This window comes from Dasypus novemcinctus, chromosome 1 (assembly GCF_030445035.2).
Source record: "Dasypus novemcinctus isolate mDasNov1 chromosome 1, mDasNov1.1.hap2, whole genome shotgun sequence".
NCBI lineage: Eukaryota > Metazoa > Chordata > Mammalia > Cingulata > Dasypodidae > Dasypus > Dasypus novemcinctus.
Window position 1 is genome coordinate 79,526,726 of NC_080673.1, and position 114,696 is coordinate 79,641,421.

The 114,696-nt window shown below is 37.0% G+C and overlaps 1 protein-coding gene across 2 annotated transcripts; it reads left to right on the top strand.

Moving 5' to 3' along the window:
• Window positions 1–2,535: 2,535 nt before the first annotated feature.
• SEC24D (SEC24 homolog D, COPII coat complex component) lies at window positions 2,536–111,128 on the top strand. Of its 2 annotated transcripts, none has more exons than XM_004479041.4 (23): window positions 2,536–2,782; window positions 5,081–5,239; window positions 14,074–14,203; window positions 21,908–22,056; window positions 23,602–23,877; window positions 24,161–24,288; window positions 29,338–29,449; window positions 38,466–38,593; window positions 57,029–57,167; window positions 58,792–58,907; window positions 64,915–65,039; window positions 77,102–77,293; window positions 77,869–77,962; window positions 86,585–86,701; window positions 88,962–89,132; window positions 91,870–91,966; window positions 92,099–92,244; window positions 92,923–93,061; window positions 93,810–93,928; window positions 101,139–101,318; window positions 103,840–104,031; window positions 106,773–106,862; window positions 110,316–111,128. In XM_004479041.4, exons 2-23 carry the CDS (start codon window positions 5,122–5,124, stop codon window positions 110,454–110,456), a joined length of 3,099 nt encoding a protein of 1,032 aa, XP_004479098.2. In that variant the 5' UTR covers window positions 2,536–2,782; window positions 5,081–5,121; the 3' UTR covers window positions 110,457–111,128. The 2 variants fall into 2 exon arrangements, with proteins under 2 accessions (XP_004479098.2, XP_004479097.2); XM_004479040.3 differs by having other exon boundaries at window positions 2,539–2,782; window positions 24,158–24,288.
• The last annotated feature ends 3,568 nt before the right edge of the window (window positions 111,129–114,696 follow it).

Sequence of the window (114,696 nt, forward strand, 5' to 3'; positions counted from 1 at the left end):
ATAAATGTTTGTTCAAGAAATAAAACTTGCACAGTGTCAGGATCAAGCCTGAGTTAACTTGACTTGGAAGCACAATGTTATATCCATGGCCAGGTCACAAGTAATGACTCTGAAGAAGACTTTCAATATATTCAAGGAGTAATTTAGAAATACCTTAGTGATGGACCTTAATGTTATTCTTATAAATATATATTATATATATATTATAAATATATTATCTGTTATATATATTCTGAGAATATAAAAATAAGTTTTACTGTTATTAGTTGCTGCTCAATTTAACCTGACACGTACCCGTATTCCTTTTCTCAATTAACTTTATTGTATTTATTGTGCTTACCAGAATTTAAAATAATCCAGTTATTGGCTATTTCAATTTTTTAAAAAAATAAAGCTTCTTCAAACTCATTGCAATTTTGGAGTAAGACTTCATAAGACTTCAAATACTTGGAGCGTCACAGCTCTGATTGTCCAAAGACTATCTAAAAGAAGGAAACATGTTCTCCTTCTATAAAGTTTCTTCTAGAAATATTTGACTCCCTGCTTTCTTTCCTTTCTACAAATAGAACAGAAAGTCCCTAAAGAACACAATCCCAGCACAAGGGCATTCCCTGGGTCCTCACCTTTCAATTAGTGTATGGTTACCTGAAATCAGGTGGCAACAGGCTACGGGAGAACAAAAAAGACTGAGAATTCAGGCTCGTGCTTAGGTTCAGTGAAGGTCAGCAATCTGATCAAAGAGATAAGAAAACTTATGGGCATTTGGGTACATGAGATGGGAAGCAGGGCTGAAATCAGGTGGCCATTTGATAAGAAAAAGTGATTTTTATCAGTAACTCCAATCATTGGTGAAACTGTTCTGTCAATGCTTTAGGTATTTAAAAGCTTAGATATAAGGTAGTCTCAGGAAAAAAAGGTTGAACCAGTTAAAAGAATAGCAAAATCATAGTAGTATAGAAAGGGAAAAAAAGTATAGTCAGGTAAAAAGAACTTTAGGTTTAAAATCAGAAGGCATGACTTCCAACTAGGTGGGTGATTTGGAATAAGTTCTGAACCTCATTTTACCAATCTATAAAATAATTCAATTCATTCCACACTGAATATTGGGTTGGAAGTTTGTATCTCTAAAGTTCCTTCCAGCTTTAAGGTTTTGAAATTCAAAACTGTGTTAGAACTGAAACTACAAGTTTTGTGGTCCAGTCTCAGACAATTTCATCTCTGCACAAGTGGTTTTGAAAAGACAACAAGGCAACCAAGTCATCACATGGCGCTCCTATTTGAGTCTACTCTCTCCTACATTGTGACATAGTCATGACATAACAATTCCTTACATGCTCTCATAAGCTGTACTGTTTCAAACACAGGCCAAAATTTTCTGAATTCCACCAGTTTCATCATACTGAGAATATAAGAAAAAATTAAAAAACCCCAAAACTTTCAAAGTGAATTCTCAAAGTTGACCAACGCTGAAATTGGATATATGTCATACCTTAAAAGTCTTATAAAAACTGAGTAGGCAGAGGGATCATATATCTTCACCACTGCTGGAACTACTTTAAATGCCTGCAAAACTTACCTGACATCTCAGCAGTAGTATTATCCTCATTTAAGTTTTTACCCAGGCATTTCACCAGAAAAGGGATTTTGTCAGATAGCTTTTCTTTTCTTCTAGCTCAGAAGAAAGGATATTTTGAAAACAAAAACACTGGTTTGGTTTTATTAAGTTTGAGAAAGTCGTAACTGTATCAAACCTAGAGTTAGCTGAAGGTCTTCCTAATTAGCAGTGGGGGGTGGTAGGAGATCAGCTTAGATGGTTCTAATTTTAGGGCAAGAATGAGAGGTCAAATTCCTGGTTCCACGTAGGCGGCCGTTCTTTCTCAGCTGTTTTTCACAGTACAGCAAGCTGAAAACCCTCGGTACTTGTGTACAAAGAGATCCCTGTGGGATCAGTCATCCTATTTCATAGAAACGAATATGTGGACATACGGTGAAGGACTATACAGAAGTCCAGCTTCAGTGAAATCACCTCTTCCCACACTTTTCAGTTCAGGACATCTTTTTGCCCCTCCCATTTTACACGTTGCCAGGTTGCCTTGGGGCGTTTCTTCCTCTGTAGTACATTGTACCAGTACGTCATCGATTTGCCGGTGCACACGAGTTAGATTCGCTTTAAACTGTAATTTCTTCGAGGTCTGGGATCGTGTTCTTTCCTTTCAGTATCGGCAGTGCAGAGCCTACAGCATCACACAATGACTCTGGTAAAGAGTGATGAATGAAAGGCTGAACCAGCAACTTGTTGAAAGAAAGAACTCTCAATAAGCACTCTCTTCCTGCGGGGCTTCATGGTGACATTGTTGCTCAGATTCCGCAACAACATTAAGGCCTTTGGCCTTTTGGATTAAAAAAAGAAGAAGAAGACAAGAAAGTGGGGAAAGTAAAAGAAAAGAGAGGACGGGAGGCCAGAACACCGACCGAGCTCGGGGCCCTGCCGGCCCGGCCCAGGCCCCGCCCCCTCTCGGCCCCGCCCCCGCCGCCGTCGGCGCCTGCGCGCGTGCGCCGGCGGGAGCGCGGCCGCTGGTCCAAGCCCGGGCGGGGGCGCGCAGCCGGGAGAGTGTTTGACGTGGCAGTTCGCAGCCCAGCTGCAACTCGGCGCGGGAGGCCAGCCCGTGGGGACGCCCAGGCGGGGCGAGGCGCGGCGGGAGCCGGGTCACTGGGGGCAACCGGCCCCAGGAACAGAGCCACTGACCCTCGGAGTCCCGGCGGCGTTAGAGTGCGGGTCCAGGTAACGACTCGCCCACCGCGCTCGGATGGGACGGCCCCCTCTCCCCGCACAGCTGGAGTGGGGTGCGGTGCCCGGCCCGGGGCGGGGGTGGTGACAGGCTGGGGCGCACCTGCGGCTGGAAGGGCGCGATGAGGAGCTCAGACCTGACCTCCTTAGCGCTTTCGTGCAGTTTAGTAATTGGGGGAGGGGGTAGGGATGGGCGTGGGCATTTTCGGCCTGCCCCCGCTTCACCTTTGTGTCTCGGCATGCAGGAATCAGCCCGGGTGCCTCAGTACCCACAGCTTTCTACTGTTAACTGATAGCACTTTTCTCTGTTCCCTATCAACTTAATTTCCTCTTTCTTGGAGAGAGGGTTGTGTTTGAAATGTTCATAGTAAAAATGGCAACTGTATCTTAAGCTGCGAGACATGCTGAGAGTGAAACTGATTTGGCCACCTCCAAACTTGGTCCGAGGGGAGGAGAGGAGCACCTTGGCTGGAGTGGCCTGGTGACAGTAGAATGGATGTCCTTCTGGGATTGGAGCTTCCCAGACTTCGACCCTAGGCCTGCTCATGCCGAGTGGCTTTCTGCCGTGTCGTCGCTTGAAGTTGAGTCAGGTTTCTGTAACTTGGTGCCCTGCGTGAGGAAGTTTGACGTGGCAGACTGGGTTGAGTGAGGAAGCAAATTCCTCACAGGTCCAGTTAAAAAGGGATCCGGCTACTTCCTGCTCTTTGGCGTGAACATCCCTGCCTCTCCTTTCTGTCACTCAGCAACAGGTTGCAGCACAGTGTGTTTGTACTGACTTCCTAAATGAGCTTGGTTGGATGAGCCTTGACCAAAGCTCAGGCTGCCACGTCTCCCTGTGCTCAGTGGGAGGAGGGAAAAAGTGTTGTCGGTAACGGAGCAGACCAGCGGCCTTTACCTCCCTCCCTCCCTCTCCCTTTTAGTGAGAGAAGGAAGTGATCTTATAATCTTTTTGCTTGCTTACTTTAATTTTGGAATCTTATGGTGGAAAATGAAAATGAAATCAAAATGAAGAATTTTAGGCTTGAAATTTTACACTTGAAATGCCATTTCCTGAATGTAAACCCACTCCAAATCTTAGCAGGTATCACCACAGATCTCTTACCTTAAAAGGCAGCATAATAAAGTAACAAAAGGAAGACCATTTCTCTGCTAGGGGAAGAAACTGGACAGAAGTTGTAGAATCTGTGTGTTAAATTTGGGAAGGCTGTTAGAGGTTCTAATAAAAGAGGCAACTGAGGCCCAGAGAGGTTCTTCAACTTATTCAGAGTCACACAGATAAGTGTTGACAGATTTGGAATGAGAAACCACTTCTCTTGCCAAGATTCAAAGCTTTTTATGTCTCATGTTAAAGCTGATTTTTATTTTTTTAAATGGCCCATCCTATTAAATGCCTCTTATTTGTGAATATCCAGAAAAAATTGGAATTTAAAAGCAAATTGGTATCTTTTTAAAAAAAGACATTTTTTTTAAAAAAAGCAAAAAAAAGCTAATTGATATTTAGGTTCTGAGCAGATTCATGAAAAGGGCTGTTGTATTTGTGAGTGTGTGCGTGTGTGTGCATGCTTGTGCACATACAAAATTGCATTTTTTATCTTAGTTCTTTAGGTATAGGTGCATATATTCTTAGAGGTATGATTATTTAAATCAGAAAGAAATTCTTTCGTCTTTGATGAAGACACCACTGACAACTTTCGAATGATTGTAGTTTATCTACTGTCTTAGTCAAAGCATGACTCATAAAATAAGTTCATTATCAACTTCTTTATCTTCAGCCATATATGTTGGACTATTGATTTCTCTTTGTCCTAACTAGCTGATTAAAATTACTAATTAGGAGAGCACTGAAAGGACACAAGTCACATAACATCTAATTGCAGACTGCTGGTGATTATGCTTGTCAATCAGTTGAATGACAGGAGGTTACTGCCACCACTTGTTCGGTCTGTGATGAAGTGGGGCCATGGGCACCCAAAGCATAAAATAGTAGGATCACTTATGAGGTCGTAACTCTGAAACATTTCAAATTTCCAATAAAAATGTGGTTGGTAGTTGTTATTCAGATTCCATGCCTGAGAATTACTTCAGGACTATTGAAGTGATTCCTTAAGTTCCATAGAGCTATGATTAGAACCTATTTTTTGTGATGTTATAATATATTGTATGATATGAAGATGTCTCTTCATCTGATAATTGTATTTCTCAGATCATCATAAACTTTTATATACAGTGTTTATATTATTTAATAGCGTTAAGTGGCTCAGCTCTTGTTGGCATTTATTTTTTCTGTTGCAGGTTTCTTTTGTAGAACTATTCTTTGGAATGATATTTTCATAATGAGTCAACAAGGTTATGTGGCTACACCCCCCTATTCTCAGTCCCAGCCTGGAATAGGCCTTTCTCCACCTCATTATGGACACTATGGTGACCCATCACATGCAGCTTCTCCACCAGGTATAGTGCTTTATTTTGACTTATTGATTATTGACTTCTCAGGCTCAGAGCTTTAGGGGCATTGAATGGTTGGTCATTATATGATGCAATGCTGGAAATTTTAGGATCATTTGGAAAAGGCTCTTTTAGAAGAAAACTATATTACTAGTTTGGTATTAATTAGTGGTATGAGGTTGCTGTAAATATTCAATAAAAATGAATTAAAATTTCAAGTATGTATGCTAAAGTGGTCTTGGCAATAATATCAGAACATTGGTTTTGACATTAGAAAAATATTGTTAGATTTGCACACTGAAGATGATAATGATGATAACAAGAAAAACATGGCTTTGCCTTGAAATCATTATTCAACAATATTGACTGCTTTCAAATATGGTACTCAGCAGAGAGTCTTGACTTTAGGGGCAGAAGTAGGGGAGGGGATGAAGGAGTAATGGAGTGAGACTGACAGCTGTTGTTCTTGGCATTTGACACCATGTGGTCACTTTTCTTTATCAAAGGACTGCTTTGAGGGACCAAGCTACAGGGGACAGGTACAAGGCTTGTTTCAGGTCTAGTGGTTCCAAATTCGTTGAAAATATTTGGGTTGAGAGTTCCTGGGGCTTCTGAGAGAATGCTGGGGAACTCAGTGCAGGTCCTTTGTGGAGATGAGCTGTGTATAAATCAGTGAATAGCTCTCAGGTTCCCTAGGACTGACTCAGTTATCTAGGATCCAGGCTGTGCTGGACAGCATGTGTAGCGTGTAGACTGGTGAGGAGTGAGAAGAGCCTTGTAGGGAGACTTGATGTTAGTGACCACACGTGGTTTGCTATAGAAGATGTTCTGAGATTGTGAATTTCCTGTGGGAAGTCACCTTTCTGATTTAGTCCTTCCCAAATTTTTAAGGACTTCTAGATGAGGCATCACTCCTCTTGTCCAGGCTAATCCTCCCTTAACATTTATGGTTTTGCCTCTCTGGATTCTGTAGGAACCATTAACCTATCTTTCACCAATTTCTTTTTATCTACTCAACATTTACATATATTGATAATATAAGATATTCTTTTCTTGCCTTAAAAGATTTACATGTGTTATCGTATTTAATCCTCATATAATGCTATGTGGTAGATAATTAGTGCTATTTTGCAGCTAAGAAAACTGAATGTCTAGTTTAATATGACTTGTCCAATATCACACAACTGGTATGTGGTAGAGCCAAGACACTTAAGTCTCTCAATGAAAAAAACCCAAACTCTTCTATACGGATACTCCAAAGTATGACACTCTGTGTTATTCACCCTTCCTTGCTTCACAGCAATCTTTTTTTTTTTTTTTTTTTTATAACGTGGCAGCATTCTTTACTATATACCTCAAACACCGCAGGCCATGCAGGAAAAAAGTCTTGATTCCAGCAAAGGGTAGTAGGTAGGTAGACATGCTATTCCCAGGGCAGTTCCTGAAGGTCTAGGGGATGGAGAGAATCACAAAGACCCTTCAAAACCCATTGAGTTCCAGCCCCGTCCTCCAGGCCTACCCATCCCAAAACTTAACTTCAGAAAAATCAGCTGCAGGATTCTACAATAAAACACACCCTAAATTTCCCTCCTATCTTGACAAACTTCATGTAAACTCATTTTAGAACTAGCTACATCTTTTTAAAGTAGTAGTAATTAACAGCTACCACCATTTGTTGAGTGTCTACTGTATGCAAACATTTATAGATCTCATTTAATTCTGTAACAGCACTGAAAAATAATTATTACTCTCATTTTACTGATTAGGATGCTCAGAGAGGCAAAGTAACTTCCTAAAATCTCATAGCTATTAAGAAAGACTGCGAGTTAAAGTTCAGGCCCTTTTAATTCCAAAGCCTGTCATTTTCCTTCTGCTCACCTTGCCTCCTCATGATATATATGAGGTTATGGCCACCTTTTGGGGGTGGGGGCCAATGGTTTTGGTGAGGAGGGCCGAAGTAACTGAAATTACTGTCAAATATTTGATTAGTCTGGCCTTTTTGCTTTTTAATTTTTACTGTAGTAATATATATATAATGCAACATTTCTCATTTTAACCGCTTTCAAGTATACAGTTCAGTGATATTAATTGCATCTACCATCATCCATTACCAAAACTTTTACATCATCCCAAAGAGAAACTGTACCCATTAAGCATTAATTCCCCATTTTTCCCTGCCCCTGGTAACCTGTAATCTGCTACGTGTCTGTCTGTATTTGCATATTCTAGTTCACATATGTGAAATCATGCAATATCTGTCTATTTGTGTCTGGCTTATTTCATTCAACATAATGTCTTCAGGTTCATTCATGCTGTAGCATGTATCAGAACTTCATTTTTTTTTATGGCTGGATAATATTCCATTATATTTACATACCACATTTTGTTGCTTTTTCTTTGTTTATCTGTTCATCTATTGATGGACATTTGGGTTGCTCCCACTTTTTGAATATTGTGAATAATGCTACTGCGAACATTGGTGTACAAGTGTCTGTCTGAGTCTCCGCTTTCAATTATTGAGGTATATACCTAGAAATGGGATTGCCAGGCAATGTGGTAATTCTGTGATTACCTTTTTAAGGAACTGGCAAACTGCACCCACAGATGCACCCACGGCCACAGCCATCTTCTTTAAAAAGCACTCATTGTACTCACTGCCTCTGCTTCCTTGTCTCTCGTTCCCTCAATAGCTCAGTGTCATGTACACTCCATAGCCTGTCTCCCTTCCACCCTTACCCTTCTCCTACCAGTGCCATCAGTGACCTCCTAAGACCAAATGCAGTGCACATTGTCATTTTTGTAAAACTTTCTTCTCCTTTGGTTCAGTGATACTGTCCTTTGGTTGTTTTTCTTGGTTGCTTTCTGGACATCTCTAAGGAACCCCTCTTCTATATAGCCCTTCAGCATTGCTGTTTCTTACTCCATGTTCTATCTTCACCCCTTTTCTCCTTCCACTCTTTAGAATTTTAACTGCTAATCTCCCAAGTTTATTTCTCCAGCTCAGATGTATCTCCTAACTTCTAGACCTGTATTTCCAATTGCCCACTTATTTATGCAGGCATATCAAGCTCATGTCCAAAAAATTCAGTATTTTTTCATAAAACGTATTTTTAAGGCATCCTATATCTTACTCATTAGCAGCAGCATTCAGTTATCCAAACCAGAAACTTTCACTATTACAAAAAAAAAACCAAAAAAACTCTCTCTTTTACCTCCTACTTTCCAATTGTTCTCTTAAATTCTTTCAGAGTACTTGTAAACATCTTTCCAACCTGTTTCCTCCTTTCCGTCCTGTCACTCTCCTTGTTCAAACCATCTTTCTTACTTGGATTACTAAAATGTTCCCTTAACAATTAACCATCTTTCCAGTACTGCCTTAAACCGTCCCACTGCTGTCCCACAGCATACAAATCTAACTCTGATTTTCCTTTGCTTAGAATGCTTCACAGTTCCTCATTAGTCCTGATTATAATTTAAGCTTCTTAGGCCTTCGTTATTTTACCTGTTTTCTTTTTCCAGCTCATCTGCTACATTCCCATACCTGTTGCTCCAGCGATACTAAGCTATTAGTTATTCTGGGGATGGTTTGCTCTTGTTCCCTAGTTTGCCCCACACTGTAACAAAGCCAATCCATGCTTCCACTTGGTCCTCCTACCAAACTTATACTCACACTTCTCCTTTAGACTTAGTTGATGTGTCATTCTCGTAGGTGTTTTCTCATCACCATTCCTCTTCACATTTAGTTAGAAGCTCTCTTCTCCTTCTGTGCTCTCATAATATCTGTGCAGACCTCTGTACCATTTACTACACTGTGTTATCATAGATATGCCTGGAGTGTAGAAAGCACTTATTAAATACTTATTCAATGAATGAATTGAATGAAAATCTGCTGCATTTATCAGCAAAACACTCTCGTGTTTGCCAATATTTTTAAAAGCATCTTGGTTGAATTAAATTCTTCATGCTTTAATTTAAGCCTCTTTCTCCTTATGCTATTCTCAAATGGATACCTGGCTAACATATTCTGTATAAATATGCCTTTCTATAAGTTATGTTGTTTTTGTTTAATTATTTTCAGGCTGTCACTATATTACCCCAGCCTTCATTTCTCTGTGCTAATTATCCTTAGAGCCTTAATCTTCAGTCATCATGTGTCTTTTGCAGTCTTTGGGTAAACCTTTTGTTGGCTTTCTGATAGACACTGGCAACCTAGTTGTGGTTCTTTGAAGTATCTGTTTACCATATATCTGGCCAGTGGTAACTCTTGCTTTGTATTTCTTAAATACTGAATCTCTGCTGGTGCCTATTAATTGTGTTTTTGTAATGCTAGCTCTATATAATAACTAATTTAATAGAGTTATTGAGTAAGAAAATTCTTGGCACTGGACATAGTACAATGAATAAAATAAACCTAATCTCAGTCTTTAGTACTTACTTACCTAGTGAGAAGTGCATTAAGTAAATGGACAACTGCTGTTCAGGGAAAAGCAGTATTAAGAAGGAAGTGAAAGGGTCGATGGAAGCAGGGATTCCTAACCAAGACTTTGGAGTGAAGGGAGTATGGAGGGAGTGGCCTGAAAGGTGAATGAGAGTTGGCCAGGGATGGAGACAGCTTGCTGGGGTTGGGAAAGTGGCACTTTTGGTGACCTGCAAGACATTCAACATGGTTGGGGTATAGAGTACCAACTGTGAGAGATGCTCCTGGAGTGGAAAGTGGGACCATCTTGAGGTATTTAGTCTTTATTTTAAGAGTAGTACAGTGCCACTCCAGCATTTTAAGCTGGGAAAGGTCACAATCCAATATGCATTTTAGAAAGAGTTATACTTTATGTTAGAAAGTGTGGTGAAGAAATCAGGGCTGGCACATTGCTGTCTGGAGCAGGGTTTTTCAGCCTCAGCATGTTGATGTCCGAGGCCAGGTAATTTGTTGTAGAGGGCTGTCCTGTGTAGTTTAGGATGTTTAGCAACATCCTTATACTCTACCTACTAGCTGCCAGTAGCACCCCCTTCTACCCAGTTGTGGCAACCAATGTCCCAGGCATTGCCAAATGTCCCTTTAGGAGAAAAATTGCTCCTGGTTGAAGACTACTGGTCTGGAAGCTGAAAGGCTAGAAGTGTTATTGTCCTGGAACTAGGATAGGGGCTGTGGGTTTGGAGTGGCTCTTAATAGTGAGCTTGTGTAGTAGTTACATCTCCCAGAATAGGGCCTTAGGAATTGTAGACCTTAGGATTCTGCCAATATGCCAATATGGTAGGGAGCTATCTTTGTTTATTTTAGATAATCTATTTTTTTTTAATAAATGGTTTTTAATTTTGGTTTTATCATATACAGTGCCAAATTCAAGATGTGCTTTTCTGTGCTTTTACTTAGGTTAGCGTTCTTTTGTTGATAACAGAATCTACTCTAGCAGAAAGGGATTTGTTAAAGGGTATCAGGAAGCTAATATTAGAGTCAGAGAGCCAAGCTTACAACTCTGCTGCTCCGAGAAATGCAAAACCCCACTCAGTTCTGTTCCATCAGAAGCCATCGTACTTTACCCCAGAAAGCCCACTCTTGCCCTTAAGCTGGCCAAAGTCTCCCAGAGGTGTGCTGGGGCTTGGCTGAACCTAAAACGCCAGGCAGTCCAAGTGGTAAGGGCATCTAGGAAATAGAGATTCCAGCTTTCCAAATAGGACCACACTCAAAGGCAAGCCAAAGAGGGTTGAAATTGGTGATGAGTGAGCTACAGTGTCTGCCACTGTATTAAGTACCAGTTTGTGATTTTAGATAATTTTCTTTTGGCTTAAGCATAGTTAGTTCTTTCTCCTGGTGTGATGTTCCTTCCCTATTAAAATATTTACTCTGTTCCCTGAAGAACTTGTTTCTCTTTCTTTAATGGTCAAGAGAAGGCCATGACTTGGCAGATAACAATAATACTGGTTTCCCTGTGCCCTAGGGAGGTGCAGGGGCCTTTGCAGCCTGACCCTAGCCAGCCTGGAAACCTCCGCTCTTGCCACTTTCCTCCACATTCTCTCCACATTAAATCTTTTGCCCGTTCCTGATCATGCTTTCTCATGTCTTTGCTCAAGTTTTTCCTTCTGACTGGAATCCCTTTACCTCCCTCTATACTAAGAAAACTCCTGCTTGTCTTTCAAGATGCAGCTCAAGTGGTTCTTCCTCTTTGAACTCTTCCTGATTCTTGCAGGAAGGACAGTTAAGTAGTCCCTATGCACATTAGAATACTCATCACGGGGCGCTGTAATTATTTGTTTACATTATGTCTCCTCCATCTGAGCTCTTAGTGCCTGAAGGCACATGAAATGTGTGCTGAATAAATGTATGAGTTTGAATCACTGCTATAGACTTGGTTCCCCAGAATTAAAGAGAGGTTACATCTTAGCAAGACTGGTATATAACAGATCTGCTTGTGATTATCAGAACTGTTTTCTGATTCTCTACAGATTTTGAGAGTTGTTGGCAAAAATTGCTACTTACTTTAAAAATGAGACTATCTTTGGTTTCTTTAAAGTAAAAATGTCATCTACAGCAGTTGTTTTCCAGTAGGGGCGATTTTGCCTGCTAAGGACTTTTGAATATATTTGGAGACAGTTTTGGTTGTCACACTGGGGAGGTGCTACTGGCATCCAGCCGGGAAAGGCCAAAGATGCTGCTAACCATCGTATATGATGCAAAGGTTAGCACCCCTCTCCCCATCACAACAAAGAATTATCTGGTCAATAGTGCCAAGGTTGAAAATCTGATTACAGTGATTTTAAATCTGAATTAACACTGATTTGAAATTCAAGTTTAATTTCTGTTCCTATCCCCAGAATCAATGTATATTGTTCTTTATTGAAATTTTTATTTGTTACAAAGTATTCTGTGCTCATCTATCAGCAGAATACACCATTTTTTAAATAGTGGTATTAACCAAAATATATACAGTGTGTATGTACTTATTTAAGTTGAAATTACTTTAGTGCTAGTATTGTGAATTTTTTTTTTACTTTTGTCCAAAGTAATGCTTTAGAAAATGAAAATACAAGTATATATGTAATTATGGTGTATATAATTTGTTAGAATATAAATCCTTGAATAAAGAAAGGCAGAGGCTGTGGCCAGAGGAAACAAAGATTTGTTGAGTATTTCCCTTTAAGTATCGGGTATTGTTCTAGGTGCTGTCATACCCACTGCCTCATTTGGTTATCAGAACAGTCCTTGGAAATAGGAGGAGGGGGACATTATTACCATGGCACAGCATTAAAAATCAAGGTTCTGAAAGATGAAATATCTTGTCAGGGTCACAGCTTTTATGAGGTAGGGAAGAATTTCAAACCTGGTCTGTGTGACTGCAAACCCAAAGTTAGAAATGTTTTTCTAACTTTGCTGTGTTTAAGGTTTAGAACTTCATATGATAATGTAGTGTTATAAGAATAGTATTTATTTTTATTCTTGATATATGCAGTCAAGATAAAGCTTTGTAGAGTATTAATTCTTAAGTTTAAGGAATCCCATTTTTAGAGAAGAAAACTTTGTAAAAATTTAAATATTATTATTCATGAAAATTGCCACTTCATACCATTCTAGGTTAGCCAAATAACTAAAAGCATCCTTCTAAATTACTGTGACAATATAATAAATTCCCCATGGCCAACTGCAAGGTTATCCAGTCAATTCCTTTGCTTTTTAGGGAGTATAAAAGTTTCTAAATGGCGATTAAAGGAGAAAGGATATGCTGAGTGTGAAAAGGTTTGATGAACAAATGGGAGAGTTCACAGAAGGCAATGAGTAGGTCATTAATGAAGGTGCCAGCATGGAGGCATGGGCATAGGAGCAAACAAGAGGTAGACATGGCAAATAGAAAAATCATACTTTTTCCTGTATTAATATTTTTTTCTTTTAAAATATTCTTTTAGAAGGGGATCGCTCAGGTAATCTCATCTAAATCTTTCATTTTGCCCAGGGAAAACTTATTGGGGGAAAATAGTCTCTAAAAAATGCTTTGAGTTATATGCTCTGAGGTCCTCAGAGATGAGCTTCTTGCCAAGGGTCATACAATTAATTTAAGCCTCAGGATGGGACCTTGAACTGCTCTAACCTAAGCCCTACAATTTTTCTCGTGTACTATTTCTCTAGAAGAAAAAAGGAAAATGTCTGAACATAATTTTGAAGAGCTCTGAGTAGTATTCCTTGCAGGTGAAAAAACAGTCACTGCCAGGAGCGTCTATTCATTGCATTTTGTATCAATATGATAATGAGCATGACGTGCACTTTTCCCCGACTTTTATCACCCAACTGTTTGGGATTCTGAAAAGATGATTCACCTGTGTGCTGTGGATTTGTTAGAGAAACAGATGCCACTTTCCATTTGTTTCCCTCGTGCTGTAACTCAAAGCATTTTTTAGAGACTGTTTTCCCCCAGTAAGTTGGGATGCTCTGTCTTTCCTGATAATGTTTTTCAGGATGTATTTTCTGTTATCCAGGTGGAATTTTTCACTGGATTCTCTGGTGTGTTATATCGTGCTATTTCTATCAGATGCAAAGGTTTTTTCTTCTGCTTTAGTTCCCGTTTAGATTTAAAATGAGTCCTTTTCTGTTCTTTTATCATTATGATATTCAAATAATATGTCAGAGCATGGTGTTGATTTTTTGGTCTTTTATCATTATGATATTCAAATGATATGTCAGACATGGTATCTGTAGGTAATTGCTTAAAGCAAGTTTGAAAGGAGGACTTGTCCTGACCTATTTATTTACTTCCTTCCTTCCCACTTGGTTTGCATTTTTCATCTAATGTCTATGCTTCCCCAGTCTGTACTTTAATACCATACTCTTCTAAACTCATGTCCTTATGTTGCAGGTATGATGAAGCCAGCAGGACCTTTGGGGGCTGTTGCTCCAGCAGGGATGATGCCTCCTGGCCCCCCACCTCCTGGAACCCATCAATTTGGCCAAAACGGAGCTCATGCCTCTGTGCATCTGCCTCAAAGGTGAGCTAGCTGGATTCCAAACCTTCATTCAAATATTCTATTAAAATTGTTTCAGAGGTATCTTCTAAATTAGCTTTTTCTTCATTGGTTGAAAGTTTGAATACTTGTAGAAGTCCACATCATTGAAAGGGTCTGCTGGAAAACTGCCTTAGGAAGCAAAGCATTTAGAAAAGTTAAGAGGGAAAAAAATATATTAGTAAAGATTTTAAATATATCAAAAATTACTTGCATCATTACCACACATTTTAGGGCTGGCGGGTTATATTCAGTTCATTTTTGTTTTGTATTGATGGCTAATTACTTAATATACCTTTGATTTGTATTACTCTACAAAATATTAAATCACCCTATTCTCTTGACTCTTTCACAAAACTGAGCTAGTGCTGATAGATACTTAATATATTAATAATTAAATCAGATTGAGGCCAATGATGAAGACTGGATTTGACATGGTAGGAGCATAGATGCCCATGAAGGACACTCAAAAAGGAAGGACTAAAGGAAGAAGGAAATAAGTCTTGTGTTTGTGTTTATAATAAGTTGAGGAAGTGAGAAATTGTAGGCAGACCTGAGAAGTCAAGATATGAAGTATTTAGAGCCCTGAAACCCACTAGGGACTATGCCCTTGGGAAGGGAGACAGTTTTACACTTTGCCTGCTGGAAATTTCATTATTGTTTGTCCTGTGAGGTGTCACTGCTGAGAATCATAGTGCCAAGTTCTAAGCAATGTTAAATTTGTAGTTTATCCAAGGATTTTACTGCTACTTCATTTCCCAGGTTCCTTTCCCAAGTAGTTAGGCTGGAGGGAAGAAGAGTGACCCTTAAGTGTGACTGGACCCTGCTAATGGTGAAGCTATTTAATTACCCTTTTAAGGAGCTTGTAGACCCTGCTAGTAGGGAAATTCCCCTTGGGATTTTTAAAATCAACAGGATAATGCTATGGGATATTTGTGAGCTTGATACTTTTTGGCTCTCATTTGTCATAACATTTGCACTGGAATGGTAGCTATGGGATGCAGAGGAAAGGTTAATGCAGGAAATATATGAAGAGAATAGGTAATTTGGTTTAAGTGTGATTGTGGTTTGAGCAAAGAATAAGAGATCAAAGGGCCTTACTCAGAAACTTGGGAGGTGAAGAAGTTGACTGACTGCCCCTATTCTGGGGGATGGGAAGGGGATGGAACAGAAAGTCTGAGAACCAAGAGGTCTCTTCTTGTCCAGCAATTAACTGGCTATGTGATGCTGGTAAAATTCCTTGGCCTCTTTCTGAGTCTCTACTCCCTCACTTCTAAAATGAGGAAGTAGAATTCTCAGTCCAGAAGCACAGGGGAGGTCTGGAAAAAGTTCATTGATAGGAACTTCTAAGTATTTTACATATTTTTCAGAAGAAATGTGGAGATTGAACAGCTGGTTCAAAGTTAAAAAATGTTTTTGCTTATTGGTATTAGCCTGGAAAGGATTGACCTTTTTGGTTATTGTTTGGTTATTATTTGTTTCACTTGAATTATGTTGCTTAGAAATAAGTAAATCATAAACTTTGTCATCAGACAGACTTAGCTTTATGATTGTGAATTCAACATAGGTGTGGTAGGATGAAAAACGTAGACTCTGAAGTCAGAAGGTCATGCTAATATTGGCTCAGGCAGTTACTTGCTGGGCAAGTTACTTACCTTCTAAGTGAGTTAAGGAACAATAACTGTGATTGTGAGGATATGGATTATTAATGTATGCAAAATACCTTGCACAGTACAAAACATCTATTAAGGACTTAATACATGTTTACAATTATCAATATCGTTTCCATCATGTATAGAAAGTTTACTTTTGGCAGCTTGCCCTTCCTAATACTACTTTTACTATGATTCCCCAGGAAGCACTGACAGATTTTGCTCCTTTTTTACTTGCTTCAACTTGAACAGTAAATCTAATGTTAGAAATGGGTCCAAAAAATGTGAAGACAGGGGGACGTCTGGTATTATAAGCTAATTTCCACACTTACTTGCTACCTTGCCCTCATGGGACATGTTTCTCTGTGTATAGTTCAACACAAAGGCAAAGGGCACAGCAATTGTGCAAGTGAATCCCACCATTCTGATGTCAGGGATTGTCAGAGAGCATAGATTGCACACTACCTTTCTCTGAGGATTTCAGTATTTCATTTGTTTTTTTTCTTAGAGAGTCCATCAAAGTAATCCCTTACTATTTTACCATGTCTAAATTATCAGTAAGAGAAAATATAACTCAGAGTCACTGTGTTGATATAATTTAAAATGTGTAATTTCTATTTTTTAAATATTGCCATTTCAAAGTGAACGTTTTATAAAATTTAAAAGTCATACCTAGTTTTGTCCTTTTTATCTTGGCTGAGACAGAAGACATGCCTTAAACTTGTTTTAAGGGGTACTAAAATTATCTACATAGGGGCACTGCTGGGCAGGATTAATTTACTAAATAGCATCTACAACCTAAAAATCTGTTTTTAATGATAAGGGAAAAAGTCAACTAAGTGTTTTGTTTTGTTTTGTTGAGGTACTAGGGCTAGGTATTGAATTTGGGACCTTGTATGTCGGATGCTGGTGCCCAATCACTGAGCCACATCGGCTTCTCTGAGTTGGTTTTTCCTTTTGTTTTGCTTGTTGTTTGCTTTTGTTTTTTCAGGAGGCACTGGGAACCGAACCTGGGACCCCCCATTTGGGAAGCAGGAGCTCAACTGCTTGTGCCACATCCACTCCAAATGGTCTGTTTTGACCAAGAAATAGCAAACTGCAAGGGAAGGGGAACTCATCTTCCCAAATGGAAGATGATATGAGTGGTCTCTGTGGTAGTTTGAGTCTTTTGTGGGTCCTAGAAAATTATATTCTTAAGCCAGTTCATTCTTGTGGGTATAAACCCATTGTAGATGGGACCTTTTGATTAGATTCAGTTCATGGAACTTCCTTTTGATTACATCACTTCAATAGGACATGACCCAGGGTGGGTCTTAATTCTCTACTGGAGTCTTCATAAACTGGAATAATACTAAGAGAGGGAGTTGCAGAAGCAGAGAGAAAAGACCCAGGAGCACAGAGAGGAACCCACAGAAGCTGAGAGATAAAGCCATGAGAGGTAGCTGCTGAAATCAATAGATTGTGGGAGAGAGAAAGCCACAGAAGGAGCAGCCAGAAGCTGAATACCTAGAGGAAAAGGCAGAGGCTGGCAGATGCCGCCATGTCCATGATTGTCCACAATTGCAGTTTGGGGAGAAAACATGTTCTGATGATGCCTTGATTCGGACACTTTCAGAGCCTCAGATATAAGCTTATAAATGAATAAATCCCACTGTTAAAGTCATCCTATTTCTATTATATTGCCTGGACAGCCTTTAGCACATGAAAACAGTCTGCTGAATAAGAAATTAATTGCAATAGAAAAGCAAGGAGCAAGAAAGAGAAATATAGTCAATTCTCGATATTCATGGTAGTTATGTTCTATCAAGTCTCCATTAACACTGAATTAGCAAATACAGAACCATTGCTCCTGGGAGAAATACAGGATTAGATTCCTGTAAGCCTCTGGTCACAACATTGTCATCAGTAGAGCAATACATAACCTTATTTTCAGTGTGTTTCTGTTTAAAAACACCTCATTTAACATATATTGTTAATTCATTAACTTTGAAGGAAGCGTGTCCAACACATGTGTTTTCTCCAAAATGCACATCATACTCTTCTTGTGCTTAGGAACACTAGGCAGCACTTCAGCAGTCTGCTTTGCGGGCCATATTAAACAGTGCAATCACTAACACCAAACACAACAATGCAAAAGATGTGGTACTTAGTATGTTGTAAAAAAGACACTTGTTCTCAGTCTGAGAGCTAAAACAAGAAGAGGGAGTTTTGCTTGGTGAGCATAGAAGTTTTGTATACAAAAATTAATAAAGAAAAAAATTCAGCTTAGGGAAAGAGAACCAAAAAAGAATGAGGAGGAGATGGAGGAGGAGGGGGAGGGGAGGAGGAAGAGGAGGGGGAGGGGAGGAGGAGGGGGAGGGGAGGAGGAGGGGGAGGGGAGGAGGAGGGGGAGGGGAAGGAGAAGAAGAAGAAACTGTTGTCTTCTTCAACCTCAACCAGAAACATGTGCACTGGGCCATTTAAATTTTTTTCTGATCTGCACATAATTGGGAATGACCACAAAGCACTGCAAGTATTAATTTGGGGTTACAAAAAAGTTTAGCATGTAAGTGAATTTGCATATACAGAATTTGCAAATAATGTAGATCTACCGTAGTTATTTTTTAATTTGTTTGTGGAAACCAATGGTAGGATTTGACAGGGTATTTTAGTTTTCTAAAAGCTGCTGAAAGCAATATACCAGAAATGGGTTGGCTTTTACAATGGAAATTTATTAAGTTGCAGACTTACTACAGTTCTGAGTCCATGAAAGTGTTCAAATCAAGCCGGCGATGATTTCTCCCCCAAGAGCCGCACATGGAGGCATCTGCTGGTCTCTCTTCTCTTCTGCGTTTCATCGCTTCAGCTTATGGCTTCCTCTCTCCTTGGTTCCATTGATTTCAGCTCCTTGTTAGTGGCTTTCTCTCTGTGCTCCTGTGACTTTTTCTCTTTCCTTCTGCTTTTTTCTCTGCTTCTGGGGGTTTCTCTCTGTTTCTGTCTCTGTATTCATCCATTAAGAGGATTAAGACCCACACTAGGTGAAGTATGAGAGCCCTGTATATATGTGTGTTTGTTTTGTAAGTTCATAGCTTTTGCTATTCCTGTATGAATGATATACTTTAATAAAATTTTATATATTAAAAAAAAATGACCCACCCTGGGTCACACCCTACTGAAGTAATTTAATCAAAAGTGTCCACCTACAATAGGTTCACGCTCACAGGAATAGATTAGCTCTAAGACACAGTATTCTGGGGTCCATCTAGCATCAAACAGTCCCACAGGGCTTTTGTATTCTCCATTGTGTGGGCTAAGTATTTAAAATTCAGATTTTGTTTCACTGAAGTCTTAAAATATTTGGTACCTTATCTCCATACCCTAACAAACATCAGCATTCAACATACTGTTTACTTTTGCAATTTATTACAAACATGAAAATGGGAAATAATTTGAGTTTAATGTAGTCCATGGATATTGAGTCTACTCTGCAGACACTTATGATTACACTAAGGTTTAAAGCATAATCATCTGGCAGTAATTCTTTATTGACTTTTTGATGGTGATCTGTTCCTTTCTGACATTCAATGAAACAGAAAATTAAAACATCAAAAAAATGCATCTCAGCCCAGAAACATGTTAAATAAAGGTAGTCAATATGATAGATATTTGAATGTTTATGGTTTTTAATTTTAACCACATTATATTTATATCAGAGAAAGGGATGTTAGGCCCCACGAGCCCTTTTTACAATGGAAAGCTGAGAACTAGTAAGATAAAGTGGCTTGCTGAAGGCCAGATACCAGATCTCCAAGGAAGGAGTCCGAGGACCTGGATTCTCACCTAAGCCCTGATTCCCACCTACTTTGTGACCTTAGATAAACTAACCTACCAAAATAATGAAACTGAAAAATATTAAGCCAATTTTTATGTTTAAAATGTTCTGTTAGTCCCTTTTCTCCTATGTATGTGAGGGTTTTTGTTAGCCCTTTAATTCTATTTTATTTTTATATTGAGAATATTGCTTTTAAAATCAAAATCTGTTTAAGACTTATAACATTTTAGTTGGTCAGAAAAATATAACTTATTTGTGAATTTTAGAAGACTCACTCCCAGGACATATATGCTAAGCAATGAATGATACATAGGCATATGTAATTCAAAATGAATAGCTGATGGTTGTAACATTCTTTCATTCTCTATTTTAAATCTCTAACCTTTTGTTAAATGAAAAAAAATACTTGAAGCTGTTTGTGTCAATTTCTGGTTCAATTTTTTTTGTCCTATCTGTACTGTCTGTATAAAAAATGATTTACAGACTTTTATACTTTAAAAATATCATTATTTGTGAAACAACTATGGAAGTGTTCTGGAGAACTTTGTTCTCAAACAGTTGAATAGGACATTTAATTTTTTTTACATTTAACAGCTGCCATTCCAGTCCTTGCTTATTAGACGAAGCCTTGTAACCATGTCTCAAACTGCTTCCACTAATATTTAATAGAGCATGTATAATCTGCCTGTGTGCAGTTACTCCATATATATATATACGGCTGAGTAAAAAAAAAAGTATAATTTCTTTTAAAAAGAAGAAATCCTTTCTATGAAGCAATGAGTTTTGAAAACATCTTTTAGATAATTTTTAGATCATTTCTTGACAACATGTTTTGAATGTGTCAAACAAGACTAAAGTTATATTTTGCCCTACATGTTTCACCCAGTATCATTAATAGATTATAAACATAAAGAACACTAATACTATGAAAAATTAACTTTTATTTTTTCTGTCTTTATGCAGTGTCCCCCACATCCCAAATTAATTAAATCAAGAATGCTTAATCTAACTGATTTTGATCTTTTTTCCATTATTGGCAGGAGAGGAAATTGACTTGTAGATATTAAAGGAAATTTTGCTTAGCAATAGTGTTTGGGTTAAAACATTATTAATTCTAATGTAAGTCCCTTCGTAACCAGTTCCTCTTGTAGGATAGCTGGTACATGCCAGTTTTGTGGGAAAAGCATCTCCAATCATTCATCCATTTAACTCATATCATACTGTCAGAGTAATGGTTTGAAGGATAATTTTAACCTGTTCATAATAATTATTAGATTCAAAAGAGATGGAGAAAAAGGACAAGAAAATTAGCACGATGTTTTGGAAAGTACACTCACTTAAAACCTGGGAACAGGCTGGTCCCAGCTTTGTCACAGATAAGTTATGGGATTTCAGATGATCCCCTGGACTCTGTCAGACTCCACTCCGAGCCTCTCCCATTACAGTGGGGGATAGGAGGGAAGAGTGGGGAACACTGGGAAAGTGGTCTCCAATTTACAGGCCAAGGTATTGAAATCGGAGTATGCAATCTGGAGAAAATTTAATTTTAAAGTTTACAGTTGATAAGAAAATAAGTAATAACGTGGCTCTCTAGAAAGACTAACCTCTTAAGGCAGATAAACCATAAAAGGAACACTGTTCAGATAATGGTTGTTTCATGTAAAACAAGGAAAAATAAACATTAAGTTCAAATTCAGTCAAAGGTGAAGCATGATGATATTTTCAGATTTAAAAAAGGGAATGATTTCAAAACTAACTACTGAGTTGTTCACTTTCGAGTTCTGTTTTGAGAAATGTTTTGCTCAAATTCTAGTGCAGTTGATGTTTTGCTTTAAAAGCTTCGTAGAACAAAAGAATGATCATATAGATACAACCACAAAGCATTTCAGTCCTGTTAATTTCTGTTCTGTTGATTATTAACTCTAAAATAGATAAGACTTTGGTGGGCTCAGCTTCCCAGATTAATTTTCAAAAGTGGGTTCTGTATCCACATTAGGAATTTTTTTGGCTAAATATCTTGACATGTTCAGCATATGAACATAGTTTGGGATGATACACATGGCTTATTTTGAGCTCACACTAAGGTTAATTAAAGATTTAGTGTATAATATCAGGCATTTTCCTGAAGGGTTTATTCAGTTTTACAAATTATTAGCATTTCTTTTATGTCATTTTTTAAATTAGACTGTATAATATTGTTCAACACCCATTTTTTTTCCCTCTCAGATTTCCAGGCCCTCCACCTGTCAATAGTGTAGCACAGTCCTATACACCATACCCACCTTCTACACAGTCATCATATCCAAGCCCTGTGTCCACTTCATCCACCACCCAACTGGGCAATCAGCTCAGCGCTATGCAAATCAACAGCTATGGTAAGAGTTTGATTATTAGTGCTCATTGACTGCTCTGTGCCATGATTATGTTTAATGATAGAATTTCCTTCATTCTAAATCTGTACATTTTTACCTTAAACCATTAATTATAATGACTATAATTAATTGTTTTTTTTCCTGATCATGCTGCCATTTATTTCAAGATAATTGGAGGACCCTCAGCATATCTTATGTTCAATACTGGAACAATGAATAATCATCAGAACAGTGAAGTTATATTAAGAAATACAAGGGTAGTTTTAACTTGAGCTGTTTATTATGGGGCTCCAATACTGAAAATGTAATATCCTTTGTTTCACAGTGCATTTTAATTCTGTGTGTTTAGACCCTGGAAGAATGGAAGCTCAGATGTTGTAAAACAGAAAAGAGAATAATGGGGGAAAAACTCTTATACAGTACTGAGATTTACATCAATAGAAACACTGTCTATTCCAGGAGCCATAGAAATCCTCACTGTAATAAAAGCATGCTCAGCCATTTATCTTGATGAAAAATGTTTCCATATTACTTAAAATAATTTTTTAGACGTATCAACAAAACTCCTCAGGATATTTTCTATCTTTTACTGATTTTGAAATGGATAATATCTTCAAAGAAGCAACTCTATTTCTCATGATCAGAGAATGGAAAACAATTATCTGGCTTTGTCGATAATTTAGTGGTCTTTTTTTTTTTTTTTAAGATTTATTTATTTCTTTCTCTCCCCTTCCCCCTTCCTCCTTCCTGCCCCAGTTGTCTGTTCTCTGTGTCTATTCCCTCATGTTCTTTGTCCGCTTCTGTTGTTGTCAGCAGCACGGGAATCTGTGTTTCTTTTTGTTGCGTCATCATGTTGTGTCAGCTCTCCGTGTGTGCGGCACCTTTTCTGGCCAGGTTGCACTTTCTTTTGCGTTGGGCAGCTCTCCCTATGGGGCGCGCACTCCTTGCGCATGGGGCTCTCCTACGCGGGGGACACCCCTGTGTGGCAGGGCACTCCTTGCGTACATCAGCACTGAGCGTGGGCCAGCTGCACACGGGTCAAGGAGGCCCAGGGTTTGAACTGCGGACCTCCCATGTGGTAGACAGAAGCTCTAACCACTGGGCCAAGTCTGCTTCCCTGGTCTATCTTTTTCTCTCTATTTCTGAAACTCTTGAGCAAGTCAAACACAGGAAGCAAATAATTTATTGAGTGTGTAAGTTACCTGAATAATGCTGGATATGTGATAAAATTTTCTAGATTTCAAACCAGCTGCATTTCCTTATTTAATAGCATGTGTCATGTAAAGTTAATTCAACTGAGTTAAAATTTATCTTGCTAATTTTCAAGGATTATAAATGTTGCCTTTTACTCTTTAAAAATTCTCAAGCTTTGTAAAATGACCTTGAATCACTTTCTGAATGAAGACTTTCTCTATGGCAAAACCGTGTGATTTATAAAGGCCCCTTCTTGTTTTTTTCAGGAAAACAAGTGTCCTTGTAGGGTACTTTGTCCAGGGTAGGGGGTTTGAGAAATGGATTTTAGTTCACCTGGTTTTCTCTTTTGCACAGGTTCAGCCATGGCACCCCACGGCCTGGGACCCCCTGGCCCTCCACCCACGGCACCGTTCCAGGGTCCTCAACGACCTCAGCAGCCGTCCATCTTGCAGCCTGGATCTCAAGTTCTCCCACCACCACCCACTGCACTAAATGGCCCTGGCACCTCGCCCTTGTCTCCACCAACACACAGGCAGGATGGCCCCCCTGGGGCTGCTCCTCCCAGTGCCCAGTACCAGCCCCCATCTCTCCCGGGACAAACCCTTGGCACTGGATATCCTCCACAGCAGGGTGAGGAGGGCAGACCTTGGGTTACCAAGGGGCACCCTTAATTGGAAATCAGTTTTTTTCCTATGTTACCAAGCATCTGTCTCTTACTTTTAAGGAATGGTGGTTTTTGAATAGTGTGGCAAGAGCAAAGAAAGGGGGAAAACACAGATAGTCATCCTGATCTCCCTAGGAGAAATATTTCTGTTTAATAAGATGAAAAATGCAACATGCTTGAAATTATAGCCTAATATTGTCAGCTGGGGTTTGGGGTAGAGTCATTTCTTTTTCAAATTGTTTTTAGCAGCCAGCTATGGCCCCCAGATGGTAGGCACACAACTCACCTATCCTGGAGGCTTCCCCGGGGGTCCTGCACAGATGGCTGGCCCACCACCACCCCAGAAGAAGCTGGATCCTGATGCTATCCCCAGCCCGGTAAGTGCTCTTCTCAGTCCAGCTGACAAAAGGGCCATTCTGCGCTCATTATTCTCTGAAACTCTTCAGTTGGTTAGTATTTATCTGTCCTTTATCTTAGAAGTTAGAAGATATATATCATATAGAGAAGACTTACTTATCTGTATGTCTGGAGGTCAAGGGCATACTCAGGAGGGTTCCAAGAGAAAAAACCTATATAGATTTTTTCTGTCTCTTATAAACTTCTTATTGGCAATATCTATCAGTTTTAACAGGTAATTAGCAGTAATGTGTATCCTTATAAACATGCTATTTTAAATAACTAGAGGACCCTTTTCAATGTGGGTGAGGAACACTGAGTGAAAGTACAAAGTATTTTATGTATTAAAAAAAATTGTTTTATATAAAGTTAGACCTAAAACCTATCTCTTCTCTACCCAAGTGATTTTCTTTGGCGGGGTCATCTTTAATGACTAAATCAGACAGCTTCATAAACAGTCCCAGCTTTGCTTACAGCAGCAAAGATTTATTTATCACGTAGGTTACATGTAAGCGGCAGCAGCAACAGATTGGCTTTAGGCTCTGCTGCACATGCCCTCATTATTCCAGAGTCCAGAGTGAAGGAACACTCCCTACTGGGGACATACTGTTCTCCTGGCAGAGGGAAAAAGGAAGAGAGCTGGCAGAACGTGCAGTAGCTCTTAAAGCTTCCGCTTACATATTTTACATGCCACAACCACTCACAAACAGTTGGCCAAAGCAAGTCATATGGCAAATCCCAATTTCAGTGGGGACAGGGATGTCTCCTCTTTGTCAGGAGAACCTGTAAGTCTCATGGCCATGAGCAGGGATGTAAAATCCTTTTGAAGTAATAATGCAATCAAATGTAGTTACTTTGAGTTTGTTCTATGAACAAGAGTGGAGAAAGGTAAAAATAAACTAAGAAGCACAAAGAGATACTATATGAGTTAACTTGTGCTGTGTAACAGACCACCACAGAATTTAGTAGTATTGGCTGGGGATTACTGGGCCGTGGAACTGGGAAGCCTAGCCTGGGGGCAACAAAGTTCCACAAGGGAAAGTAGAGTATTTAAGGCCTCATGATGTCTAGGCTTGGAACTGACACAATGCCACTTCTACTATATTCTCTCCTCCAAAAAAATTTCACAAGATCACCTCACATTTAAGAAGTAGATAAATAGACTTAGCCTATTGATAGGAGGAGTCAAGTCATATAGAAAAGGGCATGGATATAGGGAGGGGTAGAGAATTTTGGTCACTTCTGTAATCTACCACTTATTCTATATTTCTTTGAATATAAACTTGAAGATTTATCATAAAGTATCTAATACTTTAACATTTTAAGAATTAAACAAATTTAAATATACACTCAATGCCTTATTTGATAATCATGTTGCAGTCAAAACTTTTTGGCTTAATATTATTTAACTTTCATTCCAGTTAAAGAAACATTTATGTTGAGTGCATTTTGACTTCTTGTTTCAGTGCTTAAATGTAACATCTGCAGACCCTCTGAGTTATTCTACCTCATTCTCTGAAGTTTTAGCTTGTGAATCACCGTTAGGTGTTTCCAGTGCTATTCATGTTACTGTTATTGGCAGTTTTACTATCCATTTGTATGAACCTTCCATTTCCCTGGTCTCTCAATTTCTTGAACTTCATTTCCTCTGATGCCCTTTTCTTTCACCCCAGCTCAGCTTCCATGGTCCTGCCATGGACTACACATTACTGCACATATACTACACATTACTGCACACCTTCAAAAGCTCACTGTCTAACCAACACATCCTATCTTTCCAGCTTATTCCTTTTACGTCTCTAATTCCTTTTCTCTAACTCACATCACCCTCATCTTCTCATCTCTTTTATTCAGCTTAGATTTCTCTGTGAGCCATGATTATAAATACTTTCTTCCATTCCACACCCCCAACTCCTTAGCCCTCTCCCTCCAGTGAATTTGCCTTAAAAAAATCCCATTTGTGGCAAGCCAACTCCCTGTGTATTCTGAGTCTGTGCACATACCTCTAACCTGGTCACTTACTACTCTTCTTCCACTCTCTGCTTTAGCCAACCAGCTTCCAGACTGTTCCTCAAACATGCTAAGCATACAGGTCTTGCCTTAGGGCCTTTGTCTGATAATTCCTCTGCCTAAATGACTCTCTCCCTAGCTATATGCAGGCACGGCTGATTTCCTCATTTTCTTCATGTCCTCATAGCTCACCCCCAATCTCCCTGGCATCCCATATCTGTATCACTCCGTATCTGCAGCACTAATTATCACCTTACATAGGATAGTCTTGTGCATTTATTTATTGCCTGTCTTCCACACTAGAACATCACATCCGTGGAAACAAGATTTTTTTTTGGCTCACTGCTGAGTCTACAGTAGTCACATTGTATGCTCTCAACTATTCGTTGAATGAATGAATGTTAACAAAAGCAATAAGCAGCATATGCTGTGATTTGACAAAGATCCTTAAAACACACATGCAAAAATCAATTCAGCATTTATTTTTATTGAAAAGGTAATGAAATTGCAGTGCCAGGTAGAGCTTGTTTATGGTCTTTTTACCAAATTAACACACTTTGCCAATTAAATAAATTCTTCCTTCTTACGTAAGAGCTTAACATTGACTTTTTATTATCAGGAAACTTTTCCAAGTTGTTCCTTGGTCTGATAAACTACCTTGCTTTTTTATAAAATAGAGTATTCTAAGCATGAAGAGAAGACAATAAAAGAAAAGTATTACTTTGTTATTTTTCTTTTTCAGTTTTAATCATGTAAAGAGTATTTTGTTCAGCAGGTTGTAAGTGAACATATCTTTTTATTGCACTATCAGTGATGAAAGCTCTTATTTCAGAATTGCTTTGGGAGGTTATTGGAAAGAAAGATATGAAATCACATTTATTGAACCTTTGTTTTATTTTAGTTGTGAGCTGTTTGTTTACTGTAGTCCTTTTGGATGGAGGTATCATATTTTGAAAGTGAAAGCTGGAATCACCACCAAAACTCTCCCTCACTCCCTTTCTGTAGCCACTAAAGGATTATTTAGAAGTTGAGCTCCTCCTTTTGCCCTCTTTCTCTCACAATTCCATGTCTACTTCTTTGCTTTAGCAGCTTATCTTATATATGCACACACATCTTGCTTCTCCCTTATATTTTATGTTCATTTATTTCAAGATAATCACTTTGTTTTTCCTCTTTCCCAAATCTGTTTTATGCACCCAGAATACCCTATTGGTAGACTATTATTGTGAAAGTAATTCTAGTGATACATCTTCTGAAGAAAAAATAAATCTATCCAGTTTAATGTAATCTTGGCATCAAGAATCACTGCCTTCAGCATCTATTTCATTACAAGTACAGTCATAGTCAAAATCACTGCTGAAATTTCTGTTTATTGTTTTATCTCTGTGCATGCAAAAACATGCATTTGAGGGAAAGATAAAACAATTGTATACTATTTTAAAATTACTAGAACTGTTAGAATATTTTCTACTCCTTTCTTTGAAATTCCAATGAAGATATAAATTAATTTGAAAAAGTAATTACCACTTACAACATTGTTCTTTTAGGGTAATGCTTTTTAAATTGTAAATGAAAAATGTAAAAATAAACATTTTGGAAATATAGTCAATCCACTTGAAGATTGAGAACTCTGAATGTTCAATATGTAGATTATCATGGGTTTTGCCTGGCTTTCATACTTGATTATTTGTTGGTTGACATGATTAAAATAAATGTTGATAATATAAAAACTACGCCAAATTTGAATGAACCAGATTAACCTTGTGATCTGAAATGTTTTAATTTTTCTGTTCGTTTCTTGTCTCAGCCTTTGGTAGTTTTTAGTCTCATCTGTGTCATACAGTTTTTATATTTATAACACAGTCTCCATCCTTAATGTAATAAGAATTTAAATCCTATGAAATTAGGAAGATACAAAGGCACAGATTTAAAGGCAGGCTAAATTTATTTCTCATATTCCATGAAAATTCTCAGTTCTTGTTGGGGCTGGATTGGATGGAATGGGAAGGAAGAATTGTAACATTTCAGAGTTGGCGGAAGAGACAGTTTTCATATTAATAGTTTTCATTAGGAATAGATAAAAAGTGCCATCCTCAAAAATTCTTTATTCCAGAACGGGCCCTCTTCTTGTTTCTCCCCTTTTATCCTCTTATCACCTTCCTTTTTCTTCCTTGTCTCTTGTCATCTGTCTTTTCTCCTGTGAAGGGAAGAAGTGAGGGAAGGGAGAAGATGAAGAGGAAGGAAAAGATAATTATATGGATTCCTTGTTTTCATCTTAACTCTATAGCTAGATTTTCTCATTGTTTTCATCCGTAGACAGAAGGACATTTTTTTTTACCACTTATATTCTTCATAAAAAAATGTTTATATGAGAGAAACATGAGATGTTTCCAAGTTAGAGGACAAAACTTTGGTACTTTTTCTCCTTTTGATTACTACACAATAGGCAAAAATCTCAGGGGAACACTTTATATTGTGTGTCTCTTTTGTCTCAAGGAGTTAGGGGTGAGGCATGGGAAAAACTTGAAAAACCAAACTGAAGATCAAGAGATATTTGAGGAGAAAAGTTAAGGATTCTTTAGGTTTCATATTATAAATAAATTTCTTCTGAATTTTATGATTTTTAGCCTTATAGAGTTTTTTTCTTTAACTGCAGAAAGTATTTTCTTTTAAAAAGTTGTTTTCAATTTTTTTCCTACCAGAATTAAAAAAAAAAAAAATGCTTACCTGTCATTCCAATAAATAAATTGAATAAAAATAAAGTTCTCTGAAGGGTCAGTATCAGAGCTTAGAGTATTATAAAATAGAATTTGGAAACTGTTAGTCTAATATGGTGAAAGTAAAGATGAAATTAAAATCATGATTAGTTCTCAATGGGAATTTGATCTGAAATGAACTTGAAAGGATTGAGAAAATGCCTATATTTTTTCCTACGTATGAATAATAAGAAACAAAGAGAGTTGAATTAAATGTTGGGGACAGTCTCAGCTAACCTCAGTTTGCTCTTGGTACCTTTTCAGATCCAGGTGATTGAGAATGACAGAGCCGCCAGAGGGGAGCAGGCCTACACCACCAACACCAGAGGCCAGGTTCCTCCTCTGGTCACTACAGATTGTGTGATACAAGACCAAGGTATTTATTGTCAATATTCTTGACTGAGGTTTAACATTTTCTGACCATGTTTCCTTAAGCAGGTACACAGACACCTTTCAATGCTGTCATCACAGAAGGAAACCCTTCTGTAGCTAATAATGAGGCCCAAATCACCAGTAATCACTCAAGTGCAACAAAGCTACTGTTAACTGAATTCTAGTCTGCTTGTAGAGGTCTAGAGAGTTCTGGTGAGCTCTAGTGCAAAATATCAGTCAGTTTAAGAAAATACTTCAATTTCAATTTATGGTTTAAATTAGCTCATATCATATTTTGGTTTGATTTACTCATAGCACTTTGGAAATCTAGCATGATAGCATGGGCAGAACAATAGTGGATTGGACCCTGGAGAAGCTGGCAGACTTGGTTCTAGCCCAACAACATTTTTTCTGCAGTCCCTTAACAGTTTGGGTTCTGTTTCACCACATTTAAAATCGGATGAGGAGAGGTTCTCTCTCTATAACTCTGTATCTTATGTGCTTTCAGTTTAGTATATCTGTCAAACCTTTGCAAGTTTGATCTTCCCAAGTATGTATTACTCTATAGTTTGTGAAAAGTTATTAATAAAATGTGGCCTAGTGAAATCTGACATCTGAGATTCCGAATATGCCTTTTAAATGGGTAATGTACTCAATCCCAGATGTATACCTTTGGAATATAAACAGATATTTTGACTCTTGTCAGAGTTGCTCATCCAGCCAAGTCTAGTTGGGGATCTCCCTTTCTTCTGGTCTGTCTTTTGTGCTGCTTTCAGCACTATCCTTATAAAGCAGGCAGCACCGTGATGTGGAGCGATCTTTGACTGGGAGTCGCACAGACCCACACATGACTCCAGACTCACCCTTTACCATCTGCATGAGCTTTGGTCATCTTACCTCCTAGCCTAAGTGTCACGCTCTGTAAATTGTAAGGACTAAGACCTATATTGCAGGGCCCATGCAAGGATTATAGATGACTCTGGATGAATGTGTGCAGGTATGCTTATATTTAAGGATTAGAGGTGCATGCACATAGGTATGTTTGTATGTATGTAGTGGGCTTAGCATGTAGAAGGGTTTGATATAAATTGCAGATGATATAATTTTTATTTTTTTAAAAGATTTTTAGATTATGTAAATGTTACATTAAAAGTATAGGGGATTCCCAGTATGACTCACACCTTCCCCATTTTCCCACGTTAACAATATTCTTCATTAGTGAGGTACATTTATTGCAATTGATGAACACATTTTGAAGCATTGCCACTAATCATGGATTAAAGTTTACATTATAATTTATACTCTCTCCCACCCAATTCTGTAGATTATGGCAAGATATATAATGGCCTGTATCTGTCATTATAATGTCATTCAGGACAATTCCCAAATCCTGTAAATGTCCCTGTATTATACCTGTATATCCTTCTCTGTTTTCTCAGAGCCTCTAGTGACTACTTCCTCCACATCAATAATATACTTTGTTCCATTACTAGAATCACAATAAGTGTGTAGTAGAATACCAGTTAGTATACTTTAGTCCATAGTTAATTCTCCAGTCCTGAGGATTCTGGGATGGTGAAGTCCACTCCACCTCTAATTGAGAGGAAGCTGTGATCCCATAGGGATGATGGATAGAACTCAGACTAACAATTTTGGCAGGTATTAGATATTAAAACACAATTCAGATCATTGCATTCCCTATTCTATAAATAATTTCTTAATTTCTTAATTCCTTTGTTCCTTTTTTGGGGCTCTTGATTTATTGTTTTTTGTTTGTTTTTGTTTCTGTTTTTTGAGAAACCAGGGATTGAACCTGGGATTTCATATGTGGGAAGCTGGCACTCAACCACGGAGCCCCCTCAGCTCCCCTGAGTTCTTTTTTTTGTTTGCTTTTTGTCTGTTTTTTTTGTTTGTTTTTGGGAGGTACCAGGGACCAAACCTGGGACCTCTCATGTGAGAAGCAGGCATTCAACTGCTTGAGCCATATTTGCTCCCTGTTTGTTTTTGTGCAGAACTTTCTCCTCGGTTCTTATGAATTTTTCAATTCTGTCACTCACTCAGTGTCCCCTTTTCCTTACACTTTTCAGTTCTGGGACCCATCCTGTCTTACAGCAGTTCAGTTTAAAACCCCCACACCTTTTTTTTTTGTTTTTCTGTTAGGATTTTTCTGTCTCTGTTTTCTTCCCCTTTAGGGTATCCCACTCCAGGGATCTAAGTGTAGTCAATCCAGAGAGGTGGGTCACTCGAGAAAAGTCCATTTTGCATTTAGGTGGTCCAGCCAACAGAAACTGGATTGAGTACATGCACCTCTTGTCAGTAGTTTTACTACCCTTTTGTATGCAGCACAGCTTCGAGGCTTGTGTCCCATGCTTTGTATCCGTGGACTTGGCTCCCTGTGCCTGGCTTGTGTCCCATGCTTTGTATCCATGGACTTGGGTCTTGTGCCTGGATGTTTATGGGGTTCTAACTCGCTGCTGTGAGTGGCTCTATAGTCAGCATCCATGGCTGGAGGGACCCAGGCCGTGCTGCTTCTATGCTACTCTCAAGGTGTGCAGGACTAAGTGAGGGGAAGGGATCTGGAATGGCAGGTTTAGGATGGAAATTTCCTATGTAAACTTGGAAATTCTTTTTCTTTTTCTTCCATTCAACATTTGTGGAGTCCTTCTCTGGTCTCCCTCCTACTCCAAAGCTGTAAGCAAGTGAGAATTGGCCTTTATAAATTGATTTGATTATAATGGGTCCACCTGAATAATACAGGATAATCTCCCCATTTCAAGGTCCTTAACCTTAATCCTATTTGCAAAGTCCCTTTTGCTATGTAAATGACATATTCAAGGGTTCCGGGAATTAGGTCATGGACATCTCTGGAGGCAGAGTGGGAGCATGATACTGCCTTGCCCAGTATACAATATGAAAATGTCTGGACGCTGCATTACAGCCACACTCAAGAATGGCCTTGAGGGAAGCGGACTTGCTCCAGCAGTTAGGGCGTCCGCCTACCACATGGGAGGTCGGCGGTTCAAACCTTGGACCTCCTTGACCTGTGTGGAGCTGGCCCACGCACAGTGCTGATGCGCACAAGGAGTGCCGTGCCACGCAGGGGTGTCCCCCTTGTAGGGGAGCCCCATGTGCAAGGAGTGCACCCCAGAAGGAGAGCCGCCCAGCATGAAAGAAAGTGCAGCCTGCCTAAGAATGGCACAGCCCACACAGAGAGCTGACACAACAAGATGATGCAACAAAAAGAAACACAGATTCCCATGCTGCTGGCAACTACAGAAGCAGACAAAGAAGAAGGCGCAGCGAATAGACACAGAGAACAGACAACCAGGGAAGGGGGGAAGGGGAGAGAAATAAATAAAATACATCTTTTAAAAAAAAAAAAAGGCCTTGAAGGACCTCTCAGTTGGCAGAGTTTTGAGTGGTGCATCTAATCATACACTTTTGTGAAAGGAAAATTAATCTGAGATGAGACTGTATATGGACAGTGGTGAATGGTGTGAAAGGTAAAAAAGGGAAGACCAGAGGCAAAGAGGTCTGGGATTGAAGCATGTAAGTACACATGGGAATGAGTACAAAGAGCAAAAATCTTTGTATCAAATGTTAATGCCCACCAGAGAGGCACTGAACAATCAATTAGGCAAAATGGTATAGCTAGTTGGTGTTATCTAACTGTTGTCAGCAGCCAACTAGTGGTGGCACAATGGGCACATGAACAAAATGTCCACAGCAACAGACAAGGAGGCTATTCACTGGCCCAACACCACTGATTCCCACTTATTAAGGCTAATATCACTACACTTTCCTCTGAATGTCCAACCTGACAGCAATAAGCGATAGAGACTAATGCTGATTTCCTGGTATGGCATTATTCCCCCCCCCGCCCCAAATATCCAGCCTCTTGGTGGCAGTTAAATATATTGGGACTCCTTTAGCCAGAAAGTGTCAGTGGTTCATTCTCACCAGATTAGACACATATTCCAGATATGAGATTGTCTTGCCTTCAGAGCCTCAGCCAGCACCAATATCCAGATGTTTACAAAGAGCTTGATGGAGAGGAATTAAATCCCATATATTATAACATCTGATCTGGGGACATACTTGACAGTGAAGGAAGTGCAAGAGTAGGTACCATAACCACAGTATCCACTGGTCAGGTCACATGCCACACCATCCAGAAGCTGCTGGCCTGAAAAAGGAATGGACTGGAATGATGAAGACATAGCTGAATCAGTACTCCTCAAGGATAAGGGGCCATTGGCAAGAAGGCATCATACACAATGATTTAAAACTTCAATACGATATCATATCCCTGGTTAGTATAATTGATCCACTTAGATTAAGTAAATGATATATTTGGGTTTAAGTCTTCAATCTTACTACTTTATAATACTTTAACTCTGTCTGCCCACCTCTTAACATATCCAAATACTGTCATATATTTTGATCTTATATATTTTAAACCTTATAAGGTAGTATTATTAGTTTTTTACTGTTCACAAGTCAGTCTTCACTTATATTTACCCACTTACTGACCTTTCCCTTTGCTCTTCATTTCTACCAGCATATCCATTCTCACATCTGGCATCATTTTTCTTTTTCCTAAAGACTTTCTTTAGAAATTATTTAGAGTGTTTCTGTTGATGATGTTCATGCTCAGTTTTTGTTTGTTTGAAAATGTTCTTATCCTGTCTCCATTTTTGAAGGGTATTTTGCAATATACTTTTTTAAAAAAAGATACTTAGATTACATAAATTTAACATAAAAAATATAGGGGGTTCCCATATGCCCCACTCCCTACCTACCCCTTCCACACTTTTCCACATTAACAGCATCCTTCATTAGTGAGTTACATTTATTACAATTGATGAACACATTTTGGAGCATTGCCACTAAGCATGGATTATAGATTACACTGTAGTTTACATCTCTGTTGCACAATTTTATATGTTATGGCAAGATATATAATGGCCTTTATCTGTCATTTTAATGTTATTCAGGGCAATTCCCAAGTCCTGAGAATGTCCCCACATTACACCTGTTTTTCCTTCTCCCTGCCTCAGAACCTCCAGTGGCCACAGCCTCCACATCAATAATATGCTTTCTTTTTTTTTTTAAAGATTTATTTTTATTTATTCCTCTTCCTTGCTCCCCCGTCTGCTCTCTGTGTCCATTCGCTGTGTGTGCTTCTGCATCCGCTTGCATTATCCTGTGGCACTGGGAAACTGCATCTTTTTTTTGTTGCATCATCTTGCTGTGCCAGCTCTCCATGTGTGCGGCACCCCTCTTGGGCAGACTGTGCTTTTTTCATGCAGGTGGCTCTCCTTGAAGGGCAAACTTCTTGCATGTGGGGGACCCCTACACAGGGGTGCCCCTGCATGGCATGGCACTCCTTGCACGCAGCGGCGATGCACGTGGGCCAGCTTACCACATGGGTCAGGAGGCCCTGGGGATCGAACCCTGGACCCTCCATATGGTAGATGGACACTCTATCAGTTAAACCACGTCTGCTTCCCAATAATAATACACTTTCTTCCATTACTAGAATCATAATAAGTCTATAGTAGAATACCAGTAAGTCTACTTTAGTCTACAGTTAATTCCCCAATCCTGAGGATTCTGGGATGGTGATGTCCACTCTACCTCTAATTGTGAGGGGGCTGTGACCCCATAGGGATGATGGATGGAACTCAGGTTAACAATTTTGGCAGGTATTAGTATTAAAACACAATTCATATCACTTTGTTCTGTATTCTAAAAATAATTTCTTTGTTCTCCATTATTTGCAGTATCAAATCCAAAATTGTTAGCCCAAGTAATTAAGACCTGGCTTATAATAGGGTTGAACTATTAATATATGAAAATGCTGATCTAAAAAAAATCATTGTTGACCTATAATAATGGCGATTTAATTTCATTCTGATGGCAAATGCTACATAAATGTTTGCTAAATAAATATGAAATACATACTTTGCAACCTAAAGAATATTCCTCATCACCCTCATCTCTCGTATCTTTCTCCCTTGCATATCTGCCCCCATCATACCAAACTCCTTCCCTTATTTCCCATGTCTCTGAGTATCACCTTGTGCTATTTTCTCTACAACAAACAGGCTAGGGATGGTTTCTTGTTCATTATTGTGTCCCCAGAAATTCACCTAGTACCTCGAACATAATAGTTGCCTAATGAATTTTTATTAAGCTACTGTACTTGGAATATAGAACTCTAACCCCTTTGCCTGGAAAACTTAGTTCTTCCAAATTCAATTTAAATTTTGTGTTTGAAATCTCCAATTTCATTTCCCATAGTGCTTTTCATATACTCCTTTTACAGCTTCTGTCATGTTGTATTTTACTGTTGTTTGTGTCTTTTTCTCCCACGGTACTGTAAGATATCCAGGGTCAGGGCCCCACTTTATTCATTCTTCCATACATTCAGTAAGTCTTTATTGAGTACTTACTGTGTGCTAGGCCTTTATGCTAAGCCTAGGATTTAAATATTCAAAAATTCTTAATTCTTAATTCTGACTCCATTCACTTCTTCGCTCTCATTGGTGAATGTTTCATACTTTCTCCTCAAACCTGTAACACTGCCCCTCCCTTCCAATGCTTAGCTTCTCTTACTTTCTACTTTTTGTGAATATTGTGTAATTAGAAGAGGACTTCCACGTTTCCCACACCAAACTTTACCTGCCACCTGCCTTTGTGCTCTGCCTTCCTCCTTTGTAAATGAGCTACCTGTGCTCCGTGGAAAGCTAACCCCTTCCCCTAAGCACTAAAGTCTATTGCTGCAGCAGTTTACTCCTCTTTTTCTTCTATCATTAATGTTTTTCTCTTCACAATATTATTCTCACCTTCAAAAAACACACAAAACTTTCACCCATCTTAAAAAATAAAAATGTTTTCTTGATCCACTTCCTATATTAGCTACCCATCTTTCTTAGTGCCCTTTTGCATTAAAACTTGAAGGAGTTACTGCCAGCTCCTCTCCTTCCAGTCTCTTTTAAACTAACTCAAAGCAGGCTTTTGCTCCCTCCATTGGTGCAAAACTACTCTTTCAGAGTCTCCAGTGGCTTCCACATTGCTAAATCCATTGGACATGTTGATCTAGGAGCACTAAATTGGCACAGTTGATGGTGTCTTTTCTTTGCTATACTTACTTCACTAGACTTCCAGAACACCAAGCTCTCCTTACTTTTACCCTTCTTAGAATAGTCCTTTGTCTAGTTTCTCCTCTTCTTCTGATATCTTTAGGGGAGAGAGCCTCATAGCTCAGTCCTTGGTTGCCTTCACGTCTCTGGGCACAAAAACTTCCTTGCTGAGTTAATCTAGTTTCATGGCTTCAAGTATCATCTACATGGTAAAACTCCCAAATGTATATTTTTGGCCCAGATTTTGGTCCAATTTCCAGATTACTGTATCTCATTGTCTACTCAGCATTGCTGTTTGATTGCTTAAGAGATCTCCCAAATTCAACATGCCCAAAATCAGATTCCTGATTCCACCCTTAAAAAATCCTTTCCCCTTTCCCATTTCAGTCAGTGGTAACATCATCCTTCTAGTTTCTCAGGCCAAAAACCTTGGAGTCACCAATGACCCTCTCTTTTTCAACCTCTTACATTATTCTCTTCAATAAATCAATCATGCCTTCAAAATACACCCATAGCTTGGCCACTTCTCAACACCTCTACTGCCATCATGGCTGCCCCTTGCCACTACCATTTCTTAGCTGGTTGTTTCACTAGCCCTTCTAACTGGTCTCACTTATTCTACTCTTCCCCATTATAGTCCATTCTCAAAACCACAGACAGAGTGGACTTTAAAAATATTAGTCAGATCATGACCCTCCTCTGCCCAAGAGTAACAACCAGAGAATTTAAAATGACCTTAAGTCTCTATATGATCCATCCCCTAATTACTTCTCCAGCCTCATTGCCATTCACTGTGGCCCACAATGGTGCCGTTCCAGCTGCACAGGCCTGCTGTTCCTCTATTAGGCGAGGTTGGTCCTTCCCCTCTCTGGTCTCTGGTAAATTCCTTGACTCCTTCAATGTCACCTTTTAAATGGGGCCTGCCCTATAACTATTTAAAATTGCAATCTGCCTCTCACCACCTGATAGTGACTGTGCTTTTTTTCATAGTATTTATCATGTCTAATATCCTATATCATTTACTCATTTTATTAGGTTTAATATTTATTGTTTGTGTCCGCCCATAAGAATGTAAGCTCTGCAAGGAAGCATATAAAATAGTTCCTGAAACTTAGTAGACACACAGTAAATATTTTGATGATTAAGTTCCTTTAATCACAATGCAATTTTATTTTAAAATTTATTTTAGATACATTATTCCAGTAATTTAAAAATATCCTTTGTACTATTGGATATTGTTTAGCACTCATGTGTGCCATGAAATGAAGATGCTTGAAAAGCTAACATATATTAAAATTAGGTCAGGAAAGTTTTAAAAAAAATTTTTTTAAAATTTATTTTTAAACTTAATAACTCTATTGCCAGTGTAATTTTTATTTCTAAGTTCAATTTCCAAATTTAGGAGAAAATGGAGTAATATTTGATAAAGTATTTCTTGCTAATATGAAATGGTGTGCAAATACTTACCTTACCCATAAGCAGAGATATATTTGTAGAAGAGAACAAAGAAGAAATGATCATAATCCAAAAATTTTATGCTTCTTTCTTTTTGTGGCTCTTGGCTTTATTTCTTCCAATGAATCTAAACACCTTTATAGTCAATGAACTGATTGTATTAAAACCCCACTTATGGAAAACTATTAATAATAACATCTTTTATATCTTCTTAGTTGAATTTTGATTGTTTTATTTTGCAAGCAGTTATAGTATCTGAACTATAGTTACACTCTTCTACTTTTTTTGGTTTTAGAAATCCAGAAAGCTTTATAAATATGGCAATAAATTACATAGAAGTACATTTATTAAAATTTAAATATTTTAGGGCAGATGTTTTCTAAGCAAATTTCAAGTGCATATCTTTGAACATTTCAGGCAATGCTAGCCCTCGATACATCCGTTGCACAACATACTGTTTCCCGTGCACATCAGATATGGCTAAGCAAACTCAGATTCCATTAGCTGCTGTCATCAAACCATTTGCCACAATTCCTTCAAATGAGGTAAGAATAATTAATAGTGATTCAGTAATTTACTAATTCCAGAATTCTTTTTTCATCATTATTTTCTTACATTATGCTGTGTTATAAACAGAAAATGGGTGTATTTTTATAATGCAAAAGTCATCTAGTCATTCCATTAGGGGAAAAAATTGTGAGAAGCCTTTTTATTTTTTGGCATCATATATTACCAAACCCTGATGGATTGAGCCACTTTTTGGCTTGCTGTAATGTAGAATGTCATATTTTCTGACAATACTGTCATGAGGCCCTTATGCCCTACCTAGGTGAGCACGTGCTATGTAATTTGAACCCCTATTAAGATATGGAATAGTGCCCTCACTCCAGTTACCGCATGCCTCTTCTAGTCAATCTCCACCTGTTCCCCTAACTCCCTTGCTCCCCTCCCCAAAAACCAACATTCTGATTTTTTTCCACCGTAGATTTTTTTTTTGTGCCTATTCTAGGGCTTCATATAAGTAGAATCTTATATATATGTATATATGTATGTATGTATGTATATATAGTTTTTTGCATAAGGTTTATTTGACTCAGTGTGATATTTTTGAGAGCATCCATGTTCTTGCATGTGTTAGTACTTTGTTCCTTTTCATTCATTGCTGAATAATATTTCATTGTATGGATATATCAATTTATGTAACTCTTTTATTGATGGACATCTGGGCTGTTTCCAGGTTTTGGCTATCATGAATAAAACTGCTATGAACATTCTTATACAAGTCCATCTGTGGACATATGTATTCATTTATCTTGGGATAATACCTATGCTGGTTCATGAAGTATATGTTTGTTTAGTTTTATAAGGAATGCCAAGCCATTTTCCAAAGAGATTGAAGCATTTTACAATCTCTCCAAAACTGTATGAGAATTTTAGTTGCTCCATATTCTCTCTAACATTTGGTGTAGTCATTTTTTAAAATTTTAGCCATTCTCATGGGGTATAGTAGTATCCATAAGAAATGTATATTTTTAAAATTTTAATACTTATGCTTTGAACAAAGTTTAAATTTAAAAAGGTACAGTTAATATAACACTCTTGTGCACAGCATCCATCCTTAGCCAAGTGCTAATATTTTGTCATATTTGTTTGAGATAATTTTTTTTAGAGGATTGAAACTTTATAGCTACATATGAAGTCATCTTTTATCAGGCACATTCTTCACCCTCCTTCCCTTTATACACGCAAACACTGTAATGAATTTGGTATGTATACTCCCTGTATGTGTTTTCATATATTGGCTTTATACGCATGTGTCAATAACAATATTTAGTATTGTTTTGTGCTCTTTTAAAACCAGATTACTTTTAAGTAAATAAAACATAAATATTCAAAAGATTAACAGAGTATACAGGGAAAAATACCCTCCCTTTTGCATTCCCCCTTTATAGACAGCCCATACCTATTGTTTATGATTCCTTCCAGAAATGCAATATGTGTATACCAGCATGTATGTGTCCATTCTTTAAAAACCAAACACACACATAAATGATAGCACACTATACACACTGTTCCACACCTTCTTTTTTCACTTATTATATCTGGCACTCCTTCCTCCATGTCACTACGTACAGAGCTTCCACATTTTCTGTAACAGCTGTGCAGCCTGGATACATTAAGTAATAAGGCAAAACCCTATTGTTACTGTACATATTGATTTCAGGATGCATACAAATTTTAGAAATGTGAAACTTTAAAAATAGGAGTCCTAAAATTGTGGAATTTATTAACGTAAACGTGTCTGAATGAATATTTATACCAAACCTTTGGCATGGCTTCTCTTGGGGGTGGGATCGTCTCAGATTTGCTCTCTACCTCACACATTTCTGTGCTGTGTTTATCTTTCTACAGTGATCTGCTATTTTCCTAGGCAGAAGAAAACATTTTTACTTTTAAAGAAACCAGAAGCATATATAAAATAAGAAAGTATTCTAGGTAACAGCTCTATTATGTATCAATATGGGATACTTGGAATTTATACTAGTAAGCAGGGTCAGTCTTGGGTGCACCTTGTTCATGGAAATGAGTTTGCATGGTTTTCAGGTACAGACTAGCAAAATCTTCTCCTCCCTGCCCCCTCCCCATAAGGCAGATGACCTGGGTCAAGTATGCATGAAACAAATCAAATCCAACAGTTGTTCACACTCAAAACCAGAAGCTATAACCTTCTTTTCTCTATTATCATTTAGTAATACCATGAAATTATTCAGTAACATGTTCCTGAAAATAAAACCTGGAATTTACTTTTTGGTTGAAAAAGTCTTTCAAATATTAGCTTAATCCCCCATCTCTCAAATGCATTGTACACATTTTATACACAGACTGAATATGTATGATTTCTGTTTTCCCAAGTTGTTTTTGTTTTAACCAAATACTACCTCACCACTAGCATAAAGTTTTCCTTTAGTGAAAACTTATGCTTCATTTTAGTCTCTTTCCCTTCCAAGGCAGTGAACAGATGAGGTTAGAATGGTGGCTTATTTTTGGAATCTGACTTGGGGAGAAATTTTACTTGAGAAATTAAACTGTATTCTTTTAATGTTGCTAGAAGCTCTGCATACTGACCAGGTAAATATATTTCTACATTATATTTTCTCTATTCATGCTTTCTCTAAAGAAAGCCCTTCATTTTACCTTAGGTCTTTGATGAATAGGATTACTCAGTATATTTTAGGAAGAATTACTGTTCCTTGCATATCAGCAACTTCTGGGTTGAATGGAGACATTATCTATTTCAAGAAATATATTTACTTTTGTTTATTAGTCAAAGACTTGGAGGTGAAAATAAGAACTGGGAAAGGGAAATTTTAACATAAGGAAAAAAGTCTTTAAAGGTTGTACTTCCAAAAATGTATTTTCTTTTTGGGCAGTTTAGCTGGACCTAAACGTGGAAAGCCACTAACATTTGGGAATTCATTGCTGCTACACTATACCAACTAGCTGGGTGAACAAGTATGACTGTTACTGAACATATGGACGTTCTTTACAGACTGTTCTTTTGTAGCTTTTGTGACACCATCCTGATGTGTTTTTTCCTACTGACAGGCAGGGGAACTTCTGTGTTCTCTTGGTTGTTTTCGTAACCTCTAGTATTGGGGTTAATAAAGACTTGGTCTTGGTGTCTCCTCTCTTCTCTTTTATCACTCCTTTTCCACCCTAAAGACCTTTTAAATATCATCTGTGCACTGCTATTGCTGCTACTGATGAGAATAATAATAGTCAACATTTATAAAGCACTTAGCACAGTTATAAATTTTTTATACATATTCATTTATTTAATCCTGACATCAACCCCCATTTTATTTTACCCGTTTTAGATATAAGGAAGCTAAAGCACAGAGTTAGGTACTTTGCCTAATCAGTGACAGAGCAAAAATGTAAACCTAGGCAGTCTGAACCTGAATCCTTACTCGTAATCATTATGCTATTACTCCATCTCTCATTCATTCGTTCATTCTTAATCTCCATTATCTTATTCACATATTCAAATCCCTTCCTGACATCTCCCCTTGTGTACCTCAAGAAACCTCAAACTTAACATGTACAAAACTAAATTCCTGATCTCTACACCCGAAACCTGGTTGTTCTTCCACGTCTCAAATAAACAATACTATTGTTTGTCTAATTGCTCAAGCCAGAACTCCAGTTATAGATAATAGAAAATGAAGGACATGCTAATTTTAGATATTTATAACATATAATCAGGGAAATTTCTGAAACAAGTTTTAAAGTATCTTTCTTAAAGGCAAATGGTTAACATTAGTATTATTCTTCATATGAATAACATTTTAATTATTTTCTTCTACAATAAATAGCTTGCCTATTTCTAGGTATAATAAAATTTTAGGATTTTATTGCTTATCTTATTAATCTTGCCATCATTACTATTAAAAAAATTATCCTTAAAAATATCTTGATTTGGCATCTACCAAAAGAATTTATTTAGTACAGTGTTTTGTTAAAGTGGTTCCATTGTTTGACAGAACCTTTTTAAGCATGCCATTGTGTTAGCAACGGCCTATGAAAATAAACCTAACCCAAGCAGTTATGATCAGAGAATGTTCCCTGTAAGCGTTTACTTTGGAGATGTATGCTATTTCCAAGGGCGTATCAATATCATCATTGGTTGACATGTCATATTCCTTACTACAAATTTTACTTTTTTTGTATGTTTTTTAGGCAAAACCTATTGCCACATTCAATATAATTAATGATGAATATATAGTTAGCAAAAGTAATTGGTTATGTTTTAAGCCCTTTTGTTTAGTAACCTGTGTTTTTATTTTTGATACTGTATTTTAAGAACTGAGGTAGAAATGGTGTAGATTTCCAGTGTAAAAGGACTGACCAATTCTAATATGATTTTCTATTTTCTCTCTCTAAAATAGGAACTCCTTACATTTTGGACAAGTGCATACATCTAATTATAGAGGCAATTAATTAAATTCACCTATAAACCAGATGGTAGAAGATTTTCTCCATCTGTGACTAGATTCAGAAATATCTGTGTATATTTTTAGATTGTAAATGAATATAATAATTTCCTTGTTTATTGAATTAAGTTAGCGAAGATAAATTTTTATCCCAGACTCTAAATTTCATTTGATTAATAATTCCCTACCTACCTGTGCTAGGAACTGAGCTGGACTTTAGGGATAAGGGGAAAAACAGGATCAGTTACTTTTGACTAGGACTTTTAAAATGTTTGGGGATGCAAAAGTAATTTTAGTACAGTGTGGAAAAGGCTCTAATGGGGAGAATGCCATTGTTTTATGGAGTTTAGGTTCAGGGAAAGTTTTACCTGAGTTATGACTTAATGGATATAAAAGTTTATCCTATTATTAATGCTATTTGAGTACTTTAATTCTTAATGATTATTCTTACAGCAATAAACTCAGTAGATATGCAGAAGATGGCATTGAAAAGAAAAAGGAATGGATGTCACAGAACTGACAAATAGAGTTAACAAGAAAGGAAAAGACTGCCAGAGATAACCCCAACACCAGTAAATTCCGTTGGGGGTGGACTTTGTAACCATCACCTAGGGAAGGGATTGCTGGTCATGCACTTGACTTTCCAGTCAGTCTTGCTTGCTGGCGTTGACATAGCTTTGGTAGTGTTTACACTGCTGTTTAATGCAGCAAAGGAAAACAGTTCTTCAAAATTATGTCACTGTGGCCATGTGTCTTCCTTTTAGGGAGACAGCAGCCTTGTGATGTAGGTGTTATCCCAGTTTTATAGATGAAGAAGCTCTATAGTTTCTAAGACATATTAAAGTCTCTTGCTGAAATCAAGATTCCAAACTCTTAAGTTCTTTCAACACCACCTGGCTGTAAATGAGCTTTTGAGGTTTTATTTGGTTAAATACACAAAATAGCATTTTTCTTGCTGGCTTTAGTTTTAGCAATGAGCTTCTTGTTCCTGCAAGCTCATGAGTTTTCTTGAAATATCTGTTTTAGACTTCTTTCCCTGACCTCTTTTGACTTCAAGTTACTGCTTGCTTCTCCTTAACAGAGAAGACTATCCAGAATCCAGCAGTGGGCTGTGCATACAATAGAGGTCTTAGTTGAATAAGTGGATTTTCTTTGATATAGCCTGTATATTTAAAGGGCAAAGATAAATCAAACTACAGAATGGTGGTTTATTTCTAGGTATTTTAGGCCTCTAAAACCATATTTTTAGCACAGTGAGTCTTAATTGTCCCTTCCAGTAGTTGGGTCTATTGATAAACAAGCTGCTAATGGAGTAAAAAGTTTTTGTCCTACTTTAGTTATTTTGTTTTGCACTGCTAAATGACTATAGACTTCACTTATAACCATGATCACTTTTCTATCAAGCTCTGTGGGTAATGGAAAAATCATTTGGGAGACCATAGGTATATTTTTTACAAGTCCATCAACACTGTACAAGAAACAATTCCTTTTGCACTATCACGTAGTAATGAGAACAGTAAAACAAGCAGGAAGAATTTTTTATAATATGAAGGTATTTCAGTAACCAATGAAAATGACTGCTTTCTCCAAAGCACAGTAACTAGTAACCAAATGACAGAACACTGGGTTAGGAGCCAGGAAACGTGATTTCAGGTCTCTGCAATGCTGTGTATTGACCTTGAACCTCTACCTCTATTCCCTTTTCCATAAGAGGGAGAAGGCTGGCTCTGTACCTTATAAATCTAGAAGGCTGCCAGCATCTACCATACTTTTTCATTTTTTATTGGGCATTCAGCATGGATTACCACTTATTACCATATCATTTAAATTATTAGAAATTCATGTGAAGAAATTGTACAGTCCAACCAAAAGAGATTTCAATTCCATCCTATCTTTAGTACATTAAATATGGAGTGTATTATTCTTTTTAAAAGCTAAAAGCACATGAAGATTTTTAACTACTTTAAGTTTTTGCATATTGCTTAAATTTAGCTAGCTTTTAGATAAACATGGCCTTTAATTACTGATTACTGCCAAATATGGTTTTTAGAGAGCTTAAAGAAGTGTGCCTTAAGTTATTTTTAAATGAAACTTCAAAACCTAAACTTTTGGGATTTACATTATAATCGTAAACTCTCTGCTTTAATGCCGTGTTTTAAAAAGTATTACCATAAAAACTTGGAAAACTAAAATGTATGTACTCAAATAGAAATGGACTTATGAATATATACATTTTAAATACTTGTAGCATATAAAGTTACTTTAGAAACCAAATCTTATCCCTTAAGGATTTTGGTGACTCTTTATACAGTACTATGAAAAAGTATATGAAGAAATTTGGCAGCTGAAGAACAGAATGTTATCCAATTTTAGAACTGTGTTATAGCATTATTACAGACATGCAGGGAAGTCACATTTGTCAGGGCAGAGGTTGTTAGAATTCTATTTTGAGTTATAATTTTGAAGCTAAATGTACTACGCTTCTTTTTTCAGTCTCAAAATTATTCATATAAACGTTTATGTTTCTATTAAATGGAGAATAAATTGTTTCAAGAGAAACAAAAATAAAAACAAATCATTCTGCCATGATATGATTTTCAGTGAATGTAAGTGTGGATTTTATGACCTCCAGTACCATGATGACTAGGTAGACAGCATCTATAAAATATGAGCCAAGAGGGCAGATCAGGCTCCCTGGAAGTAGAGCACTGGGGATCAGCGAGGAACCACCAAAGGAAGAACTGTTTTGGAGACTTTTTGCTAACATTTTCATCAATTTTAAGAGCACCATTTTCCCACATTTTGACATTTCAGAAATAAAAATATATCTTATTAACAGCATCTTCTTAACCATTTGGCAGTCTTGCTGCTTTTTAGAGGTGATGGAGTTTTAGAATCAATTAAAAACTCTAAAGTTTGTTTCATGATTCTAACTTCAGTCAAATTTTACGCATTATTTAGATAAAACAGGCTTACAGTTTATACAGTTGGTGTGTCCCCTTAGTGACCAATTATGAGAAAATTAAATACTTTAAAGTTTCATATTTGAAAGTTGTGTAGAAATCAAGTTCTTAATGAATGAAGACTAAAACAATTAAGAAACAAATCATATTTTTTAGAAGGATAGAAGGATGGAAAAGAAAACCCTATATAACTTTTAATTTGGAATTGTTTACTTCTTGTAATGTCTGAGTATGGCACCCAAACTGAATCACTTTTAGCCTAGTTACCTCCTATTCATCCTTCAGATTTCAATTCAAAGTGACTTCCTCAAGGGAGCTTTCCAGGATATCCTGTCTTTATATTCCTTTGTAGCTACCTTCATGCCATGTATCCCATTTTGTTATTTTGTTTTTGCGTATTTGATTAATGTCTTTCTTCTGCCAGGCTCCATGAAGATAGGGTCTCCCTCTGGTTTTTGTATTCTTAACACCTAAACAGTACCTGCATATTTTTGTACTCAATAAATATTTGTTTAGATAACTTTTATTATAAAATATCATTTATATATGTAGGTATACTAGAGTTCTGAGGTGGAGTGCTTTGATGGGATTTTGGTCATAGAGCTCTAATGCTCAAACATTGATCAAGCCATCTACCTTATATACAAGTACAATATTTTACTGAGTTACCAAGTGAACAAGAAGGGAACTGCAATCCAGGAGTCCAGGAGCTAAGGCTGGGAACCTACATTTGGAATCATCTCTTTATCTAAGCATCTACTGTTTACTTGAATTTTCATGTTTTGTAGGAATGAAAATATTTTATTTTTTACCAAAAAGTGTATATTCTTATTTAAAAAATAGCCATTCGGTGACTCACTGGAAATTATACTTGCTTTTAGTATTACTAACAGATTAATAAAAACTGTTGACCAGAGTAAGAATTGCATAAGGAATTTCTTAAGACAGTAAAATTCCTTACAAGTTTATCTTAGTTTTTACTTCTTTCCCCTTCTAATGTTTGTTTCTTTCAATATCATCCCACTATAAAAGCAGTGTGTGTGTGTTTGAGACAGAGAGAAAGAGAATATGATGTATGAAAGATACATGTAAAAATAGAGGACTAAAATCTTTAAAATATTGTTATTCTTTGTGGGAGAAGATAAGAGCATCATTAACTTTCTTGAACAATATTTATATAAAATACAGGTAAAAGAGAAGAGCCATAATGATAAAATCTAGTGTATGTAGATATTATGGAACTCATTTAATACAAAGATCTTTATTCTTAATCTTAAACCTAACTACCTAAGTAGATTCAAGTATACCATAGCCTTTAAGACAGGAATGACATTTATGGGTTTTTTTGTTATTCTTTTTTTTTTTCACTACACACCATATTCTTTTGTCCTCTATAGTTGAAAACGTTTTGAAGTACTGTTTTATGTAAATGCTTCAAACATATTATTTTGTCTACATTTCTTCTTTTTTATAGGAAAATGATCAAAAATGTGTATCCAGTGCTCATACTGATTTTTATTATCTATTTGATAAATTAAGAAGCCATCCTCTCATTCTAGTTTATTATTGCTATATAATAAATATGAAACATATTTTTATTTCTGTAGATGCTTTCAAATTGGGCCCATGAATTTTTTATTTAAAATATTTTTCTTAACTTTTTTTTTTAACCCTGTTTTCTCCAAATGACTTTTGACTGTTTGCCCAAATCAAGTTATGTCATAAAAGATGATTTGCTATATCCCTAAAAATGGCCTAGCTGCTGCACATGACTCTCCACCAGGATGGGCAACAAAGCAATAATTACACTGAGAGAACAAGACTGCATGTTTCTTAAGGTCTTGTATTTTTCAGTCTCTGAAAGTAATTCCTAGAAAGCATTTCAGATATGTTTGGATAAAAGTGTAGCTTCCATGAGTATATTCTCTGAAAAAAGGGTATTTAATTTGAGTCTGTTATGCTTGTTTATAGAATCCATTTTATAATTTTATAATCATGCCTGGGATTTCAGGAATTTCCATTGTCATGTATACTATAATCTGGATAACAGTACATTGTTATTTGATATGATGTTTTGTCAATAGTGCCCATTTTTATCCCGTCTTATTCCAAAAAGGATTTAAGAACCCCTATTCTTTCAATTCAACAAACATTTATTGTTCCCCTAATATAAAAGTGTTAGGCACTGTTCCTGGCACTTAAAACATATCAGTGAGCAAAACAGACAGCGGTCCCTGCCCTCATGGCGCTTACATCCTAATAGGAAGAGACAAGACAGTAGAACTAAAAATAAAATTTATCCAAAACTGTGGAAGAAGGGGAAAGTAGAGCAGGTAGGGGGATGATGACTGCCTGGGGACAGAAGGGGAGTGCAGATTTCAGATGAAATAATTGAGAAGATGCCCTTTGAATAAAAACTTGATGCATGCGTAGAGAAAAAAGTTCTGAAGATATTTTCATGGCCTTGTAAAGAAATGAGACAAATGGATACTTTGGCTACCTTGTAATTCTGCCTGAGAGACAACAGGAGTTTGCCTCTAGGCTTATTAGCTTTAATCTTTAATCTTTAGAGTATTTTACTTTTCTTTGAGGGACTGAAAACTGCCCATTTTTCTGTTTTAGAAGAAACACACTTGACTCAGAGGGTTTTTAAGTTTAAAATTTATTTACGTCATCTGTGAAAAACTGTGCACTCTTATAGCAAGTAAATATGTCTTTTGCAAGTGACCTATAATTAGACAACAAATATAATTCTCCCTTAGGATATAAAATAAACTAAAATAGGTCAAGGTTTATAAGAAATGTGGGAAAATGTCTATCATCTGTAGAATTACAGGAATATAAGGGCTTCTTGAGGGAATATCTACTTAGAAGTTTCCAACATCTGGTCCAGTATGAAAAATGATGCTGATCTTTGCAAATATACCCATAACTTGAAAGACTGTGTCAGCATAACCTAATCCAAACAGACCATTTCTTGTTTAAGAATCATTAACTACGTTTATAGTTTGGTCATGGAACAGGACTGCCATTCAAGAAAGCTGATACTATGGTTCTCTATTAACTATACTGATATTTATTTTCCTTTTAGAACTGTGGGTACCTTCTTACCAGGAGCAGACCTTTCATAGACCTTCAGCATGTAGTCTGATTTGACCTTCCCATCAAAGCCCCTTTGGCATCACAAGGTCTGGGTAGAAAGGTCACAGCTGTGTTTGCTTTCAGACACTTTTAGCATGTGCTTGAGAGTGGTTTTCTAGTGCAGTTGTTTGTGCATATTTTGGGATGAACTTGGTATAGTAGGGTTTATCACACCCAGACCTAATCTTCCATTATAAAGAACTGGCAAATATTCTCAAGTTTAACGGTGACTTCTGTTTTTTACTTTCTTCCTTCAGTTTTTCTCTTCAGACTTCTTTCTTTACTTCCTCCTTCTCTCTGTCCTTCCCTCCTCCTTCTCTCTCTTCCTTCTCATCCATTCAATAAATATTTATTGAGAATTTACTCTGTAATCTAGGCCCTGGATATCAGTGGTGAACATGAGATTTGCATACTGGTATTAACTGGAATGAAGTTTTTTAGTAAAAAATTTAATTCAAAATGAATTCATGTATTAAAACATCTCTTTAGTTTATTTTCTAAAATGCCTTATGAATTCTAAACATCCCTCATGGTAATTATAAAATATATGATAGAAATCAGTCATTTTTAAGTATTTTTAAAAACCTACCAGGGAAGCGGCTGTGGCTCAATCGATCGGGCTCCCGTCTACCATGTGGGAGGCCCTGGGTTCATGTCCCGGGGCCTCCTTGTGAAGGCAGGCTGGCCCACGCCCTGCAGAGAGCTGACGGCTAGCGCCACGTGGAGAGCTGGTGTAGCAAGATGATGCAACAAAAGGAGACAAGCAGACACAGAAGAACACAAAGTGAATGGACACAGAGAGCAGACAGCAAAACAAGCCGCAAGGGGGTGGAAGTAAATTAAAAACAAAAAATCTTAAAAAAAAAAAAAAACTATACCAAATGTATTATTTCCCAAAGATCACTTTAGTCAGTGGCCAAAATCTCTTGACTGTTTTTTTTTTTTTTCAGAATTGTGATCATGTAGTAACAACTGATTTGAGGTGAGAGAGAGAGAGAAAGAAAGAGAGAGAGAGAGAGAGTGGGTGTGTAAACCTAGGTATGCAGGACATAGAATATTGCCATACGTAGCTTTGAAGACTTGATGAAAATGTTCCAGCCATCCTCTTTATTTTTCTTCGTCTCAGCTGGTCCAGGCTACTTGCTTTCTAGTCAACAGTATATTTTTCTTCCTGTCTCATGCTGTTTGTACTTAAGAAATTATCTCTTCTTCTTATCAAGAATTGGAAATACAACTCCTAGTAACTGCCATCTATTACTTGAAAGAAGCCTTTACTGGCCTCCAAAGCAAGTGACTTCTTTTATTTGTGCTTTTTGCTTTAGCACCTATCACAGCTGTCTGGGACTTACGACAGTTAATTTGGGGGTATCCGATATTTTGTTTGTTCATCCAAAAACTTTTGATTGCTAACTCTTCCAGGCCCTGTCCTATAGGAGACACACAGTAAACAAGTTAGACATGAGTGTCACAGATCTGAGAGTTTAGTGGTGATTCTGAAAGATAAAAGTGTAATTGGGAGCATTTAACTGAAACACTTAAGCTTGTGCTAGGGGGCCAGGTTTAGACATAGTTTCAATTTAGAAAAGATCTCTGAGAAAGTGACAGGAGAGAGAAAGAGAGATATCCCTTCCATTTTAACAGGAGAGGGAGAGAAAAGGAAAATGATTGATTGCAGATACTGATAAATTAGTGGATAAAAGTCAAGGGAGTTCCTCTCTCAGGCCTTCTATTTTCTTTGTGAAGCGGAAACAAAATTATCTCCCAAAAGAGGTGAAGGGAGAATTTATTTGGAGGATTGAATAGGGTAGAAATAGTATAAAATAACTCCTTTAGAAAATATGCGAAGAAGTCACAAAGGAACCTTAAAAAGAAGCATTGAGGGCTTGGTTCAAGTCAGAGACCACAGATAATGGTTCTCTGAACCTCCGGAAGCAAATCTTAAGTAGCTCCCATGTTGCACAGAGAAGGTAAGTAGTTGGAATGGATGGATGGATGGATGAGAACTGAAGCTACAGTTGTGCAATTTATTGGCGCTAAGACCTTGGACACTCCCCATCTCCTCCAGTTCTTCTCTGGACAACATGGCTAGTAACACCACTCACAGGGTTGTTAGCACCTCAACACCAAATTGAAATTATTTAGATAAAAGCATTTTCAACTGTAAATAACCACAAAGAAAATAGTTAAGGTTTTATGTATGTTATGAAAGGTCTGAAACAGTAATTTTTTTTTTAAATTTTTTAATTTTTCAATGCTGGATAAGACAGAGAAGACTAACTTCCAAATCAAGGATGTTCAAGTTCAATATAAGCTTGCTGTAAATAGACCCTCTAATGCAGAGAGAGAAAAAAAAAGAAAATAATCTCTCAAGTGTCTCTAGCACTCAAACTAGCAAGAGGATAGTATTCTGAAAATATATTAAAAACACGAAGTTTTAGGTTAAGAAAAGCCTACTTTAAAATGCCCTTGAGAAATATAAATATATTCTTAGAATTAATATGATATATTGCATGCCCTATTATCAAGCTCTATTTCTTTTTAGAAGATGTATAACATGATTTTTAAAAGGCATTCAGAAAATATTGTTCATGCCATACTTGTAATTTAAAATTAATAGTCAAAGTAGTACTGCTGTTAAAAAAAAAAAGTGTACATTAAGTGGCTTATTTACCTGTGTCTTTTCTGTCCATGTAGGCTGACAGAATATCATATATGGAAAAGCTAAGAAGAGAAAAAAAATACAAGCCGCTTCTCATTTCTCTTTCATATGGAAATTTTTTTAAGGAGTGCAGTTTCTGGACATAATCCTTTGAGAAACTGACTCTTGTCTTCTAGCATGCCTAATCGTCTGAATGTTTAGCTTTTTCAAAGGGTAGTTTTTCATCACAAGTTCTGGATTTATACCATTTCTATGAGTCTACCTATATCCCCTAATTAATCCAAATTACCACCTGCCCTCTTCTTGAGATAGATCCAAAAAATAAGCAGCACTCCACCCAAAAAGTAGCTGTGTGTCAAATCGTGTTGAAATATGAAGTCCTTTTGTTAAAGGTATATATTTATAGTAATTTAACTGGGAAAGATGATGTGATGATGAATATGATCCTTTACAAAGCTGTTGCATTTTGGCAGATTTTATTTTAAATATTCTGATTTGTTTTAGAACCCATTGTAAGTAAAATGTCTCTTCCATAACCAATAACTGCTTAGCTTGGGTATTTCCTTCAGGCATTTAGTAAAGAAGAATATTGGTAAATGGGTGACGACTGTTTGGTCCTAGGACATTGCTTATTTTATTGAAGACTTTTAATGAAGGAAGTAAAAGGAGAGGAAAAGGGGAAGAGAAGTACACATTGAAAACGGGAAATTTTTGTGTTCCTTCAAAATTGGAAAACAAGTGTTAGAAGAGGGGTAAAACGGGTAAAAAAATTTAAATGTGAACTGTGCTGCTGAAAAATAAGGAAAGTGGATCATGATCATGGGGCAAATGCTGGGAAAGGAGGATGAGATGGGAACAGTTTTCAACCAGCAGTATCCTGGATATAGGCAGATAAAATGTTCCTGAAATCTAGGATTTGGCTACTCTGTCTCGCCCCTTCCTTTATCGACACCATTCCTTGTGATTTGATGTTCCAACAGGAAGAAAATGCTTGATTTAGAAAATCATTTTAGTCGTCATGGTGAACTTTCGGGCACCACAATGCAAGCATCACTGTCTGTTGCTTTGTTAAGTTCCATCTTGATGCTAATGTGGAGAGGAAGAGGTGGATGGTGGCAGCAGGAGCATAGCTTCATAAAACCCTTGCTTCCCAGGCCATCTTTAGCCTGCCTGCTCTACTTTGTGACTGCTATTGCAATAATACCTTGATTTTCCTACATATAGTCAAGGAAGAGTTGGTAGAGGATTAGAATAATGTTTTCTTGGTTATTATTTGCAATAAATTTGATAAATTCTGTCATTTCTGTATAATCGATGCTTAAAATAGCCTTGTATATTATGTTGTTCAATATCATTTGTTTCATCCAGAACATATCCTACCCATTATGAACGGTTTCTTGATTTTGAGATTGCAGTAGCTGACCTAAGCTAAGTTAAACGTTATTAGTGTTACATAAGATAATTATAAGAATTATCTTGGGTATTTTATTACTCAAGATTTTTGAAAGTTTAGTTTTGTTTTAATTTTTAATTGCACAGTGCCACCTACTGGTTTGGTTCTGTGCTATAAAAACACCTTCATATTTTCTTAAGCTCTCTAGATTTGATAGAATCTGCTTTCACTATTTAATTACTTTCTGTTATTCATGACTTTTCTAAAACAGAGAATCTATACACAGATTTGTGTATTCTGATATTAATACTATAGATGCCAAATATTAGGCTGCAAACTTTCTTCATGATGACACTTTGTCATGGTTCATTTTCTTTGAGCATCTATTTTTGTTTTGAAAATATAATCTATGAATAGTTTAACATTAATAAGAGCTCTTTTTAGCTGAAAATGGTAATGGTGTTATTCCAAGTATTCTTTCTACATCCTGTTCCTTTCATTGGATATTTGTGTGCTTATTTGTTGAATACTTTTCTACACCACTAGACTATAAGCCTTAACAAAGGTGCACAATGTACCCAGTGCCTACTGTACAAATATTAAAGTTACCTGAGAGCATAAGCAAGAATACTTGAAAAAACTGGTGATATATTAAAATAAGAAAAAAATTTTTAAAAATTGCTAGTAGTATTAAGGAAGTATTGATTGATACATCTTGTTATCTGCTTCCTTTACATGAAAAAACAGTGAAAAGTTTTTCATTTTGTTCTGCTGTTGTGTTCTAGTATTTAGCCCTGAACCCAAATTCCCAATGAATTATATTTCAGCTTGTGGTCCAAAATCTGTCATCGCATTATACATGCACAAAAAAAGAGAGGCATTTATTCAATTAAAACTTTCTGATTAAAATTTGTGCTAATATAGTATTTGGCATGACCTTGGTAATCAAAAAATAGAGTATTAAAGTATCATTCTCCTCCTTCTTCTTTTCTCAGCTTCCCCATCACTTTCAAGTTGTATAAACTGGGCCATTCCACACAGGACCAGAAACAAGAGTAACTAGATGAGGTTTTTAGAACCAGTCTCTGTCTCTTCACTTTTCCATTTAAGAGAAGAATAGGGGAAAAAGGCCAGTAAGGACATACCAGAAGCCAAATATCAACACACATTTATAAGCAAAATTATAAATTTTTATATAATATCTTTGGTAAGGGGGAAAAAATGGCTTAGGGAAATTTTTGGAAAGTTATATGTGTGTATTTTTTTAAAAAGCTATACTCAGAAGAAAAGTGAGATTAGTATTTATGAGCTCATGTACACTGCTGTTGAGCAGATAAGCAGACATCTGGAGAAAGCAAGAAAAAAATTTCTGATGGTTTTCAGCATAGCCTGAGAGAGATGAAAGAAGACAGTGTAATTTAGAAACCCATGTCCTGTGGCCTGAAAATAAAATGTAAACAGTTAAAAAGCTTTTAACATTCTTTACTGTCACCTCAATTGTCTGAAGGTCCTACTTACCTATCCATCATCCTGTTTCCAAAAGAGTGAAAATAGAAAAAATGTAAGTGTATGTAATAGTCTAGATACAGTCATTACTTAACTCTTATTACTAGACATTCATTTTCAATTCTGCAAGTTTGAATCTGCCAGGACTGGAATGCTTAAGTGTTAGTTGAAAACAATTTTTATAGTAATTTTAGGCTGGGCCTGCCTTTGAGCAAATCATATCACTAAAAATAAGGTCAATTTTCTTCCATTACTTCTGGTTTGTCTAGCAAATAATTGCATCATATTTTGTTTCTTGATTCAACAGGAACTTAATTATAGGCTTTGTACTCTTTGAAAATAAAAAGATGAGAAAAGTATACTTTGCTGGAGTGGATGCAAATTCTAGACTTTCTCCTAGCTGAAATCCTAAAAGCATCTCCTGATCTTGAAGTTTGAAGCTTCGAACAGCACAGTATCCAGAGGCATGAGTGATAACTGGATTTTTGAGGAGCTAGAAAGAGCTACTTTATTGTTATATTTTTGCAGTCTTTGACTTCTTACTCTCCTACTTCTCCATACATAGTCAGCATCTCTGGTTTGTATCTGCGTCTTTCTGTTTGCTTCCTTCTTGTCCACCCTGATTGTTTCATATTTTTACCAACTAAGGAGTATAAACATTTTTCACTTTATATCTTTCAGATGAAAGGTTTGTATAAAAAGAGTGTCCTGTTTGTGTCAGTATATGTATATGTGTATGTGTGTGTATGTATTGAAAATCTACTTTGCCTCTCAACGTTTAACCATTAGGCTGTATCAGAATCTCCTGAAAGGTAGATTTAGATTCCATGTCTTCTAGATGATTTTTGCAATAGTATTTTACAGTAACAAACAATTTGAGTAATTTAAATATTTATATAAATAAATGCCTTCAAGAACTCCAGGGAATCTATCTCAAGCTTATACAGCTGTAATTCTCCAGTTAAAGATACTCTTACCTGAGCTGAGTGGTGTTAAGAGGAGGGAAGGTCATGCTGTGTAGTAGTGGTAACAGTTACCTTTTAGCCAACAATTGTGTGCCAGGCATGGTTCTCTATACTGCATAGTATTGCCCATTTAATCCTTGTCACAATGCTACCAGCAGGGGCACTAGAACTATGTGCTTGCTATGGATCAGGAGAGACCATGAACAAGAAAAGCCAGTCCATCCTCTGGCTTTCTTTGGGGAGGAGGTAGGAGAGAGGGCTGTGCAGAGGCTGTGGGGAGTGATTCCAAATGTATCTTGTTTTTATCTTTTCCCTGATTCTTTTGTGCATTAGTTTTCGTATTTGACATCTGGGTTGGAAGAAAAAGGACTTTGGCAGAAAATGGTTTATACCCCACCTCACTATTACTCACCTCCCCTCTTCAGACCTTCATTAAAAAGCAGGCTGCTTCATTTATGTCTTTTCCTTTAAAGAAAAAGTTAGTTGACATGCCAAATCCTGCAATTCTCATGTTTTTCTAAAAATACTATTTTTAAGGGAATTTATAAAAAGAAAAAGAATCTTCGTGGTTTAATTCTGAAAGTCAGAAGAGTTTAGAAGCAAGGCAGACTTCTAATGCTGAAGCTTTTTCACTTTCAAACTGTAAAAGATGTGTAATGGTTTCTACACATGTTTATGAGGAAGAAGCAATCAAAATATATATTTTTTCAGATTTGGGAAAGAGTGATCAGCTACACTGAGAGTACTTTGAAACATTTTGTTTTCTGCTAGAGTAACAGACAAGGCAGATTCTTCCTCTTTGCCTAAATAAGTGGCCATTATTGCATATTTCTTCACACAGTTTCATTTTTGAAGAAATATTCTGTATACTTAGATGAAGCTATGTAAACAGCATATTTCTATGCAAAATAGAATTTGTGAAATGAGACCCAATTTACCTCTTTATTTATTCTCTATGAATAAATTAAGCAAAATATGTGATGAAAGGTATACAGAACACTTTTAACATAGGTATTATTATTATCATTTCTCTTTCTCTCTCCCCCTCGCCTTCCTCTCTCTCCATATATATGCATAAACAAAAATGCACACATATACATACATATAAATATATGCATACCTGCTTATAAATGAGATATAAATTAATTTTTGTTTGGGTAATATGGACAATATCTTATTGTCTTGAGTTCACATGATATCAAGAGAGGCAGTTTTACTCTCCTGGAAAATATTAAGAGTTAAGAATTCTTTAATAAGAGCCATCAGAAGATGTTTCAAGTTACAGTTACTATATAGGACTTCTGAAATGTCTGGAAATCCTATGCCCACCTATTGCTAACTTTTACTTCCTTCTTACAGGTTCCCCTTTACTTAGTAAATCATGGAGAGAGTGGACCTGTCAGATGCAATAGATGTAAAGCCTATATGTGCCCATTTATGCAGTTCATTGAAGGAGGAAGAAGGTATCAGTGTGGATTTTGCAACTGTGTGAATGATGGTAAGTGGTGCTATTAAATGCTCCATATGAAAGCTCTTAAATATTACTTTTCTTATCTTAGGAAAATCATAGGTTATTTATATTTTCTATATAATCATAGCTTCTTTATAATCTTCCTGGAAGGAATTCAACCAGAACATGCTCCATTTGGGTCACCCAAGCCATTTTATCCTTACACAACCCCATGAGTCTCATATGAAGTGGCAGTGTTTTTCATACAGGAAAATTCAAAAGTAGGAAAATTTTCTTCATTTCTCAGTTCCCTTTCACAAAAATGTGGCATTTTATCCCTTATGTTTATAGATCATAAGCTGAGAAACTTTTCCTCTTTTATCATTCTGCAGTGTTATTCTTGAATATGAGTTCATTGATATTTAGGAAAATCTCAAGTCTAACCAAGGGCTTTAACACTTATATAGATTTTCCCCCCTCCAATATAAATCTGGATTGTATTAGAGGAAAGAGAATTATTTTAAAGGGCTTTCCCAAATTCATTATCTTTTCTCTCATCTACACGTATGAAAGAGCAGTGTAAGGCCCTCTTAATTTACTGTGCTCAGCTGATACTCTTTTTCTACTTCTGGAATTTTTTCAAGACTGAATTTTTCAAATTCAGAGTTATGTATGTACATATGATTTTTATAAAACTTGTTTTAAAAAGAATTAGCTATGATATGGTAAGAAATTAGGGAAAAAAATCAAGCCTCAGTGATTTTTTAAGTGCAACCTAAGAAGAGTTCTACTGTGGTCCATGTGTACGTTTAACAAGTGAAAAATAAGGAATATTCAATTGTTTTTTTTGAAAAGGCTTTATTTCTGTGGTTTCACAAATGCAAATGTTGTTCTTTAAAACATGCTTAAAACTTGAGCATTGTCAGTTATTCTAACATTTCTATGGTCAGTGACTTTAATGGCCAATCCTGTTAATCTCAAGGTGACAGGCGTTCTCTTTCACAGATACCAGGCCATATTTGTCCAAGTGTTCGGTATGTGACTCATAAGTGTTTCTGTGCTATTGGAGGACTTCCAGGTCTTTGCCATAACTAACCTTCTTAGACATTTGAATCAAATTGAAGTTCCTCAGCTGAAATCTTAGTGGTGAAGTCTTTCCCTAATACAGTAATCCTCTCTATTCCAAAGTCCAAACTTTAAGATTACCGTGCAAGCTCCCCAGGACTGAACACATCCCTAATTAAAGGGTAATAGATACTCTAGTTAATCGTACAAATAACTCATGTATATTTCTGTTAGGTATATTGAAAATTCAAATAGAAATTTCACAATTCTTTTTTATAAGAGTTAATTAAATAGGGAGCATTAAATCTGGGTTGTGACAACTTAAATACACCAGTATTTTTATCCCATTTCTCTAGGATGAAACAAATCATAAATGTTCTTTGTCATTAATAACCTGTAGAAAGATCAAGAGGATTTTTTAACAAGCTCAAGTACATTCCAAGATATGCTTTTTAAATAGTGGATATTTAGAATATCCTACTTCCATCTTTAGAAGACTTCTTTCTCTTTCTAAATCCTTTCCTTCCATAATAAATTTGAAGGACTTATTAAATTGTCTGTGTTATGAAAACAAAAGACTTCCTCTCTCCTGTTCTATTTTTATTAGTTCCACCATTCTATTTCCAACATCTGGACCACATTGGGAGAAGACTGGACCACTATGAGAAGCCAGAGTTATCGCTAGGATCTTATGAATATGTTGCTACTTTGGATTACTGCAGAGTAAGTCTTTCTAGGACTTTATTTATAACCTTCATGTGTAAATAAATAATTGATTCTTGATTCACAAACGCTGATTGAATGCCTCCTTCATGAAAAGTGTTTTGATGGTGCTCTAGGGATGTATCAATGGCTAAGACACAGACTCCGCCCTCCAGGTCATTAGCATGATGAAATTGCCAAACCATTGTCTGAAGTCATCATTTTGAAAAACTAAAAATTGTTACCAGAAATAGAAAAACAATCTTTTTTTTTTTTGGTCCCTACCAGATAGAATACACTGGGTTCTTAATGCAAAAGCAGTTCCATATAGTGTCTTCTGCCTCCTTCCTTTTTCAACAATCCCCAAATTTTTTTCCCTTTCAAACAATATCTCAACTACCATGACCACTAGAACAATTGACATTATTCTCTTAGCATCTCCCTTAAACTATTTCAGCAGCCTGGGATCCTTCTGGTTTCTCTGTTCTAAAATGTAATCATGAGATATTCGACCACCTCCCTCAAACCTCTATATGTTCCTTATTTTCAAAAAAAGTAAGTTCAAACAAGTTAACTTTCTTTATAAGGTTATTAACTATTGGACCCCAGACTACCACCTCAGCTTTTTATATTCAGTTGTACAAAAGTCTCACCACTTAATCTGAACTCATTGACCCTTTTATAACTCCACACCTTTTTATATAATATATATATTTTTAAAGAAACTTTAGATTACATAAATGTTACATCAAAAATATAGAGGATTCCAATATACCCCACTCTCTCCCTTCCCACACTTTCCCCCTTTAACAACATCTTTCATTAGTGTGGTACATTTGTTATAATTCATGAACACATATTGAAGCTTTGCTACTAACCATTGTCTATAGTTTACATTATAGTTTATACTTTGCACCACACAATTTTATAGGTTTTGACAAACTGTTTAATGGCCCATATCCATTATTGCAATGTCATGCAGGACAATTCCAGTGTTCAATGCCCCATGTTACACCTATACTTCCCTTTCCCTCCCCTCAGAACCTCTGCTGGCCCCTGCCTTTGTATCAATGATAGAAGTTCCTTTATTGCTTAGAATAATTTTCTTTTGACCAGAATGTCCTTCTATCCTCTTATCACATCTGTACATGCTCTGCCTGGCAAACTCCTACGTACTTTCTAATACATGACTGAAAATGCATATGTGACTATATGCAACTTTTTGTCTTCATTATAGTAGTTATTTTCTACATCTCGTTTTTCATAGAATTTGGGCCATGTCTCCATTTTGACAGTTATCCCATGAAATTTAAGTCTTCTTCCATGTTTTCTCTCTTCATAGATTCTGATATCTTTGGAGGCAAGAATTTTTTCCTACTCATTTATATAGCTCCTACCACAGTGTTTGACAGAGGGTAGGCATTTGATCAGTATGTGATTCGTAAATAAATGAATGAATGAGTGAATGAATGAATGAATGAATGAATGTTTCTGTAATAAGCTTAAGCTCCCGAAGAGAAGCGACTGAAGGTCCTTTCGCTGACCAGTTCTCATTCATTTTACTAGCTATTTATTATAATTTGATTCTTAAATGCTGCAAAGAGGTGTCCAGATATACCTTACCATTTACCAGCAGGGCTGTCTCTATGATTAAGTTCCTCATCGGCAGAAGCTGTTTTTAAGTCACTTGACTGCAATGCTTAGCAAAGCCCCAAGCACAAAGTATGTTCATTTAAGTGCCTACTATGAGTTTTCATTATGATGAAATAAAATAATAAACAATAATGATTTTAAGTATAATTTAAACAATTCAGTGATATTAGGTTTCTTAATTTAGGTTATAAAGAACATTTTCCTAACTAGAAGATTTTTCAATTGATTGGGTTGAAATTTTTTTAATACTTAATACAAATTAATTTTAGTATTTTATTTAGATATGAATTGTTTCACACTAGACAACATAGAACAAGTTACAAAGAGAACCTGATTCTTTATTAGTTTAAAATGTTAGAAAATATAAGAATATTTCTGGTACAAATGTTTTATTTCAGGCAAAAAGACATATCCTAAAGTACTAATTACTCTTGTATAATTTATCTGTTCTTTCCTGCTAGTGAGTGAAGGAGAATCATTAGACAGAACATAAACATTTGAAGTTCTAATTAAAGTAATAAAACCATTATAATTAGTAATGGAAAATTTATTCTCTGATCTCTGCAACCATAGTATAAATCTAACTATGCTCAGAACTTCCAGTTCTTTGCCAAAAAAAGCTACATTATCTTGATTTTTTGCTTTTTTAGTAGAAATTTAGGCAGAAAATCAAATCTTTTTCTGGGAACAGAAGTCTTAGTATCTTCAAACTTTGTTACCTGGAAATGTTCCAGATGTCTAATTAATGGGAAATCTCACTCAGCAGGCAAGGAACCAGTAAAAATTGTGCACTTTAAAGAGTTTTTTTAATAAACTTAATCTCCCTTTTATTATTCCAAGTAAATCATAATAAAAGATGCAAATATCTTCAAATTTAATTAAGATTTAAAATATAAAGAAAGTGTAATAATGAATTGGCTTAGTGATTTGGACGTTTAAAACTAAAAAGCTTATTTAACTTGTATGTGTATTTTTAATACCACACGAAATGGAAGGAGAATTCCAAAATTACATTATTACATTTTCCCTATTCATTTTAGTTTATCATAATGCCAATTTGAGAGACATTTATTGAACATTTACTGTGTATGAGGCTTTATGCCAAATGTTTTCTATGTATTCATCATTGAGTTCTCACAGTGAACCCTTGTGGTAAGTACCACCATCCTATGAAGAAACCGAGGCTTAGAGAACTTACGTACCAGCCTCAGGTCATACATCTATACAGTGATGCAGCCAGACTAAAAAACACGTCTGCTTTACCACAGCCTCCTTATTCTCTATTAGTACATTGGGGATATGTAGGCAATATCCACAAAATCACCATGGAGTCCCCTGGTAAAGAAGACCTCATCTTAGTTATGTAACTGAAAGTTTGTCATCTGTAAGGGTATGGGCTATATCTGCATATAAAGTGTAACTGAAGTGTAAAATCTCATCCCAAACCATCATTTTTTTCTGAATAAAGATAATTTCTCTACCTAATTTTAATTCATTTTGACATTTATTGGATGTCTAACATGTCCAAAGCACTTAGCTCTGTGTTGTGAGTGGTACTGAAATGAGCAAAACAGTAAACCTGATTTCAAAGTACTACCATCTATGAGACTGATAAGAAATGTATATAATACAATATAAAGCTAAATATGACAAATGCTTTAAGAGTAGACTAATCAGAGTGCCATAAGAAAACAGATTTGGTGGATCAGGGAACGCTTCAAAGAGGAAGTGACGTTTGAGCTGGTTGAACCAGGAGCAGAATCTTGATGTGTAAATGGAAGGGGAACTCTCAGTAGTGAACAGAAACAGTTTCACAAAGACACGTGCTTTTCTTCAGGGGCCAGGAAGGCACTGTAGATGAGTGGAGTGGGCCTAGTGTGGGGATAAATTAATTGGAAAATGTATACCCCCTCCACTTAAACACGCTTAAATTCAAATATTTTTTAAAACACTGAGCCAAACCAAACCAAACACTTGTCTAGCCAAATTCTTGACCCAGGCCCACTAGATAATGACTTCTGGATAGTGGATGTTTTGAAAATGGCAAGCACTAAAATTAGTTGGAGGAATGCATATTGGAGAATAATGTGAAGTAAAGCTAGGAAATGTTTTGAATCGTAGTCTAGCATCCTATCTTTGATCTGTTAAGTGTTTTAAGTGTGTTTGTTAAATAGTATTATGCAGGGTCTTGAATGCCAGGTGACTGAAGAGCTTATGTTTAATTCAGTAGGCCAAGAGGACAATTAAAGGTTAAGAAAGAAGTTGCTTTCATCGATTTATCTATCCATCCATTCATCCACTCCTTAATAACATTAACAACAGTTACTGATCTTTTCTGTGCGATACTCTGTACTAGACTCTGGGGATTCAGCAAACTTCCTGTCCTCATGCACCTCAGGCAGTTATTTCTGACAGCAGTCTGTTTAATGAAAGGAGAGAGACTGGAGGTAGGGGGAGGGTATTAAACATGAATGTAGTAGTACAAGCAAGATAAAATGAAGGTCTAAATATGGATACTGGAACTTGAAGCACCACAAAGGGCTTCACAATTAACTAGATGTAGATGGTAAGAGAGATGGATAAACCCACAGAGTGAGATTTCAAGCCCAGATTATTTTAGAGGCTCATGTTTTGTGTAAATTCCTTATAGAAAAGGCCAATATAGTGGGAGAAATGTTTTCTTAACATCTAAAATTTTGGATCTAAGGTGCTGGCAGGGAATTTATGTGAAGGTATAGTTAATTGAAACGCTGGTCTGGAGCTCAGAAAAGAGGCCACAATAAGAAAGAATTTGAGTTTCCTATGTAGAAGTGCTGGTTAAAACTGAGTAAATGAATGAGAGTTTCATGATGGGAAGTGTGGGGAGAGGAGAGAAGACTATCCTCTGGAGAAGGATGAGAAAATGAAAACCTGAGGCAGCAGTCAGAAATGTGGGGAAGGAAATGATGCTGCCCTGCCCTGCAAGGCAAGAGACTGAGCATGGCCATCTGTGCCTATGGTTGAGATCCAGAATGAGAGCTGGATTTTATTGCAAGTCACTGAAGTTTGCAGTTAAGAGGTCCACAACCTTTAAGAGAAAAGCTTTAGTAAAAGATGGCATGTAAAGCCAGATGGTCGTTGAGTTCATAGGAAGTAGTTAAACATGACTGGACAAAGCAAGCTGGCTTGACAGGATAGGGTAATCACTCGAGGAAGCCAATGATGAAGCCATTAGAGTTATCTAGGCACGAGATGACAAGCTCCCAGGTAAGGGTAGGCATGAGGTAAAGCATTTGGGTAAAAAAGAGGCATTTTAAAAGAAAAATCAATGGGTCTCATTTCTTTGTTGGTCTGATTTCAGTAAACATGGCAAAGTGATGAAGTTTTTAGGCTGATAACTTCTTTAAGTCCTATAGTTTTTTAACTTAAAATGTAGGACTTTTATTAGAAGACTATTATATCTAGCCTTGTAATGGGTGTAGAATGAACCGAGAAGATAATTTAGAGACATTATCTTCAAATTTTATAATTATAGAAATTATAACATAGTTTTATTTTAAAACATTTTTGTCATTTGTCATGAAATTATAAATTAAATATCTTAATTCTTTATTCTCTACCATGAGTCATTAAAGTTGTTTGCCCATGGCTCTCTTTTCTAAATATTTTGTAAGATCCAAACTGAAGCATCACTTCCTAAGAGCTGTTTGACTATCAGCCAGTAAAGGGACCAACAGCACAAAATGTTTTCATAGCAGCTGCTTTATGTTATAGTGCTTGTTTTAAACAGATACAGAAAAGGCCTAACACTCCATGATTACCATAAGTACACAAGAAACTAGTAAGTCTTTAACAATATGGTACAATTTTAGAAAATTATGCAATTGCATTTTAGTATGTAATTTCACATATTTACAATTGGAAGAGCTTATTTAAAAAGAGTTTGAAAATAATGACACCCAAATTAATGAAGTTTTACTATAATTATTTTACATACTCTTATTTGGCACAATTTTCCAATTCTCCGGGCATGTTTCTTCCTCTAGGCAAAGTGTTATAAGAAAGATTGGCTACAATACTGTAACTCATCATTGGGCAGTTGTAGTAATAAAATTTTTGGAGTGTTACAAACCCAAACTTTCTCTGTAGGTGTTTTAGTATTGTCCAATTCAACACTGGGACCCAGGTCATACTCTGGAAAATAAATAGCTTCTTTTTCATTTTTATAGCTTCAGAGACTGTGTTCTAGAGAATTATTTCGTTCCATAGAAATAATGTCTAAATTTTAATTGAAACATCTGATGACCTCCGAGAGTTTTTAATGAGTGTTTTAATTTGATTATGAAATACATATACTTTCTAATTCTGTTTATATAATTCTTTTGTTCTCCTGTAGAAGAATAAGCCACCTAACCCACCAGCCTTTATCTTCATGATTGATGTTTCATATAGTAACATAAAGAATGGTCTTGTGAAGCTGATCTGTGAAGAACTGAAGACTCTGCTGGAAAAGCTTCCAAAGTAAGGGAACTGCCATTCTTTTTATAACTTATATAATATTACTGAATTAATTTCTTGGCCAGAAATCAAATGCTGAATGACCCATTGATATATTTTGCTTCTGAGGACATTGAGTAATTATTTATAAATAAAACAGTCCCATTCTTTTGAGTCCTAAAAAGTAAGAGTGATTGTTTTATACAAAGCAAAAGAAGCAAACTGTTAAAATAATTCTGTGACAAAAGCATTCAAAATACACTAATGCTTGGGCATCTGTTACTCACTTTTCTAAAGTGCCTCTTCTATAGCAGAAACTGTAGTTGACAGGTATGGTGAAGAGTTGGGGAGGGATGGGCCAGGGTGCCAGAAAACTGAAATGTTTTCTTATGGCAGAAATGGCAGCTTTTAGATAACTTTCCTTCTGTCCATATGATACACTAATTCCTTTGCAGCTTCACTGTTCAATGTCCTGTAACTTAGCAGCACAAGATATGTCACTTTCCTTGCCATTGCAAAGGGCAGTGCATACAAGGAAAGGTGGAAAGATATTTTGGCAAACATGGCTATTTTTAAGATATCTTAGAATACAAACTGGTTATTTAGGATGGGAATCTAGAACCTAATAAAGAACTTCAGGTGCAGGGAGAATGCCTTCCTTTATGAGAGGAAGACACATTTAAGAAAATTAAACAGTCTAATAAATGCTGTCTAAAGCCTACTGTGTATACCAATCTCAACATCTTCTACCCTCTCCCTATCTCTCTTCTGGAAGGGGATACTTTTGGGGGTAGGGAATATCTTCAGCCATGAATCTTTTTTTGCTCACTCCTCTGTATTTGTTCAGCCTATGACCACTGCCTTGATACACGTGAGGCTCAGACGAATGAACTCTAGACCTCCCAGGAATAGTTTTGTTTGTATCTTGAAACTGAAATCATAATATTCTCGAGGATGGTTTGGAAAAGCGGTGGGGATGTTTAAAAAACACTGAGGTGATTTCAAATTGAATTCTAAAATGAAGAATGAGCCAAGAGCAAGTTGAAGATGGCAGCATGAGAAAGGCATCTTACGACAGTAGAATTGTTTTGTGATTGTAATTCTTTCATACCATTCTTAGGGAAATTGGAAAAGGATGGATTTTCTATTAAATGCTATGTATTTTAAAATATGTATACAGTAGAACTCTCTCACAGACTTATTTTAATTCTAATTCTGAATTTTGAGCTGCATTAGGATGAAAGAAAAATACTCTAACTTCTAGAAAATTTTTTTCTCTCTTTTCCTCTCTCTCAAATTGGTTAAAATTAAGCTAACCTGTTTTCATAGACAGTTACTTCACCAACCCTGTGTTCCTTTTCAACACAGAGATGATGTGAAGCATACAATGTGTTGACACTATCTATCTATCTATTTAAATTGGGTGGCTTTTCTCCCCCAAATTTTATGTTGGGGTTTTTATGTGTGTAACTATTTTTTATAGTAAGATTACCATCAATTGGATTTTCTTCTTTGAGCTAAAGCAGGTAATATATCAAAAAGTATTTTTAAAGCACAATCTTAAATCTTGTGGATTAAGATGGCCTATTCATCTCTTAGCTAATCTTTTGAAAAGCTTGGGCCCCACTCTTTAGTGTTTGACTTTGGATTCATTTCTTTGATCTCGCCTGGTTGCCAGACTTTTCTATCTGACTTCTCTGGGACACGGAAGAAGAGATATGAAGTGCCTTATCTATTGTTCATTTCACACTATAGTTTTTGTGTTTTTTTGGTGTGTTTGTTTTTGATGCCACTATAGCTAATAAGTTCAAAGGGCTTGATTTTGGAATATTCTGGTTTATCTAGTTGTTAATATCTTCAGTGTCACTCTGTTGGATGTTGTCTAGGTTCCTTACTTTAACAAAGTACCACACGCTGGGAGGCTCAAAACAGCAGAAGTTTATTGTCTCACCATTCTGGAGGCTACAAGTCCAAAATCAAGGTGTCAGCAGGGTCATGCAACCCTTGATGTCTCTAGGAAAGAGTCTCTTCCATGCTTTTTTCCTGGCTTCTGGTGGTTACTGGCACTTTTGGGACTTCGGTCTCTGTCTCAGTCATCACATAGCCTTCTCTCTCTGTCTCCCAAGTTCCTTTTCATATACAGACACCAGTTAAACTGGATTAGGACCCCTTCTAATACAGTTCAGCCTCATCTTAACTAAGAAGATCTTCAGAAACCCTATTTCGAATTATGGGCACAGTCAGAGAACTAGGGATTAGGAATTTGAGGGGCAGGAACAATTCAACCCATAAAATATGGTATACTCCAACTCTTCATTCCAGTAAAATAATAGGGCAAGTGTTGTTGAGGGGAGGGGGGAATTGAAAAGCCTAAGAACAAAAACATTTCTCCTTTATAATAAACCTTAAGTCACTTCACAAAATTTGTATCAAATTAATTTGAAGAAGACACTGAGAATTAGTTTTCTTCTGCTGGATTTAATTTATTTAATATTTATTTTAATTTAATTTTTTGGGTTTTTTTTTTGCAAGATTTTAAAAATTTTAATAATTTTGTACATTTAATAATTGAAAATATAAACAATTAAAAACTAAAAAGAAAACACAGTTGAATAAAAGCATACGTTTCTCAAATGTACTGAAAACATAATTTTTAAAAAAAATCATACAATATGTTAAACAGTATATTTGATTCATAGTAATGTAATCATACAGTATTTATCCTTTTGTGTCTGGCTTGCTTCACTCAACATAATGTCCTCCAGGTTCATCCATGTAGTCACATGCTTCACAACTTCATTTCTTCTTAGAGCTCCATAGTTTTCCTTCATGGGAATACACCACAGTTTGTTTATCCGTTCATCTGTTGAAGGACATCTGGGTTGTTTCCAGCTTTTGGCAATCATAAATAACGCCCCTATGAACATTGGTGTGCAGATGTCTGTTTGTGTCACTGCTCTAAGTTCTTATGGATATATATCCAGTATTAGTATTGCAGGGTCATGTGGCAAGTCTGGATTCAAATTCTTTAGGAACTGCCAAACAGTCCTCCACAGTGGTTGTACCATTCTGCATTCCTACCAATAGTGTATAAGTGTTCCTATCTCCCCCCATCCTCTTCAACACTTGAAGTTCTCTGTTTTTTTAATAATGGCCATTCTGATAGTTGTGAAATGATATTTCATTGTAGTTTTGATTTGCATTTCCCTAATCATTAGTGATGTTGAGCATTTCTTCATGTGTTTTTTTGCCATTTGTATTTCTTCTTTGGACAAATGTCTTTTCAAGTCTTTGCCCATTTTTTAATTGAGTCGTTTATCTTTTTATTGTTGAGTTGTAGTATCTCTTTATGTATCTTGGATATTAAACCCTTATCAGACATGTGATTTCCAAATATTTTCTCCCATTGAGTTGGCTGCCTTTTCACCCTTTTGACAAAGTCCTGTGAAGTACAAAAGTGTGTAATATTGAGGAGGCCCCATTTTTCTATTTTTTCTTTTGTTGTACATGCTTTGGATGTAAGGTCCAAGAAACAACCACCTACTACAAGATCTTGAAGATGCTTCCCTGCATTCTTCTAGTAGTTTTTTATGGTCCTGGCTGTTATATTTAGGTCTTTGATCCATTTTGAGTTGATTTTTGTATAAGGAGTGAGATAGGGGTCCTCTTTCATTCTTTTGGTTATAGATGTCCAATTGTCTCAGCACCATTTGTTGAAGAGACTGTTTTATTCCATTAATGTTAACTTGGTAGGTTTGTCAAAAACCAGTTGACTGTATAGGTGAGAGTTTATTTCTGAATTCTGAATTCTATTCCACTGATTGATATGTCTATCTTTTTTTTTTTTTAAGATTTATTTATTTTTTTCTCTCCTCTTCCCCCTCCCCACCCTGGTTGTCTGTTCTCTGTGTCTATTTACTGTGTCTTCTTTTTTGTCTGCTTCTGTTGTCAGTGGCACGGGAATCTGTGTTTCTTTTTGTTGTGTCATCTTGCTGTGTCAGCTCTCCATGTGTGCGGCACCATTCCTGGGCAGGCTGCACTTTCTTTCGTGCTGGGTGGCTCTCCTTACGGGCACACTCCTTGTGTGTGGGGCTCCCCTACACGGGGGACACCCTGCGTGGCATGGCACTCCTAGCGCGCATCAGCACTGCTCATGGGCCAGCTCCACACAGGTCAAGGAGGCCCGGGGTTTGAACTGTGAACCTCCCATGTAGTAGACGGATGCCCTAACCACTGGGCCAAGTCCACTGCCTGATGTGTCTATCTTTATGCCAGTAAATGCAGTTTTGTCCACTGTAGCTTTGTAATATGTTTCAAGGTCAGGTAGTGAAATTCTTTTCAATGCCACTGATTGATGTGTCTATCTTTATACTAGTAAATGCAGTTTTGTCCACTGTAGCTTTTTAATATGTTTCAGGGTCAGGCAGTGAAATTCCTTTCATGTTGCTCTTCTTTTTCAGAATGCTTTTGGCTATTTAGGTGCACTTTCCCTTCCAAATGAATTTGGTAATTACCTTTTCTAATTTTGTAAAGTAAGCTATTGGGATTTTGATTGGTACTGCATTGAATCTATAAATCAGTTTGGTTAAGATGGACATCTTTACAATATTATTCTTTCAGTCCATGAACACAGAATGTCTTTCCATTTCTTTAGGTATTCTAAAATTTCTTTGAGCATTGTTTTGCAGTTTTCTGCATATAGGTTCTATACTTCTTTGGTTAAATTAATTCCTAGGTATTTGAGTCTTTTTGTTGGTATTGAAAATGGAATTTTCCCTTGATTTCCTCCTCAGATTGTTCAGTACTAGTGTACAAAAACAGTACTTCTTTTTGTGTGTTGATCTTGTGTCCTGCCACTTTGCTGAACGCATTTATTAGCTCTAGTAGCCTTGCTGAGGGTACTTCAGAATTTTCTAAGTACAGGATCATGTCTTCCACAAACAGTGAGAGTTTTACTTCCTCTTTTCCTATTTGGATACCTTTAATTTTTTTTTTTTCTTGTCTAATTGCCCTAGGTAGAACTTCTAGTACAATACTGAATAACAGTGGTGACAGTGTGCATCCTTGTTTTGTTCCCAATCTTAGAGGGACGGAAAGCTTTCACCCCTTCCTCATTGAGTGTGATGTTGGCTGTGGGTTTTTCATATATGCCTTTTATTATGTTGAGGAATTTCCCTTCTATTTCTATCTTTTTTCAAAGTGTTTTTATCAAGAAAGGATGCTGGATTTTGTTGAATGCTTTTTCTGCGTCAATTGAGATTATCATGTGTTTTCATTCCTTCAGTTTCTTAATGTGGGCTATTACATTGATTGATTTTCTTATGCTGAACCAGACTTGCATACCAGGAATAGATCCCACTTGGTCATGATGTATAAGTCTTTTGATATGCTGTTGGATTCTATTTGCAAGTATTTTGTTGAGAATTTTTGCATCTATATTCATTAGATTGGTCTGTAATTTTCTTTTCTTGTAGTGTTTTTATCTGGCTTTGGCAATAGGATAATGCTGGTTTCATAAAATGTGTTGGACAATTTTCCCTCCTCTTCGGTTTTTTCAGAGTTTAAATAGGGTTGGTGTCAATTCTTTTCAAAATGCTTGGTAGAATTCACATGTGAAGCCATCTGGTCCTGGACTTCACTTTGCTGGGAGATTTTTGATGTTGGATTCAATATCTTTAAATGTGACTGGTTTGTTAAATTCTTGTATTTCTTGTAGCATCAGTGTAGGTTGTTTGTGCCTTTCTAGGAATTTGTCCATTTCATCTAGATAGTCTAGTTTGTTGGCATATAGTTTCTCTTAATATCCTCTTATGATCCTTTTTATTTCTATGGAATCAGCTGTAACTTTCCCCCCTTTTATTTCTGATTATATTTATTTGCATCCTCTCTCTTTTTTCCTTTGTTAGTCTGGCTAGGGGTTTGTCGATTTTCTTGATCGTCTCAAAGAACCAGCTTTTGGTTTTGTTGATTTACTCTGTTGTTTTTTTGTTCTCAATTTTATTTATTCCTGCACTAATCTTTATTGTTTCTTTCCTCTGCTTGCTTTAGGGTTAGTTTGCTGTTCTTTTTCTCATTTCTCTAGTTGTTCAGTTAAATCTTTGAATTTAGCTCTTTCTTCTTTTTTAATGTGGGTGTTTAGGTCTAAAAATTTCTCTCTCAAGACTGCCTTTGTTGTATCCCATAAGGTTTGATAAGTTGTGTTCTTGTTTTCATTTGCCTCAATATGTTTACTGATTTCACTTGCAATTTCTTCTTTGTCCTACTGATTATTTAGGAGTGTGTTCTTCAGCCTCCACACATTTGCGAATTTACTTTTTTCCTATTAATGATTTCCAGTTTCATTCCATTATGATCTGAGAAGGCGCTTTGTATAATTTCAGTCCTTTTATATGTATTGAGAGTTGCATTGTGCCCTAACATGTGGCCTATCCTGGAGAAAGATCCATGGGCACTTGAGAAGAATGTATAACATGCCGAATTTAGATGCAGTGTTTCTGTATGTGTCTATTAGGTCTAACTCGTTTATCATGTGGTTCAAGGTCTCTATTTCCTTGATGCTCATCTGTCTTGTTGTTCTATCTAATGATGTGAGTGGGGTGTTGAAGTCTCCAACAATTATTGTAGAGATGTCTGTGTCTCTCTTAAGTTTTCCCAGAGTTTGTCTCATGTATTTTGGGTTACCCTAGTTAGATGCATAGATATTTATGACTGTTGTATCTTCCTGGTAATGTCCCTTTTATTAATATTTAATGGCCTTCTGTATCTCTTATCACATTTTTGCTTTTAAAGTCTGTTTTGTCCAATATTAGTATAGTTAGTTACCCCTGCTCTTTTTTGGTTACTATTTGCTTGGAGTATCTATTTTCAACCTTTGATTTTCAGCCATTTTATATCCCTCGGTCTTAGATGAGTTTTTTGTAAGCTCATGTTTTTTTAAACCATTCTATCAGCCTGTATCTTTTGATTGGGGCGTTAAATCCATTCATACTCTGCAATATTACAGTAAACGCACTACTTACTTCCACCACTTTATTCTTTGGTTTTCATATATCATATTTTTGTCTGTCTTTTTACTCTTTTGGTTATCCTTTCTGCTATTCTTTTTTCTATACTCTCCTCCAATCCTCTCTTTCCTGTCTTTTTCTTTCAGGTTCTAAGGCTTCCTTTAATATTTCCTGCAAAGGTGGATTCTTTTTTGCAAACTCTCCTAGTTTCAGTTTGTGAATATTTTATACTCACCTTCATATTTGAAGGACAATTTTGTTGGATAAAAACTCTTGGCTGGCAGTTTTTCTCTTTCAGTATCCTAATTGAATCATACTACTGTCTTCTCATCTCCATGGTTTCTGAAGAGAAATCTGCACTAATTCTTACTGTACATGATGGTTTACTTTTCCCTTGCTGCACTGAGAATTTTCTCTTTATCTTTGACATTTGACGTTATGAGTAGTATGTGTCTTGGAGTAGGTCTATTCAGATTGACTCTGATTGGGGTGTAGTTCACTTCTTGGACACATAGGTTCATTTCTTTCATGAGCATTGGGAAATTTTCAGCTATTATTTCTTCAGATACTCTTTCTGCCCCTTTTCCCTTCTCTTCTCTTTCTGGTACTCTCATGACATGTATGTTTTGTGTTGCATGTTTTCATTCAATTCTCTGAGCCCCTGCTCAACTTTTTCTATTCTTTTCTCTCTTCAATGTTAGTTCTTTCTTCAGTATCACTTATTCTTTTTTCTATCATTTTGAGTCTGCTCTTGTATGCCTCTGATGTGGTTTTTTTTTTTTTTTTTAATTTCACCTATTGTGTCTTTCATTCCCATTAACTCTGTTACTTTTCTGTTTAGGTTTTCAAATTCTTCTCTGTGCTCAGTCATTGTCTTCTTGATGTCATTTATCTCTTTAACCATATTGTCTTTCAACTCATTAATTTGATTTTGGAAATTTGTATCTTTTTGATGCTTAATTCTCTCCTGGGGCTTTGCTATATTCCTTTTCTTGGGCCATTCTATTTTCTTAGTATGGCTCATAATTTTTTGCTGATGTCTAGCAACTGATTAGGATGTATTTACTCAGATGCTTAATTTCCCTTTTGTTGGGACTTAGTGGCAGGAAGCTATGTGTTACCACTGCTCTTTGATTCTTGGCTCAACCTGGGTTGTTAGGATTTTCCCTGCTGGTTGTTCAAAACTGGGCACTGGACCCAGTAATTGGATTGTAGATTCGCTTCCTAGGGCCTGGGGGAGGGAGGCTATAGATCCGGAAAAAGCCTTTCCTACTTTTTAAAAATTTTCTCCGTGCACTTCCTTAGTCTACCAGCAGATGGCACACTTTGGCAGCTCTCAGTTCAATGCCTGGTCAAAGTGTATTTGATGCAGCACAGACTGGATCAATGTGATAGAGCTTCCTGTCTAGAGGCTAGGAGCCTTGTAATTCAAACTTCCTTTGAGACAGTTCTCCAGACTTCTCTGGCAGCCCCTTCCCTTTTCCTTGCTAGAAAATATTTCTACTCCCTCTGAGTCCTCAACAATTGGTTCCTGTTAGTAGGGAAGGAGATCGAGAAGGTCCTATATTTAGCCCCTTGCTGGCTCCCAAGGCAAACAATGGCACACCCCACCTGGCCTGAAAGGGCTCCTGGGACACCGCAGACCAAATCTGTGTATAAAAGGCCGAGTCAGCCTTAAGCTGTGTCCCTCTCTCTCTCCCCTTTCCTGGGGTGTCCTCAACAAACGGTCCCAGCTAGAAGAGAGGGACATTGTGAGGGTTGGAATTCTCCAGTGCTTCATCAGCTCCCAGGGCAAATCACTGTGTGGTCCCACCTGGCCTGGAAGGGCTCGTGGGACACATTAGACCATAAGCGTTAGGCTGTGTCCCTCTCTCCCCACTTTCTTGGGGTGGTAGACCCCTGGAGTCCCCTTTCACTGTAGCCGCAGGCCCAGAGGCCTAAGAATTCTGAGGTGTCTTTCGTGTGGGGGATGGTGCCGGCAGCAGCAGCTTCTGGTTTCAACTCACAGTACTGTTTGTCACATTTCTCTCCTTTGTCCTCTCTCCACCTTAGCCTGGTGTCCTAAACTCTAGATCTTTTTCTAGGCTGTTTCAGCCTGTCCTCTAGCTATTTTTCTGGATTTAATTTAATGAGACAGTTACATTGTTGAAGAAAAAAAATTTAGATAGTTTTTTGTTTTTCAAGCAACTTTTTAAAAGTATGTCCTCATGGAGACAAGTACTGATATTTTACAATAAGGTGAACTATTCTGATTAGATGCTTTTTGAAAATGTTAATTTATATTTAAGTGAACCCTATAAATCCCAAGATACTCTTTTCTCATTGCTTGAAAATTTCCAAATCCAATGGGAAATAGCAATCCAGATTCTTCTCTGTAGTTTTTCTTTTGTGCCTTTTGTCTCAGTTGACTCCAAATTAACTATTAAAGGAGAATAAAAGTCTTTCATGATTTTCTAGGCCTTTTTCACATTATTTAATAAAAAGTTTACTAGGAAATGGGAGCTTACCCAGTGGTGTGTTGTAAACCGACTCTCAAATAAATAAAGCCTGGATTTGGAGCCTTTGCTGATTTCTGTGGTATAAACACTCCCAGCCTGGCTTACTTTAATCTGCCAATATTTTGTCATTAAACCAGAGTTGAGAAGAGATGCATACAATCAGCTTACAATTTGTTTTCTAATTTTCCATCCCAACAGTGGTATGGGAAGCAGAGAGAATAAGGTGGGAGACCTGCCCTTTATTTGCTTATAGTCAAGTGTTAGTTTGCCAAAGGCTGCCTATGGAAAAACACCAGAAATGGTTGGGCTTTTACAATAGGGATTTATTAAGGGAAAACCTTACAATGTCCAAATCAAGCATCATCAGAGGTGCTTTCTCACCAATGTCGTTTGAGGGCAGATCTTGTGGTTTACCACATGGCGAGGCAAAATGACAGCTGATCTCTTCCGAGGTCCCTACCTTCCCCTGCATGCTCCATGGACCTCATTTGTGGTGATCCAGTATAGGGCTTGTCTCTTTCTGTGCCTCCTCTGTCAGCCTCAGCTGCTCCTCTTCTTCCCTGAGTTCAGCTGTGGTCAATCAGGCATATGGCTTGACTCTTCAGCCTTGAGCTGTTCCATGGGGTGAGCCCCTCAGGGGCCTCTTTTCCGGCCTGTGTTCTGCTGGTTCCAGACTCTAGGACCTTTCTCAGCTTCTCAGGGCTTCTCTGTTCCTGCAGTCCTCTCTCTGTGGAAATTGTCTTTCTCTGTGTGTTCTCAGTTTATATAGGACCCAGCAAGCAGGCGGTGCCCAACTTGAGTTATGCCTTACTGACATCCAATCAAAAGAGGTCTAATCAAGTGATCTAATCAAGGACCCTTATTGAATGCAATCAAAGGGTCCCACACTCACAGGAATGGATTAGTTCAAGAACAATCTTTTTTAGAATTCACAAAATTCAAAACACCACAGTCAGGTACTCATGAAATGTTAACTAAAGGCCCTATATGCTAAGAGTCAAACGAGAATCTTTTATGGGTATTTAGAAAAATAAATAACTTTCAGTTGATGCAGCAGAGAGTGTTTCACGGAAGGAAAATTTGTTCTTGGTCTTGAAGACTACAATTCTAATAAATAGGAAGGGCAAGAGGAAAATATGAATGGTATAGTATAGTGGTTACTTGCATGAAATCATATAGCTTGGTTTTTTATGTGTGTATCTGTGTGTATGCTCTCAAAGGATTAGGAGTCCCACTTCTGAAAACATCTGTACCAGAGTACAGAATATAAACACTCCCAAAATGCTTTTGGAAGGGATTATTAGAATCTATTTAAACTGCCCACCCAAGGCCACAATGTAGAACCAATGCCTTCAATTAATAAGGGAGTAGAGAAGAAGAAAAACAGTTTAAAGTCAATACTTTACCAGGCTATACTTCACTGAAACATCAAAGAAACAGGAGTCTGCAGAGGAATCAGCAATTTGAACTTCACGTGCTTTCAACTAGATATTTCCATTTTCCTTTCTCTTATATTCAACTAATTCTTCTATGGGCAAAATTAAGAAACTGGGCAAACCAGGTTCTTCTTCAATAAAGTTATCCTCCAGGCACAATAGGTTTTATTTATTGTCATCTAAGGGTCAAGTAAAATGAGATATTTCTTTTGTGGCTTCCGTTTAGCCATTGAAAGCTATCTTATAACCATAATTTAAAATTAGTAAAATCATCAGTAGTATCTAGGTGTTTTATTTTTGTAGAGAGAGAGAGAGGGGAAAAACAGTATAATTCACTTTGACAAGCATGTAACTAGAGTCTAGACCACTAAATTTTTAATATACTTAGTATAGATGGGAATGAGAACACCCACATATTTATAGTCCTTTCAGGAAGATTATTGTCTTGGTTTAGAATCCCCCTGCCCTCCCAAAATCTACTTTTTGTTATAGTTTTGGTGCTTTTTTTTTTTTTTTGCCTTGCCATGACCCTCACCAGTCATTACCTAATAAGAAATAAATCATCAGTTTTTAAATGATTCAGTTTATATATTTATAAAGTATGATTGTATATATTATATAGTTTTCTAAATCTAACCCATTTTCTATTAAGATTCTTTAGAATGTGTAAGAAAAGAATCACACACATGGAGCAAGTCCTTTCTTGATAAAAGTAGTTGTCCTGTTAGTAACCTGAGTGTGCTTTTCTCTAGCTTCAGATATTCCATTTGTATTTCTGAGAGAGCTTTGTTTCTAATGAATGTAATTAGGCTGACTTGTTCAAGAAAAAAACAACATACGATACACCAATTTGCTATGGATTGAGAATAACTGTATTAAAGAAATATGAGTCAATGTTTTTATACAATTTATTAGATTTTTTACCTAGAAATTTTAGAATGCTTTTCCTTAGCAATTAAATTTTCTACTAATACCTCCCCAACCCCACTGTGAGTCAATACTATTTATGTTTGGTGATAGAAATTAAGACCAAAACTTTAAACATGTCTTCAATAAATTTTATAGGACACATTGAATTTCAGGTTGCAACCTGCCTCTCATGCTAACCTTATAAAAGGACCTCTCAAATACTTTTTTTTTCCTCATAGGGAAGAGCAAGAAGAGACTTCTGCCATTCGAGTGGGTTTTATCACATATAACAAAGTTCTCCATTTCTTTAATGTAAAGAGTAATTTGGCCCAACCTCAGATGATGGTGGTGACTGATGTTGGAGAAGTCTTTGTTCCTTTGTTGGATGGTTTCCTTGTCAACTATCAAGAATCCCAATCTGTGATTCACAAGTAAATATCAAGTATTTTATGATGTAAACATAAATCATTTATCTGTTGTTAATTGCATTGTATTTTGATTCAGTTATGTATTTGTCCATGGCAAGGGGATTTTAAGACATGGATTATAAGACTATCACGTGTTATGCCTGTGTCTTTTAAATGTAGAATGGTATCTAAAAGGAGGGATTTTTATAATTAACCCTATCAATACTTTCTTTTCTTTACTGGAAAGGTAACAGAAGGAGATATGTCCTGCATGTGGATGATGGTTATAATTACTAAAGATATAGTCAATGTTCTAAGAACTTATCGTCAAAAGATATCAGTAGTGTAGCAAGTAAAAAATTATCTACAAAGGTGTGATTCTGTAAATGTTCCAGCAAATCATAAATTTTGATGCTGGGCTATGTCAAGATTTCAGACATTCCTCCCCTGCGGAATAACCTGTGAAAAATCCACCATAGGTATTGGGCATAAAAATAAATGGCATGTGAGTATAGAATTGAAATGTCAGTGATTTATTCACTGAAGTTTATTACAAATATACTAAATATTTAAAATCTATTATTTTTTTATTTCTATAGTTTATTAGACCAGATTCCAGAGATGTTTGCAGACTCTAATGAAAATGAGACTGTCTTTGCTCCTGTCATCCAGGCTGGTGTGGAAGCACTAAAGGTGAGAAGAAACCTCTTTTAATTGCTAGAAAATAAAATTTGGAAACAGACAGAAAAAATAATAATAAGGAAGGCTCATCTATGATTGGAAATAGGGAAATGCAGCTGGCATTAAAACATGTAGTTTACTAGAGGCTGTTACAGACTTCCTTATAAATCACCAGAGGAAATAGCCCAAACCACAAACTGCTCCCAGCATTTACATTTCAGCACTGTTAGCATCGGAACAACTGATTTTGTCAGGATTTCCAGTTTAGTCCCTCCCTTTGGTTTTTATATGAACTTTATGTGATCTGTTTTAAAATTAGTTTGGCAATATCTGAACTACTAGATATGAGAAAAAAATTCCTGTATCACCCTGCCCTTCCTTGGGATTTTCAAATGTGCAAAGGCAGGGCCTTAAGCTGAGAGTTGTACTGTTACTTAGGGTCTGGCTGGATGCCAAAAGCAGACAGGAGGTTGGCCATGTTACCAGTTGGGAAGCTGAGTTCAATTGATGCCGGTCATTTTCATAGTAAAAAAGAAAATCTGAGAAAGGCAAAATAATTTAAAAGCATTTACTCTTAATCATTACTACCTTAGCACAGGAGTCAAACCACTTTGGTCCTGACAGCTAGTTCTTAAAAATTAACTTTAAAATTTTACTCAAGTTAAATTAACATTTAAAATAAAATGGCTAGTAATGGTAACAATAAAAAACATCAACAATAGGACAGAATGAATTTATGAAACACTTCTAGCTAAATATTTACTCAGTATTGGATCAAAGACCTTCAAAAGGTCTCAGAATACATGTTAATTTAACCTATATTTTGTAAGTCGATTTTATATCATGAAGCAGTTTGGAGATGTTAGGGCTCACCCTGTGAAAGGCAACCATAATAATTGGTTGGGGTACAGGAAAGACTTAGGAATTCCTGTTTCATTCCATATTGCTAAAAACAAATATATTGTCTAGTTCAATTTGAAAGATTTTTTTTTGTTCTTTCTTCCAATAAGATACTTAGAATTCCACGTGTAAATCTTTCCATACATGATAAATTATACATAATCCTTCACTTCTTTCTACTCTAAGAAGTTGGAACTGAGAATAAAAATTGTATTCATGTACTCATGCCAAAGAGGAATGGTGAGTGCATATTCATAAGCTAATATGTCGTCAATTAAAAGAGTATAGTAAAGTGAAAAGGAGAGTTCAGGCCCGGCTTCCAGTGGACCTGAGTGCAGGATCCCAGCTCGGTGCCTTACTCCATTTCTAAATGAGAACAATACTATTTTATAGCAATGTTTTTTTACATTGGCAGTCCCCAAGTGGTCTACAGACAGCTTGGCAGCTTTGAAAGGAAAAATATGGAGAGCGAAGTATGGAGTGTACATGCGTTCCATGTGTCTGAAATGTGATATTAATACATTACGGAAAAACTGTTGTGTTCTTAGTAACCATAATGTTCTTCAAGGTTGCACATGCACTATGACGACTGCAGCAATCAGTCTTCTCAATTCTTAGTCAGTTTACTAGAGTCAATTCAGTTCTGCCTGTATATTTTCATCTTTTGCGTGTTATTTTTTATATTTGCATGTTTAATGTTAGAGTAATGTATAATTTTACAGTGACATTTAAAAAATGGGATGAAACTATTATCTAAGTAAAACCCAGAACAACTTCATAAATCTCAATGTTAATGACTTACCATTCTTACAAAGAAGATTGAACTATCTTTGTAAAATGACAGTTTTAGATAGTGTCGATGGCAGCTACTATCATGTGCCTGCTGCCAGAGTGAACATCATTTTCCCCAATGCCAGTCTTCATACAAAGGCTGAAAGAGGGTTTGCTGTTTCAGAGAAGTAACACTGTAGTTCCCCAAATGGCTAATCATAGAATCCCAGATTAAGGAGCAGGTGCTTTTCAAAAACAGATTTCTGACTCCACTCCCAGAGAATCTGATTCATTAGCTCTTGGCTGAAGCCTAAGAATCTGTAGTTTTTAGAGTTCCACCTTTTTTCTTGATGATTGTCCATATTTGGGAACTGCTAGCATGAGGAATTATTATCCATTCTGAAATCTCTAAGAATATCCTTATATTAAGTTAGCTCATGGAAAAATTATATACCCACCCATACAGTTTCATATGTTACTTTTGCCCTAGGAATGCTGTAACTTACCTATGATTTACCTTCTTGCCCTGAGTTTCTCATAATGGTTAAAATGAGAAATAATTGAATGAAAAAAGTTTCTTTCTTTTGCAGAAAGTTAAGTTGAAGATGTCATTGCATTTTTCCATTTATAAATGTAGAAACATTCATTGCTGATTCCCTTGAGTCAACTTTTACAAGTATTCTAACTTAATGTTTCTTTTAGCCTTAGCTTTCAAGAAAGGTACTAATAATACTAGAGCCATATATTTTCTAATATAATTATTTCCTTTTCCTGGCTTTTTAAAAAATACTGATTTCTGGTTCTTTTACATTTGCTTTAGGTGGTTCTATTATATTTATACATTTAATCATAAGTTTCCTCAAAATGTTTTTGTAACAGATTAATATGAATAATAAATTAGGGAAAAACATCTCCTTTATCTTTCAGGAAAATTCTGTGAAATTATAATTCATTGTATAAGAGAAAAATTGCTGCAGTGTAACTGCAGCTTGTCTGTAGTTTATGCTTTTTGTCTCATAAGCAAACTTGCCAGCTTTGGATGAAGAAAAATTTTTTTCCCAATAGGATAAAATTGTATATGTGTATTTAAATGTTTGGTGTATCTGTGGTTGTTTAGCTGCTTCTGGCACTCATACTACCTGATTATCTTTTCAGGTCGAGTATGGCTAAAATTCAGTCGAGTTTAAATTTGTGTAGTTTATATACAAAGTACTAACATTTTTGCCTAATGTCATTATTAGACTAAGATAATATTTTAATATTTAAATATTAAGGACGTCATGTCATTCATTCACTCGATCTTTCAATCAGGAAAGATTTATTAAAGGCCTATGGTTTATAAGGCAACGTAGCTCCTAAATTTTTAGTGTAGAAGAAAAGATGTAACTTTGTAATATAAGGCATAATGGAATGCTTATTGCTTGTATTTAAAAATGGGGTGTGTGTGTGGGGGGTTAAAAATAACTTTGGAAAGTCTATTATACTGTGGCTGGTCAGCCAAATTGCTCAGGGTATTTTGCATAGGAGGCTGGAGATGAGCATCTGTCATCCATCTGAGGGCAGGGAGTAGAAACTAAAGAACATCAAAGTGAAACTTATTGTGTATTCAAGCAAAGACATTTTAGAACTGAACTCCCCCTTTTGAATTACAGCTTTACTTTCCATCAGATAGATAACAAGTACAATCTATATATAGTAATATACTTTTTAAAGCAAACAGAGTGGACAAAAACTATAACAAAAAACATACTAATTTGTCACAAAGATAAACATGGACTGTTTGGAAAGTTCTTATGCATACATTTGCAGAAGTCCTTGAGCAAACCAAGTGAAAGCTTTAATGTACTATTTTCTATTATAAATGCTTCCATGTCCACAGCATATTGGACTCTTAGTCTTTAAAAATCTGTATCTAAAAATCTTATGCTCATAACTCAACTTTATGTGAATAGTCTTTTTTCTCAGCCAATAAACAGTTTTCTGAGTTAGGTATTAGTTCCACCATAAAACTAGAGAAAATTCAATTTGGAATAAGATTTTGGCAAAAGTTGGAGAGAAATGGCCTTTAGTGCCATGCTTAAAATATATCACTAGTCAGGAAGATTTCTCTTTAAATGGTCCTCAGTATGTACTTAAATTTAATTTCAAAGTAAAATACATTCCACAACATTCACAAACATTTATGGAGTACTATAGAGTGAAATACAATAGGCATGATGGGGCTTATAGAAACATAATGTAGAAAAATCAAGGTCTCTCCTTTTAAGGGAGCCCTTGATCTACAGGAGCAGACAGTAGGACACATAAGGTTGTCATACAGTGACATGGATTCTAAAGTAGTTTTGTCTACAAAGGTGAGTGGGGAATTAGAAGTGGAGGCAGTCAGCTCTGCCAAGGTTGTTAATGACATGTCTCTCAAAGGAAGGGACATCAGAGGTGAAATTTTAATGTGTTTTCTAGACCAAGCTTTCTCAACCTGTTTTCTGCCATAAAAAGAATGACATATGTCATTCATCTAATTCTTTATGACATACTTCTGTGGGGCCAGTCAGATATAGATTAAAACGTAAGTTTTATAGGGAAATAAAGCACAGTCTATCCTAGGGGCTTTTTCTTTTTTTTAATTTACTCCTTATATAAGATTTTAGAAGAATGTGATTAATGAAATAGCCAGATCTAAAATTAATAGCCATTTCACAAGGAAAAAGGAATAAATATGGCTACTCAAATTTTTTAATATTGAACTTTTCTTTTAAAAAGGGCCCTGATTTTTTTCTGTGAGAGTTCTACTCCACAGGTCCAATCAAGTATGTTGGATTATAAGTTATGCCATGTACTGGGTCACTGAGCTTTCTCAACAGTTATTTTACATAGACATTGTTTTTCCTATTTTATATATTAATACTAGTAACAAGCTTAGAGGATTTAAATAATTTGCTCATTGCCGCTCAGATAATAAAATGACTGGGATTCTAACCCAGGCAGATAGACGCTAGGACCTGTGATCTTAACTACTATTGTATAAAATTACAGTGCCTCCATGAGTAGAAAAATATCTAGATGGATGGAAGAATTTTTTACAATGAATTCCTTAGGGGAACAAGAAAAGTTGGGAAGAATGTACACTTTAAAAAAAAATGTTTTTGGGAAACGGACTTTGGCCCAGTGGTTAGGGCGTCCGTCTACCATATGGGAGGTCCGCGGTTCAAACCCCGGGCCTCCTTGACCCGTGTGGAGCTGGCCATGCGCAGTGCCGATGCGCGCAAGGAGTGCCGTGCCACGCAAGGGTGTCCCCCGCGTGGGGGAGCCCCACGCTCAAGGAGTGCGCCCGTGAGGAGAGCCGCCCAGCGTGAAAAGAAAGAGCAGCCTGCCCAGGAATGGCACCGCCCACACTTCCCGTGCCGCTGACGACAACAGAAGTGGACAAATAGACACCAAGAACAGACAACCAGGGGGGGGGGGGGGGGAATTAAATAAATAAATAAATCTTTAAAAAAAAAAATGTTTTTAGGTTTATACCTTTTTTACTACTTGAATTTTTGGGGAAAAATGTTTACAGTAATAAAAATGATAGAAATAAAACAAACCTTAGTCATAGAATTTTTTAAAAGTTTAACATGTCTAACATGATATCAGTATTACAGTAGATTTTACCCTAATTTGGTCATTGGAATTAATGTGTCTGTGCTGATCAAAATATTGGTAGTGTCTTTCTCTTGTGTAGTGTACATCTGTGTTCACTCTGTGTACTTCATCCTTGCCTTATTATTAATACTATATTAGTAATTTTCAGTACAAGGCTTGTGTAACAATAAAGTCACAACTCATAAATTCTTGTTCATTGCCAGTGACAGCAAAGACTGGACAGGACCTGGATTACACCCCCTTACCAGTGGGTTGGCTATGACTATCCCTTCTACCCACTCCAGAAAGCCTACCAAAAAGTCACTCAATGAGCGATATTAGGACAGGCTAGCCTTCAGTTCGCTCAATTAATTTTTTCAGGAAGTTATTCACAAACCTAAATACCTTGTTATTAGCTGCAAATAACTCACACCACCAGTGTGGCATTAAATCCAACCAATGCAAGCAACAGCTCCAAGCAGAGAAAAGGGGAATGGATCCCAGCATGAGGAAACAAAATATGCAAAAACATGGAGGTGTGTAAAAGCACCTGTTGTGCTCTTTTTTTATTTTGTCTTTATTTATTTTTTTCATGTTACATTAAAAAAAATATGAGGTCCCTATATACTCCCCACCCCTCTCACCCCACTCCTCTGCCCATGACAACAACCTCCTCCATCATCATGAGACATTCATTGCATTTGGTGAATACATCTCTGAGTACTGATGCACCTCATGGCCAGTGGTCCACACCATAGCCCACACTCTCCCACAGTCCACCCAGTGGGTCATGGGAGGACATACAATGTCCGGTAACTGTCCCTACAGCACCACCCAGGACAACTCCAAGTCCCGAAAATGCCTCCACATCACATCTCTTCCTCTCACTCCCTACCCTCAGCAGGCACCATAGCCACTTTCTCCACACCAGTGCCACATTTTCTTTGATTACTAACCACAATAGTTCATTAATAGAATATCAGTAAGTCCACTCTAATCCATACTCTATTCCTCCATCCTGTGGACCCTAGAATGGCTGTGTCCACTCCACATCTATATCAAAAGGGGGCTTAGATTTCATATGGATGCTGGATGCAATTCTCCTGCTTTCAGCTGTAGGCACTCTTGGCTCCACAGTGTGGTGGTTGACCTTCTTTACCTCCATGTTAGCTGATTGGGTAAGTCCAATAAACCAGAGTGTAGGAGCTGCAAGTCTGTTGAGGGGCCCAGGGCCTGGTTATCACATGGTCAGTCCAGAGATTCATGTCCCCTGGGTATACATTAAACCCCAGCACCAACTACAGTTCCAGTAAAAGTAACAGGAGAGGCTTGTGGACAAGACATGTTAAATTACACCAAAAATGTATAAGGGCTGATAGGCTAAAGTGTAAATCATAATAAAACATAAGATAACTAAAACTTTAGAAAATTTTATAGTCTAATATATAAACCACAATGTAAACCCAAATGTTACCTTGTTTGAAAGCTATTGTCTCAATATCTGTAGATCAGTTTCAATAAATACAGTATGAACATGTAAAAAGATTATTGCTGTGGAAGGGAAAAGGGTTTTATGTTGGATAAGTGGGAGTACTGTATATTGTATTTATGAATTACTGTGATCTAAAACTTTTGTGAAGATAAGCTTAATAATTTGGAAAAAGAAAAAGAAAGGATGTAGACACTGAGGAAAAGATGGAAGAAGTTGCCTTGCCAATTTGCATACAGGGCAACACTTATTGCAGTGAATGGAAGGCAAAACATCAAAAACAAAGCTTTTGCATTTTTAAATTTTTTGATACCCAATTTATTTTTACCTTAATTTTTCTAAATTAATATGTATTCTGTATCTAACCTTTAAACTCATCACTATATTCCATTTTACTGTTAATGGAACCTGGCAATATATTGGGCTTCATTTTTGAAGACGTTTTGGATCATAGAGAGGTTCACCTGGTGTGTTCTGGGAAAGCAAGAAGCTTGTGTGGCTGGAGTTTCCAGTGTAAGCAATGACAGGGGTGAACAATATTGGAAATTAAACTGGATAGATTCAGACTGAATTTCACAAGGCCTTGAAGCTTTCATTTACTGACTGTGTGACCTGTGGCACAGTTGTGACCTGAGCCTCAGTTTTCCCATCCTTAAAAAATGCAAACAGTAATACCTGCTTCAAAGAATTGAGAAGGGCCAAGCCCAGATATAAATTCAGCAAATGATGGTAGAAACTCATCTTACTTCTTCCTGTCCAGATAAAGGAATGTAGACTTTATCCTGCAATAGAAAGCCTTCAGTATTCTTGAGGAGAAAAACCACATGATCAGAACAATTGCCTTTATTTCAGGGAGCATGTTCTGGCAGCAGTGTGCAGGGGGGTTTGGAGAAAGACAAGATGACAGGGGTTGAGATGGTGTTAATATGTTGAATCATACTTAATTTGTAAATCCTGCTTGGTAGGCTACTTCTTAGTTCCTTAGATAAGATTTTATATTCTGAATACTGAATTGAACTTCATGGAGCTTGAAGTCATCTTTCTATTGTTTCTCAGGGACTACAGATATATACTTTTGGTCACACATGTTTTTCCTTTTGCCATCATGCTTAATAGCTGTTCCCTGGTGTCTACTGTTGCCAAAATACCACTACATTCTTGTGCATTCTTCCTTGAAAGGCCACTTTAGATTTAATCCATGTTTACTGAAGGCTTGAAATAAGTTTCTAGCGCATCATGATCCTGGGAATTCTGACATCTAGTTTTGCATTACACGTTTCACCTGGTCCTTAAGCACTACTGAGGGCTAACCAAGAAAGTAATTTCACAGGGACGTGTCTTTTTTAATAGTTTTTTAAAGCATTATGATAAACAGATCCATATTTTAAACATTGGCATTTTCACTTTCAATTTGAATGACTTTAAGCAAATTACTTATCCTCTGTGAACCTCAGTTTCCCAATATATAAAATGGGGAGAATAGTACCTGCCCAATGACATGAAGGTTATCATAGATTAAATGAGATGAATACACTACCGCACTCATAGAAAGAGTTTAGATTTTAGGTTATTTTGTTGTTGTTAAGATAAAATAATTTATTTGATTAGTCACAGCAGGAAAATTTTTGAGCAGTAATTAAATGAATGATAAAACTCAAAACTAGGTAAATTCAAAAGCCATTAAAGCATGAAGTATATATACATGATTCTTTTATACTTTAATATTCATACATTAGCAAGATGGTAAAACAATAAAAGGTTAAATTAAAGGTAAAAATAATTTGTATGTTATTTTTTAATTCCCTTAACATAAAACCTTCTCATCCAAGGCATTCTCTGTGGTTTTTTAGGCAGCAGACTGTCCTGGGAAGCTGTTCATCTTCCATTCCTCCCTGCCAACTGCGGAAGCACCAGGGAAGCTCAAAAACAGAGATGACAAAAAATTGATCAATACAGACAAAGAGAAGGTACTTTATATGTCATTGCCTTTTGAGGTGTTACCGTAGAATGAAACACATTTCCCTGTGAGTGTGAACTCATTATAAATAAGACCTCTTGAAGATGTTATTTTTAGTTAAGGTGTGGCCCAGCTGAATGAGAGCGTGTCTTAATCTGGATTACTGGAGGCCTTATAAAAGAGGACCCCTAAATCATGAAGTCAGAAAGGAGAGGATGCCACCATGCAATGGGAGGTAATGATAAATGCCATGGAACCCCAAGGTTGTTGGTGGTAGTCAGCACCAGAACACCACAGCCTTTGGGGAGAAGGTGAGCCTTGCCAATATCTTGATTTTGGATGTCTTTTAGCCTCAGAACTAAGAGGTAATACTTGCTGTTTAAGTTAACTCATTGTGTGGTATTTGTGATTGTAGCTCTGGCAAACTAAGATGCATCTATATGACAGTTATTAAAAGGGTTTAAAAAAAGAGGAAATATGTTCTTCATGTAAGCATGGGGTCAGGGGGGTATTTTGCTAAAACTAATTTATAAGTCCAGGACTTGGTATATTATAGGAATATTTTGAATCTCAAGTAATTTAAGAAAGATTATATTCCTAAAAAACTGTCTAAAACTATCTCAATTAAACTATATCCCCAAACTTTCTTTATGTGTAATCTGTGTAGAAGAGATTGAATGTTAGATAAGACTGTTCTAGAAATGGAGGAAGTAGGGGGAAATGCAGAAAGAAGAGTAAGAGTAAAGGGAAAATTATCTATGCGGTGCAGCAGTGTCCCAAAATGTATTTACCAAATGCAGTGAATGTGGCAAAATGATAAAAGAGGTTGTTGATGTAGGAGGAGTGGAATGGGGTAGAGTGTGGGGTATATGGGTACCTGTTATATTTTTTAATGTAACATTTTTTGTCATCTAAGTATCTTCAAAAAAATACAATTAGGAAAAGATTAAAAAAAAGAGTAGAGGGAAAATGTAGACTGCACCATATGACAGCATTTCTTTGAGACAGAGGCCTAATGCAAGAGCTAGAGGTGCCTGCTCTGACAAATACTGCACAATGGGTTTGGCTTAAAGAACCTGAATTTATTGACTCATGGTTTTGGAGGCTAGAAGTCCAATATCATGGCACTAGGAAGGCTTGCTCTCCCCTGGAGTCAGTAGTGTTCCCTCATTACTCTCTTACGTGGTAGTCTCCCTCTCCTGTGGGCTAGTGGTGTTGCTAATGCCTCACCCCTGAATTTGTCAAACTTACACACCCAGGCATTGGGTGGGCACAAGTACAAGCTTCTCCTATGGATTGCCCCTTGAAACCTTATTGCAGGGCAGAAAATGTTTGCCTCCTGCAGGCAGCTGCATCCCCAAAATGAGGACCCAGAGGGAGCTGAACTATACATGCCCAGCTCCTTTTTCCAAACTTACCAAACAGATAAGTGCCTCCTCTTCTCACCTAGAAATGGGGAGCAGAGAGGGGATATGGTATACTTCTACGTGGAAACTGGGAGTGGGAACAAGTGACCCCAAACATAAATGACAAATGTGTATCCCTCTCTTGTGTCTGCTTCTCTTGTTTCCTCTGATTTCTGGCTTCTGCTGACTTCTGGCTTCTTTACATTGAGCCCATTTTCCTCTGTGTATAAGGATTTCAGCCATATGAATTAAGGTCCATCCTGATTCAATTTGGGCTCATCTCAAGAATCTTTGAAGATCCCATTCACTAATGAGTCCATACCTTAACTAATAAAGCATCCTAAAGGTCTTTACAGTTGGGGTCACACCTACAGGATGGAGCTAAGACTTAAACATGTCTGTCAGGGGATCATGATTCAACCCTTGACATAGGCCTTTGCTCAAACCCTCTGACAGTTGAGCAGAGGAGAAAAAGTCATGAGAAGGCTGAGTATGGAAGTAGACACCAAACTATTGGCCACAAGACATTGTACACACACACTACTGACCTCTCTGAACCTCATCTAGGTCTGTATTGTGAGGGTAACAATGCAGTAGCAACTTTCATAGGTATGCTTGAGGATAGAATAAAATCGTTTGAGTACAGATATTTTTTACATGACTTGAGATGAGCACGGACTAGGTACTCAGTAAATGGCTCCTGCACTGATGATGACCACAGCCCATTTTTTCAGCCTAGTTTGATATCTGGACAATATGTATTTTCATTTTAAAAATTCAATGAGAACTCAATAGAAATGTAAATGTTAAACTGAAGACATTTTGTGATTGTCTTTTTTTCCTTTTTTGCATCTTTTCTTTCAGCTACTTTTCCAGCCCCAAACAAATGTCTATGACTCCCTGGCCAAGGAGTGTGTGGCTCACGGCTGCTCTGTGTCACTCTTCCTCTTTCCCAGTCAGTACGTGGACATGGCCTCTCTGGGTCTCGTTCCTCAGCTCACCGGAGGAACCATTTACAAATACAACAATTTCCAGGTAAATGCCAGCAGTATGTTCACCTCGGTTTTCTAATTAATTTTGGAGATTAGCTCAAAGGTTAAGAAAGCTGTGCTCCCTTGTGAGCAACTGACAAATGTCCAAGAGCAGGTGGCAAACAACGTATAGATGGCTAAGCTATTGCTTTCAGGCTCCCTAAGTATTTGGCAATAGATTGAACTCATTCTGTCTCAGAGTTAAATATCAGTATAAACTTCTGTAATGGAGAAATAGATTTTATATAAAATATTTATAAGGTGTTGCTTTAAAAAGTGACTCAATACTTTTTTCAGTTATTGAGGTTTGGGAGGTCAAATCATTACACCCTCTCTTCCAAGCCTGAATGGAGAGACTGATATGAAATGATCAAAATGTCAGCACTATTATGGACCTAGGTCTGTGGGCTAGTGGTGTTGCTAATGCCTCACCCCTGAATTTGTCAAACTTACACACCCAGGCATTGGGTGGGCACAAGTACAAGCTTCTCCTATGGATTGCCCCTTGAAACCTTATTGCAGGGCAGAAAATGTTTGCCTCCTGCAGGCAGCTGCATCCCCAAAATGAGGACCCAGAGGGAGCTGAACTATACATGCCCAGCTCCTTTTTCCAAACTTACCAAACAGATAAGTGCCTCCTCTTCTCACCTAGAAATGGGGAGCAGAGAGGGGATATGGTATACTTCTACATGGAAACTGGAAGTGGGAACAAGTGACCCCAAACATAAATGACAAATGTGTATCATCATTTATTTGTATTTATCATAGATTATTTTTAATTACCTGGAGATACTTACATTGTAGATTTAGTTAAAGGATTTGTTAAGACTGAAGATTGCAAATGAAGTAAAATTGAAGAAGTTATAAGAACACTTTCCAAGGTTTCTGGATGAAAGTAGGCCTTTAAAAGGCATACTCTAGATAATTAGCTTTTAATAATCATATAGAATTCTAATTCTGGATATTAAAGCACAACAAAGCCTACTGTGCTGATCAATTTCAGCTCCTTTCCCAAACAGAGAAATAAACTTTATTTCTCACTTCCTAAAAAAGGACTTTTTATCTTAAATTCCTTATTGATATACCCTGGCATATGTGAGTAATACTGCCTTGCTAGAACCTTAGTCATGCATTCACATGGTCATTGGCCCTAAAGTGACTTAGCTTCAAAGACCATAGATGCACAGTAATGTAACCATCCAGGTTTATTGCTTTTTTCCTACTTTTTACAAGTTTTTGAGTTATGTACTAATCCTGTGTAATTTCTGATATAATAAAGGATATTTATTTATACCTCAACATAGCAATAATTATTACTGATTCCTTCAATATGCTACTAAAAAAGAAATACTGTTGTAATGCAGTGGAGGAAAGCCCTCTGAGATATAAGCAGGGAGCAAAGTATTATATAAAGAGTGTTAATTTTAGCTGATACTACTCATATTGCTCCACTTTTCTGTAACATTGAATAACACTCTAGCATTTCTTATATTTAAAACAGAAAAATTTTATTAGTACCTTCTATTCCGTGCTTTTGTAGAGAGGAAATGATAAACACAGTGACCAAGAACTTTGCAAGCATCCAATTGAATGTGAACAGCTAAAGAGATTATGATAAACATTGGGTCTACAATGTCTCTCTCTCTCCTGTGAGTTTGAAGAGGGCCAGGAGGAAGGATGTGTGTGTCTACTTCTCTTTCTTTTTTTATTATATTTATTTACTTATTTATTCCCTCGCTCCCTCCACCCCCCCCCCCCCCATTGTTTTTGTACTTGCTGCTTTCTGTGTCCATTCGCTGTGTGTTCTTTTGTGTCTGCTTGTCTTCTCTTTAGGTAGCACCGGGAACTGATGCTGGGACCTTCTGCAGTGGGAGAGAGGCACTCAGTCTCTTGTGCCACCTTGGCTCCCTTGTCTGCTGCATCTCATATTGTCTTTCCTCTCTGCGTGTCTTTTTGTTGTGTCATGTTGCTGCACCAGCTCTCCGCATGGGCCAGCTCTCTGCTCTGGCCAGTTCACTGCGTGGGCCTGCTTGCTTTCACTAGGAGTCCCCAGGAATCGAATCCTGGACCTCCTATGTGGTAGATGGGAGCCCACTCACTTGAGCCATATCTGTGTCCCTCTTTCATCTTTCTACTAGTATTGATAAGAGTTTCCTAAAGGACTTAACTGACCAGGTTGGATGGGAAGCTTTAGAAACTGGTGCTCAGTCTGCTTGGGGCACGCAGCTCAGTACTGTGCACAAGTGTGCACACAATTCACAAGTTGCTGAACTGTAAATTGTGAATAGGACTCAAATATGGTGAGAGTAGAGTAGTTAACAAGGCTGGGAGAAGGGATTTCCACTAATACTGTGTGTTGAACTGTCTTCCCACTTAGCTTCACCATGTGGTCAGATGAAATTGGTACAACCCCCAACTTCAGGGTCTTTCCCCAACTCTTTAAATGGGTGTTATGCATTAAGTCTTAAGTCTTGTCTCTTAAACCCATTTAGTCAGTCTCAATTTCCCGATTTGCAAAATAAAATTAATAACTGATAACTGATCTTCCCATTCAAATGTTGTCAAAGAAAATAATAGATGTGCATTTAACTTGAAAAGTTAAGAATCACTGTCGAAAGATCTCATGTATTCTCTAACCAAATAAAGATACGCACATATGCTAAATCAGGATTTTTAAGAAATTGCCACTTTAAGTGCTTTTACTGCCATCTGGTGGTCATTGTTCATGCTTTATTTTTTAGATGCACTTGGATAGCCAACAATTTTTGAACGACCTCAGATATGATATTGAAAAGAAAATAGGATTTGATGCTATTATGAGAGTTCGTACCAGCACAGGTAATTATCAAATATACTGTTTTCTCAGGTCTCTGTTGTATGATTGCTTCTTCTTCAAATTAATAACAGGCCAACAAAGACAATAACAGTAAAATAAGGAAAAGCAAAACTTCCTTTTCCCCTCATCCTTAGGTTTCAGAGCCACTGATTTCTTTGGTGGAATTTTTATGAGCAACACAACCGACGTAGAAATGGCAGCCATTGATTGTGACAAGGCAGTAACTGTGGAGTTCAAGCATGATGACAAACTCAGTGAAGACAGTGGAGCCCTAATCCAGGTGATATAAATGGTCAGAAGGGAGACTAAAATACCATCAAACATGTTAGTCTTTTCATAAAAAAAGAATAAAAATTTTAAAAAATTCTGTTCCTCCAAAGGCAAAAGTCATTAGATTAGGGAACTCAGTTCTGTGGTTTCTTAGTACTCTAATTCATATATGCTACTTGATGTGAAGTAACAATGACATGTTATTGCATGAGAAAGATCCCAGTAAACTTGTGTTCAGTATCCTGGGCATCAGTAAAAGAGTTTTCCAGCAGTGTTTAATTCTTTCAGGCTTCAGTCACCAATTCACTCATTTGTTGCACAATCATATGTTAAACACCGTTTAGCACTTTATCTTATTATAATCAAGTTGAAATAAGGTTTGGTTTTATAGCAAATAAGATTAATTAGAAGACATGGAGACTTTGAATTTAAACATGAAAAATTATGTCTAATGGTCATAGTGTTCAGATACTACCAGTAAAATGCTACATAGAAACCCAGTGTATGAATTGGTCATTATTCTCCCCTTAACTTGTTGTTTACTCTTTAGCAATAATGGGGGTAAATCTGTGGAAAAATTTAGATGTGTTTTAGCTATGCACACTATTCTGTAAATGCAAATAAGATCAAACTGGCTTGGGAAGATATGTTAACCAGAAAAACCTGTGACCTCTGTGTTGCCCTGCAGTGTGCCGTGCTTTACACGACCATCAGTGGCCAAAGACGACTTCGAATTCACAATCTTGGTTTAAACTGCAGCTCCCAATTAAGTGATCTCTATAAGAGCTGTGAGACAGATGCCCTTATTAACTTCTTTGCCAAGTCAGGTAACTCTTTGCTTGTCTTCTGGTAGGTATGCTTGGCTAGTAATTCAGACAAGACTTGTTAGTTGAGTCAGGAACTGCAAAATACTGTGGTGGCACAAGACTTTGGGTGAATAAATTCAGAACTTGTAAAAATAAAGAGCGGCAGGGGATAGTTAGCTTCTCTAACTCTAGATTAATAATGGGATAACTCAGTTCAAGCCCCTACTATACAGATTTATTTAAAGTGCTCTTCCAAGTGGTGGGGTGTGGAAATGAGTTGAAATTTAGGTGATAGAGACTCTTAATATAATTTGTGAATGTGCCCTCTAGCTCATAGGGATAATGGAAAGAAACTGTCCCTAAATGTCATACTGAACTCATTTATCCATACCATAAGGATGAAATGGGATGGGCCCCAAGGCTGATGAATTTTCCTTAATTTTACTCATGAGATTCAACAGCAAGATTTAGAAGAAGCAGCCACCCATCCTATCGGCATTCGGGGCATCAGAAGATGGCAAACTGGCCTTTCTTTTCTCTGTATGTAGAGTTCTAGTTCTAATAGTCTAAGGAAAAATCTAGGCCAAATACCTGCCTATTGTTGTAGGTAGGCTCTTGTTCTCCACTGGATAGAACATAATAATTATTCAAGAAGAGACAATTAGCAAATAAATTTAACATTTTTAAAAGTTGTTTTTAAAAAATTTTTTTAAGGAATGATTTTCTGGGCTACAACTTTGATGCCCTTTTCATTGTTTTGTTGATATAGCTTTTAAAGCAGTTCTACACCAGCCCTTGAAGGTCATCCGGGAAATTCTGGTTAATCAGACTGCCCATATGCTGGCATGTTACCGAAAGAATTGTGCAAGTCCATCTGCAGCAAGCCAAGTAAGCTATCTATTATACTTCTATTTTAAAGTGTGGTACAAACAACTACCTGTTGAAGGATTGTGAGGCTCAGGCACTTCGATGCTCTACAGTAGACCGTACAACCAAGAAGTTTGAGAATGCAGGTTTTTGGGGGCTATGGTATTTTTACAGCTAAAATTAAAAAACTTAATGGCTCTAAAAGATGCCTGAGCCAAAAAACGTGTGCATTTATTGTGTTCATAGTCACTGCAATATGTATAAACAAAAGGATGCTATATGTAAGAAGGGTCACAGTATAAATAGGACTTTCTTTTGCATATGAATATGGACATTTTGTTGTGAAATACGTATGCTTAAATACTTTTTAGGTGTGCATATCAACAAAGTTGACATGTGCTAATGACAATAATGACATTTTTATAAATATAAGTATAATTTTTTATATAAATATTGGAATTTTCTTTATTTTTAAGACTATTAATATGAAGAGTTTTGAAGGAATTATCTCTAGGCTGTCATCTAAGAATTTGAAATTTTAGCAGATCCTTTAAATAAGCCTCATTAGCCTCTCTTCTGTAAAAGAAAAAGGGACCATAAGGAAACTTTCCTAGGGAAGAACAGACATTTGTATTCATGTAGATGGGGAAATTCCTAGGGTATTCACACACATACCCAAGAAAGATGCATGCGAAGAAAATACCAGGGCAGCCCCTACACCTTGACCTGAAACTATTCTGTGAAATCATTGTATGGATAAGCTCTGAAGGAGAGTGCTCTCCCAGGTCTATCTGCAAAGACCAGGAAAGATGTTCACTTTTTCTCCTTTCCTCCTTTTTTCTTTCTTCTTTTTTTTTTCTTCTTTTTTTGTCATTTCCTGTTTCCTGGCATTCAAGGAAAGCTCTGTCATACAAGCTTAGATACAAGCTTAAGGAACAGATATCTCAGATTCAGAATTTCCATCATAATAAATTAAAATATCCAAATGCCCAGGATTAAACAAAAGATTACAAAACATACAAAAATATAGGAAGTAATGGCCCAGGCAAAGGAGAAAATTAAAATCCTTAGAAACCATCAGTGTGGAGGACCAGACCTGGGACAAACCAGACAAAGTATATTCAGAGAGCTAAAGGAAAATATGAGCAAATAACTAAAGAAATCAGGAATACAGTAGATGAACACAAAGGAAATATCAGTAGAGAAATGGAAATTATGAAAAGTGTCAGGAGGAGACATACCTAAAGAGATGTCAACACACTTCAGTACAGGTGTTGGGGTTATCAGCAAAAGCTTGAGACACAAGCTTTGATGGAAGGACGTTTAACTCAATAGAGAAAAGACAGAGCAAGGTCAGCTTCACTAGCGGGTGTCAGTTCCCCATAGCCAGTGGGTCTCAATCCATGGCTGACACAGGGAAATGTTCTGTGCATAGCACCCACCCCATGTGTTTCATGTGCTGTTACAGTAGAGGAACCCTGTTCCCTCCCCGTTAAGGACAGATATACCATTGGGATGTGAACTGAATGTCGTAAAACAGGCCCACCAGAGTCAGACTGTTCTAGTGAATGTTTATGTATGGTCAGGACAACAGAGGAAGGAATATACTACCAGTCCCCTTATCTACTTAGCATTTGTTTTACCTTGCCAGGCTGACACACCTGGTCCAGAGCATAGGATGTAGTTATGGGGCCCAGGAAAAAGTGGCAGGCCATGTTAGTATTGCCCCCTAACACTAAAAGGAGCCAAACAAAGGTGAAGACCACAGTAACAGAATTTAAAATTTCCTGATGGATTCAATAGCAGATTGAAGTTGGCAAAAAACAATCAGTGAAATTGAAGATACGGCAATTGAAATTATCCAGTCTGAGGAGCAAAAGAAGAAAGAATGAAGAAAAGTAAATAGAGTCTGAGAAATCTATGGGATACCATCAAGAGTACCAATATATGCATTTTGGGAATCCCAGAAGGAAAGAAAACAGAAAGAGGCATAGAGAATATTCAAAGAAATGATGGCTGAAAACTTCCCAAATTTAACAAAAGGCATGTGCATATGCATCCAAGATGCTCAACGAACTCCAAAGAGGATAAACCTAAATAGACCTACACCATAATACATTATAATCAAACTGTAAGAGACTATGCTGAAAACCATATGAGAGAAGCAGTATGTCACACACAAGGAAGCTTCAATATGATTAAATGCTACTTTCTCACAGAAAACCATGGTGGCAAGATGGCAGGGGGATGACATATTTAAAATGCTGAAAGAAAACAGTTGTCAACCAATAATTCTTTATCTGGTAAAACTGTCTTTCAAAACTGAGGGAGAGATTAAGGCATTCTCAGATAACCAAATGCTGAGGAACTTTGTAACCATAAGACCAGCCCTACAAGAATGCTAAAAAAACTTCTGCAGGTTGAAAGGAAAGGACACTAGACAATAGATCAAAGCCACATGAGAAATCAGCATCTCCAGGAAAACTAGCAAAACAACATGGGTAAATATAAATGTCACTGCTATCATATTTTTGGTTTATAACTCTCCTTTTACCTTCCTACATAAATCTAAAAGGCAAATGCATAAAATGTAATGATAAATCAGTGGTTTTGGAATCATAATGTATATGCATGCAATTTGGGATAAGAACTACATAAAGGTGGAAGAACAGAGAGGTATAGGAATGTAGTTTGGGTATACCATTAAAGATAAGTTGGTATCTAAGCAAATGAGAATGTTAAATTTAAGATCTATGGTAACTACAAAGATAATATCACAGAATATGCAAGCTTATAGAAACAGAAATGAGAGTACAGGTTGTTAGGGGTGGAGTGCAGGGATAATGGGGGAGTTCATGCATAAATATGTGTAGGGTTTCTGTTCTGGGAGATGGGGAAGTTTTAGTAGTGGAAGGTGGTGAGGGTGCTGCTGAATGGTATGCTTGGGAGTGGTTGAAATGGAAAAGCTAGTCATATAGAGGTTCCCACGATTTAAGGAAAAATAGAATAAACAACAGAAAAGACAGTGACAATTAAATGAAATACATGATCCTGGACGGGATCTAATAATGGAAGAGAAAAGGCATAAAAAGACATTTTTGTGACATTGAAAAGCATTTGAATATAGACAATGAGCTTTATATCAATGCTAAATTTCTTTTTTTAATGTTAAATTTATTGAACTTGGTAACTGCACTTGAAATGGTTATATAAATAAATATCCCTATTAGAAAATGAACATGGCAGTATTGTGTTCAAGGAACTTAGTATATACAACCTATACTCAAGTGTTCAGAAAATTGATTGATAAATAGACGGGCTTACTGATAGATTGATAATAGAATGATACACAAATGTGGCAAAATATTAAAATTGATGGCTTTTTGTATCTGAGGGGGTAGGGTATGTTTCAGTTCTCTGTATGGGGTTTAAATTGTTTTTATAACTGTCCTATAAGTTTGAAAATATTTCCAAATAAAAAGATTTTTTAAAAGTGGGTACTGAAAGGACATCTGAAACCCCACCAAAAAGTAAGTCTTCAGCAGCAAAAATAATGCAAATAAATTTAGGGACCAAATACTTTTCTGGGTTAGGAAGGAAAATAAAATAGGCATATTTATTTGCTAGGTCTTTTTCATAAAAATTCTTTTCCATGCTGTCCAAGTGATAAAAGTTGTGGTCATCCATTCTTTTATCTCCTGTGTTGATAATCACATGAAGCAACTCCTGAATCTTTTAGTATTCAGTCCTCTCAATTATTCATAAGACTTACCACTTTACTGAACTCAAAATATCAGAACTATATCACAAAATGTACTTGTTTAGTTTTTACAAAGCTCGTCAGATACACCTGGAGTCTAGCTTGGATATAGTTCAATCACAAAACTTTAAACCCCAGTTTTACTAATTTGTCTTAGAGCTCTGGGAACAATAGTATGCTGTCTCTGGAGTATCTCACACTTCATAAGGAGTAATTGAAGGGGAACAGGTACAGTTAAGGTGCTCTCAGAAAGTTTAGTTGCCAATGTTAAACAGATTGGATTCAAAGACCTTAAGTTAAAAACAAATCTGTTACATGTTTAAGGGGGAAAAAACTTCAAACCTGTCCATTCCTTTTGGTTTAAAAGTTAAAAGCTTTGTCTCTACTACTAAATCATCCTCTTTAAAAATTTATTTCTGGGTTAAAAACATGTTGCCACATTTTCTCTGAAAACTCTGTTAGGGATTATTTCATTCTTTTTATGATATTTTTCTTTCTCCATTAGCAAATTTCAAGTGCATCACTTAAAGTCTTTTCAAAAGTATACCTTCAAATCAAAGATATAATGCCTTAAATAAATGATATAACTTAGATACCCAATGATTATCCACTACAGAGTCTGTAAAATATAAAGAACAGAATATTGTTAGTAACAATAATATAGTAAAATATATCCTTAAGTAAAAACATAGAAGAGCTAGGCTTCGGGATCTCTACAGAGAATGTAATTTCAAAATAAATGACATCCCACAGTTTACTTGTAAGAAATAATATCTTTGGAGGAATTCCTAAAGGAAATCTATTTGACTATAGAACCCAAAGTTTCCTTGATCCAAGAAAAACCATTACAGAGCTGCATACTTGAAATATATGATTCTTGATCTTAGTAGAACTGCTTTTGATGAATGGTGAGGGTGGGAACTGGTTTGTGGCAAGAGAAGTGCTTACAGCAAGCACAAAATTTAAGAAGGCACTCACTCCATGGCTTGTCTGAGAGATGCTATGTTAAGACATCTAACTAGAAACAATGGTATATAAATTTTTAAGGTAATATAAGAAGGTAGATTCTCTCTATCAAGTCTCTCTAATAATTCACTCTTCTGAGCTTAAATATATTATATCAAATGGTATACAGTGACTTCAAATGGCAAGTCAAATAACTTCAGCAGCAGAGTAATTGTTTTTTTAATTCATTACTGCTGTTATTTCAAAGCACAAAGAAAAGAATTCAGAATCTAACTGGACTTATATTGATTTCCACTCCTTCCACATCCACACCCTTTCTTCCCAAGAATAATTTAGTTATTTATAGAGGCAATTGGAGAGGTGTGAGAGAAAGGTTTTTTTTAGTGGCAATCTTGCCATTTTCTTCTCTGCCTTGAAAACATTGAATAAGACTGTTTGCTAGTCTTCTTTCAGTCTTTTGCACCTTTTTTTCCATCATCATCAGTTCTCCTTCTTAGTTATCTCCTCTGTTTTCTACCTTTTACCCCCTATAATCCAGCCTCTTCTAATCAGACTTTGTAATCCTGATGGCATCATCATGAGCCAAGCTCAGCCCCTTTGTGGTATTTAAGACAACAGATTTCTAAACTGTCTTAATATGACCTGATAAAAGAGAAGCAATCAGTGAAATTGCAAAGTGGTGTTAGAAAATTGTATGCACATGTTTCTACATGGGAATATATATTATTAATCCATAATAATATATAAGATGTCTAACTTGTAACTAACCCAGAAAGTATTGAGGCCACATGTTTCTGGAAGATGACCAAGATCTCATTCCTACATCTTTTTATCATAATTTTCTTTGTTTGAGAAAGTAATCCAGTACCCAGAGTTGTCAAATGAAAACTAGAGAAAAAAATGGCAAGAAGAAGATAAAGATATTTTACTTCTTTCAGGAAATATATATTTAGCTGTCTTGGTTCTTTGAAAGTTATTAGAAGTTAAGAGAAAAAAACCCTGCAAAGTAGAATCATTCTGAAATACGTTTGCCTGAACCAGTTAGAAAGTTCAATCTGTTTTACACATTCCTTACTTAATAGATCTTGAGAAAAGCCCAAGATGTAAAGAGATTTAGACTGAAGAATAAATCATAACAGAACCCTAGGGGAAATTTTCTTTTCAGAATGTATTCTGATAAGTAGATTTTCTTTTTTTACCATTAATATAGAAAGCAAAAAAGATTTCATGAATTTATAACCAGATATTTCAATTAATCAGTTTGAAAATTATCATTATTTCCTATGTTTTTTCGTTTGAATATTCATTGACCTGCTGCTAAATGGAAGGAAATGAAACTCAGATCAAACTTGATTAGCCATTCTTGTGAAACTGAGTTGGGAAAAAGTTAAACAATACAAGCCATTATATAATTTTTTTTTAATCAATAAAATTGTATGTTTCTAGAATTGCAGCCTTGTGCTATTATTTGTGGCATCATGTTATAGTATGTATACTCTGAGATAGAGTGAGATCACATAAGTGAAAGTGGGGATAGAAAAGAAGGTACAGATGGATTATAAAGTAGAATTAAAAGAATTCATTTGCTAATTGAGGGTTAAGAAATAAATGAAATCTCATCTGGTAATTCTAATATGTAAAATAGGAAACATGAAGGAACAAGTTCGTGGTAATGTAGGAGTTTGATTTTGCATATTGCCATTCAGTAGTGGCATACCTAAATTCTTAAGGCATTTATCTGTTTTAGTTTGTATATATAATACTACAAACTCCTTATTTATCTGTTCATCTGTCTGTTCTCCTCAATGGGCTTTAAGCATCTCGAGACATGGTTTATGCCTCAGTCCTCCTTATGTCCTTGACATTTTGTATAGAACCTGTTACACAGTGGCAATCAATAAGTGATGAATTTGTGACTAACCATATGATGCCAGAAGAATATAAAGGAAGAGGTATCTCATGTTCTTAAACTCAAGGGATGGAAGTTGTAAATACAGGTTAGGAAATCATTTAATTTACTTTTTTTAATAAGCATGTCCATGGTGAGCAGTATGTGCTAGACACTATTTTAAATGCTTTACAAATTAATAATCATTTAATCTTCAAAACAACACCATGATTATGAAGTGGATTTACTATTATTCCATGTTCAGATAAGAAAACTGAGGACAAGAGAGGTTAAGTAATTTGCCCAAAGCCACACCCCTGTAAGAGGCAGAACCAGGGTTCCACTCTAGGTAGTCTGGCCTTAGGCTGTGCCATAAACCACTCTGCCAGGTGGCCGTAGCCTTAAATAGAATGAAAACAACTGCTCTTCTTTCAACACCTAATATGTGCCACTTACTCTGCTCTAGGTGCCTTACCTGGGATACCATTTAATCCCAGGTAAGATTTTTGGAATACCAAAAATCTCAAAGGCAAACAATGTTTGTATCTTACAGATAAAGCCCAGTGTTTTCTCAGTAAAGGTCATTAATATAAAACAAATGCCTTTTTTTCCCCCAGCTTATTCTACCAGATGCCATGAAAGTATTGCCGGTGTATATGAATTGTTTGTTAAAAAACTGTGTGCTGCTCAGCAGACCAGAGATCCCCACAGATGAACGGGCCTACCAGAGACAGCTGGTCATGACCATGGGCGTGGCTGACTCCCAGCTTTTCTTCTACCCACAGCTCCTGCCAATTGTAAGCATGCTGTGGGGATGCATTTGCTGGAAGAGTCTGGAATGGAATCATATTTTGTGCTTTTCTATATGTTATGTCTGAAACATTTTTGTTCTTAAGAAGAAATTTTAAGTCATGAATGCCTTCAAAATGTGTGGTGTGGGAATTAGAGCAGAGGCTCTTTGAATAAGTTGCATATGCACATCAGCATGTGCTCAGTATGGTGGGAGGGAGAAATTCAGGGATCCTGGTTTACTGAATTATTCAGATGATTGCTTTTCTTTTCTCATTCCCAAATGGGTGATCTTCATTTGATAGGTGGATTGAAAAGTCAGTTAACAGGTGAAGCAAGCTAAAATTCAATTTTTCAAGAAATCTACCACCTAACATTAAAGGCAACTTATCTGTGTATGGGATCTCTTTGTTCACATGAATTATTTGTTTTGTTTTTTTTTAAGATTTTATTTATTAAAAAATTTTTAAATTTATCCCCTTGTCGCTTGCTTGTTGTCTGTTCTCTGTGTCCATTTGCTGTGTGTTTTTCTGTGTCTGCTTGTCTCCCTTTGTTGTGTCATCTTGCTGTGCCAGCTCTCCGCAGGCATGGGCCAGGAGCTCTCCGTGGACGTGGGCTGTCAGCTCTTCCTGGGTGCGGACCAGCTTGCCTTCCCAAGCTGCAGGCGATTGGGCAGGCGAGAGCCCAATCGATTGAGCCACATCCGCTTCCCTGATTTATCTATTTTTAGATATTGTATGAATGTCTGTCACCACATTTAAGCAGAATGGTTGTGATTAACCTTGCCCAAAAGCAATCAGGGGTTTTCAAATCAACATATATTTGAAGATACCTGGGGGCCCTAATTGCCTTTGCCCTCAAAGAACATACATGTGGCTAAAGTATTCTACTTTTTAAAATCAGTCCTTCATATCTGGATGCCCCTGCACTCTGAATAGGCTCTTGTCTGAGGGAAAAGCAAAGGCTAATCAGCTTATTTCTAACCCGTGTTCATACTCTTTCTTGGGCTCTGATTGTAACAGTGCAATCACTGTTAAATTGGGTAAGAAATAAAAAAGAGCTGTTAATTCTTTCAAACAATATGAATGTAAATTATTACAACGGATGGATTTTCAGCTAGATAGGATTCCCAAAAGCCTAAAAATCAGAGAGAGAAATGGGCTATAAGGAACAAGAACATCACTCCACTAAATTCTTTTGTTAAGATCTCCTGTAACCAAGATGTTGCTGAATCCAATTGGGCAGTTCTCAGTCATTTTCTTTTTTGACTCGTCAGCAGCATCTGACACAGTTGACCACTGCCTCTTAAAGCACCTTCACGTGGTGTCTCCTGGCTTCCCTCCTACCTCACTGGCCACTCCTCCTGCCACCTTTGTCAGTTTATCCTGTTCACCTTGTTGGCATGTCCTGGGCTCAGTCCCTCTGTAGATTCTCTGTTCTAACTATACTCAGTACCTTGGGGCTCTCATCTGTTCTTATGGCTTTAAATGCCATTTGTAGACTGACAGCTCCCACATTCATATCTCCAGGCCTACTGTCACCCTGAACTCTGCATATATTTTTTTGTTCCTGTGGTCTACTGAGCATCTCTCCTTGGATTTGCACTGGGCATCTTAAACCAAGTCCCTGATCTTACCTTCTGAGCCTGCTTCTTCTGCAGTCTTTTCCATCTCCATTTATCACTTCCTCTCCTTCCAGGTTTTCACGCCAAATTATCAAAGTCATCTTGACTTGCTTCTTTCTCTCATTCACTACATCTCATCTGTCAGCAAATATGGCAGCTCTCCTTTCCAGAATACACAGTCTGATAATTTCTCACACCCTCTTCTGTCACCACCCAGAATGAAGCATAATCATTTCTCCCCTGGACTATTGCATTAGCCTCCTAACAAGTATTCCTGCTCTCACCTACCACCTCAGCCCAGTATGGTCTATATTACCATGCCGTCCCTTGTGTCTAACTTCATGCTTGTGTTACACACTCCTTTCTTACTCCAGTCCTTGCTGATCTTAAAAACCCCAGAGAGGCTCTTGTCTTGGGACCTTTGTGCTAACTAGCCCTTTCCCCCATCTGGAAGGTTCTTCCTCCAGATATCCTCGTGACTCCTTCACTCTTCTCCTCAGGTCTTTACTCAGAAGTTACCCTTTCAACGAAATTTTCTTGAGTACCTGATTTTAAATTGTGCCCCCAGCACCACCAGTACTACCACTGCCACCACCACGAAAATGCCTGTCCCATCTCCAGTTTCACTTCATAGCACTTAAAACCCTTTAAAATTCTATATATTTTGCTTACATGTTGTCTCCCTTTCCCTTCCCTAAAAAATAAAAAATAAGCTACACAAGGCAGGGATTATTGTTTAATATTAGAAAAATGCCTCTGACATAGTAAGTACTCATTAGCTATGCCAAGCAAGGAAGGGAGGGAGGGAAGGTGAGAGGTGGGCAGGCAGGCAGGAAAAATTATAAAGGGAGAGAGAAGGAAAGAGAAGGAAGGAATTTCTAACTCTCTCATCTTTGCCTACACAGCACATGATGGACATCAAGAGTGCAACATTCCCTGCTGCCGTTCGTTGCTCTGAGTCCCGTCTTTCAGAAGAAGGAATATTCCTATTGGCTAATGGTCTAAACATGTTCTTATGGTTGGGAGTAAGTAGCCCAACTGAACTGATCCAAGGGATATTTAATGTGCCATCTTTTGCACATATCAACACGGATATGGTAAGGATCTTTTTTTCATTTTTCTTGTGGTAATATACAAAATGTAAATTCTTAAATGCTTTTTGTAATTATATTACAAAGAAGAAAAACAATAAAGCATGTAGCTCTATGTAAGAAGGAGAGTATTTCATGTTTGGTGAATACCAGTAAGTGGCATAATGTTATTTGTATAAAGTGTTATCAAAGAACCATCGGACTTGAATAGAAATTGCTAACAAGTCACAGTCATTTACTCTGTGCCAGTCACTGCATGTAAACTGTTCAGCAACACAATTTCATTTCATTCTCCCAACAAATCAGTGATATGGATATTGTTAACATTTTATAGATGAAAATCAATTGAGAAAGTTCATTCAGGTAGCTAAGTGGAAGAGAGCTAAATTCTGGTGCGTCTCCAAAAGCTTATCCTCTGAGTTCATTCCTGGTGCTGAACTGCACACTCAGGAGAATATGCCAAAATCTTTCACAGGTGTTCTACTAAAACTAAGTCAGATTAATGTTAAAAATAATAATCCCACCAGAACAGGTTGAACTCTTCTGTTGTAATCATAACAAAAAAGATTGTGGATTTCAATGTTGAGGTGAATACAAGTGACTTTATTTTTACGGTTTCTGAACAAAAAAGAGCCATTAATTAGAATTTGAGAGTCAGTATTTATTGCAAACCTTATATGCAGACCATTGTTGTATGAGCCTCATTGCTGTGAAGGTTATAGCCTTACTCTGCTTGATGGTGGATTCCTTATGAATCCATATATAGATCTCAGCAGATAAAGTTTGGGCCCTGATGCCTCACTGTGCTATGGCAAGATGGCTTAAGGCTAGTGGATCCCCCAATTTCTGGTACAATTTAAAGATATATAAGCAAGATCTTGGAGGAAGGGGCAGGATTAAAATTCATGCCTACATAGATAGGTGGTCAGTTTAGATAGCTGCATATCCACTATGAATATTAACAATATATTTTTAATGGAATTAAAAAGTATACAAAGCAACGATATTCCATTCAGAGACTAGTTTTAAGATTAATAGACTAGAAATACATGGCTGTAAACCATTGAAATTAAGGTATGATTAGGAATGCAATTTTTTTAAACTAAAAAAAAAATTCATTGTGCAAAGAACTATGAGTCTGTTGAATGTTTTCATAAAATTTAGGAAAACCTCATCTTATGGATTGACATAATAAATCTTAAGCACATATTAACTGAATGGAGTGTACATTTGAAATAGCCAAAATCTCTCTACCACAAAGCAGCAGTTTGGTAGGTTTGTGTGTAGATCAGTATATCTATCTATCTATCTATCTATCTATCTATCTATCTATCTATCTATCTATCTATCTCTCTATCTCTCTATCTCTCTATCTCTCTATCTATCTATCTATCTATCTATCTATCTATCTATCTAATCTATCTATCTATCTATCTATCTATCTATATCTATATCTATCTATCATCTATCATCTATCTATCTATCTATCTATCTATCTATCTATCATTTATTTATTTCTCTCCCCACCCCCTCCACCCCAGTTGTCTGTTCTGTGTCCATTTGCTGCGTGTTCTTCTTTCTGTCCACTTCTGTTGTTGTCAGAGGTACAGGAATCTGTTTCTCTTTTTGTTGTTGTTGTTGCATCAGCTTGCTGTGTCAGCTCTCCGTGTGTGCGGCACCATTCCTGGGCAGGCTGCACTTTCTTTCGCGCTGGGCGGCTCTCCTTATGGGGCGCATTCCTTGCGCGTGGGGCTCCCCTACTCGGGGGACACCCCTGCATGGCAGGGCACTCCTTGCGGGCATCAGCACTGCACATGGGCCAGCTCTACACAGGTCAAGGAGGCCCGGGGTTTGAACCGCGGACCTCCCATGTGGTAGATGGACACCCTAACTACTGGGCCAAGTCTGCTTCCCAGTATATCTCTTTTAAACTGTATTCAAAAATAAACAAAAGAAAAAAACAAATGTTGGCCATTTCTTAAATTTTAGAGACAATGGGCACTTTGAAACATGTACATGGAGTATACTTATTTTATATTATTTATTGACTGAAAGTCTGCCTTAATCTCGAAGAATATACATATGGAATGAGTGTGAATATTTATGTTGAATTTCCTATTTTTCTTACAACTTCTGTGAAAAATATGGGCCATAACTTTTTCCTGAGAGTTTTGGCTTCAGGATGAAACTTTCTACCTCACCTTTTCTGAAGCTAATTGACAGATGATGTATTGGCTCTTAGGGTCTTCTTGCTGGGAAGTAATCATTAACATTTTACTCCTTGATGGAAGAAATCTGAGTCCTGAACTTCACATTCCTTGGAGGCCTGTGCATTTGGATTATCTTTTGTAGACCTTAACCAGGTTAAGGTGAAATTTGGGGCCACATTCTCCTTGTAAATTCAGTATATGGAAGGGGTAGGGAGTAGGGTATATTGGAATTTCTTATGTTTTTTAACGTAACATTTCGTGTGATCTCTGTATCTTTTTTAAAAAAGACAATAAACAAGAGTTTTAAGCTGAAAAAAGAATGCAGAGCTAACTGGTTCACTGATAGATATTTATGCCAAATAAGAATCAGTACTTTTAAGTGCATTTTTTTCACATTTTTGGTTTTCAGGTAAACGAATGAAGCCAATAGAATATGGTTTTAGAGTGATCTTTTAACATTCTAATAATCTCATATTGCTGCTTCTCTCTAAATGTTATAAGTTGTACTGTAACAAACTTAGATTTTCTTAAATGCAGACATTACTGCCTGAGGTGGGAAGTCCATACTCTGAAAAACTCAGAATGATAATGAATATTATGCAACAGAAGAGGCCATATTCAATGAAGGTAAGAATGAGATGTTGTTTTTTCCTTTCCTCACAGTGCTTTTTCATTTCATTAAAAGCCTTTCAAATGCATGTCTCCAATCCAGTCCAGTATTTTTGCCTCTAATCTTATCCATGTGGGTGTGCCCCTTGAGGAGACTACAGGTGTGTCACAGCTGCCCACCACCACTTCCAGGAATCCCCTTCCCTAAGACTTGCCACTGTACTTTCTGTATCATGCTGGAAAAGTGGTGGGCAGTTCACCTTCTGTCTGTGGAGACCCGTGGTAGAGTAGGACATTAATTGCTTTACCTTACTTTCTCCTGAGGCTGAACTACACTCCCTTTTCTATTTCCCATCTCAGATTATGACCAGACACATTATATCAGAGGAGGTTATACAGTGAGCACCATAGGAAAACCAAAAAAATAACCGAAGTATGTGGCAGCAATAGAAATGATACTGCACAAATAGCAATATGAACTTCCTCTCATTAATTGCCATAGAGAAATTAAATTCTGAAGAAACTGGAGCCTAAGATTCTTCTCTTCACTATTTTCCATTCTGTCTAGTCCCAGCCTGAGTTGAATCACTGGGGCCAGGCCACATTACAGTTGCTCTTTATGGACAAGAGCAGGGCTGTAGGGCATCTGGGAGAAGGTGGATAAAGCATAAATAAAAAGAAACAGCCTTGCTCAACATCATTAGCCACTAGAGAAATGGAAAATCACAACCACAATGAGATACCACTTACTAGCACATCTGTTATTTAAAAAATGGAAAATAAATGTTGGTGAAGATGTGGAGAATTTTGGAACCCTCATGCATTGCTGGTGAGATTGTAAAGTTATACAGCCTCTGTGGGAAACAGTCTGGTGGATCCTCAAAAAGTTATGACCCAGCAGTTCTACTTACATGTATATACCAAAAGAATTGAACAGGGACTCAGATTTTTCCACTGTACTTTCTGTATCATACTGGAAAATGATACAGAATCCATTAACAGCATTACTCACAATAGCTAAGAGGTGAAAAAAAAAAGATAAATGTTATAAAAACATACAATGGAATATTATTCAGCCATAAAAGGAATGACATTTCTGATACATGTGACAATATAGATAGATCTTGAAAACAGTTAAGTAAAATAAACCAGGCACACAAAAAACAGTATTATATGATTCCACTTATAGGAAATACTTAGAAAATGCAAATTCATAGAGACTGAAGTAGACTAGAGGTTACCAGAGACTAGGAGAAGTTAATGCTTAATAGTTACTGTTTCTGTTTGGGTGATGAAAAAGTTTTGGTGTGGATGGTGGTGAAGGTAGCACAACATTATGTATGTAAATAATATTACAGAATTATACACTTAAAAATGGTTAAGATGGGAAGTTTTATGTTATATATATATATATACACACATAATACCACAATAAAATTTAAAAAGAAAAGAAAGGAAAACAGCCTTGGCTTCAGGCTCACCAGGCTGCAAATCTTAAACTCCTTAAAGAAATTTCCATTAAGAGGCTAATTTGCTTCTGCGTACCTGCCTGTACACACTGCAGAGTTTGGTGCAGAGTTCCAGTGCCACCTCCCAGACATCTAAAAGCCAAGACATCACTAACATCCAAATCCACATAGTTTTAGCTAAACTATAGTAGTAGCAATAACAAATACTGTTATTAAAGTTTTATTTTTATGAAATCAGCAGAAGTTTACAGATATCAGCCTATGGCCCAGATCAAAATATAATAAGGAAGAAAACAAGCTGTGGTGACACAATTATTCTACTTGGTAACTTAAAAGCTTATAAAGCAAAAGTACGGTGGTTTTGCCAGAAGTAGAGGGAATGCCCTGATTCCTCTTCATTATATGTGAAGCATTGCCTTGCACGTGAGGCTCAAATAACCCCACTTGTGGTCCAATAAATATGAAATTCTGACCAATCAGATCATCTACTCCAACTTCCTCAAACAAGAGTAAAGGGGTGGATAGAAGGGCTCAAAATGTTTGTGACAAAACTGCCCTCTTCTGGGATTCTACACCATAGGTCTCTTTCCCCTAGAGCAGCACTGTCCAATAGCATGAGCTACATATATAATTTTACATTTTCATATTTAAAAAGTAAAAATTTCATTTTAATATATTCTGTTTAACCTAATATATCCAAAATCTTATCATTTCCACATGTAATCAATCAGTATAGACAATTATTGAGATTTTTTTTTTTGTTTTACATTTTCTTTTTTCACATGAAGTCTTAGAAATCCATTGTGTACTTTGCAACACATCTCAATTCAGACTAGCCATATTTCAAGTGCTCAATAGCCATATGTGACTGGTGGCTACAGTCATGGGTAGCACAGCCCTAGAGAATCACTTTCTCCCTTATGCATTGTACTTCTGTAATGTTTGAAATCTACTCCCTCTTTCCACCACCTCTGCCCTAATTCTGACACTGACCATCTCCCACCTAGACAATTCCAACAGCTTCCTATCTAGTTTCCCTCATCTCGCTAATGTCTTTTACTTACTGCTGCCCGTTAACTCTCTCTCTTCATTCTTCTGCACCTTCACTGGGTGGCATTTCCTGTCTTAGTTTGCCAGGCTGTATGACAAATACCACACAGTGGGTTGGTTTAAATGACAAGAAATTACTGACTGACAGTTTCAGAGGCTGTGAGTCCAAAATCGAGGTCTCGACAGGCTGGCTTTCTCCAGAAGTCTGTAGCATTCTGATGCTGGCTTTCCACTGTCCTTGGGGTTCCTTGGCTTGCATCTCTGCTCCCTGGCCCTAGTGATCACTCTCTTTGGGTCTCCTCTTCCGGTGCTACTGACTTCCAGCTTGTACTTCCTCTCTGGCCTTCTCTGACTTCTGGCTTCTGTGTCTTTCTCTTTCCAAGGCCTCCAGTAATAAAGATTAAGACTTAGACTCTCAATCAGTTGGCCACACCTTAAGTAAAAATAACATCTTCAAAAGGTCCTATTTACAAATGGTTTTACATCCATGGAATGCAGATGAAGATTAAGAACATGTCTGTGTTGGGTACATGATTCAGTCTACCACACCTACAAAGCCTAAACTCATTGTTATGGTAATTTGTCCTTAACTCCCTAATGCCTTTTAGAAACACATCTAATAATAAACACGCCATGTCTGTGTTTTTGGTCCATGGTATCCCTATATAGGATGTTCTCTAACCCCTAATTCTTAGGGAAATCCCATCTCTCCTCTAAAGCTCAGATGATAATCTCTACAGTTGTGAGCCTTTTCCTTAGCAATTTGCTCATGTTTTAATTTTGCCACTTAACAATTGTATGTTATGGGCTTTTTGATTTAGGGGTCATTGTCATCTTCCATAGCCTCTAACATAATGGACAGTCTGTTTTTGGTGGAATGGAGCACACAAACTTGATTCATATTAAAAAACTTTTATAACCATCTATATCTTCTTGGTTTTTTTTCCCCCAGCTCACAGTAGTAAAGCAGCGAGAGCAGCCAGAAATGGTTTTCCGACAGTTCCTGGTAGAAGACAAAGGACTTTATGGAGGCTCCTCATATGTGGATTTCCTGTGTTGTGTTCACAAGGAGATCTGTCAGCTGCTCAATTAATTGAACTTACTCTGTTGTTGATGTTGCATTTCTAAGGAGATAATATCCTTCTTGGTGCCTAATTCTCCAGATGATAACAGAGTTAGTTTTGATTTGTTCATTTTCAGAATAGCTTTCCAAGATGGCATTTAGAACTTCAGCTTTGGTGCTCAGGTATAAAGCCAATGAAGATACAATTGTGTCTTAAAGGGAACAGTCTATTTCTGATTGCACAATTTTTAACTTTTAAAACAGATATAGTTTGCAATTCATGAAAGTTATAGTTTACAGACTGTAAACATTCTCAATTTTCTTTATGCTAGACATATAAATTATTTTTCAAAATGTATAGATTTGAGGTAAAAATTATCTTGGTTTCTCTCCTGTTTGCTGTGAGAGGAAAAAAAAACCTTTACATTATTCCTAATTTTTTAAAACCATGTAACCCCATTGAACACACTTTTTCAACTTAAGGTTTGCAAAGCAGACTTTTAATAACCTTTGAATCTATCTGGTAGAACAATTTCTGTTCTACTTCTTCCCCCCCCCCCATAATTATGTATGTTAAAACTTTTTCAGTTGTTTGTCTATACAACTGTCTTTATCAATATTCTTAATGGTTCTTTGTACAATTTGACAGTTTCTACCTGTATATAATGGATCTTAACCAGTATCAATAAATCGCTTCATATACTCTTAGCGTATTCATTTTAAATGTATTTTCAGATTTCAAAAGAAATGAGTAATATTCATTGTCTTGGCAAAAGTTGTTTGGATGTGTTCACTAAGAACAAATCAGGAAAAGAAAAATCTCTTTGAGGAGTGGTGTTAGGTAATAAGTAAATCAAGGAAATATTACAGTATAGTTGAGAAAAGCATTTAAAAGTTCTCTGTGTCCTTGTGGGCAAGATAAATAGGAACAGGCTCATCAAATGACTGTTATTAATGGATATAAGCCTAGCAGAACAGGTTTGAGTGGTATTGTATAGGCACCTGTCCTGTGTCTGTCCTGTATTGGGCAAAATAGTAAACGTAGTAAACCAAATCAATGATTTGGTTTGGATAAAGAATAATTATAATTGCTAAAGTATTGGCTACATACACTGCAGTCCCAGGAACTGTACTAAGTGCTCTGCGAACTTTGCCACTTTTGTTCTTCACAGCAACTCCAAGCCTATTACCTGTCCCATTTTACACATAAAGAAACAGGCTTGAAGTGATTATGTACCATGTCTATGATTACATGACTAGTAAAGTTTATTTATTAAATTAGTAGATTTCACATTGAGTAGAATCACAGATGCACTGACAGGATTCGAATCCCCCCATGTTAGCCAACTGTCATGATGTTTTAGACTGACTTGGATGATTTTAACAAGAAGTGTAAGATTGTAGACTTGGGTCCAAAAAACAAATGCACATGCAGGAGTGGGCGAGATGCTTCTTGGGAACAACAGATATTAAAAATGAACTCAGGGAGTTTGTCACTATGAATCAGTAATTGGATAAAAGCAAATGTGATCTCGTCACTTTATATCAAGGATTGCATGTCAAGTGAGTAAGTGATGGTCCCCCTCTGCTCAGAGGGGAGACCATACCCAGACGACGGTGCAGGTATAGGCACCACACCGTGGAACAGAGCCACAGAGCACATTCCTTTATTCATTAGAAGACAGTTCAGTGATTTGTCCCGTGTTCCCTAGGGTACAGAACCATATCAATAACCAGGAGTGACAAGGTGCTGCTTAGTAGAAAGAATTTTCTAAGTAATTAGGTGTTCAAACACAGACTGTGCCATTCTGGGAGGGTACTGTGTGCTCTTCAACAAATATTTTTTGCACACCATCTGTGTGCCAGGCTCTGTGGTGTCTACTAGAAGCTAGACAATAAGGAATGGCACAGACGAGATCCCTGCCATCTCCACATGACAACAAAGTTTCCTAAGTGCCATGAAGTACTACAGTGAGCGCATAACAGGGATAGCTGACCTTGTGTAGCTAGGGAGGGTATGTAGTCAGTAAAGATTTCCCAGAGGAAGTACCGAAAAAATTAGTAGGGAAGCAGATGGGGCTCAAGCAATTGGGGTCCCGTCTACCATACAGGAGGTCCAGGGTTTGATGCCCAGGGCCTCCTGGTGAAGACAAGCTGGCCCATGTGGTAAGCTGGCCCACGTGGAGTGCTGGCCCATGCGGAGAGCTGGCGCAGCAAGATGACACAACAAAAAGAGACACAGAGGAGAGACAATAAGAGATGCAGCAGATCAGGTAGCTGAGGTGGTGCAAGAGAATGATCACCTCTCTCCCACTCTGGAAGGTCCCAGGTCGGTTCCCAGAGCTGCCTAATAAGAATACTAGCAGACACAAAAGAACACACAGTGAATGGACACAGAGAGCAAACAATGGAGGGAGGGGGGAAAATAAATCTTAAAGAAAAAAAAGCCTACTATAAAAAAAAATTTAGTAGATATCAGGCTAGTAATGGGGAATACTGGTAAATATTCCAGTGGGGGGAAGATGCGCATGAAGGCTCAGAATGGGAAAGAGCATATTACCTTGTCAATGAATTAAAGAACTTAAACTTGGGTGGAACTTACTCATGAGAGACTACATGGCCAAAGATAAAGCTGGATGGGTGGTAAGGTGAGTCCCGGTAAAGGGGGAGTTTGGACTTAATCCTAATGACAAACTTAAGACATTTGTAGTGATTTAGGCACCAGAGTGACTCTTTAGAAATATTACTTTGGACTTGTAAGGTGGCAGAACTGGAAGCAGAGATCAATTTAGGAGGTTGTCAGAGTACTCTATCCTAGTTCATGGTAGCCTGGACTATTTGGGGGCGGAGGGTTGTCAGATGAAATTAGTAAGGAGAACAAAATGTCAGAAAATAAAAATGACTGTCAAGTTTCTGCTTTGAGCAGCTGAGTAGACTGAGGCTATTCCTAAAAGGAGGGGAGATGGTAAATGCAGATTGTGTGTGTGTGCATATGTATGTAAGTGGTAGAGGGAAGGTTTGAGTTCAAATGAATATATGTTGAGGCAGATGGCAATATAGCAAACTGAAATCATCTGTCACACGTAAAAATATGGGTCTGGGGCTCTGGAGAGCTTGGGGCTGATTTTCAAGACATTTACACATAGAGAAATAGAAGTCACACAAGTGCCTGAAATAACCTAGGGTAACTATAGAGTGAAAAAGCAGCAGATCCCAGAGGCAGACAGTAAAATGAAAATCTGTAAAGGAGACTGGGACTGAGAAAGAAGAAGGAAAACCTGGTAAGAGGCTGTCACAAAGCCAAGGGGAAAGAGGGGAACATAGAGTGAGCCAGCCAAGTTACAGGCTTCCAATAGACAAATTAGAATAAAGACTAGATATATACTGGATTTAGTAAAAAGGTCATGAGTGACTTTAGCGAAAGCAGTTTTCACTGGATCAGTGAGGATAAACACTAGATTGGAATAGGCTGAGGAAGGAGGGACAAAGTGGAGGCAACTCGAGGATTAGAAGGTCACAGGTGAGGAATTTTTTTCCTTAAGATAGGGATTTGATACTTAAATGTTGATGGAAAGAAGCCAGCATTATGTATAAAAATAGTGGGAGTACTGAATTCAAAAGAATGATGAAGACTGAAGACCGAGGGAAAAAATATACCTTTGGAAAACAGAAGGGAAGTGGATATAACAGCACAGGAGAGCAGTTGTGGCTCAAGCAGTTTAGTGTCTGCTTTCCACATAGGAGATCCCAGGTTCAGTTCCCGGTGTCTCCTGAAAACAAAACAATAAAATGGTGTAAGTGCCAGATGGGTGTTCTGAAATAGTACCCCCAGCAAACCCTGAGAGGCAACAGACAGAATGGCTAAGAGCAAGGGCTCTGGAGCAACTACATGAGTTTCTACACTAGCTCCACCATTAGCTGTATGATCTAGAGCAAGTTAGAAACTGTTCTGTGCCTTGATTTTCTACCCAGTTTGTTTTAAGGATTAAGTTTATATACTTAAAGGACTTAGAAAAGTGCCTGACACATAATAAGTGTTATTTAAGTGTCCGTCGCTGTACTTTTTTTAAACTTACTACAAATTGTGAAAACTAGGATTACTCTATTTCTGATTGTATTTGCTACTATGCCATGAGTTTCTTGATTAACCACCTCAAAATCAAGCTACTATCTTTAAATGTTACAGAATTGTTCCCTGGGAATTAAGATGGTTTTCAGAGATTAAACTCATCAGTACAAGAAAACTGCAGCCTAAGCTGCTTTCAGTGTT

Bases quoted from the DNA above. Each gene is read 5' to 3' on its own strand.
- SEC24D (XM_004479040.3), top strand. From the start codon at position 5,122: ATGAGTCAACAAGGTTATGTGGCTACACCCCCCTATTCTCAGTCCCAG. The intron at 5,240-14,073 runs GTATAGTGCTTT...CTTATGTTGCAG, and splicing joins ACATGCAGCTTCTCCACCAG to GTATGATGAAGCCAGCAGGA. The intron at 65,040-77,101 runs GTAAGGGAACTG...TTTTCCTCATAG, and splicing joins CTGCTGGAAAAGCTTCCAAA to GGAAGAGCAAGAAGAGACTT.